The sequence below is a fragment of the Cheilinus undulatus genome, linkage group 20 (genome assembly GCF_018320785.1).
Source record: "Cheilinus undulatus linkage group 20, ASM1832078v1, whole genome shotgun sequence".
NCBI lineage: Eukaryota > Metazoa > Chordata > Actinopteri > Labriformes > Labridae > Cheilinus > Cheilinus undulatus.
Genome location: NC_054884.1, coordinates 4,438,482 through 4,582,660, shown reverse-complemented (window position 1 = coordinate 4,582,660; position 144,179 = coordinate 4,438,482). Strand labels below are relative to the sequence as shown.

The window sequence follows — 144,179 nt, the reverse complement described above, 5'->3', positions numbered from 1 at the left end:
AGGAGAGACAGACAGAGCAGAGACCGGCCTCCCAGGCTGTCAACCCATTCCACTTGACTGCTGTTCTATTCTCGACCAGCCTGTGTGCTGTTCCAAAAATAAAACACTATGAAGGAGTGGGCGAGCACTTGCATATGCAGCAACACTCCCCCTCCTCCGCTAAAAAAAGACACTGTTCACACTTACTGTGCACATATAGAACAAGCAAATAGATTTGATTTATCTAGCATTTAGGCTGCTAACTAAATAAAGCAGCTCCAAATGTTTACCTAGTGCCCACTGTGCTATAAACAAACTTTAAGTAAATAATGCCTGACCCTTTAATTTTAGCTGGACCATAAGATTTTACAAATACCTGCTATCTTGCATGGCTGGTATCAGCCTCTAACTCCCATCCTGCTCCTGGTGGATATTTAAGAGAAGTAAAACAGACACTGCAGTAAAAACAGAGGTAGCTTATGGCACCAGCTGTCCTTGCTCTGTATATATATCCTGGTTTGCATCCGCCTTCATACTGCCTCAAGCAGGGCTTCCCAAAGTGGGGGCGGGGGGCCACGACAGGCCGTTAACAATGACTTAAAGCTAAAGACGTTACACTCAAAAAATCAAATCACATTAAATCATGTTTTAAATGATCCCTAAATACTTGATTACATGTTTTTGTTTTTGTTTTTTTTTGATAGTCCCAAGCTTTAATTCATGTCACCTATTTATCATTTATTTTGCCTCATGTATGAAACCGGTGTCACGGTTTAACTGGTGTTAGATTAACTGGTGACACTCCATCAAACATCATACCCAGAGCCATCTCTTTCTATAGGTGGACTATGCAAATGCATAGGGCCCCAAAGCTGAATATTCACTCTCATCTGAGGAGAATCAAAATTGCTTATATGCTTAAAAATAAATGTCACAATAAAATAAGCCAAAAGGATATACTGAGGGTGTTTTTGTGCCGATGTCTGCTATGTCTCAGATATCTGCCACTTAACATTACTTTAGGATTATTTAAGATTAACTTATAAAGCTAAGAGTGTATTTTATAGGCCTAAAATAAACAACACTAGGTATTTATTCAGTGGCTAATAAATATTCGGCTCATTGTTGATTATTTTGGACGACTGTAGCAGTGGATTATTGCTAACCCAACTGAGGTGGTTGCAGTCTCCCTCTTTTTCACATTTATTAGAATATCCATCCATCCATCCATGTTCCTCCGCTTATCCGAGATTGGGTCGTGGGGGCAGCAGCCTAAGCAGGGAAGCCCAGACTTCCCTCTCCCTGGCCAAGTTGTCCAGCTCTTCCCAGGGGATCCCAAGGAGTTCCCAGGCCAGCCAAGCGACATAGTCTCTCCAGGGTGTCCTGGGTCTTCCCTGGGGTCTCCTCTCAGTGGGACCTGCCCGGAACACCTCACCAGGGAGGCGTCCAGGAGGCATCCGGACCAGGTGCCCAAGCCACCTCATCTGGCGCCTCTCAACGCGGAGGAGCAGCAGCTCTACTCGGAGTCCCTCCCGGATGGCCGAGCTTCTCACCTATCTCTAAGGGAGAGCCCAGATGCCCTGCGGAGGAAACTCATTTCAGCAGCCTGTATCCATGATCTCGTTCTCGTCACAACCCACAGCCTGTGACCATAGGTGAGGGTAGAATATTTAATGTGACAATACAGTTTTGTTAAATCTTGGATGTAGTATTTTGTTTTATTCAAAAGAACCACATTATCACAAACTAAAGTAAGTTATATGTAAACTATGTTATATACTGTATGTGAATATTAGCTCTGCCCCCAGAAAAAAATAAGTTAACAGCATTAATGATTTAATAGGAGAGGTTATTATGACTGCAGTCTGTTATGCTCATGAAGTGTAGTAGATTGTGGCATGTTCATGGATTATCTACTGGATTGGGAATCTCTCCATGGTAGTTCAGCAAACTAGAGGCCCCCAAACAGCACCTTGCACAGGGCCCTGAAAAGGCTAGAAATGGCCTTGATTCTACTATGAAGCACGCTGGCCAATTTTAAGAATTTATAAGTGTCTTAAGGGGCATTTATGCTACAAGACAAAGGGTTAATACAAAGTACATTCACAGAAAAAAGAAATAATTTAGCAATTTTTGCAGGGGTCTGATTAAAATAAAATAAATGCTCGTTTTTGCTGTACCTTGTGACCCCAGAAAGACTTCAATGTTTTTAAAAACCACGTGTTCACACTAATTCTCTGTTTCTGTTAAAACAACATGTAGGTAAATCTAAATGAATATAACTCTAATGTTATAACTGTAAAGGGTTTTGGAGGGCTCCAGAAAATTTCCATATCTCAGATTAGGCCACCAAATACTGAAGTTTGGTAAAGGCTGGCCCAAAGGTTTAAATCTCTTTGAAAAAGTTTGGTGTGAGTCCAGAATGAGAAGCTACACTTGGTTAGATCTCATTGTAGTCAGTGTCATTTAGCCCATACTTTAAATATTATTGTTTTTCTCAGTAAAAGTGGTGTTTAGTCATGTCATATGTCTGTGAAACTCTCTGATATAAATATCAAACATTACAGGGATGATTTTATTTTGTTATTTGGAAACTAATACTAGGGTCTGACCAAATTTTTGAGAGGGGTCTGGCTAGAGGCTGTACATCTGAAGTACTGATTTGCTGCTATAATGTTTTAGTTTTGTTTTTCTAATTCAACTTTATTCATAAACAACATTTTGCAGTTACAGTTATAGAATTACCACATTACAAACATTACAGACTATAAGTAACCTTCTATGAATAAAACAGAAAAAGGCCAGAGGTGTAATCGGGGATTCAATTATGTGTAGACCCCTTTAAGAAGTAGTTATATGAACAATGGCTCGCTTTAGCTTCGTTAGCTTTAGCTAAAGCTAAATAGCGTTGCTAGTGAGTTGTAACTAACGGTACAATGTAAGCCAATGTAGCTATGTTAGCTTACAGCATGAGCTTTGGCAAACTGATTAAAATAAGCATGGCTACGTAGATACATACCTTACATAGCTGACCTTTGATCTTAGCTTTAGCTATGCTAGATCTGTTATCTTTAGCAATTCCAGCTATAGCAAAAGTAACTAAAGCAAATGCGGCTACAAAGATACTGTAGATATGTAACCTACGTATCTGCTTTGTAAGCTTGGCTCTAGCTTTGTTGGTTAAGTAGCTGTGTTAGCTACATAGCTACATCATCAAAAGCATAATAAGATTTAGCAATTTGAGCCTCAGCAAAGGCAGCCAATTGTAGCTAGGTAAATAGCATAGGCAGCCAATTGTGGCTATCTAGATAACATAGATATGTAACTTACATATCTGCTTTGTGAGCTTAGCTTTAGCTATATTAGCTTCACAGCTCTTTAATCTATGAAGCTAAATTAGCATTAGAAAATAATTTATTTATGGAGATAACATAGATACACAGCTTATGTAGCTGCTTTGCACGCTTAGCTTTAGCTAGGTTAGCTACATAGCTCTTTTATTTGTGTAGGCCTGTTATCTACATAGTTACGTTAGCTTTCGGATTCCCAGCTGAAGATACCTTAACTACGTAGATTACATAGATACATAGCTTATGTAGCTGCTTTGTGAGCTTAGCTTTAGCAACATTAGTTATCTACATAGCTAATACGGCTTGTGGAGCTACATAAGCTATGCTTGCTGCGTTAATATTATTTCATGGAGGACACATTTTTGTTCTGTAGCTTTACAGTTCATTCAGTTTTACTAAACGTTTTGTAACCAGGTTTCACAGGTCAGGTTTCTAACTTTTAACTTTGGTATCTGAGCCTTTACCTTAACTCAGGTATATCTCTATATGGAAATTAAAGCAGATTTTATTTAGTGGGTATTTCCGTTCTGTGATAAACGGCGTCTCAGGTGAACAGTCTGTGAGAGAGGCTGTCGGTACCGAACGGTCTGCCGCCAGACTTTTTTTTTTTTTTTTTTTAATTCACCTTTAACAGTGGCAGCATAAATCGTGTCCTGTCTAACGGGCGGATTGGCAACACTACAAGAACAATACTGACTGATCATCATATGCTTCATGACGTTATTTCTGCTGCCTCTGAGATGGTTTGTGAGAGCACTGATCACCAGAAAGGCAGGTCAAAGGGTGTCAAAGATGGTGGTGTGTGTGATGCTAGCAGTCTCTGAAAAGAAAAGAAAAACAAGAAGAAGAAACAATCGTGGACTTGCCCCTGTGTATTAAGAAGAGGATCATACAGTGTGACTGACCTTCATGAAGAACTTGAAGTACCAAAGTGATCACACGTCAAGAAAATTAGCCCAGTGAGTTAGCTATGCTAGCTAAGCTAATATGTTCGGAAAAGGCCACATGTCGGGAAAAACATGGGTTAGTGATACTCTATATCACTAACAAATGTCCACAATAATTTGGTCCACATGGTGTCAACAAGGATCCTCGTGCTACCAAAAAGTGGGGTATGGAGGGTTATTTTTGTGGCTGTATTACATTAGCATCAGAAGGAACTAATGCTGATAATAATCAACCAATCAAACTAATTTTATAGTTTTCGTTTACATAGCTCCGGTATCACATCATGAAGCAATAATCCGCCCGACTCAGCCGAGTCACTGACCTTGGCCGTCTGTGCCCAGATGTAAATGCCCCCTCCCTGTAATCAATCACAGGACACTCTGCAATGACTTAAATGTTTAATGTGAAATTCACTCCTGTTATGTAATCGCTGCTGATGTTACTGTCCAGAGGATTTCCATACCACACACTCAGCATCGGATCTTATTATACAGGATAAATAAAAACTCAGGACCACAATGAAATATTCAGGAGCAGTCGATCAGGAACAGTAAGCTGCCTGAGAAAGTGTCACTCGGTCACCTCATCACCACATGACATGAGAATAAATGAAGGGAGGATGCACTTTCCCCTCTTTCTCCACCAGTCAGTCACTGTTTTGCCTCGAGCTGTGAAACTTGCTGAGCGTGCATGGTGTGAATCATTCTGTGTGGTTATATGTTGTCCCAGCCGATGTATTACATAAGGAGCGCAGCAGCAGCGGTGCAGAGGAAGTGACCAGCAGCTCAGTGGATGGTGAACAGTATGAGCTTGTAAAAAGCTTCATCTAGCAGCTGGATGGCACAGACGCCTGCAGTCCTTCATGCAGTATCTTCATTACACGGTCAATTATCCGGGCCTCAGATAAGAGCAGGAGAACTCCATCACCAGAGCTTCCACTTTTTCTAAACGTGCTGCTGCATTGCAGTTTTCTATCATAATGCAGTCCTAGGATTTTAGATCTCTTAATGCTCCATCAGTCTACGACAAAAGTACACTATCAGGTACAAAGTGATGGAAAACACTGTTGTAAGCACACAGTCCTGTTCCACTCTGCCTCAGGGTGGGTGTCAGATCATTACCTGAACATGTGCTGCCCTCTTGTGGAGCTGATGGATAGCTGCATGCTTAGATACAGAGGAACACAGGGTCCATTGTTTTTGACCTGCTGGTTCTGGTAACTTTATCGGGTCATGTGAGGTGGAAGGATATCCCAGCATACACTGGGAAATGCCAACAAGGCTCTACTGAGCTCCAGGATTAAAGCTGTACATGCCCTTCACTCTGCAACTGCTCTAGCAGATTCACTTTTACCTGTTAATACAACCCAGATTCCAAAAAAGTTGGGGCGCTGCGTAAATAAAAACAGAATGCAATGATTGTCAAATCTCATTTTTATTCACAATACAGCATCAACAACATATCCGCTGTTGACTGAGACTTTTTGCTATTGCATGAAAAATATTAGCTCCTTTTGAATTTGATGGCAGCAACACATCTCAAAAAAGTAGGGACGGGCAACAACAGGCTGGAAAAGTAAGTGGTGGAGGAGCTGTTTGCAACCAGTTAGGTTCATTTTGAACAGGTCGGTAACATGACTGGGTATAAAAGGAGCATTACAGAAGTCTTTCAGCGTCTTTCTCCTCAGTGTAAAATTGCAAATACAATCCCACCATCCCACCATCTACAGTCCTTAATATCATCAAATTATTCAGAGAATCAGGAGAAACCTCTTTGGCAGTGTTACTCAACCCTGCTCAATCAAAGAGCCAAGTTGTTAAAAAAAATAAAAAATAAACAAAAAAACATTTGCAAGAGCCACAATCTAAGTGGTGAAAAGTGGCAGTTAGAATAAATTAAAGGTGGCAAAAGTGGTCAAAAGGCGGCAAACACTGGGAGAAAAGTGGCAAAAATGGGTGAAAAGTGGCAATTAAAATAAATTAAAGGTGGAAAAAGTCAGAAAAAAAGGTGGGGAAATGAGCAAAAAGTGGCATTTAATTGCAAAAGGCAGCTTAAATGGGAAAGAAGTAGCAAAAAGAGGCAAACGCAAGAAGAAAAGTGGCAAAAAAGGGCAGAAAGTGGTAAAAAATGAGTGGGAAACGACCAAATAAATAAGTTACAGGAGGCAAAATTTGTCCAAAAGTGGCAAAAGTCAGATAAAAGACAGGAAAATTGGCAAAAAAACAAAAAAAAAAAAACAAAAAAAAAAAAAAAGACAAAAGTGGGAAAAAGTGGTAAAAATCAGAAAAAGGTGGGAACAATGGGCAAAAATTAAAAAAAATGTAGGAAAAAGTAGCAAAAAAATACCATTTGATTGCAAAAGGCAGCTTAGATGGGTGAGAAGTATCAAAAAGAGGCAGAAAGAGGCAAAGGCAAGAAGAAAAGTGGCAAAAATGGATGGGAAGTGACCAAATAAATAAGTTAAAGGTGGAAAAACTGTCCAAAAGTGGCAAAAATGAAATCAAAGGCAGGAAAATGGGCAAAAATCTGAAAAAAGGGTGAGAAGATGGGCAAAAAAAAGGTGTGAAAAATGGGAAAAAACAGAGAAAAAGGTGTGAAAAATGGGCAAAAACCAGACAAAAAGGTAAGAAAAATGGGCAAAAACCAGAGAAAAAGCTGAGAAAAATGGGCAAACCAGAGAAAAGGTGAGAAAAATGGGCAAAAATCAGACAAAAAGGTGAGAAAAATGGGCAAAACTAGAGAAAAAGGTGAGGAAAAATGGGCAAACCAGAGGAAAAGGTGAGAAAAATGGGCAAAAATCAGACAAAAAGGTGAGAAAAATGGGCAAAACCAGAGAAAAAGGTGAGAAAAATGGGCAAAAATCAGACAAAAAGGTGAGAAAAATGGGCAAACCAGAGGAAATGGTGAGAAAAATGGGCAAAAACCAGGGAAAAAGGTGAAAAAAATGGGCAAAAACCAGAGGAAAAGGTGAGAAAAATGGGCAACAACCAGAGAAAAAGGTGGGAATAAGTGGCAAAAATCAGAAAAAAGTTGAGAAAAAAGTGGCAAAAATGGCATTTAATTGCAAAAGTCAGCTTAAACGGGGGAGAAATATCAAAAAAAGGCAAAAAGGGGCAAACACTAGAAAAAATGTGGCAAAAAACAGCAGACAGACAAAAATGGGTGGGAAGAGGCAAAAAAAATAACATAAAGGCGGCAAAAATGGTCCAAAAGTGGCAAAAACATGGCAAAAAATGAGAAGTGACTACAGTGGACAAAAATCAGCAGAAAGGTGGGAAATGGGCAACAAGCATGAAGAGTGGCAAAAGTGGCATTCAATTGCAAAAGACAGCTTAAACGGGTGAAAAGTGGAGAAAGAAAAGGAGAAAAAAAGAGGCAAAAAAATTACAAAAAACAGGAGAAAAGTGTCAAAAAGAAATGGGCTTAAAGCAGCAAAAATGGAATAAAAGTAGCCAAAAAATTGCAAATAAGGGTAATGGAAACATACAGACAAAAACTAGAGGTAGACAACTAAGTTTGACAATTAAAGCCTACCATGGTAGTCTGGGAAACAAACTGAATAACGTGACCTGCAATGGATAATTTCTGAATTCAAATTTACCTTTTTAAGATTTTCTGGGGGAAGAAAAAATGAAGACATCAAAGAGCCACAAATCATCACAACACCACAGCCACATGTTGAGTATCACTGATCTATGGGAGGGGTCCAGGCTGAAGGGCAGTGTTGGCTGCTCTTAATCTTGAGGCCCTCAGGGGCCAGGGGCCCTGTCATGCAAAGAGGAAGGCCCATGTGAACACAATCCAGACACGCTGCTGTCTTCTCAAGAAGAAAACATATTCAAAACGGACTGAGGCACAATGGAAAACTGTTCTGTGGTCAGATTATTCCAAATTAGAAATTCTTCTTGGAAACAACAGACACCATGTCCTGCAGACTTAAGAGGAGAGGACCATCCAGCTTGTTCTCCTGGCTCAGTTCTAAAGCCTGCATCTCTGATGGTGTGGGGTTACGTTAGTATCTATGGCGTGGGCAGCTTACACAACTGGAAAGGAACTATCAATGTTGAAAAGTAGAGAGAGGTCTTAGAGCCACATATGCTCCCATCCAGACAACGTCTCTTCCAGGAAAGGCCTTGACTATTTCAGCAAGACAATGCTAAACCACATACCGCATCCATCACAACAGCATGGCTTCACAGGAGGAGAGTCAGGAGCTGAACTGGCATGCCCTGTGCATGATAAAACAAAAAAAAAATGTGTCAAAGATGACCTTGGACTGTTGAGCAGCTGGAATCACATGTCAGTAAAGACTGGGACAACATTCCCACAACTCCATCAGCTGGTCTCCTCACCTCCCAGATGTTTAAAGATTGTTGTTAAAGAAGAGGAGATGCTACACCGCAGTAAACATGAGCCTGTTCCAACTTTTTTGAGTTGTGTTGGTGCAATGAAACTCAAATGAGCTGATGTTTTTATGAAATGGTAAAATGTCTCAGTTTCAGTTTTGTTCTATTGTAAATAAATATGGGTTCATGAGATTTGACAATCTTTGCATTCTAATTTTATTTTCATTTTGCAGTGTCCCAAGTTTTCTGAAATCGGGGTTGTAGTTTAAAGGGGATATTGGTTAAGAAAATTATTTTATAAGGAACTTATTCAAGCTCTTGTTGAGAAATGATAAAGTGTATTTTCACATCTCATTTACTGGTAATAATCAGGAGGAAACTCCAGGACTGTGAAATGTGGCGACTAAACATTTACACCGGACAGGCTTTAGTAAGAAAGATGTTTCCTTTCAGCCAAGACTCTGTCGTTGCCCACCCCAACCTTACACCAGAATCAACAGATCAGTGTGAATGCTTCAACCTTAAATGTTTGGTAAAGTATATTTGATTTTTTTAAGTATAATATTGACAATATCATACATATGGAGGAAGATAAGTTACGTTACAGAGGTACATACTTGTAGATAACTAAAACTTTTGCAGTTTCAAGTTCCCTCAAAATGTATTTCTACAAAGATAATCAATAAGACTGCAGTTATTCAAAAATCAAAAGTGTTTGAGTATCACAGTCTTTATTTATAAGCTTATTGCATGCTTTATGGTTAAGAAAGCTGTGGAAAAAAGATGTAATAATGTAAAATATTTTAAATATGTTATATTATTTGAAATAAAAATAAACTTACCAAAAAAAAAAAAAAAAAAAAAAACAGTTTATTGCAGGCAAAGCTCAGTGAACACCAGAGGATGCTGTTACAGCATACAGAGGACTCAGTGCTGCGGTGCACATTTTAAAAGAGACTTAGTTTAGAGTTTAACACTGAAGAAATCTGACAGGAGTTCAAATCAGAGAAACAGCAGGTCAACACAAAGCATGAGGAAAACATTCAATTACAACAGCGAAACATAAGCATCTAATACCACAACACAACCACACACACTTCATGGACAAAAGTATTTAGCCACCTGATCATTACACCAACAGGGATTGTAATGACGGCTTTAACAGCCTCCACTCTTCTAGGAAGGCTTTCCACAAATTTTTGGAGTGTTTCTGTGGGAATCTGTGACCTTTCATTCTGTAGAGCATTTATGAGGTCAGGCACTGATGTTGGACGAGAAGGCCTGGCTCACAGTCTCTGATCCAGTTCATCCCAAAGGTACTGGATGGGGTTGAGGTCAGGGCTCTGTGCAGACCAGTTGAGTTCTTTTACACCAAACTCATCAAACCATATCTTTATAGTCCTTTGTGTACTGGAGCACGGTCATGTTGGAATAGAAATGGGCCTTCCCCAAACTGTTGCCACAAAGTTGGAAGCACAGCATTGTCCAGAATGTCTTGGTGTGCTGAAGCAGTAAGTTTGGTCTTCACTGGAGATAAGGGGCCTAGCCCAAACCCTGAAAAACAGCCCCATACCAAACTTCACAGTTAGAACAATGCAGTCAGGCAGGTACTGTTGTCCTGGCATCTGCCAAACCCAGACTCATCCATCTGATTCCTGAACAGAGAAGTGTAATTGGTCACTCCATAGAGCACGTTTCCATTGCTCCTCAGTCCATTGTCGGTGTGCTTTATACTTCTTCATCCAATGCTTGACATAACGTGAAGCATCCATGCATGGAAACCCATCCATGAAGCTCCCATCGCACAGGTTTTGTGTTTACATTAATTCCAGTGGAGGTTCAGAACTCTTCAGCTATGGAATCAGCAAAGCATTGGCGACTTTCAGCACCATGCGCCTTAGAAGTTGTTGACCCTAAGTGATTTTACGTGCCCTTCCGATTCATTGCTGAGTTGCTGTTGTTCCTAAACTCTTCCACTTTCTAGTAACAACACTAACAGATGACTGTGGAATATCCAGCAGGGATTAAACTAACCATCTTATTGCAAATGTCGCATCATCACACAGAGCGTTGGCGACTTTTAAGCGCCATGCCTCCTAGAAGTTGTTGACGCCAATATATCTGAAACGAAAAAAAAAAAACTATCCACACCTGTAGTGTCACAGTAGCATCCCTGATTGGTGGAGCTAGCCTGCTGCTACCATTAAAATGTTTACCTTGCTCACAAATGTAGGCTGTAGGCTGGTGAGGACCTCAACGGAGGCCAGTGAGGCCTGCAGGTCTATGGATGTTCTGGGTTCTTTTGGGACCTTCTGGATAAGTCGTTCATACACTCCTGGAGTCATCTTAGTAGGCCGGCTACTCCTGGGAAGGTTCACCACTGTTCCAAGTTTTCTCCATTTGTGGATAATGGCTCTCAGCGTGGTTCACTTGAGTTCCATAGCATCATGAATGTCTTTGTAACTCTTTTCAGACTGGAAGATGTCAGTGACTTTGTTTCTCATCTGTTCTTGAATTTCTTTATCGTGATTCTCCACAAGAACAGATTTATCAATATCACTGAGGCAAAGTTCTGACTGGAACTTTTCTGGTTTTAGATCTTTAAATAATGTTGTGGGTGCTGTCCAATGTCACAAAAGCTTAAGGTTATGTTAATATATCCAGTTTTCTTCAGTTATCAGGTGATTTAAACCCGTGTAGTTTAAATGAGACTGAGAATAAAATGTCTGATGCTGCAGTACCCCGTAGTGTTCCCTGGTAGCTGCTACTCTTATAAACTTACAGACCGGGTGGTCTGAATTATTATCCCAGCCCGTCCCTGTAATGCACTGATCTTCTTTGAGCATCAGCGAGTCTGTAACCATTGTCAAAGATGTATTTATTGTTCATGTCCAACATGGAGTGCGATTCAGGAAAGTGACATCATTTCCCCCTGCAGAGCAGAGCATCTGAACCTCCCGGCCTCAGAGCGGCTACCACCTACCAGTTTCAAGCCTTTCAGCTGCTGCTGACCCAGGATGATATACTGCCATGGGATCCTGCTCATCTCCAGTCAATGCGTGTGAGTGGCTACTGTATCTTTTCAATAGACGTCCCCAATGATATGGCCATAACAGATGCAGGTCATGAATCAAAGGTCCTAAACCACCCGGCTAGCTGATGTGTTCAACATGTGCTACTGTCAGATGTCCTCTGAAAACACAACATGGATGGACGACACAGAAATACACAAAGAGCTGAACAGATTCTACCGTCCTGGTGTCTGCGGTCCACTGGGTCCTTTCTACCTGATGCAGGTCTACACCGAAGCGTCGCGTGGACCACAATGACTATCCAGCCTTGTGTGAACTGAGCCCGTGAACGCAATGACCCCATCACATCAACAAAGCCAGAGAGGAAATTTCTGCTCCGCATATCAAAGCACAACTCTTGTACCTTTTACTAGAAAAGCATAAAAGAGCTTGATAAAAGGAGCACACGTGTTTCAAATATGCTGAATTTTAATTGACTGCAAATTGTGCTTTTGTAGACCTCAGACTACACACTCAGGTGCTGAGAGGTATTTTTAATGGACATGTACTGGGGAATCAGAGAAACAGTATAATCATTGAACTAGTCTCTTTGGCTAAACTGAAAGTTTTATTTGTCAGATGGACTCAGTCCAAGCCACATTAGAGCTGGTGTGCAAATGTTAACCACCTTTATTTTTATAGAACTAATGTTTTTAAGTATCAGTCTGGAGGCTGTAGCTGCAGACACTGAACATCAATTCACTCTTAGTTACTAAAACAAGAGTGACACTTTATCACTTTCCCTGCAGTCATGTCTCTTTAGGAAAGAAAAAACCCAAAGTTTGTCTGCTACCATACATATGATATGAAAAAAGAAAGTATTTGGCCACATCTGTTAATTATTGAACTCAGGTGTTCCAATCAGACCTGTTGACACAGGAGTATTAAATCAATCACCCATGCAGCAAACATCTGTGATCCTAAATGTGTCGATCTGAAGAGTTCAGTGACTTTAAGCATGCCACTGTGATGGATGCCACCTTTGCAGTAAGATGGTTTGTGAGATTTTATCCCTGCTCCACAGTCAAGTGTAAGTGTTATTACTGGAAAGTGGAAGCATTTAGGAACAACAGAAACTCAGCCACAATGTGTAATGCCAAATAAAATCACAAAGTAGGTTCAACAAGATGCATGGTGCTTAAAGTCGCCAGTGCTCTGCTGGTTCCATAGTCGAAGGGTTCTGAACTTCCACTAACATTAATGTAAGCACTAAAACTGTGCAGCAGGAGCTTCATGGATGACTTTCCATGCATGTAAGCCTCACATCACCAAGTCCAATGCCAAGTGTCAGATGTGGTGGTGTAAAGCACGTCAACACTGGACTGTGGAGCAGTGGAAATGTGCTATGTGGAGAGACAGATCTCTGTTTGGCAGTCAGATGGATGCTGGGAGACAGTTACCTGCCTGACTGTGAAGTTTAATTTTCAGAGGGATAATGGTATGGGGCTGTTTTTCAGGATTTAGGCTGGGCTCCTTATCTCCAGTGAAGGCCAATCTTAATGCTTCAGCATACCAAGACATTCTGGACAATGCTATTCTTCCAACTTTGTGGCAACATTTTAGAAAAGGCCCTTTTCTATTGCAACATGACTGTGCCCCAGTGCACAAAGTAGGAGACTTGGTGTTGAAGAACTTGCCTGACCCATGCAGAGCCCTGACATCAACCCCAGCCAGCACCTTTGGGATGGAGATTGTGAGCCAGGCCTTCGCGTCCAACATCAGTGCCTGACTTCATAAATGCCCTGCAGAATAAATGGGCACAAATTCCTACAGACACTCCACAAAATCTTGTGGAAGGCCTTCCTAGAAGCATCAGTGTAATGGTCAGGCAGAAAAATAATTTTGTCCATATAGTGCAATTGTGAATGGTTGAGTGTGATTAGTGTAGCAGTGTTAAAGACCCTGTAAAGTAAAAATAAATCTGTATTTAGGTTTGTTGTATGATAGATCACTGTGTTATGAACCCCCAGATCAAATTTCAGTCACATAAAGCATCTCCAAGTTTATAAAATGAAGCTTCATATCATGAAAAATGAGGCAGTAAAATCTGCTCCTGCTCCAGGATGGTGTGGGCGTGTCTGTTGAATGAGCTGAAGCCACACCCACTCAGGACACAGGTAGTCTGCAGCATTAACCCCCTCACTCATGGTGTTATACTTGGAAAAATGTTTTCCCCTAAAAACATGAACCAATAAACAAAACATGCATATCTATAACTTTGCAATGAAGCATGAACACTAGAGAACGGTACAAGAGTACAAGAATGAATTCCTTTGCACAAAATAAACCAGAAGTCCCTGCTCCAGGTGACTGCTTCCTTCCACAATATTGTAGTGTTAGAGGGGCAGGGTCATGCTCTACTGTGGGCTTATGACATCGTGAGCCCACATATTGGCCCCGCCCACATGAAACAAAGCCGGGAAAGAGATGAAATGGCCTAAATCCAGAATTCAGTCTCATGTAGATCTCAGAGTTTTCACATGTTCACAGCAACCATATTCCAACATTTCTGGAGTGTTAAGACAAAAACTTTGGATTTTACTTTACAGGGTCTTTAAAGATTCTGCCTGCTATGATTTGCATTTATTAGTTTTGTAAATACCATTTTAATTTGTTCTTAAAAAGAAGTGTTAGTAGCTGAATTACATTTACAGTATAGCTTCACAGTGGCTCTAAGAGCTATTGGTTACATATATCCTTATAAAGGGGACATATTATCTAAAAAGCACTTTTAGAGGCTTTTCGAACAAGAATTTGTGCCCCGAGCCTGTCCACAATGAAGAATCCATTCCCTCCCTCCTCTGTTTCTCCACCTTTGAGAAAATGTGTGCTGAAACTTGCAAATGTATATAAAAACCCCTGAAATATCACATTGGTATAAACATAAAGACCCTTTAGAAAAACACTATAGATTTAGCTCAGGCTCCTCCTGTTTCTCTGATCTTTGCTGAGATGTTTCTACACCTTGACTGGAGTCCACCTGTGCTAAATTAAACTGGACGTGATTTTTAAAGACACACACCTCTCTATAGAAAGCCTCACTGCTGATAATGCATATGAGAGCAAAAACCAAGCCATGAGGTCAAAGGAAATGCAGAGCTGCAGAGTTCAGAGACAGGAGTGTTGACAGGCACAGATCTGGAGAAGAATGCAAACAAAATCTGCTACACTGAAGGTTCCCAAGAGCACAGTAGCCTCCTTAATTCTCAAAGAAGTTTGGCCGACCAGGACTCTCCCAAGAGCTGGTTGGCCAAACTGAGCAATCAGGGGAGAAGGGTCTGAGTTAGAGAGGTGATCAAGAACCTGATGGTCTCTCTGAGCTCCAGAGATCCTGTGTAGAGATGGGACAAATTTCCAGAAGGACAACCATCACTGCAGCTCTCCACTGATCTGGGCTTCATGGCAGAGTGATTAGACAAAGCCTTTCCTCAGTGCAAAACACATGAAAATTGCTTTGGCTTTCAGGTGCTATTCACACATTTGAGAAAATTTCCAAAACTCCGATTTCACTTTGTCGTGACGGGGTGCTGAGTGAAGAGTCATGAGAATAAAACTGATTTTTTTTTACTAGCATCAGGCTGCAACATAAAACTGAAAAAAGTGCATGCACTGTAATTACCAAAGAGGGCAGGATTTGACAAATGGTCAAAGATATGCAACCAGAATGTTTTTTTCATTTTACCATAATAAAAGATGCAGGTTTTAGGCACTTCCAGCATTTTAGGCTAATTTTTCAGACTCAACAGTGCAGTGCAGGGTACATGCAGGCATACCCAGCTACATTTGAAGACTTGACAGAGCATTCTCAATCCTCTCTGATGTATTTTATTCAGCAGTTTGCTGCATTTTATTTTATTTTTTCCTACGATAGCCTCATATTGGCTAGTAGTGGTTGCCTTCCTTGTTTAGTTGGGTAAACAAGGTCATATTTTGCAGATCTCTGGGGTATCTGGATGGGGCTGCTTCCAATGAGCTGGCTTCCCCTGTAATAATTTGATCATCTTTCTTACAACCTGAAGTCAAACAGCTGAAGCTGAGTGTCTGAAAGCCTATTTTTAGTTGTGCCAAATATGCACGAGTTTTGCTGGATGGGTTGCTAAAAATTTGGGACATAAATTAAGAGTGTACCCACTTCTGCAGTCTCCACGCCACCTCTGTGGCAAGGATCTAACTTGTTCATGGACCTTTCATTGTTTGTTTGTATTGGTATGTTGTCCACTGTCCTGCAGATGTCATATTTGCCTGCTTACGGTAAGAGGCTCGACAGCTGCTGAAGTGCAGGTTCTGAGCTCCCTGGTGGTTTTGCCAGTAAAGGAACGCCATACATGGGCTGATATCCCGCCTCCCTTGCCAGCCGCTCTGGATGGGAGAAACAGAATCTCATCTGGGAAGCGGAACACCCTCGTCGAAGCCCACCAAGGCCTGTTCCTAGTAACCCAGAAAGGCATGCTGGCACCACATGAAACGAATACTTCTCTGGTAGTGGATCTTGGGTTTACAACCTGGGCTCTTCTACCAATTAGACTGCATAATGGAGGCAAAGAAAAACAGTTTTTACAATGCCACAGGGGGCTTTAGAGTGGGGTGGGGGTTCTGTTTTGGGGGTTTGGGAGGGGTAGGCGGGGGTGGGCCGGGGATGCACAATTCCCACGTCTCTTTTATCACGGCCTGTCAACATGAGCACAGGTAGAAGAGTGGACCTCCAAGAGAAGCTCTTTAAATCTCAAATTTAACATAAAATCATCAATGAGATATTAAATCACCTCACTGTACTTCAGATTTATTCAATATAACACAGATAAGAACAAGATCAATGAAGGGAGACTGAAGAAAAATCCAGAATCTTTATTTTCTTTGTACATGAGACAAAATTATACAAAATGTGGCTTAATTTCAGAAAGAATGTGAGTAGAAAAAGGAAAAAAAGCTTTCATGATAATAAATAGCAAAAGTAAGAGCAAGTAAATAAAAAAATAAATGACTTACCATGAAAAAAGGTCAGCTAAGTAAATATTTTACATCTCATTCACTTTGGTGATCCGTGTTCTACTGCATATGGGACGACCTGCACGGGTTTATGGATGCACTCAAAGGTTTGATGTTCAAATAGAAGTTCAAGGCAGAAATATGACTAAAAGATCTGTGGCGGTTAAATTATGCACAGGCGGACTCAATCATGTCTGTTTGAATGCAAGTCTGCAACCTCCATTTCTGTTGGAGGCAGAGAGGGTCCGAGGGGAGCGGGAGCCTGGGGGATTGAAGTAACTAGAGGATGGTGATGGATGTCTCATGGTATTTCAATTAACAACACCAATGAGTGCACCATAACAGAAGAGTTCTGCTGCAACACAAAATGACAAGCCATTCAGGACACCGAGTTCCTCTGCTCAGCAACAATAAAAACTCTTAAACATGGCCCTAAAACTCAGAATAATTCAGGTTCAAAAGTTCCTCTTCTCTAACGTGTATGTACAGACTAAATGTCCACTACTGAGGGCTGTTGGTGATCGCTTTGAGAATATCACACGTGTTTTTAGAGATGACCTCTCGCAGCTTCCGTATGCGGCGAGGGCTGGAGGCGCCCACGTAGCTCTCAGGTTGAAGGACAGCCATGCCATCGTTCACGTTGCCCATGATGATGACCTGCCCCTCGGCGGCTGCGCCCGTGATGTTCGGGCACGGGCAGTTCCAGTCCATGTTCTGGAAGGTTACCTCCAGAGGCTCCTTGCCGAAGAAACGGAGCCCCATCTTTTCATCCTTGAGGATTTCTTCCACGGTCACGAGGGCGTGTCCAGAGTCCTTCTCCTCTGTTAGCTCAGTCATACGACCCAGGATGACAAAGTCGCTCCGGCAGAAGCTTGTCACCATCTTGCCTCTGGGCTTGCAGGCTTTGCAGTGGTGGTTTTTGGGGTAGGGGCACATTTCCTCGCAGGCTTCTTTGGATTCAAAGTTGTTTTCGTTGCCGTCACATCCTCCGTAGATGAAGGACTGACACTGGCGAAGGGTGCTGCTGTACGCCCAACGCGGCTCATAGGCCTTGCATGAGCCCTGCAGGCTGGGCAGCCCACAAGGGCCGGACAGCTCCGGGCCACAGCACTGCATACACTCCTCGTATGTGTCGAACACCTTCCCCGGCTGCTGGCTGTTGTTGCTTTGGCAGTGGGTGAAGGAGAAGCAGTTGTTTGTCTTCGGCTCGTAGTACCAGCTGACTTTCTCCAGCTCGCTCCCACAGTCCTCTGCATTTTCAGGAGGTTTGAGACACTCTTCAGGCAGGCAGCGGGTCACATTCTTGGGCTCCGGGGTCTTGGGTGGGTCTGTGGGCAGCACTGTTAATGGATGGCTGGCCTTCACTGTGCCAGACGGGTTCTGAGCCATGCAGGTGTAGACGCCTGAATCATGTGGCTGGGCGTTGTAGATGACCAGCTGCCCGATGTTTGTGACCACCATGTTCCCTCGGACATGATTAGGCCTCATGACCACCCTCTCTGTGCCCTCTGGCAGCTGCTTCTCCCAGGTGATCTCAGGCCGCGGGCGCCCTGCAACATCACACAGGAAGCTGGCCGTGTCACCCACATTCACAGTCTGGTGAGCGGGGCTGCTGACTACGACAGGTGGCTGTGGCTCAGTGGGAGGTGGGATAGTGGACTGAAGAGGAGCGGTGGTGGGGCGGAGGGTGGTGGCCTGGGGCAGCGAGGGGCTGGTGTTGGGCCAGGTGAGGTGGAAGCGACAGGTGACAACAGATAAGGTGATGCCCTTGGAGCAGGCCTCTGCGTCCATGTAGCATTTGTTGTAGTAGGTCATGCCATCAGAGGCGCAGGTGAAGTGCGGCTCCCTCTCACAGCGGTCTCTGCATTTACACACCGGCTGGCCGTCCCAGATGTCACACTCAGAGCCCTGCTGGGTGCACATGAAGCTGGCACAGGTGGCGACTGCAGGCATTCCCACTGGGGCTTTGGTCCCATCCACATAACGGGCCGCCACACAACTCCGATTCCCACACACATTCTGACAACATTTTTCAAAGGCCTCACACTCCTGTAGGAGGAAAAGAGAGAGAAAAACACAAGGCTGGTAAAATATGGGCATAGACTGTGATACCATGAGCCAAAAGTAAGCAATTATTAGTGAAGGTATCCTTATATATCTCTTAAATCAATCATGGTCAATATAGTTCAGATTTTTCTCCCAAAAATTTACAAAAATGTCCTCTTTAATGCCAGAGTGAAAACAGATTTCTACAAAGTAATATCAATGAAATAAAAATGTATAAGTTGTTGAATTAGGTCAGCCACTTTAAAGTGACTGACCTAATTCAACAGAGACTACTGGTGCTTTGAGTCTCACAATTAGTGAAATGGGGACCATCTGAGTCCAGTGAATGTGCCTCAGTGATTTTAGTATAAAGACATCTGTGTCTGGAAGGTCCAGTCACTGGTCAATCAGTATTCCTGACTACCATTACACCATGAAGACAAAGGAACACTCCAAGCAACTCAGAAAAAAGGCTTTAAGTCAGAGGATGGATACAAAAAAGTCAAAGGCAATGAGCTCAGTTAAATCCATCATGAAGAAATGAAGGAATATGTCACGTGTGTAAATCTGCCAGACCGTCCTGCAAGAAGGAGACTAGTGAGAGAGTCCACCAAGACACCTATGACTACTCTGAAGGAGTTCCAAGCTTCAGCAGCTGAGATGGAAAGGACTCCGCAGACAACAACTGTTGGCCGGGTTCTTCGCCAGTCAGAGCTTTATGGGAGAGTGGCAAAGAGAAAGACACTGTTGAAAACTCAGATTCAATCTGGACTAGAGTTCACCAGAAGGCACGTGGGAAGAAAGTTCTTTGGTCTGATGAGACCAAAATGGAGCTTTTTGGACATCAGACAAGAGGCTGCCAAATCAGACACACCATCCCCACTTTGAAGCATGGCGGTGGCAGCATCATGCTGCGGGGATGCTTCTTGACAGCCAGCTCTAGAAGGCTTGTAAAGGTAGAGGACGACCATAGTCAGCATACAGTGAAAGCTACACAGAAATGGTTTCAAGACAGCAAGGTGGATTTTCTGGAGTGGCTGAGTCAAAACCCAGACCTCAGTCCAATGGAGTTTGTGGCTGGAATTAAAAAGTCTGTTCATGCCCAATCCTTGTGCAACCTGACAGAGCTTGAGCAGTTTATCAAAGAAGAATGGAATGCAATGTCCAGATGTTTGAGATCTATCCACAGACTCAGAGCTGTGATTGCAGCCAAAGGTGACTCTACTATAAATAATGATTTAAGGGGGTGAATATTTATGCAGGCACTTATTTAACATTACATATTTTTATTTAATTTACATTACTTTGTAGAACTCTGTTTTCACTTTGGCATTAAAAGGGTTTTTTTGTAAAATTATTTTGTCAAAAAGCCTAACTGTATGATTTATTTACAACAACACTTAGAGGGCAAGACATCCAGAGGGTTGAATCCTTTATGAAGGCACCGTGTATACATAAGAATGCATCAAATATTGGCACACATTTTAAGTTATTTTCGACTGAGACTAGAGATGCAGAATACTAGATTTCTGCAATATCTGGCATGCCAGTATTTGTAACTTAATACTGGCCAATTTATATACTGAAACCAATATGTAAATATAGATCAGACCTAAAACTTCATTTTCTTAAAATGGACTTTAAAATTATTGGGTTGATCAAGAGACAAACTTTTAGTCAGACAAATGCCTGTTTGTCCAGTCTAAAGCTCCTCAAACTTTTTCATAGTTATTCCTCATATTTACAGTCTATTTATGGGTTAAAAATATCAGCAGAAATTTTTCATATCTGCCTACACTGATATCATCATGCATCTTTAATTAAAATGTCTATTTACATAAAAATAAAGTGCCAAAATTCATTTATATTAACAAAATAATTTGATTTAGGGACCTCTGGCCACAGCTGCAATGCTCAGACCCCCCAGAAAGACTCAGAATGTCCTCAAAACTCAAATAAAATAGTTAGGTAGACCTCTGTGGATCACTGTGTGGGAAAATGGCATGCAATAATTTAAACCCTGATTAGTGGCACAAGAGTTAATATTTCCCCAATAAAAAAATATTTTAACAGAATCATTATAAGTCAAACCTGGTCTAGAGATATGTTTGAGGCGTGACTGCTTTAAACTAAATCAGAGGGCCTCATGTTAGTCTCTCCCTGGGCCTCTAAATCATCAAAACCATCTCCATCTGGAGGAATTTCATTCCTACAGCAGCTATGAAACCAGAGTGATGCACTGAAATGCCAGTATAAAAACAGACTACAGGCTAAATGCATGCCATAAACATCACATTTAAAGTTTCTGAGGATGAAATTACCTGATCAGATTCGCACTCTCGCGTGCAGGTGCTCATTGCATCCACCCACAGGTTTGGGTTCATGTCATTGGGGCAGATCCCCGCGTGTGAGTAGGTGATCTGCGGCAGAACGCCGACCTCGGTCTCCATCCACAGTGACACGCACGCCAGGAACCAGATCCAGCGTGGAAACAGCATCCACCACATCTCCAGAGCGGAACACAGCTCAACAAGTAGTAAATATTTCACTGTGCGACTGCAAAGTTGAGCAAACTCGACTCAGAGGGGCATCTGTGGAGTCTGCGTGTCAGAACGATGCGTGTCAGATGATTGATCCTCTGCGATGATGCTCTATTTATACCACCGATCCGCAGCCATCACCGTTACCAAGACTCGCCAAGTTATCCTCAACATGACACTTCTGGGTTGCTCCTGAGATGCTGAGGGAACTTTTTTCAGAAGTCAGTGTTTAGCTTTGGGCTGAGCTGGCGGGGCACCTGCCTGTTAAAAGTATTGCTGGAAACCCCGTTTAACCCTTTGCGTGCTCCAGCCGCGCCAGAGCGCACGGTGCGTAAAGACGCACGGAGAGAAGAGACTTTAACGCAGCTTTTGGACCTGCTAGAAGGCAGAAATGGTCTTATTTCACTACTAAGTCACCGAAGAGGACAAAGAGAAGGTTTAAGTTGCAGAAGCTGTCGTTTATTCTTTAAGCTTTATGTCAGGAATAAATCTGCTCATGTGAAGACATGTTTTAAATGAACAGATCGTTAATGACGATGTCTGAAGAAGGAAGGACTCTCAGGCTTTATCGGAGCATTTTAGAAAATTCAAGCAAGAAAAGGAAATATTTCTCAATCATTTTAATTCTCACTGCTTGTTTTTGTTTGCAAAACAAATACCTAAGAAACACTTTAGAGTTTTATTTTTATTTTAAAGAATAAAAATAAGTTCCTATTTTCCTGGTAGATACAGTGAAATTTGATGTCTTTATTTTTTATTTTATTTTATTTTGAGACAAATATAAGAGGGGTGAGAATGAGCTTACAAAATTAGATTATTTCCCATAAAATTGTGTGTAAAATTGTCTGGATATTATCACAGTCATACATGCTTTAGTTGAAATGATCTGCATGGCTGATTTGTGGTTAAACATACAAGAATTTAAGCAAATTTTAAAGTCTTATTGGCTGAATAAAAGCAATCAAATTATCTTGACAGGACGTGATATGCATTTATATTTTGTTATCTTGATTTTGGCTCAGCTGAAAAACATCCCAGGACACATTTTTATTTGGAAATCTCTGACATTCTGGAGCAAGGCCTGCAAGCATTTCTCTGTAAACTAGTGCATGTGAATTATGAGAACTGTGGGTGTAGTTTAAGAGGAAAAAGCTCATGGCTTCACTTGTATTTGTTGTAAGTTTAAATGTACATTTGCTTCTTTTTCTTATTTTAAAGCTGGATGAGCAAAGGTTCTCAGCTGGCTGGGTAACAGGACCCACCAGCAGCTCCTTAAGAAAACACACATTTTTAAAATTTACCAACCTCTTAAATTCTTAAATGAAAAAAGCATTTTGGACTCTGAGTTGAACAAAGAGGCCTGATAAAACAAGCATGTTTAAAAAGAAGGACATGCATGCAAACATCAGGGTGGGAAATAAGCACCAACCAAACACAGGTGCTTCTGAGCAGAGAGGTTTTGACCTGCCGGCCTCTGGGGCAGATAATAAACTTAACCTAACAGAGTGATTTTGTGACAGTAAACAGCATCATTCCTGAGCAAATCCGAGCAGACCTACACTCTCACTGCACAAAAAAAACCCTCCTAGTGTCAGAGCTGCTGTCAAATGTTTACAGGCCGCCGTGACTGACGAGTAGATCTCCACTGCAGCTCATGTATCCTCTCAGGGTGTGTTTGAACCAATGTCTTACGTGTTGCAAGCCCAAGGTATTTAATCCTGGAGTTAGACTGCAGGATCGTTCCAGTCTGACACTCATAATGCAGGAAAATGCCTCTGAATTTACAGTTCCCCTGCACCAGAAATGTTTGCAAATCCTGGTGAAAATGAGGTTTAAATATGCAGCAGCTTGGATCATACATGCAACTCTTCTATTGAGTAATTTGAATACTTGAAGCCTTAATTGCACATTATTGAATAATTCTGCTAGTTTAAATAAAGTGGCTCGTAAAAATGTTTGTGTGCCTGGAATGCATCTTCCCATTTTCCCAAGAAAATTTATGGAGAAATTTCCTCTCATCTCGGTAAATCTAGCTTTGCTATCCAAAGAAAAACAGTGGAAGTTTTGAGGTAATTAATGAAATTTACTCATCATCATATGAAAACCTTAAAAATGCATGTATAAATTTACTTTTTTTCCACATAGGGCTTCCATACATGGACTTTTTGTCAGATGATTTATCCTAGTGACCTGATAGAAAGAGCATTTCGACCCACTTTAGGGTCCAGACCCTTCAGTTGAGAACCAGTGACGAGTGCAGGGGTATCAAACTCAACCCCAGCAGGGGCCGGATTCTGAACTTGGGTCTAACTCAAAACAGGGTCAACATTTAGCCATCAACTGTCAACCTTACTTTCACCAGAAATGAATTATGGGGGTAAAAACTCGGCACTGATGATAAATAATTTTGTGATTAAAAGGTGAACATGATAAGTTCAAACCTCTAAATCTGAGATAAACAGTCAAACTTATAAGTTAAAAAGGTAAAAACATCACATTTAAAGTAGGGCTGGGCAATTAATCGAAAATTAGATTAAATCATAACATGACCTGCTGCAATTTTCAAATCCCAGAGGGGGCAATGTTTCTTTAGCCTGAAATTTGTGTCAAAAAACAGGTTAAAACTTGTTTGTTTGTTTTTTTTGCTGCAGAGATGTTATGCATTACAGATCATGCAATCTTCCACAGGCACTTTTTTAGAATAGTCTAAAAAAAAATCCTACTTTTTTGTACTTCTTTCTTATTAAATAGGAGGACGACATAAAAATTATAACTCCCTTTACTACATCATTCCTATCCAATTTGCAATATGAGTTGAAATCATCATAATTTAATATTTTTCAGTTTTTCAGCTCTAGTTTGACATCATATTGTGTTGGTTATAAAATAGAATGATTTATTTCGGGTGTTTGTTGGTAAAAAAATTTAATTAGGAACTTAGGAAATAATCGTATCAAATCACAATTGCAATACTGGGGGAAAAAATCGCAGATTATTTTCCCAAATCGTTCAGTTCTAATTTAAAGTCAAAATAATCTTTTTACCTTTTAAAAATATGAGATAAATTATTGAAACTATTGATTTTAAAGTCAAAAACTGAGATAAAATTTAAAAATTATGGTTTTTAAACATAAATATATGAGGTAAACATCAAAATCATGAGCTTGAAACATAAAATATGAACTAAAATTAAAAAACATTAGTTTTTAAGGTTAAAAAAATGACATTAAAGTGAAAGTTAGGAGTTGAAAAAGGCCAAAATATGAGATAAAATTAAAATCATGATTTTAAAAAGTCCCAAAATTGAGATAAAATCAGAATCATGATTTTTATCTCAAAGGCCTTTAAAAGGTAAGAAAGATTAGATAAAAGTGAAAGTTAGGAGTTGAAAAAGGTCAAAGAATAAAACAAAAGTCAAAACCATGACTTAAAAAAGGTCAAAATAGGATTTCAAATTTCAAATTATGAATCCAAAAGGTAAAAATATGAGATAAAAAGTCAGAACCATAACTTATGATCAGAACTGTGAGCTGCAAAATTAAAGATACAGAGAAAACATGAATTTCTTTTCCACATTCCTGACTTTTTATGAAATTATTTTTACTTTTTACTTTTTCTAATTTTTATGACTCAACAAGGATTTTATAAATCATTAAGGTTAAGTTTACATTTTTATACTTTGCAGACCTCATACTGGTGGGCCAGTTCTAATAAAAATATCATGATCTGATGGGCCGTGTATAACTGCACCATGGGCCGGATTTGGCCCCCAGGCCTTGAGTTTGACACCCATGGACTGGAGCATTGTTTTATAGCTTTTATTCAACAATAGAACATCACATCCAAGGCTGTTTTCTGGTTGTTTTTGCCCTTATACAGGAGGTCAAAGTGTAAAAAAAAATCTCAATAATGTAGCTGAGGCTGTGCAAAAACAGATACTCCACATGATCATGTTAAATATCTTTATAGAGGTTTCACTGGTTAAAAAATTAAAAAAAAAATCAGTAGGGATAGCCTTCAGACATCCAGAGGTCAAACTAAAGTGACATTTGCTTGGATAGTAAAATGTGAATATTGATAAAACATTAAATAAAACTGCATGCAGCCAGACTGGAAAGAGCAAACTGATAAATGAGGAGGGGGATGCACATTCAGAAATTTCCCTGATGCTCTCTCAGTTGTTTTATTGAGGACAAAGTCTGAAATAGTCGCTTTATTAAGGGTTAAATTTCTAAGTAAGAGAGATGTTTAAATGTGCGTTTACAACCTTGTTGCACAATCATGTACAGCAAATGTAATATTGATTAACAGATTTCCTGTCTCTACATGTGACCAGTGATACGTGACTGCTGCTGCACAACAGTCCTCATTCAGCCATGGACTTACACATGACAGTATACATGCTCTACATACTACAAAGCACGGCTTTGTGCACAGGATCAGTGTGTCTGTGCAAACACTTTATGGATTTAGAAATATCCTCACTCATTCTTGTGACGCACACATTCCACAGAACGTGGGGCTTTTGCAACAACAGGCCGTTAGACGTTAAATTGACAACAAAGTGATTTTTAATTCATCATCAGGCTTTCATTTGTGAGTTTGGCTGCATACCCAGGACTTAAATAGCAAACACAAGTCGAGCTTTGAACACCTTTTTTTTGCATGCAGCAGCAGAGGTGAGATGAGGATATGGCTAGAAAAAATAATTTGAATATCAGGTGATGTTCTCTGGAGAGGGAATGTGTGTTGGCAGACGGTTTAATGAATGAAGGTGTTATTATAATTTTCTCTGCTTTATTCCTTTCCTGTGTAAACTACTTTGACTGGTTTCCTCCACAGTTCAGCTGAGGACAGGCAGGCTAATAGACCGCCCTCCTCTGCTATAACACAGGACTCCTGCTATGAGAGTGTTGGTGTTTGTTCCTCGCAGACGTGCCCAGGTTGTGTGGATGTGCGTGTGCACGGCTCCATGCAGGCGTGCAGGACAAACAAATAATAAATAAAACCTGTTTATCTCCAACCTCCCAAGCTTCCAGCTCCAGAGCTCCAGAGCTGCACGTCTCAACCCTGTAAGAAGGATTATATTTGCACCAATTCACGCAAACTTACTGCATGTATAGTTAAGTTTCAAAATAGTTGGGGCGCTTTGTAAAATGGGAATTACAGCAGAATGCAATAATTTTCAAATGTGATTAACCCATATTTTATTCACAGTAAAACCTACACAACATATCAGATATTAAAAATTAGACATTGAAACATTTCATGATGAATTTGATGGCAGGAACACATCTCAAAAAAGTAGAGAAAGGGCAACAAAAAGCAAAAACATTCTCCTTGTTGCAGTGGCGTGCACAGACTTTTTCAAGGGCAGGGGCGAAAAGGAAAAAAAGAGCACATACAGCGCGTTCTCGCCACTGAAGAGGGCGCTAAGTTTCATGTGTTTTTGAGGGCACTTTAGACATGTTTATATGTTATATAAACGGCACATTATATAGCCTTAAAACAGACTAACTAGACAGACTACTCAAGTTAGTTTGTAGTTAGGATCAGCATCCACAACAGCTGTGTAGATTCAACGTTGGACTGTGAAGAACACAAAGAAATAAATAAATAAATCCCTAGGGGGTCTGGGGTCTTCCCCCACAACATTTTCAGTTAAGTAGATGCCATTTCCTGAATTCTAGTGCATTTTAACACCATATTAGCACCAGATAATCCAAACTGGTTCTGTGAGATATAGTTTTGGCTCAATATAGATCAAAAAAAGAGCCCAACAAAAAAGTCATTGCAGCAGTAATGTTTCATGGTATTTCTTTGTCCTAATGGTCTTCTGGAGTTTAGTGTTTTCTTCACCCAAGAGGGCACTTTAGCGTGTGTTTTGGCTCCAAAGAGGGAACTTTAGCACACATTTTGGCTCTTGAGGGCACTTTAATGTGTTTTGGCTCCCAAGAAAGCACTTAAACATGCATTTTGGCTCCTAAGAGGACACTTTAGCTTGGGTTTTTCAACAGTTGGGCCACGAGGGGGGGGTGAGGCCCCCCGCCATGCACACCACTGCCTTGTTGTCTTTAAACCGTTTCTGTGTAGCTTTGTACGCTTCAGCTCATTGTCTTGCTGGAAACTAAATCTTCTCCCAAGTCGTTTTTCTCTTGAAGGCCGAATACGATCGACCTCCTAGAGTGCCTAATGTTTTGCCTCATTCATTTCATCCTTTACCTTTACAAGCCTTCCTGGGCTTGCTGCTGAGAAGCATCCCCACAACATGATGCTACCACCAATGTGCTTCACAGTGGGGATGGTGTGTTTGTGGTGATGCGCGGTGTTTGCCATTTTGTCTGATTTACATAAAGCTCCATTTTGGTCTCATCAGACCAAAGAACTTTCTTCCTCTTGATCATGGAGTCTCCCACATGCCTTCTGGTGAACTCTAGTCCAGATAGAATCTGAGTTTTCTTCAACAGTGTCTTTCTCTTTGCCACTCTCCCATAAAGCTCTGACTGGTGAAGAACCCGGCCAACAGTTGTTGTCTGCAGAGTCTCTCCATCTCAGCTGCTGAAGCTTGGACCTCCTTCAGAGTAATCATAGGTGTCTTGGTGGCCTCTCTCACTCGTCTCCTTCTTGCACGCTCACTCAGTTTGTGAGGACAGTCTGATCTAGGCAGATTTACACATGTGACATGTTCCTTCCTTTCCTCATGATGGATTTAACTGAACTCTGGGGGATGTTCAGAGCCTTGGAAATGTTTTTGTCTCCATCTCCTGATTTATACTTTTCAATAACATTTGCTCTCAGTTGCTTGGTGTTCTTTTGTCTTCATGATGTAATGGTAGCCATGAATACTGATTTATAGATGACTGGACCTTAGAGATACAGGTGTCTTTATACTACAGTCACTGAGACACATTCCCTGCAGAGTCTCTCCCCTGCTGCTGTGTATCTGGAACAGTGTGAAGTGTTTTTTTTTACTTGTTGTAAACTGTTTCCAGAGACAGACTCAATATTTTCTGTCATGCCTCCAGGATAACAGTCTTATCTTACACAGCCCTCACACAGTCTGGACCTGTCATGTACCATGATGAGTTTTAATCAGAGGCAAAATTAATAAACCATCAAACCATCCAGACAGATGTCTCTCGGGGCAACAAAAAGGTAGAAAACATCAGCAAACAATGCTGTCTTTTTAAAACTTCAATTAAACCAAAATCCCTGAAAGGCACAGAATCACCTAACAGCACATTCTTGGGCCACAGGTTGTTGAGGATTAAGGATTTTATAAGAGCAAATTTTAAACAGATTCTTGTGTCATTTGGGAGCAAAACTTCCCACCACTGAGATGCAGCATCAATGCAAGTTGTGATTTTTATGGTTTAGGGTCACACAGCTTTAGAAAACAGCTCTAGAAGCTCAGGATGTCTGACAACAGATCACTCAGCACTCTGAAACACAGTCACAACTGAGGCCCATCGGAGGCTATATTCAAAATCAGGACAAAAAGGAAAGCAAGAATTGAAATCACAGGCTGATCTGGTTTGTTTTGCGCTCCCATCAACATCTGGGCATGCTCCTTAGTATCCTGAAGAATCTCTTTGTAGACCTGACACAGGGCTTCCATGAGCTCCTGGAGACTGCAGGGCAGAACTTGGAGCATCAGACGTACCAAAGCATGAAGTCTTACAGGTGCTTCAGTGAATTTAGGTCAGGGCAATAAGAAAGCTAGTCAGTGGCAACACAGCCTTCATCATCCAGGTACTACCATAACACTGGCCACATGAGGTCAGGGGTTCAAGAGCACCAGGAGGAACCCTGCATTAGCCAAAGGACAGTGACTCTAAGGATTCACAACACTATAAACACAGCAACAAACTACACCACGGGTGTCAAACTCAAGGCCTGGGGGCCAAATCCGGCCCGTGGAACAGTTAAATCCTGACCGCAAGATCATCTGATATTCCTGTTATCACTGGCCCATCAGTATGCAGTATATTTGATTTCCTCAGGTATAAAAACGTGAATTTATCCTTGATGATTTAAGATAGCCTTCTTAAGTCATCAAATCTGAAAAAATAAGGAGTAGAAATATTTAGATAAGCAACTTATTATTGTGTATTTTATCTCATATTTTAACTCCTTACTTTGGCTTCATAATCCCATAGGTTGACCTTTTAGACTCACAATTTAAAATTTTGAATCATATTTTGACTTTTAATTTCATGATTACAAATTTTATTTAATATTTCTTTCGTGTATATTTGCCTTTAAAAATGTAATTTTTCCATGACAATGTCATGTTTTGACCTTTTTGAACTAAAACATTTACTTTTCTCAGATTGTGAGCCTTTAAACTCATCTTTTTAACTTTTTTAACCTCAGAATCATTTATCGTCTGTGCTAAGTTTTTTAAATCCTATCTTATTACTGGTGAAATGAGGGTGACAGTTTATGGTTAAAAAGGTGACCCTGTTAGGCTCTCAGGTTAGTCCTGAATCCCAAATCCAGCCCCTGCTGTGAGTTTAACACCCCTGAATGTAATATTATTAGCAAGTGGAAGAGTTTAGGAACAACAGCAGCTCAGCCATGAAGCGAATGACCATGTGAAATCACGGTCAGCGGCTGCTGAGGATCATGGTGCGTAAAAATCACCACACTGCTGATTCCATAAGTGCCAAGCTCTGATCCAAGGTCGCAGTTGGGGGCTTGTGCAGCATGGAAATGTAATTTTTAAAGTGATTTTTAAACCCCCTTTTTTACAGAGGAGGATTAGGGAAATTTCACAAAAAAATTGATATTCATTTTTTTCATTCTGACAAATGACAGAATTTGACTTTTTCGCAGAATTTTAACTTTTTCTTAGAAAAATACATGAAATTTTTTTTAATGGCCCTAATACTCTTTCATATCTATACACTTAATGCAGTGTACGAAAAATACTTTTAAAATTGTTCAAAAAATACAATTTTCAACCTTTTTTGCGAATAAATTTACATCTCCAACCTTAATTGTTGCTTTTTTTTTTGTGCTTTGTTTGAAAATGCAGAGCTTCAGTTGTAAACCAAACTCCTACCCTACCTATGCAATGTTACTTAAAATATAAACTTCCGACATTTTTAGGAGGCAGAAGTGAAAATGATTGGACTCTAGCATGGTATGATAATATTTTATGATAACACTTTTAACTCAGTTAGGTTAAGAAAAAAATGATGTTATTAACTTTGTTTTTTTTTTTAGGTTGAACAACATTATTTTTTGCTTAAATGATGCATAGATTTGTTGGCATTTTGAATTTGAATTTTTTATTCAAAAGTGTGCAAAAATAGTGCATTAAACTGTCTGTGAAAAATTCTACAGAAGTGCCCACCCCTCAGCCATCGTTCGTTTGGGCTTAGCCCCGGACTTTAAGCACGTCTGCTTCTGCCTCTGTTCTAAAATGCCACCGGCATCAATGTAATAACAAAACCCGTGCAGCAGGAGCATCATGAATGGGTTTCCATGACTGAGCAGCTGCATGCAAGCCTCACATCACCAAGTCCAATGCAGAGTGTCAGATGTAGATGTGTAAAGCACACTGACACTGGACTGTGGAGCAGTGGAAACGCGTTCAGTTCTCCTTCTTGCAGTCAGATGGGTGAGTCTGGGTTTGAAAGATGCCAGGAGAAGGTTCCTGCCTGACTGCATTGTTCCAACTGTGAAGTTTGGGGGAGGAGGGATAATGGTATGGGGCTGTTTTTCAGAGTTAGGGTTAGACCCTTAGCTCCAATGAAGGCCAAACTTAATGCTTCAACATACCAAGACATTCTGGACAATGCTATGCTTCCAACTTTGTGGCAACAGTTTGGTGAGGCCCATTTCTGTTCCAACATGACTGTGCCCAAAGAACTATAAAGACATGGTTTGATGAGTCTGGTGTGGAAGAACTTGCATGGTCCACACAGAGCCCTGACCTGAACCCCATCAAGCACCTTTGGGATGATCTGGAATGCAGATTGCGAGCCAGGCCTTCTTGTCCAGTGTCGGTGCCTGACCTCATGAATGCTTTGCAGAATGAATGGACACAAATACTAACAGAAACACTCTGGTGTAATAGTCAGACCTTTGTGCATATAGTGCATCGTTGTTATTATAAACCCCCTAATGTGTCAGGTTGGATCTGAGAGCTCCTTTTGTTGTCAGCACTTTGCTGAGGCTGTGTTGAATGCTCTTCTCTCTGCCTGCAGCACAAACTGACAGAGAGAGCCAAACCTCCCTGCCGTTTCATGTAGCTTTGCCCATAGGCAGGGACATTACTAAGCAGGCTGGCAGCTGCACACTCATTCATCCCCGCTCCGTCATTTTTGGCACGTCACAAACACAGAGAGAGTCTGAGCCTGGGTATTTGGATCACACCGACCGCAGCTTTTCTATTAAACATCAGAACACACGGTGGATGTTTGTGTGGATTTGTGTGGGAGTGACATCTTGCAGCAGGGGAATTGGAGAACTCTTTCGCTTATGCCTCGTTTCCACTGATGTATGTTTACGGAGGCAAGTCATCCGGAAGTTCATTTATCCTATGGGAATTTCCTGATAGACGGTGTGTTTGGAATGAGCCTCAAGTTCATTAAGAAACGGAACCTTTGCAGAGATTTACGCCAGGCCATCTGACAATGCACTGACTAGCTAACAGGCTGTTTCTTTCACTCCAGTTGTCATTATTTGTTGTGTCAGTTTAACCCACCAATTCCAAAAAAGCCGGGGCGCTGTGTAAAAGGAAAATAGCCTCAGAAACCCGTACTTTATCACAATTGATCACAAATATGAAATACTGAAAGTGAGACATTTGAGCATTTCATTCAAAATATGAGCTCATTTTGAATTTAATAGCAGCAACACATCTCAAAAAAGTTGGGACAGGGCTATGTTTATCATTGTGTAGCATCTCCTCTTCTCAGACATCTGGCAATTGAGGAGACCAGTTCCTGAGTTTTGGGAGAGGAATGTTGTCCTATTCTTTTCTGATGTGGGATTCAAGCTGCTCAACAGTCCTGGGTCCTTTCTGAAATTTTCATTCATGCTCCAAATGTTTTCTGTCAGTGAAAGGTCTGGACTGCAGGCTGGCCAGTTCGGGACCCAGACTCTTCTATTGTGAAGCCATGCTGTTGTAATGGGTGTGGTATGTGGCTTGCTGAAATAGTCAAGGCCTTCCCTGACAGAGACGTTGTCTGGATGGGAGCACAAGTTGCTCTAAAACCTCTCTCTACTTTTCAGCATTTATAGTTCTTCTCCAGACATCTGTAATTTCCAAGAAGAATTTCAAAATTTGAATCATCTGACCACAGAACAGTTTTCCATTTGGCTTCAGTCCATTTCAAATGTGCCTCTGTCAAGCAAAGATTGCGGTGTTTCTGGATTATATTTACATACAGCCTCCTCTTTGCATGATCCAGCTTTAACTGTCATTAGTTGATGGCACAGCCAACTGTGTTGACAGACTATGATTTGTGGAAGTGTTCGTGAGCCCATGCAGTGATTTCCAGGAGAGAATCATTCTTGTTTTTACTGCAGAGGCCTCAGTCGACCTGAAGATCACCAGCACCCAATACTGACCCTCAGCCTTGTCCCATGCTCATGAAGATTCCTCCAGATTCTCTGAATCTTTTCATGACATTATGTTCTGTAGATGTTGGGATATATAAAATGCTCCTTTAATACCCAGCCACGTTACTGATCTGTTACAATTTTACCTTTTTTAATTGCAAAATGCTCCTCCAGCTGTTTTTCATCAGTGTCACTTACGCTTCCAGCCTTTTGTTGCCCTGTCCCTGCTTTTTCGAGATGCCTCAGTGCAGCAAATCCAAAATGAGTTTTTTCATGAAAAGGTAAAATGTCTGTTTCAACATCTGATGTGTTGTTTATGTTCTATATGTTCCATGTTTATGAACAAAATATGGGTTTATGAGCTTTGACTCAGTTGCGCCCCAACTTTTGTGGAACAGGGTTGCAAACTACTGGATGTAGAGAAAGCTATCAGGTTTCTTTCCAGCTGTAATAAAATGCACTTCTGTGCATTAAACACTAGGAGGCATCCTCGTTATTTTTACAGATGTACACACACCTGTCACACATGTATGAGGCATCAGAGCTCATATTGTGCAGAAGTGATGACATTCATATTTCTTTGTCTGAAGTCAGCTGACAGAGCAAGGTTATCCGATTTCCCACCTCTCTGCGTGATCAAACCAATCCGTCACTGAGCCGTCTCTGTAATTGTTCAAATATACAGAAGGAAGAAAAACATAAATATCCGAGACACTGTTCCTCTGAACAATATTGGTATTAATACTGATAATAACATATTAGATTACTTGAGGGAGATCTCTCTAGGTGTTCCAGCTTCCTCCCACAGTCCAAAGACATGCTCACTGGGTGAACTGGTGACTCTAAGTTTCCAGTGGGTGAGAAAGTTTATCTGTATGTCAGCTCTTTGACTGGCAAGGCACAGGTGTGGGGAAGGCTGCTAAAAATCTGCAGTATCAAAGTTTCCCAAGAGCACAGTGGCCTCCATGATTCTCAGACAGAAGAGATTTGGCACAATCAGGACTCTTTCGAGAGCTGGTCACCTCTTCAGATTGAGTGATCGAAGGGTGAGTACCTTAGTAAGAGAGGTGACCTAGAACCTGATGGTCACTCTGACTGAGCTCCAGAGATGCTGTGTGGAGACGGGACAAAGTTTCAGAGAGACAGCCATCATTGCAGCCCTCCACTGATCTGGTTTTTCCTTTTTTTTTTTTTTTTTCTTTTGCAGATGATGCAGCACGTGTTTAACACTCTGCAGGCAGCTCCTTGACCTCATGGTTTTTGCTCTGATATCATTGTCAGCTGTGAGGCCTTCTCATGTCCAATCAGTTTAATCTCCAATCAAGGTGTAGAAACATCTCAGCAGGGGTACCCGAGAGAATAATGAGAATAAAAATGAACTTTTTTCATCTGTAACATCAGGCTATAAGATGGAAAAACAGAAAAAAGTGAAGGTCTGAATTCTTTCTGAATGAGCAGTATCAGTAACCTGACACGCCAGATGGATTTGTTTCACACATCCATCTGGGAAAGCTTCAATAGGAAATGTTTGAGAAAAGGCAGAGGCTTTGAAAAAAACTGGGAGTGTGATTCGATGAATGTTCTGTCTGTCACATCTCTACGGGCCAATCAGAGCAACAAAACATGTGACATTGCCATTGAGCTGCACATGCACAGCTACTGAGGAATAACACAAAACATGGCGACTATAGACATGTAAGTACTCGACTTTTGTCATTTTTGAAAAGAAAACAACTCACTGCTGTTCTTTGTTCTTCTTTTAATGAAGAAATGTCATCAAGTTCAGATAAAACCGGCGCTTTAGCAGCATCCACGCTAATCACTAGCTCTTGATGCTGCTTGTTTACATCACGACTCTGCTGCCCCTGAAAGTACTGCCCCTTGTTGCTGATTGGTCCTGTCACTTTCTAACCAGGCCCAAACGGTTCAGATGGGAGATTTGCGAGATGGATTCACCAGTGAGAAACAAGGAAACAGGCGCATCCATCAGCTTTGCAAGATTACAGTATCAGTGGAATCAGCTCCAACACTCCTGGCCAAATGGAATAGGTGGTTTAGAAAATGTTGACATTAACCCCCTGATGATGTATGCCATGATTACACTGAGGCTGGTCATGAACAATAGCAGCTTACATAATAAAAATAATTTACATACATATTTTCAAATCAATTCTTAACCAAGATCAGACCTGATGAAAAAGATAACAAAAAATGTTTTTATTTTAATTTCTTTAATGAACGTTGAAGGGCAAAATCAAAACCCTGATGTTTGTGATATAAAAATACGCCATAAATAATTTATTTCTTTTTCTACATGAATATTTCAGTTTTGAATATGTAAGTAATGAGCAAAAAATTAGACTTTAATGCATTATTTCATTTTTATTTATTTTAAGTGTACGCTTTATAAATTGTTATGTTGTGGTTGTCTGGATAACAATGGTCACCATACATAAATAGTTATAAATATACTAGCTATTATTAAAAGATTCTGCCTTTTTGAATTATTCTTTAAATAAAGTTCAGACCTGATTGGAATCATTAAATATGGATTAATTTTTAGGAATATAACCCTTTCAATGACAGCTTAAGTTCAAAATCCCAAGATTTTTGTGATACAAGAAACACCAAAAATGTTTTTTTATTTTTTTTTTTTATTTACTACAGTAAAGGTTTATTTCCTTGAAGGGAATTAACACAACCCTGAATATGAAAAAACTGAGCAAAAACTTTGATTTTCATGCTTTTTTAATAATAAGATTAAAAAATATATTTATATTACACTCAGGGTGTTCATGGCCACAATCAGATGCCATAAATAAATAGCAAAAAATAAAAGAAAAAGAAAAAAATATACATTATTTAAGAATTCCAAATTTTAGTGCATCTTTAAATTGAGATCAGACCTGATCATAAATATAGAATATTTTAGTATTTTTGTAAGGAATTTAACCTTTTCAATTCAAGATTAAGCGCGAGGAAAACCTTGATGTTTATGATGTAAAAAAAAAAAAAAAAGTTTTATTTTTTGTTTTCAAGTACTAAATGGAAATCTTATTGACTTTAATGGGATTATCGCAGCCTTGAATATGTCAGTAATGAGCAACTTTGATTTTCTAAATTATTATATTTTTCTTAATTTTTAAGATTTTAAAAAATTTTTGCATTTGAGATGTTTGTGGCCACAAATGGCTGCCATATAAATAAGAAGAAAAAAAGTACAAAGAGATCCCACTTTTTTGGATTCATTTTTAAATCAAGATCAGACCTGATCATAAATATCAGAGATTAATTATTTTTTTTAGGAATTTAACCTTTTCAATGCCAGTTTGAGTGCAATACAAAAAGATTTTTTTGTGATATAAAAACATTAAAATTTAGATATTTTTTTACATACTTTATGTGAATTGGATTTCCTTGAAAGGGATTAGCACAGCCTTCAGTTTCTTCATAATGAGCAACAACTTTGATTTTATGCAAAAATCGATTTTTAGACTTTAATAAATAATTATTCTGAGGGTGTCCATGGAATCAAACGGACACCATGCATGAATAGCAATAAAAACAGAATACATAAAAAATAAAAGTTTTTATGATTATTTTTAAATCAAGATCAGACCTAAACATAAAAATCAAATACTGATTTTATTTCTTTAAGAAATTTAACCCTGTCAGTGCCAATTTATTGGCAAAAAACAGGATTTTTTGTGTGTCCAACAAACAAACAAACAAACAAAAAAGTTTCTGATATACCACATGCAAATTGGATTTCATTGAAGGAATTATCACAGCCTTGAATATGTAACTAATGGTCAACAACTTTGATTTTATGCTTTTTTCCCCTGTTTTAAGATTTAACTGAATTGTTACACTAGCGCCCCCTACAGGAAACCAGGAAAAAGGCATGCAATGCCCCCTCAGATATGGTAAATGGCTGACATTTGATGGCAAACAAGAAAAAACTGCAAATCTGAAGCCATGACTCCAGAATGAAAGCCAAACATCATAAATGCATGTTTTGTGCGGTGATGGCTGGGGATCAGAAATTATTTTTGATGGGTCTCGATGGAGCATTTTTGGTCACCAACAGCCTGAGTGTGCACAAAAAGTCTACCTAGTGTATTCCTGACAGTTTCTGATATTCAAAATTTGAAAATTCAATCAAAAAACACACAAAGGTATGTCATTAGCATTAACATAGTCATTATACTAATTTAAAAAAATGGCTGAAAATGTCTCTGACACCCTGAATGAGTTAACTTCAGTTGTTTTACTTTGGAAAGTCATGTTTGACCTCATTTAGTTTTCTCAGGATCATCTTAGTCTGTTCTGTTGTTTATGTTTGTGTTTTAGCTTCTGTGAGTATTTCTGTGGCTGGAGTAATAGTTTTTGTGCACAAATTTCAGTCAATCTGTCAGTTCAAATATGACAAAATTTTAAAAAACACCATCATTAATGAAACAGTGACTGTGAGAGGGATGCAGAGTGTAAGTGAAGGAACTGCAAAGAGAAGTCTGCCTGTTGGATCTCTGATGGACTGAGCGCTCCCTGGTGGATGAATGAATCAATTACAGTTACTTCTTCACATCAGTTCCACCTGGACTGATTATTTCTGTTCTGACTGGAGTCAAATAGACAGTAGGCTGATTTATATCACTTCAGTGAGGGTTTTAGTTAAGATTGTTTAACTCTTTCTATCTATGAATGACTCTGACCCCTGTGTTTCATGCAGACAAGACAATGGTTTTAGTTTGTAGTGTTCTGTGCAAAGTGGAAGTCCAGTTCACATCAGCCTGTTTCAGGCTTTTATGTCAGTTTTTTAAAGTCTCTATTCCCAGTGAAGAATAAGCTGTGAGTTTCTAAAGACAAGTAAAGTGAACTTAATGTGTAGAAACATCAGCCCTCCACCGTAGCTATTTACAGCGTCTATGAAAAATATTTATCCCCTTGGATGTTTCACCCTTAAATGAATCAATCATAGTCAATATAAGTTGGCTTTTTTGACCAAAAATGTAAAATTCTACCTTTACAAGTCTTCCAGGGCTGACTGCCAAGAAGCCTCCCCTCAGCATGATGCTGCCACCACCATGCTTCACAGCGAGAGTGGTGTGTTTGCGTTGATGTCGGTGTTTGCATTTTGTCTGATGGTCATAGAAAATCATTTTGGTCTCATCAGACCAAAGAACTTTGTTCCTCTTGACCATGGACCATGTTTTGTATACATCTCCTGACTTAAAGCCTTTTCTCTGAGTTGCTTGGAGTGTTCCTTTGCCTTCATGGTGTAATGGTAGCCAGGAACACTGATTAACCGGTGACTGGACATTCCAGACACAGGTGTCCTTTTACTACAATCACTGAGACACATTCACTGCACTCAGGTGATCCTCATTTCACTAATTGTGAGACTTCTAGTTGGCTATAATCTGTTGAGTTAGGGCAGTCACTTTAAAGGGGGTGAATATTTCTGCAGTCACTTAGTTTTCATAACGTATTTTTATTTAATTGACATTTCTTTGTGGAAATCTATTTTTATTTTGTCATTAAAGAGGGTTTTTTGATGCATTTTTCTGTCAAAAAAGCTAAATTATGTTGATCATGATTAATTTATAAAATAAACAAAAGGGTAAAAGAAAATCCCTGGAAAACGCAGATTCAGTCTGGACTAGAGTTCACCAAAAGGCATGTGGGAGACTCCATGATGAAAGCGGAAGAATGTTCTTTGGTCTGATGAGACCAAAATGGAGCTTTTTGACCATCACACAAGACGCCAAACATTGACATCACCACAAGCACACCATCCCCTCTTTGAAGCACGGTGGTGGCAGCATCACGCTGTGGGGTTGCCTCTTGGCAGCCGGCTCTGGAAAGCTTGTAGAAGTAGATTTTTGTAAAATTTTCTAATATTTTTGGTAAAAAAAAAACAAGTTATTTTGGCCATGATTGATTTATAAATTTTAAAAAAGGCAGAGAATTTTTTTATAGGCTATGTATCACTCCTTACAATACAAATTTAAACACAGAACACATCCATTGTTTTTCCTTTTTTTTAATAAAGGCATTATCATAGTTCATATTTTGGTGGTACAGAATTCAAGTTTTTATAGATTTGGTTCACAAAAGAATCACATATTTAACTGAGCAAACTTCCCTAGATGAAACAATTCTTTAAAAAGTAGCTTAAATAACGGTACAGTACAAAAATAAGTGGGTTTATCACAAAGGATGCTTTTTAAAGAGGAAAGTACAGTGGCACTGCATTTTTCTTTGTAGAAAAAATAAAATAAAAAAGTTCCTCCTTTTCTTGATTTTGTTGTTTTGCAGCAGACAGCCGATTATAAAATGATACATTCACTGGCTTTCTTCATCCCACTGGCAGAAGGCACTAAACACAGACATGGATCAACTAGTACTTGCACTTATGGCTTGTTTTAACATTTCTATTTAGATGCTGAAGGGATGCTGATGCCACACTGGACATTACAATCAGTGCCAGAGACTCAATCACAGACATTATGTACAGTAAATGTCCTGCTGTGGTTCACTCAAACACTACACATGGCTGCAACTTCTAATTGATCCAAGTCTGCAAAGGAGTCCAGGCGATTTCAAAACCAGCAGCAAGTGCCCTCAAAAACCAAAGTTCCACCGCCAGCTCTGACATGAAGTCAGACCGAATGAGCTGATCTTAAAGGCTGGTTTTAACGTGGAGACAGAAGGCGGCTCTACTGTGTCAGTCCTGCATCTTTAGCCATGCCGTAGAAGATTCCTCTCTTTGCTATGAGGTTTGCTGGAGTGTCAAACTCTGCTATCTGTCCCTTGTCCAACACCAGCACTCTGCAAGGAGAGAGAGGAGAGGAAATGTTATTTACAAAATATAGGGTGTTTTTCAAAAGTGTTTTACTGCGAATGGTCATAAAAAATGATATGATGTGATGTTTACATTGCAGAATTGTTTTAATTCAGCCACACTGGAGGGTTTCCAGCATGAGCGGCCTGTTTAAGGTCATGCCACAGCATCTCAACCAGATTTAGGTTCAGACTTTGACTAAGCCACTCCAAAACCTGCATTTGTTTTTTAAGGCCATTCAGAGGCGGACTTGCTGGTGTGTTTGGGATCGTTGTCCTGCTCCATAACCCAAGGGAGCTTAAGGTCGTGAACTGATGGCTGGACATTCTCCTTCAGGATTTTCTGGTAGAGACCAGAATTCATGGTTCCATCAATCACAGCAAGTGGTCCAGGTCCTGAAGTGGCAAATCAGCCCCAGACGGTCACACTGCCACCACCATGTTTGCTTGTTGGTCTGATGCTCTCTTGATGAAATGCTGTGTTAGTTTTACTCCAGATGGAACGGGACGCACACCTTCCAAAATTTTTGTCTGGTCAGTCCACAGAATATTTCCCCAAAATGTGAGACGAGCCTTTGTGGGTTTTTTTGTCAGCAGTAGTTTTGGTCTTGGAACTCTCCAGTGGAGGCCATTTTTGCCCAGTGTCTTTCTTATTGTTGAATCATGAACTCTGACCTTAACTGAGTCAAGTGAGGCCTGCAGGTCTTAAGATATCATTCTGGGTTCTTTTCTGAGCTCCTGGATGAGGCATCAGTGCACTCTTTGAGTCATTTTTGTAGGCCGCCCACTCCTGGTAAGGGTCACTACTGTGCCAAGTTTTCTCCGTTTGTGGATAATGGCTCTCAGCGTGGTTTGCTGGAGTCTGAAAGCCTTAGAAATGTCTTTGAAACTTTTTCCAGACTGATAGAGGTCATTGACTTTGTTTCTCTTCTTGCATTTCTTTAGACAGCACCATGATGTGCTGCTTTCTGAGATCCTTTAGTCTACTTCACTTTTTCCGGCTGGTTCTATTTAAGGGAATCAGGATTCAACAGGTCTGGCAGTAATCAGGTCTGGGTGTAGCTCAAGGATTTAAACTCAGCTTTCCAAAAAACTTGGTTGATCACAGTTCATTTATGGTTTAAGAAGGAGGGGACAATGACTTTTTTTCCACACAGGGCCAGGTAGGTTTGGATGACTTTTTTTCCTTAATAAATAAACTCATAATTCAAAACTGCATTTTGGTGGGATGATGGAATATGGAGCACTGTGGAGAGAGCTTAGGAGCATGTAGCCAGTGGCCAAAAGTAAATGTAGTCCACCTCAAGCAAGCAGCACAAAAACATGAATGAGATGCAGCACCAGCAGCTTCCAGTAACAGATCATGCTCCCTCATTTAACAAAATTTGAAGTAACATTCAGCATATCCAAGGCTGATTGAGTACTATTCAGGTAATGTGTGAAAGAACATAGACTTTCAAGTGGAAGATTAATACTGTACCTTGTGTAATCCATTATTGTGTTGAGTCTGTGAGCGATGGTGAAGACAGTGCAGTCCTCAAACTGGGTCCGAATAGTGGACTGGATGAGATCGTCTGTCTCCAGATCGATAGCAGCTGTGGCTTCATCCAGGATGAGGATTCTCGTCTTCCTCAGGAGAGCTCGAGCCAAACACACCAGCTGCCTCTGGCCCACACTAAAGAATAAAACATGGCATCAAACAGAGCAGCACAGAGGGACTTTCCTTTGGCTAGCACTACTTCTAAAACAAAGACCAAGACTTCATTTAAAGTCTGCACACCTGAGGTTCTCTCCCCCCTCTGAACACTCCAGCTCCAGTTTGGCCGGCTGGTTGCTCACAAACTTGTGTAGGTGAGAAAGTTCCAGAGCTTTCCACACCTCTTCATCATTGTATTTCTCAAAGGGGTCCAGGTTCATCCTTAAGCTGCCTGAGAAAAGGACAGGCTCCTGTGGACAGAAAAAAAAACACTTTGAGGAGGTCTAAAGATAAAAACCACCAAAAACACTTCTGATTTTATGCCCACAAAATCCTAACAAAAGTTGATATGATTTTACCCTGAAGCAACTAGGAAAGATAATTATACTGCCTTCTGTTTATTCTTATTTTATCAAATTGTTCTAAAAAAATTCATCAACAAACAAATCAACAAGAGGCCAAAACGTCTGCAATGCCTATAAAAGTATGCACCTCCTTAGATGTTTTACCCTTTAAGTGATTTTAAAAATCAATTAAAGTCAATAGAATTTGGCATATTTTTATTGTAGTGTAAAGACACCTGTGTCTGGAAGGTTCTGTCTCTGGTAAATCAGTATTCATGGCTACCATTGCACCATGAAAACAAAAAAACACTCCAAGCAACTCAGAGAAAATGTTATTAAAAAATTTAAGTCGGGAGACGCAACCTGACAAATTAAATTGACCATGATTGATTTATAAAATCAATAGAAGGGTGAAACATTCAATTGGGTGAATATCTTTTATAAGCATCAACTAAGAGCTGCTACAGGCAGAGAGGATGCATGCAGCAGTGAGTGATCAAGTAGGGAGGGTGAGTGTCTGTCTTTTCAGAAGGTGACATAGAAAAGTCAGATGTTGTTTTCTGATGTCTATTATACAGCGGATACACTCTAAAGCAGTGGGTCGCGACTAAGTGTCTGAAAAAAAAGGTGGCAAAAGTCCTGAAGCCCTTATTGGACATGCACCGATACCTTTTATTTTACCCTGTTTTACTGTAAAATTGGGTAAATTTAAATGTTTGATCAATATTTCAACTGTTATATCCCCTCTTCTTGCAATAAATTGCTGCTTTTTCCCATGATAATGAAGTAATTTCACAAGTTCTCTGGAAAATTGGCAAAAATCTACACATAACTATGAAGAGAGAGGGTATATATTTGTCAGTTTTGCCCCTTTTCTTTTTTTATATGTGGTCTTTTGGTCCAAACTGCAACATGTTGAATTAACTAAACATTCGTTGCTGAAATTTATTTTGGAAACTTGGGTTGTGATCTGTTGTAACACAGACTAGTGGGTCCTGAGGTTGGGGCAGTTGAGAACCACTGCTCTAAAAAACTTTGACAACTTTGAAAAATCAGCACAAATGACAGGAAGGTGCTGGATTTTGTTTGATTGTGCCCTCCTGTGTGTCACTTCCCCTCCCTCTACTTCAAACACTACAATGGTAACTGTCAGAATCAATTGATTAGCAAAATAAGTCCATTTAGCTGCTCATATTAAGATTAATGTCTATTGCAAACAGAGAATGAGACTGGCTATTTCGTTTGGTCCTTAGACATTTTCCTTATCACATGCAAACCGTTGATTGTGAGCTTTATACCTCTGCAATAAGAGGGACGGCCCATAAATGTCCCAAATGAAACAGTAAGAAACTACAGACAGAGAGCAGAGTCACTGCCTTCACCTATCCTTGATTATTAATGATCATTCAGATGACAGAGGATGGTGCTTAAAAAGATTTATACTGTCATAATTACACCGTTACATTCCTGCACTGCTCAACAAGGAGTTTCCTGTCCCTGGTCTGAGGATGAATGTGCTGCGTACCTGTGGAATGATGGTGAGTTTGGACCTCAGGTCGTGAAGGCCAATCTCAGCTATCTTCACCTCGTCGATGGTGATCTCTCCAGCAGCTGCTTCGAGCAATCTGAAGAGGCAGAGAGTCATGGAGGACTTTCCTGCCCCTGTACGGCCTACGATACCGATCTGTGGAGATACAGAGCTGTGATCAGAGGAGCCGTCCTGTTGATCCGTTTAAATCGTATTGATTTAACACAAACTTCCCACCTTCTCTCCTCCTTTGACGCTCAGTGTGAGCTTCTTTAGGACGAGGTCCAGTCCTTCTCTGTACCGAACGCTGTAGTCACTGAACTCCACGTTCCCCAACTGGGGCCAATCAGGAGGGGGCTTCTTGTCCTCTACCTCCCAGGGGGCCTGTGGACATAGAGGCAACAGTTCTGACTGGGAAAACCTCCTGAGGAACTTCTAGCAACCCTTATTTGTTTATCAGTCAATAAATGTTTTTATCATTCATGATAAGATAGATTTTCTTTGTTTTTTACTTAAAGAGGCAGATTTTATGTCAACTTCTTATTACTTTTTAAATTTAAAATGGGATTTTTTCTTTATTAAGACGCTTCTTTTGTAGGTAAAACTCACATTTTAGTTGTATAAAAGTAGAAAGATATTTGTAATTAAAAATATATAGATAGCAAAAGCTAAAACATTTCATTTTTAAAGTTAAATTTATTGCTTTTCATAAGTAAATTCTTATTTGTTCTCTCACATAAATCGTAGATCATCCTTCTGATATACAGCAAGAGCAAACAGGGGGTCATGACCATTTAAGATGCTGTAAATGTCACATAATTTTTTTCTTTTAAGATATATTTTTGGGCTTTTTAATGCCTTTATTGGACAGAGGAGGACAGTGGATAGAGTCAGAAATAGGATAAGAGTGAGGAGAGACATGTGGCAAAGGACCACAGGCCAGGCCAAACCCGGGCCATCTGCATACATGGGTAGCGCCTTAGACTGCTAGGCCATCTGCCCCATAATTAAAAGAGTTTACTCAAATGATGTTTCCCACACCCTAAGCATCGCCTCCAAGCATACGGAGGCTTGAAAGCGGCTAATTTGGAGGTAAAGATAATGTCAAAGTATGAAGAACATTATGACACTAAAGTTAGCTTTGAAAGTTAGCTTTGTGGAAAGCTAACAGATTTGCCGTCCCATGGCTTGAGCTATCATCATAAAGCGCCACGTCTTCAGAAGGCGCAGGTGTAGGTATCACGTCTGGTACCCACATCAGACCTTGATACTCATCCCTTCACATTATATGGTTTTATACAGTCATACGGCCTTTGTCTTCTTCTTCTTCTGTGCTAGCAGTGAGGTGCTGTTACTTTTATCACTACTCCATTATTAACTGGCCTGGTTTGCACAAACTTTCTGGGCCACAACTGAAGCACAGACAGCAATGAGCCATAGGAACCATTCACTTACTTTAGAATAAGCCCCCTAACTGAAAGGTCCTGGTACTTTAGGTGGAGTTTACATGAGCGAACTCACACAAACATTTATTTTACCTGTCAGACACAAACACTTTCACCGACATCTATGTCAGCTTTGCAGAGACACATGGCCTGACAGCTGCTGGGAAAGTACACAGTGTACAGTACAAACACCCTGTTTGTCTTATGTAACAGAGAGAGGCCTGCACTGGCACCAGGTGATCCAACATTTCTGGAACTGGTTATGGTTTATAGGTCTGCTGTTGAGAACAGGCCTTGGCCACAGGAGAGATTTTAAGAATGTGGGTAAATTCCTGTTTTAATTGACAGCACAAAGCCAACACTCTTAAACTTTTGAATACAAACACATGCACGGCTTGACCCAGTTTCTCTAAGATGGTCAGAAGTGGTCACATCCCGAATGTCCAAACACACATAAAGTACCTCGGTCTTGGTCTCAGAGTACTCCTTCACTCTCTCCACGGCGACGATGTTGTTCTCCAGGTCAGAGCACATCCGGACCATCCAGTTCAGAGACATGGTGACCTGCAGAGATAGAAGAGCTGAACTATTGAATCAGTTTTATTCGGACAAAATTTAGATATTGTGCATTTAAGCCTTAAGGAACTTGCTGCTTTTATTTTCTTTAACCGTGTTTTTATGCCTCGGCTGTTTTCAGGTTTTTCATCTGTTTTAAACTATTCTTGTAAGCGTGATATCCGAAGAACCCTTTGATGGATTTTCTTCAAACTTTGCACCACTGTTCATTCCAACTCAAAGAATCAGTAGTTACATTTCAGAGGTCAAAGGTCAAGGGCATGTGCAACCAATGCTTGTGAAGACTAGGGCTGGGCAATTCATTGCATTATTGCCTGGTGCAATTTCATAATAGCAGAAGGTGAAATATTTCTTTAACCTGAAATTTGTATAAAAATGCCAATTTTAAAACTTTTCTTTGCTGCAGAGATGTCATAAATTACTCATGCAATCATCCAAGTGGCAATTTTTTCTAGAATAGTCAATAGAAATTCAACATTTTTTGTGTTTTACTTACTAAATACATGAATGACAAAAATTATGACTCCCTTCAATACAACAATTCCTGTCCAATTTGAAAAAAACCTAAGATCAAGAGCTTAAGAAATATTTGCGTATCATATCAACATTATTTTACCAAATCATTCAGCCCAAGTGAAGACAGTATCAAAAATGCTTCAAGGGATTTTCTTCCAATTTTGCAGGAATGCTGACTCTGACTCAAGCATGAACTGATCAGATTTTGGTGGTCAAAAAGTCACTGGGTCTCATGATTACCCCTAGCTTTTGACTAAACTGAGGATCAATGATATTGAAGTCTTTGCAGTTACTTAGGGACAGACCCAGTCTTTTTGTTGACAGCTTAAGGTGTTCTTTGTAATCCTCACATCTCCTTCTTTCATGGTTCCTTCCACATGGACAAGGTTTCCAGTTACAGATGGACTGAGGCATCCCCACAGCACAATCCTCACACCACCATGTGGGGACGGTGTTCTTTGGGTGATAGGCCTCTCCCTTCTTTCTCCAAACAACGTCTCTGTGGCCAACGAGCTCTAGTTTAGTTTCATCTGACCAAAAGACACGCTTCCAGTATTCATAATCCTTCTCCAGGTTGTCCTCAGCAGACTTCAGTCTGGCTTGAAGGGGTCTCTTCTGCAGAAGTGGAGTTTTTCTTGGTCCATTCCCGTGCGGGGCTCTAGTGATGGCCTTCTTTAAGACTACAGTTCCTGACTTGGCTTCTCTAGAGTCTTGTCACTTGTTCTGGAGTCTTTAGACACATCTCTCACTAGTTTTCTTTCCAGTTGTTGAAATCTTTCTCTTTCCTCTCCTAGGCTTGTTCTGGACTGTGTGGCTCTCATTGAATTTCTTGATGATCCTTCTCTCTCCAGTTCTGGACTGTTGGAAAAGCTGTGTTAACTCTGAACATCCTTGTCCTGCTTTGTGAGCATCAACAATTATTTTTCCTGACTTCTTTTGATTGTGGCATGGTGCCTTCTCAAGTGGCAGCTCAAACCCTTCCTGAAGCTTTTATACTGTGTAAACTGGGAAATAACTGTTGGGTTTATCTTGATTTTACAAGCTTTGAGCATTGCAAAGTTAAGGCCCATCATTGACCAACAGTGGTTTTTGCTATGGCTCGACTAAAAGGCAAGTTCTAAAGGGGGCTAATAATTTTGACCCTGGTAGTTTTTGGTTTAAGTGAAATAATTTTGTTTCTGTGTGCAAAGTAAAATAATGTAAGCATCCAAAATAAAACTAGGATGTTTGGAAAAGCTGTTAAAAACTCTCCACTCTGTTTAACAGCACTTGGGAAATACTTACCAACTACCATCACGCTTACCATCAGTGGATCTAACAAACTTCAGCTGTTGCTTGATGTCTTTGTTGCACAAATAGAAAAGTGCTTTATACAGATTATACACCAGTGGTGATTTGTGTACCTGTAGAGCGTAGGACACTGACAGACCCACAAGTCCGGGGTCCAGACTCGCCTTTCCAGTCACAGCGAACACAGCAGCAAACAACACGATACAGTTTCCAATGAACTCAATGCGCACACCAAGCCACCTGCATGAGACAGTGTTCCAGTTAGAGGACGTCAGACTTCATGTGGACAGATGAGCATTTCTATGGATCTGATAAATATGTGCTGCAAAGTCTCAAATAAAGAACTGTAGCATAAACTAGAATAATGTCCCACAATTTCAGGAATGTTGAATGAATAGTCACTACAGCTAAGTCATGTTACAGCTACGCCCTAAACTGACAGTTTAGAGAAGTTTGGGCTGATGGTTTTTATTTGTTAAGAGCAGAAGCAAACAGGAAAAGCTACTCAGAAATGGTTTAAAGACAAGGTGAATGTTCAGTAGTGGCCGAGTCAAAACCCAGACCTCAATCCAATAGAGAGTTTGTGGCTGGACCTGGATAGGGCTGATAAAGCCTGATCCCCATACAACCTGACAGAACTTAGGCAGTTTTGCAAAGAACAACGGAGTAAAGCTGCAGTGTCCAGATGTGCGAGCTTCCCGTTTGAAGGGGCAAAACTCTCTGAAATGGGCTCTACCTTAAACCAGAGGTTCTCAACCTGGGGGTCGGGACCCCATTGGGGGTTATGAAACATTAAGAGGGGGTCACCAGATGCATTAAAAAATGGAGAATACTTTTGAAATGATTCTATCTCATCAAATTTTGTTACTATTATTTGCCACTTGTCATCAATTTTGCACAATTTGGACCCATTTTTGCCACTTTACTACATTTTAGCCAAATTCTAACCCACTTTTATGCCCTTTTGCCAACATTTTTTTGGCAATTTTAACACATTTTTGCCACTCTTAACCCATTTTTATCAATTTTAAACCCTTTACACCAATTTTTACTGCCTGTTTTGCCACTTCTAAACCAATTCTTGCCACTTTCTGTATATTGTTGCCTCTGTTGACCGATCACCACTACTGTCAACCCCTTTTTATTGCATTTTACGCCCATTTTTGCCCATTTTAACCATATTTCACTGTTTGATATAGCCATTTTCCCCAGTTCAACACATTTCTGCCGATATGTCTTCCCCTGTTAACCAATTTTTTACCAGTTTAAAGCACATTTTCCCACTTTGAAATCCCATTTCACCAATTTTGGCAACTCTAACCCTGTTCCTGCCACTTTTTAATCCCCATTTACCACTTTTTGGACCTGTTTTGGCCACTTCAACCCATTTTTTGCCATTCTTTTGCTCTTTTTGCCACTGTTTTCAGATTTATGCCTCTTCTAACCCATTTCAGCTACTTCTAAAAGCTCATTTCACAACCTTTCCCATCACCTATTTTGGACATTATTTTTACTGTTTTAATTCTGTTTGAAGAAAAGGGATTTACATTTTAAGATGACTATATACCACGGCACAAATGACTTAAAAATATATATCTGTTTCTACATTAAGAGTGGTTATTATTCAGGTTAAATATAAAATATGGATATGGATATCTAGCTAACTTTACAGTGGACCCTGATTTTTCTGACCCCTGTGGGCCCCCAGTTTGTGATAATCCCCTTATCGGCAGCCTTGTCTGCACATGACTATTCTTGATTGTTCATGGCTGTGTTTAACCACTTTCAGGTGCAGCAGGTACACTGGGAGTCCCCGGTCTCTGGCACCTTTATTTTGGGGGTCACAGGCTTGAGAACCCTGCCTTATACAACCCAACTTCAAAAATACCGTAATATCCCTTTAAGCGAAGAACGAGCATGATACCATGATAAAGAATAAATCTCCCAAACTGAACTGCAACATGAAAGTCAACAAGCTCATTTCCTGCTGTCAGGCTTTATCTATGTAGAGGCCTTATCCATCACACCCGTGCACAGATAAAAGATGACTTTTAATAACATTTCATCACAGCTGCTGTTCTGCTGAGCTGAAACAGGAGACTTACCTGTTGGACACTATACCAGGGTAGTAACTCTTTTGGTTCTCATCCACTTTCATATCACTCATCAGAACAAAGGCAGAGGTTCTACCATAGGCTCGGATTACACTAGAGCCAGTGACGGTCTCAGAGAAATGGGAGTATATGGGAGAGCGGCTGACTGACTCCAGACGCTTTAGCTGCCGAGACGTGGCAACATAAAATCTCTACAGGGGGTCGGGGGGGAGGAGAAGAAACAAACACAACATTACAACTGAACAAGTTGTCACAGATGCAAAAAAAATATTTCAAAACAATAATGATGCACACACACGACCACACACACTCACACACTTGCACGCAGAGAAAGCCTGTGTAAACAAAACACCTGCAGAGCTCATGTGGTAGTCCATTTTGAACGTTTGATAGGATGCCAGCTAATCTTACATAAGCTCCTCACAGGAGGTTAGTTCAAAGTCTGCATGTAAATGAGCTCTCCTGCAGCTACCTCCAACACTTTGGGCTGCATGTAACCCTATTAATGAAGGTACCAGTACAGACAGAGGAGCAGAAATCCCTTGCTACATAATAAATGTCCTTTTTTAATGAAGGCCAGATGCACCAGTGGAGTTAAACTGCAGGTGTTTTGTTTTAATCACATCATAAATTAAATATACAGTCTAACACTTTTAAGGCTAGCTTCATAACTATTGCCATCATACTGATAAAGTGAGTGTTTTGGCATTGTTTGAACAATTTTAATGTTAGAAACGGAAAGATTATGGACAGATGATAAAGCAAAGACAGGCCATGCAAAGGGGATGCCATAACAAAAACAGAATAGACTGAGATTGGAATCAGTGAGGTTAGTTAGTCATTAAGGGGTTTCATTAGTGTTAAGCCTGGGTTTACACTTCTGCATCAAATCTACACTGCAAGCAGCCATGAGCACTACATATTTGATGATATGTCTGCAATGCTCAACCAAAATGCAATTTCCAAGCAAGTTTAAACTGAGGTTTCACTCTGCTTGTTTGTGTACATGAAATCATGGCTACAGTAACTGAAAACCACAGAGACACAGATAAGGAAATGCACTTGGTAGATTTGACGAATCAGCTTGTGGTCTCGATCTTTTCATCTTATGATTAAGGAAAAACAAAATGTTTGTAGACATTACTAAGAGACTGGTGAATAAAGCTTAACAGTGGACCAATCACAGGGCTTGCAGTCATAACCCCTATTTGCATGGGATTAGTATTGCCTAGAGACCTCTGGTATTTTACAATAACTGCACAGTATGTCTGCATTTTTAATCCCATGCAAATCGACCATGTCTGTAATTTGCAGAGTAAAAATTCCAGGTCGAATTATCAACCATAATCCTCCACACACAGAGATCACCAGGTAATACTAATCCAGTGCGAATTGGCATATCTCTGATTTGATATATATAGCTCACTAATAGAGTTGTTCCGATTAGGGCTGAACGATTAGCAAAAATAATCGAATTCGTTTTTTTTCCCCAAATATTGCGATTTAATATGTGATTATTTTTAGGTAAATCAACAAATTCAAGCAATAAATAATTCCATAAATAAGACCATGTGTTTTGAAAATAATGAAATTATTTCTTAAGCAATAAATTCATAGTAGAATGAATCTGAGTATGGGGATGCAAAAAACTTTTGGCAATAAAGGAGGTGGCTGGGGTGGGGGAGGTGAGACTGGCTACCAGCTGATCGTAGCTGGGTTATGACTTTTGTGGTGCAGCTTCAGTTTTAGACAGAATGAGCAAACTATTTTTGCTTGTATTGCATATGTGATGTAAAAAACACTAAAAACAAAAAGAAGGATTTTTGTAAACCATTATAAAAAAAACTGACATTTGAATGTGCACATAATGTGCATAAAATCTCTGCCGCTGCAAAAAATTGATTTATTAAACTGGCATTTTGACATATTTCAAGTTAAAGAAATATTACAACTTATGCGATTTGAAAATTGCAGTAGGCCATATTGCAATTTAATCCAATTTGCGATTAATTTCCCAGCCCTGATTCCGATTCACATACCAGTATTGGAAATACACCAGATACTGCTTAAAATGCAGGTACTGGTATTGGCGAGTTCACAAGTTTATGCACCAATTTAATACCATTTGGTTTAGCTTTGAACTTTGCTTCGTTTTGCCATGCTATATGTAAGCGTTATAAACTGGAAATCAATTCTCCTTCACTGCTGGAAAACCCTGCATGCACAATCTACTGTTTTTAGAGCAGCAAAGAAGAACCAAAGGACCCACTGCAGCAGCAAAGTTTGGATGCTGCATGATAATTATTCTCTGTATGTTTGTTGAAAAACCTTTCAGACCAGTGCTGTCGTACACGACAGTAAGTGACATCGTTTATTGGTAATTAAATAACTTTTGAACCCTGAATCGTGACGTCTTAGTTGTTTTTCCTCTTTCAGCTAGCCACTGTGCCGTCTCATTGATCCATGCCTTTGATTGCCTGTGCAAGCCCGGAGCTCAGGTCACTTTTCAGGACTTTAAAGATTAAATCTGCACGTGTAAAGTAGATATTGAACTTTCTGTCTATTTTCAATCCATTTTGGATCATTTATTACTACTAGCTTGAATGTTAACTGTCATTTTGTTTTTCCTTTGTGAGGGTCTGTCAACCAATGGCAGGCTGTTCCGTAATCACATCACGCTGCCTGAATAAAGCATAATGGAGAGAGAGAGAAAGCCTGTGATATACTCTCTTCTGCTTCTTCTTCCTCTCCGTCTGGTCAACTGCAGATGCAAGCTTGATGGGTAATTGAAGAGTTCAGGGAGATTTCACACAAGTTTATCAGTCATGAACAGCTTTAAACATCTAAATAGTGTTTAAAAAAAGTAAAAATATATAGAATAAAACATTAAAGCACACGTCGTGTTTGGAAACTCTTGCAGAATTCTATGGGCAGGACATTAGATTTTTATATGAACTTCAGAAATAAAATTCACCATACAGCTTCATTGCTGCAGCCATGACTGCAGGGGGTAATGCACAGATTACCAGAGGTCCACTGGTAACACTAACCCAGTGCAAATAGTGCTGAAGTTGCATTTTTGAGCAGAAGCTCATCAGGCTATGTGAAGAGGCTTCTGCACTGGTTCAGGACTACTCAAAACTATGGTGTGTGCTATGTTGTAGAGTGGACACAGAAGTATAAATCAGGCTTTGTTATTGAGGATGAGCACACACATGATCAATGCCCCAATACCAACACTGACCTTAAAGACTGATTTTACCTCAGTGATTTAAGATTTCAGTTTATTGTTTATTAATCTAGCTGATTGACATTTGCAAGTGTACTTTGCAAATAATTCAAGAAAGAGATCGGTTCAGTTATTATTCATGAGGTCTTCATCATCACAAAAGGATTCGACAGAAAGCTTAGTAAAGCTAGCTGGGTCTTCAGCTAATACTGAGCTTGACATCCTGAAGACTTTCATTTAGAGAGGCTGTTATGGGTCATGTTTTGTTTTGTTTTTTTTGTTTTTTTTTTTACTATTTTAATGCCAACAACATACATTTTCTCTTTTTTATCTACACTCACTACCCCATCATGGGCAGTAAATTTGCAAAAATTCTAAAGTTCTGTTTTTACTTTGTCATTATGAGGTGTTGAGATTAATGAGAATAATTTTTTTTTCATCTGTAGCATCAGGCTGAAACCTAACAAAACAGATGATCTTTTATTTTATAATTACTGTGTTTTTTAAGCTTTAATCATCTTTTATTTTGTTTGCTTTTTTGTTGTTTTTATATTGTCTTATTTCCTGTGTTGATAAAGTCACTGAAATAGGGGTTATATGCTTAAATAACTAGTCATGACTAAACACTTATAATGTTAGTCAAATGGCTGATGTTGAACATCCATCCTTTGGGATGAAAAGGCTCATCCAGGGGTTCAGGATGAGTCTACTGACTAAAAACACAACGGCTCAAACCCCAGGCAGCACAGATAAAGATGTACCACGTGTTTCTTTTAAGACAAAAAAGAGGAGCTGAATTTGTGTCGGCTATGATGGCATTATTGAGGGATTTTTCTAAGAGTTTGGGGGGCTTTGATGACAGAGTCAGAAACTATGGAGAAGAGAAGGTGGAGAATGATGTGCTGGAAAGGAGCCACTGGGCGAATATGAATCCAGACCTCTTTACATAGAGCACATAGACAGAACCACTAGGCTGCCAGTGCTCTGTCATTACACTTTTTTGCTTGCTCACAGAATGATCAAAGTTAGTGGAGTGCAGCTTTGACCTGATAATACAGCTGTTTTATGCTAAACTGCACCATCTTGAGGTTATGTAGAGGGTTTTAATCACCTGAAAGTGCATTATTGATCTAAAATAGCCATTTAAATACACAGAGAAGCTTTCATATGACCACCTACAGACACTCAGAAGCTCTTCACCTCAATGTACTGCAAGAAGAATGCATAAGAGACCCACAACCCATTGGTCCAAGAGCTAGTCAGAATCAAACAACAATTTTTCATTTGGAAAAATCTTTAGTTGATTATTTGAGATTAAAATCATTCATGGTTAAAGAAATATCAGGAGTGCAGTAACTAACACTACACACAACTTCATTCATAAGTGCTTCCAGGCAGAGCTGCTCCTGCAGCAGAAATAATCCCTTTAAATTCTCAGTCAAATGTTCTTCTATCTTAACACGTGATGGCGAATGTTAATTCTAATACATATTAATATAAATATTGATACTCCTGATCAATATGATTCCTTATCGAAACTGCTTGTTGAATATTTCTATTATTACAGAAACGTTGTTTTATTCGTTGTAGTTTTATGTTTTTACTATAGCTGGTATATCTGTTAGAGATGCATCAATGCATCTGTTTGACATCATTGTCTGCTGATATCGAAACAGCTGGATAAGAGCGTCAACTTTATATGTTGTGCTACCTTAAAGATATGTTCGTCATATGTGAAGACATTTTAACGCAACAAGTGTAGCTCGCGTTGCTCTATTAGCTGTGTAAGCTATGTCAGGGTGAACTACATAGCTAATGTATCAATGTAACTCAGTTATCTTGAGCTACATTTACTAAAGCTCATGTTGTGAAGGTTACCTTAGCTTTAGATAACCAAGCTACATAGCTAACGTAGCTAAAGGCAGCTATGTAAGATACGCAAATGCCTTCTGTATGTAGCTATTCACTTTAGTCACATTTGTGAAAGCTCATATTGCTAAAGCTAACCTTAGCTGTAGATAGCAAAGCTATATAGCTAATGTAGCGAATGGTAAGCTCAAAAAGCAGCTTTGTAAGCTATGCAGATACATTCTCTATGTAGCTATGTTAGCTTTATTTCTGTTGCTTAAGATCAGGTTGCTGAAGCTATCTTGGCCAAAGATTACAGAACTACATAGCTACATAGCTAACGTAGTTAAAGCTAAGCTCACAAATTAGCTGTGTGAGCTAGGCAGATATGTTCTCGATGTAGCTATGCCAGCTTTAGATCTGTTTGCTTAAGATCATGTTGCTCAAACAGCTTAGCTATAGATAACTGAGCTACATAGTTAACGTAGCTCAAGCTAAGCGCACAAATTTTATTTTATTCATGAAATGTTTCTTAGTCTGTAATGTTTGCAACTTTGATATTTCATGAATGCAACAGCTGGACTTTGCTTATGAATAAACCTGAATTAAAAACAATAATAATATAGAACTGGAAATACGTTGTAGCGTCAAATTACGGCATATCTTTTCTGGGGTATACGATGTCTCACATGAACAGTCAGAAGGTCAGAGATAAGCAGCCAGACCTCTCTCTCTCTTTCTGAACCTTCAAATCTGAATTGATTTGAAGCTGCTATTAAAAAATGCTTAATGCAATAAAGAGATCATATATACTTTAGGAAGCTTTTTTAAATACACAGACGGTCCAGTTGTTAAGATTAATTCTGCCTGTGAGCAGCTCTGCCTCTCAAGATCAATGTCATTAATGAATCACTGAATAGCTTAAATTTCCAAAATTAAATCTGGATTGAAATTCTATTGATTTGTATCTTTGATTATATTCTTAATGGACAATGGTGCTGCTGTCGAGAGCTTCCATTCTCTTTAACTACATACGGAGCCACTGAGGCCTCAGACAGCTACGACTACTGACTAGCAGAGACCAAACTACACTGCAGCTACAGCACTAGAGCAGCAGTGATCAACACTCCAACCGCATGCAACAGTCTACCAGCACACACACTCAACACTCGCAGACATGCATGTCATATTAATGAGTTAGCAGACTTGTTTCCTATTTACCTGAACCCACCAATAGAACACCATTAATGGGGCTATGACTATGAGGAACATTGGGGTGAGGGCAGAGCATATGAGCAGCACATTCAGTGTGTACCAGAAAGTGCGCATCCATATGTCAATATTGTCTGGGATGTGGGAGTCTATAGCATCCACGTCTTTGCTGAAGCGGTTTAGTAACCGCCCAGTGGGGGTGCTCTCGAAGAAGGCCTGCGGAGCTCGCAGGACCCCCTGAAGCATGTTGAGGTGCATGAGCTTGGCTGCCAGCAGCATACTGTAGCCCCGGCACAACAGGCAGTTAACCAACAACAGCACACCTGTGAGAAGATGGATGGAGGGGAGAGGGAGGGGTCAAGTGTGACAACACAACAACACCTGCATTAAAGTGGGAAGGAGCCATTCCTAATGTCTGATGAAACAGCAGCTTCTGCTGCAAACACAGAGTTCACAAAGTCATCATCTTCTGTTGAGCTTGAATACAAGGTGGTTAAAGTGTTTTTGTTTTTGTATTGTGGTTCCTACTGCTCAGGTTTATAGTCATAACAAATTACATGACTGCTTTGAATGGATATGTCTCCTTATGCTGTGTTATTTATTTAAAAAAGAAGCTGCTTGTGTAGGTGACATGTTCACCACATGTGCATCTGAGCTTAAAAACCATGTGGCAGCCTCTCAGAATCTTCCCTAGAGAAAGAGGTTTTAATCTTCAGCATGATGGACTAGATATGTTTACATAAGTCAGTTTTAATCCACCTTGGTGGCCTTTGGTAGTAAACCAAGAGAGTGATTCATAACAGCAGTAAACTAGGAAACAGTCAGCTGACTACTGGTCAGCAAAAACCAGCGATGAAAGGGTTAATATGACGCACAGCTACACTGTCTGAACAGCATATCGCTGCTACTCGTGACCTTAATACTAAAGCCCAATTCTGCCACCTAATAAAAGACATAAAATAACTAAAAATCACTTCAGCATAGTTGAGAGATAGAGATGCTACAAGATCATTTAAAGGTGAAGCAGCCGTGCCATCTTTATAAAGTTACTGAAAGTACCAGAGTTTGGCCTGAAACAGCAGGACATGGTGCCACCAATCTCCCTGCACCAATGATGGAAGATCAGTCCAGAATTCTCCACACACCATGATTAGAAGAGGTACTTGCAATCCGCAACGTCTTGAATGTAAACACTTCAGTCCTCAAGATCTAAGGAGTGGCCTTGGGCCTCCCAGTGAGCCCTCTCAACCTACATAGTCTAAACTGAAGAAGGCTCAAAGACAGATGCCAAACCCTCCAGTCCAGATTGACTGATCGAGCGGTGTCTGTTGGAGTGTTTCAGGTAAAGTGTGTATGTGTATGCATTCCTGTTTTGTAAGCATGTACTTTATAAAAGTGTGAGTTGTCCAGCCTAAGGAGAATAGAGTAAAACAACACTGATTCACTAGGACAACCTGTGATTTTCTAATCTCATCCTGTAAAGAATGAGGTTAGAGGGAATGTATTTAGACAATGCCTAGGCAAGATGCTGGTGAGAGCATCTAATGAAAGTGGAGTCCTGTTCTATGTCAAAGAAAATCCAAGTCTGCGACGGTCGGAGTCATCCTTGATATCTAATATGAAACATGGCTGCTGCTCTTTGTCAGAACAGACATGCCTGCTTCTGAACTTTACCTTCACGGAGGTCAAACACTGTGGCATCCAGTACAGATAAAATCTGAGGCTTTAAAATAACTCTAGCAGACTTTGCATGCAAACAAGTGGCTGGGTATGTCAGGCTTGCAGCTTGCAGGTTGTCAGCAAGTACAGCACACCTCTACAGGTGCTTCATTAACTCCTTTAAAAAGTAGTTTATAAGGCGATGTTTACAGGAGTGCTGGAAGTGATTTATAGTTGAAGCATTGTGTTCACACTTCCAAGGAAATCTGAGTTACATTGGGACAAAGGATCAGCGTTCTCTATTTCCACTCTCCCTTCAAGTACATGGGGTCATCCCGATGGAGTCTAATTAATGAAGCCATTGCTCATTTCTCTTTCATAAAAATGTGTAGAATAGATTATTTAAACTTATTTTAAGTCTCTTCTGATTGAAATATTCTTAAAGAACTCAATTATAAATATGTGCTCATCACACCGCACCATCTCCTGTAATTAAAGCAATACCGTGGCTATTTCGATACCCTGGGATGCAGTATTACCACCCATCCCTAGTCGGGACACAACACCGTATGGGCTTTCCTCCCCGGACATGCAGCATAATGACCCAAACACAGGCTGCCACATGGAAATTAAAGTTAGGAAAAACATGTCAGCTACATGCATCATTTCGTTTGAATAAGAGCTCAATGTGCTTCAAGCATAAGGAGACATATAGAAAATATTCAGGGAATAAAAGGACTTATTTTTGTGTATGAAGAAGGAAGTCTGCTATAGCCAGATGTTTGTTCCAATAACTGGCTAACAAAAAGTTGACAAGGGATAAACTGTCAATTATCAATGAAATTAAGAGAAAGCATACTTGTAGGGGTCCAGATTCAAATGCATTCTCATTGACTTCTACTGTATGTTGTGACCATGCATCTCATTTTTGGCAGCATTACTGATGCTGGTTATGTGGCAAACATAAAGACTGCAGAGCATCTATAATGGAAGTGAGGTGTGCAGGACAGTTTAAACTGGTTCAATGAGAGCCACCATGGCAGAGTTTCCTAAGAGTAGACGTGGAAGTCAAATTAAGCAGTACATAAAGTTTGCAGTCATTAAAAATAAACAAACATAAAAAACTGTCCTCTTGTCACTTGGTGTCTTATCACCGAGGTTGTCAAAAGTACATTATGAAAAACTCAACTGCTTTAGAAGTAAGACTAATTTAATGCAGTCCTCCTAGGTAGTGGCCCACCAATCCACCTTTTAAGCTACACCAGTCCTCTTAGTTTCTGAGGTCTAAATGTGTACAGTAATAACAGTAGCTATTATTTAAGACAACATAAGGCCCAGTCCTGCATGAATGTACTGTCATGACTACATTTGAACAACTGTTTTTAATGTGGATTTGTCACATCATGGCTGATACAGATTGGTTGGTTTCTATCAGTGGATTCTTATTTCTAAGGTAAGCACTAAAGCTAGCCCGTTACCAAATTCCATGCCAAAGCATGGTTGTCCCCCTCCCCTGTCTGCACTGAGCATGGTTAGCTCCTGTTCATACGACATCAAAATATTTACATACGTAAAGAGAGCAAGATTTTTAGGTTTTATCCTGCTAAACATCTGCCCAAATTTCAAATCAACACTCAGGCTCTATACTGGACCAACACTTTGCCAGCGTTGTTTAAAAAGGCTATCAAGAGGAACGATCACATCGTTATCGGTCATATCGATGCTGTGTACCCTTGTTTTGTGCCCATGCACGAGCAACCCTACCATGCCAAAGCCCACCATTTACAAGTGTGTCATGACCAAAAAAAACATTAAGGGGTCAGATGTGCCGAAGCACAGCACAGGGAACCTTTTTACAACTGCACCTCTTGGACATCAGAGTTACACTTGCGGTGAATAAACCGACAAAATATTCAGGAAAGTAGAATTTTTTTCAAATCATTCTAGAAAATATTACGTTATCTGAAAAGAAATACTGCAAAAACTTCCATCTTTTTTTGCTATTTCATATTATATGTTTTGAATGGACAAAAAACATTTAAAACTATAATTTCTCTGTATATTTTGCTTGATAACCAAGCAAGTGGACTCATGATACCATTAATGTATTATATCATAGCTGCAATAATGTCCAGAATAATTGCAATCACACATTATAACCAAATCGTGCAGCACTAGTCTGTTCTGCTTATTAGTTATGAGATCCTACATTTTAAATTTCAAACTTATTTCTTGGTTAAATTTAATTTTTCTAGTCCTCACATATTTTATGAGCAAAAGATATGGTCAGTTGTTCCCGTATTAAAGGGATATTTTGGTATTTTTGAAGTTAGGTTGTGTAAAGAATTAGGAAATAGTAGTGGCGTTATCCTCTCGTAATTTTATTGAGTGTTGCCCCTTTAAAACAGGATGCATTTGGAGAAGCTAGGCTAAACAGCATAGCAGATGGTACAGTTCCTCTGCATAACTTAGTGAGTTAAAAGCAATAATGGGCCAAAAACTTGCTGGCTCAACTGTACGGTATAATGACATTTTTGTAGCATTTGAATTATTTTGCAAAGCAAGCTTTACCAGCTCTTCCACCTTAGATTACCTGGACAGCTGTCTGGGTCTGCAGGCTGTGTCATAACATCAAACTGAGGTAAAGCAAAACTAAAATGAGTGGTTTTAACTCCAGTGGTGATAACGTTTCGTTTACTGTGTATACATTTATGAGCTGGAGCACACAGAGGAACAACTATGACTGTGAGCCCATGCCCTTAAAAATGGAGGAACACTGCTCTGATGTGTGGGACTTAGTCACAACACTTCTTCAGGACATTTCTGATCAAGGATATTGGCTCACAGACATGTGCAGCCTGCATCACTCCCCATCCAGAGTTCCCCATCTCACAGAACGCTGGTGTTTTATCGACCTTCTTCAATTTTACAAAGAGAAATTAGAAAAACTGACTCTGACCAGAAGAGCTGAACAGAAATTTGCCAAACAGATAAGTTTATGCCTGTTGCTTTGTTCTTCTAATGGCTAATAACTAGACAAGGTACAGTTGGCATGACATGTTTACTTCCTGAAAACAATGAGTCAGCTCTTAAAGGGGGAAACTGAGCTGAAATAAGTAGTTTTGGATAATAACTCATTGTCTCCTCTGACAAAGTCTGCAGACCCAAACAGCTAAGCAGATTCGCTGAGATGGAAGAGCATGTAGCTGGTAGCTGTAGCTACTGTTGTAGTACTCGAGAACAGTCTTGGTCTTGAGATATTTTGAATGTCTTGGTCTTGTCTCGGTCTCGGACTGGCCGGACTCAGCATTTTCCATCAAGAGCAGGCAAGACCAGCACTGATCTGCTATTCTTCGATTTCATTAAAGTGATAATAAAGAAAAGCACTTGCTAAAACAACAAATAGCTACACCTGCAAAAACTCAGACATCAGTCCAGCTTATTTTTAGTCAGAAATACCTCTGAACACTTACTTTAGGCCTGATTCACCTGACAAATCTAGATAAACATCTCATTTTCAGATATTTAAAATAATTCCGGACTTGTCAGTGGCTTTTAAAGGCATACAAGGATTTATTTTTTACAAGAAGTTGGCTGAACAAATTTGTTAAGATGTGAGGTTTTTGCATGTTGTGCTTTTAAAAGAGTTGCAGCCACCTTGTTTTTAATCTGTCAAATTTATTAGAAAGAAAACTAGAACTAAAGAGCGAATGCTCTTTAACTGTTCAACCTTGTCATGGCTTTTTAAAATGGATTTTATGGTCTTGTCTTGGTCTTGGGCAAGTCTTGGTCTCAGATAGTGAGAAGCTCGTGAGTGCCAAACACAGAGGCATTCCAGGTGAAAAATAAAAGGCCTCAAAAATATTGGTATAGCATACAATTGATCCAACACTGTCTAATAACCTATTTATACCTTAAACTTGCTAAAATAAACAGAGAAGCTGTACCTATCTCAGCTGTATAGCTTAGCTTCCCCAAGCATGTCCTCTGAAATCTTTGGAGGATAATGCCACTACAATTTCCAAATACCTTCTACCAACTTACTTCAAAAATACTGAAATATCCCTTTAAGGCTTATTCCAGAAACAGGAAGGTTCTTTTCATAGACTGAAGTAAACGTAGAACCCACAACCTTTCTTTAACTTAACCTGCAAACTACCTTTATAATGTCCTCTTTATTTTTAAAAAGCTACCCTCTATTTCATAGGTTTCAAATAAAAATTTTGTGTTCTAACTACTATATAGTGTTCACTTAAATAACAGAGTGCAGCTCAGTGCACCGGCCCATGATAAAGAACCAGTAAAGAGAGGATATTCCGTTGTTTTGACAACTTTCCTCCACTAGAGGGAGAGTAGAGCTCACTTAAGACTGAGGAGAATTACTTTGAGCATCAAACATACATATTGTACACATGTTGGGACAGGCTGTTACCCATTTGCATGCCTTAATGTGTGTTTGTGTATGTGGGTGGGGAAGGGTGTGGAAGCAGGCTGCGGGTAGGACAGGAAGTGCTGCGGAGAGAGCAAAAGTGAATTCATGATTGAAGAGAAGATAATCATGACTGCAGAGGCTCATCGCGGACAACATATCAGGCTACAGAGGAACAAAAGGGCAGGTTAAAAAAAAAAAGCTGCTGTGCCAACATGCATGCGACATGCCAAACCAGGAAGAGAAAGAGGAAGAGTCAAAAACTTGGAAAGAGAAACAGGAACAGAGCACAAGAGCAACATTCTCCTGAGTACCTGGACAAAGAAGTATATGAAAGCCAGGGGTGCTATGACAACAGCAAAGATGGGTGTGCTGTAAATGATAACTATCATGGTGGAGAGAGAAACGAAGACGGTGCCCAGTAACATGAGCACGGTGGCTGGAAGAGCCTCGTCTATGATGTAGATGTCCTTGGAGAAGCGGTTGATGATGCGTCCTATAGGCGTGGTATCAAAGAAAGACTGTGGTGTGTGAAATTTGTTGTCGAGGAGGTTATAATGCAGCTTCCTGGCTGCGCCGATGTTCCCCATGGCAAGTGTGAAGGAAGAGATCATGACCAGGATACCTAAGAAAAACCAGAGGAGGTGGAATGGAGGAAAGAAAATATTGGAGAGGAAGGTTTAAACGTGGAATGAAGAAGCAATGGAATAATTGGTTGACATCGACAGCATCATTCCTGAAGGTAGAGATGTTAAGGTTAGAGATAACACCAAGGTGAAAACAGCAGTTAATACATGTGCACCAAATCCACAACCTTAGAGTATTAGACCAACAGAGACCCTATTCGTTACACATCCAGGTAATGTGCACCTGAATGCATTTGCTCTGAAAGCCTGGCATTTCTTCACTGAGTTATTTATACACAAAGAAAACTTGCTGCAAAGCAACAAAACCCTGACATTTCATCAACAGATTGCAGCTCACAACTGTGTGGGTGGAATCTGCATTTGGCACCATGGAGCTAAAATACCTGATCAATACCAATTCTAGCACCATGATGTGGCAACACATTAAACCCAGATTGATCCTCGCTGTTTCAGATGAATTGTTTACTTAAAATAATCAGTATGGCTGGTGTTTCATGTGAATATAAATGCTTTATTCATGTCTTTTCGTGTGCAGAGTTCCTCACCTTGTGCAATGCCCAGTGCTGCGTACACCCCCACCCTCATTTGAACATTCTCCTGTGTCTGATTTGTCGAGGCGTCATTGGTCCACTCGCTAAGCCAGACGTTTGCTCCGATGGCTGCTGCGCTCTGACAGCAGTACAGGAAACAGATGAACACCGACAGCAGAGGTCCCACTGCTTTAGCATACTCCAGGTACACCTTGGCTTTTACCTGGGAAACAATGAGATCAGACAGGGTTAGCTCACAAAGTCTCAGTGACTAAAGAATAATTATTACCAGTGCTGCAATGTTTGTATAATGTACTTCATGTCATCACCATTTATTTCTAATTCAAACAACAATTAAACATTTATTTTGTTCCATTTTTGGGGGATAAAATTGTTGAAAAGCCTTTGTCATTATGGCTGAGGTACCACTCAAGCTACCACTTGTAGACAGAAAAAGATGGAGACGTAGTCGACAAACTAAAGGGAGAGACCTGTCCTGCAGTAGTGTCTGTCTGAATTTGTCCAAACAGCCGAGAAAGGAGACACCAAACTGTAAGCCACTGCTGCTAGTTAGCTAGCTTGCAGCTGGCTTGTTGAGGATGCTGCCTGGGGTGGAAACTGTCAACAGGCATGCGGGGGGAATTTCAAAATGAAAGCGTAGTTTAATAATTTGACACGTCAGCTGGATTTGTTTTACACATACATCTGGAAAACCACTGATAGACAGTGTTTGGGAAAGCCTTTGAAAAAAACTGAGGGTTACTGGATGAACGTTCTGTCTGTCACATCTTTAGGGGTTAATCAGAGCAACAAAACACGTGACATAGCCGCAACCGAGGAATAAACTCTACAGAGAACTGCATAACGTGAACCATGGCGAATGTAGACACGTTGGTACATGACTTTTTTGTTTTTGAAAAGAAAACAACTCACTGCTGTTTCTTGTTCTTCTTTAAACAAAGAAATGTCGTCAAGTTCTGATAAAACTGGCACTTTAGCAGCATCCACGCTAATCTCTTCCACCATAACTGCACTGGCCTCTTGTTGATGCTTGCCTGAAAGTACTGCCCCTCGTCGCTGATTGGTCCTGTCACTTTCTAACCGGGCCCAAACAGTTCAGACAGGAGCTTTGCAAGATGGATTCGCCAGTGAGAAACACAGAAACAGGCGTATCCACCTGCTTTGCAAGGTTATTAGTTTAAAGCATCGATGTTTTGGCTTTCTATCGATCTGACTGGATCATTAATCAACCAATTGATATATCGAGAGACATCGATGAAACCTCTAACAGTTATGTGCATGTTTTGTGCTTCTTGAGAGCAAAACTTTGACAAAATCAAACACGGTTCGAAAAATTATCCGCCGCAACATTGCTGGTGTTGAAGCTTGCACTGCTCCCCAGAGGTTTGAAAAACAAATATTTTGTGTATATGATTTGCACGAAAAAAATCACTCCTGTGTGTCTTCCTTTTCTTCGAACGTTTTATTAACAGCTCTTACTCTGAAGGCTTTTCTCTGACCACACTCACACTGAGGGGTCAGGGTTATAACTGTAGCGTGGATAAACATGTTACAAAAGAGAAGGATTTGAATAGAAAAAAATAATAGAAGATGAACATTGGATAAAGACACATCTTAGGTAATGTGTCTTCTACAATTTAAGCCCTCTTACAGATAAACTTGAGACTTTTTAAGACATTTAATCAACCCTCAGCAACTCTTTATTTGCACTGGCAGCCATCCAATTTCATTGGACTGTATGTGTGTAAAAATAAAGGTCTATTTATATGTCTAAAAACCTTAAATTCAAACACAAGGATGTAAATGAGGATTTGATGGACTTACCCTGCCTGTTTCTGTTTTTTCGGCCTGGATGAGTTTCTCCGCATCGTGTGGTTTCTTCTTCTCTTGAAGCTCACTTTGTTTCCTCTGACTGCACGGCTGCTTTCTCACTGAGCGACTTCTTGGGTTCTCTCCATCTGCTGATATGACACTGATCTGCCTGTAATGGGAGGAAAACACATTTATCAATGAGTAGTATTCGCTTGAGGGTGCCATACATAAAAAATGAGGATTGCAGTTGCATGTTTGTCTCCGATTAGCTCATACTGAAAGCTAACCAGTAGGAGAGACCCTCCTTCCTTTATTATTGTGTTTACTTTCAGTCTCTTTTACCTTATGAACTTCCTCTTTGCCTCATTGATTACTGGCTCATTGTCCACCATGTCTGTGTGATTGCTGAGGGCATCTTCAGGAAACAACTCCTCATCTTCCAATAAATCCTCTGTAAAGATATTGTTAAAAGACTTTTATAAAGCTTTATTCAGGTCAGACATAAAGTCTAAAATTCTGTCAGGTAAGGGTGTATAAAGGTGAAGGATGTGACGCCCTACCAGTGGCTTCCTCCTCCACAATGTCCTCCAGGGCGTAATTCCTGAGAAACTCTGCGAATGCTCCATTCTGCTTGAGCAGCTCCTGGTAGGAGCCCATCTCCGACACCCTGCCATCCACCATCACCATGATGTTATCCACCTGAGGCAGGAAGCTGATGCCGTGTGTCACAAGAATACGAGTCTGGAGACAGAAAGACAAAAGAATCATTTTAGGAACATTTAAAGCTCAGTGGCATATTTAGTAAAATTATATATATGCTAACAGGAAGTCAACCATCTCTTATCAGAGCCTGGTGTCATAAATATGAAAATAAACAAGTGATAAAATGATAAAAAATACGGCCTCCTCTCTAGTAAAAAGTTTAACTTCCTCTTCTCAAACACGACAACCCTCATCCTGGATAACTCTAAGAACTCTCTCAGTCAGTTTGACCTGTTAAAAAATTACTGCAGCAGAAATGCTGCATGTCAGAATTTAACGGGAACTTTTTAAACAAGGGGATGGTTTTATATTCTGAATTATATTTCAAAGGCCATGCTAAAAGGCTCACAACTAAGGCTAATATGTGCAGATTTAAGATGATAAAAAACTGTTTGAGACTGAATTTTGCCTTATTGTTTTTGAAAAACTGTAATACTTTCCCATCGGTCCCATGGTTTTAAGGTCACAAATTTTATTCTTTGAAGAAAAGTTGGTCTCAGAGGTCCCCAAAACATGCCTGTGAAGTTTCTTGCTGAAAAATTACTCCAGTGTTGGATTTTTGCATGTCTGAAAACCCCTCTGTTTCAGCCCTGCTCAGAACGAGCTGTGGCTTTAAATGCTAATGAGCTGTCTGACTCCGCCCCTATCTGGAAATGGATTTGGCTTCGTGGATGTGGCTCTCCTGTCAGCTAGTAGCTGGGAGGAGGATCAGGAAAGGAGGGCAGAACTTGCCTCAAAGCAAGGGGCCAACTGAACTTGGGGAAATCTGAGAATGGCTTGTTTAAGCACACACATTTTCTGAAAGGGTGGGGGGTGTCTCATTCTTGGGGGGGATTGTGGACAGGCCAGGGGCACATATTTTTGCTAGAAAAGCCTTAAAAAGTCATTTTTGCATAATATGTCCCCTTTAAGTGTCTGCTCTCAGGCAAAACCAGTCAGTAATCAAATCCTTAGAGCAGGGGTCATCAGCTACATCTGTACAAGGGCCAGATTTGTCTTGACAGGCACTTTTTCAAATCAACTAAAATAAAATGAGCATTTTGGTCAAAACAAAATCTTTTTGTATCAGTATTTAGATTTTCTTTCAAAATGAAGCTTTAACAAAGAGATAAGTCCCTATCGTCTGTGTGCAATCAGACTATTTTAGCTACACATTTGTGGGACTGACATGTTGCCCATCCCTAGGTTTGCCGTTAATGTTGCTGAAAACCAACCAGAGGACACAGATCTTTTGTTTTGATTCACAGGCAGGAAAATGACACTCTCCAAAAGCCTGAATTGAATATTTGACGCAGTAAACTGCAGGTTTAAACAAGACTGGGCTGATAAGTACTTATTAATCATCATATTTACTTATAAAAGCTGACAGGTGGATTTCTGTTAAAAAATAGACCAAACATTAAGTCATTCCTGATAAAACTGTTGAAATCTTGATTGTTTTGGGGTTGATTTGATCACTTTAGGGATTTAAAAACAAAAGATAAACTTAAAACACAACATCTTTTTTTTTTTCCTCCTCTCATTTTCTGAATTTAATCTTCTGGGGGCGGAGCTTTGGGGGGCCTGATATGGCCCCCAGGCTGTCAGTTGAACATCACTGCCTTAGAGAATCTAAAAATCCTGGGTATCAACTGAATAAGACTTCATCACTGCCAAGTCAGTACTTTCAAGATTTTAAGTTTCAGTAATATTATTTATTTTAATATTATGACGTTTGTATTCAAGTGGATGGACTTACTCATTAGCCTTTCTGTAAATTCATAGATTACAGACCTGCAGCAGATCAACCAGAGCAGCTACAAGCCCTAATTTAAATGTTTTATTTTGTGAAACATCAAAGTCACACAGTACAAAAAAAAAATCCCCATTTGGTATGAACCTTGGTTTTAAACCCTTAAAAGTCTATTCTATTATATTTTCACACTTTTATGAGACCTCTATCTGATCAACATGATCAACAAATTACTCAAAATACATTTGAAGTGGATTATCAGTTGCCAAAAACAACTAATGTATCAAATGTGTGTCAAACAAAATGTGACATTTTTATGGCGATTTTTCTTTTTTTTGGATTTTGGTAGAAGGTTAAATAAACATTTGGGATAATGCATTAGCTGCCAGCTGCTATTAATTTATCAAATCTAACGAAAGACTGTAATATCTGTTGAGGTATTTACGTCTGGATCATATTGTTTATGCAGGACTAGGGATTATTTAGCATTCTACTAAGATAAACTTATTTCTATTATTCTCTTGAATTAAAAAGGAACAATAATAAAAACAGGATCCAGGCTCTTCTTACCTTTCCTTTTAGCACACCTTCAGGGCCGATGAGGTTGTCAAATATGTGTTTGGCCACATGGGCGTCCACAGCCGACAGTGGATCGTCCAGCAGGTAGACATCAGCATCGCTGTATAGAGCGCGGGCCAGACTCACCCTCTGACGCTGCCCACCAGAGAGGTTGATGCCCTGCAGGATCCAGACACGACGTTAGAAAACACTCTCATGTTTAGGTAAAACATGAAGGGGCACGGTCTAGACCTGTTCTCTTTGTAGAGTGTCTTAAGAAAACTTTGGTTATGAGTCGACACTATACAAACAAAGACTGACTGACTGTGATTTCAGGATATACCTGTAACATCATTGTTTTCTTAAGAAACACTGGTTAAAGTCTAAAGAATAAGAACTGATTTCATGTCTGAAGCTGAATTTTTAATGAAGTTTGTAAAGGGAAACCAAAGACAAAGCTGATTCCAGGAAAGAGAAACAAAAAGCAGTTACAGAAAGAATGAAAGTGCTTCTCTTTTGAACCTTTTCCCCGATCTCAGTCATGTCTCCTCCAGGCAGCACTTCTAAGTCAGGAGTTAAGGCACAGGCGTGCATCACGCAGCAGTACTTCTGCTCATTGTAGGGCCTCCCAAACAGGATGTTGTCCCGCAGGGTGGCATTCTGAATCCAGGCCTGCTGAGGTACGTATGCCACTGACCCCTGAGGAGAGACACAGACAAAAGTCACTTCAGCACACTTCCTGTACTGCAGGTACGGTTGTTTTAACTCTAAATAAGTCTGTGAATATCTTACTAAAGTCTTTGATTCTAGCTTAGTTTTGAGCTGAATAACAAAGAACACAGAGCACAGGGACAAACCTGGTTAAATAAAGGTTAATAAAAAATATCTAGTATAGAACTCTTTATAGAAGTATAGAAGATATAGAACTCAACATTAATTTAGTTTTTAAGGCCTCTTAACAAGGCTTAACCTCATAGGAACCTGCATGTTCATATGAGGACATTATATTCAGGCTTTCCTACGACATAGTCATGATTTCTGCTCTTTGAATTTTTGAGAAAACTGTCCAGAATGTCCACTGAAGTTTAAGGAATTAGCTTGAAATGTTGCAAGAATTTGGTCTGGACATTTTTGGAAATTTTCATGGAATATCAGGGAATTTGATTGGATATTTTGGGGGATTTTCTGTGGAATTTGAGGGATACGTTTGAAAATCATGGATATTTCTATTGGGATGTTTTTTTTGGGGGGGGGGGCATGTTTGGGAGAATTAGCTTGCAAATTTCAGGCATCTTCTTAGAAATGTTGGAGATACATTTCTAATTTTTTCAACTTGGGACTTTAATTTATTTTTTCTCGCTATTTTTAGAGAAATTTTGGAACTAATTATGTTAATGTTCTGGAATTGTGTTTATGTGTTGAGTGTTTCTTTGAAATTTTCAAGATTTTTTTAAGGAAAATTTAGGGGAATTTGTTTAAAATTTGGAGAGAATTTATCTGGAAATTTAAAATTGATATTCGGGAATTATATTTACAATTTTGGAGAAATTGATTTCAATTTTTTGGGGGGAAATTTGCTTTGAATTTTCCAGGTATTTTCATGGAAATTTTGGAAACATTTATGCTAATGTCTTGAACATTAAGGTGAGCTTTTTTTTAGTGGGGGGGCGGCTTTTTGCTGAGTATCAGGGAATTTTTTGGATGTTTAAGGGATACTTTTATGGAAATTTGGGAGATACATTTGTAAATTTGGGACTGGGGACTTACTTTTTTAAGCTCACAGAAATTTTAGAAATGTTTATGGGAATTTAGGTGTGAAATGCTTTTTGAATCTCGGGGGGTTTCATTTGAAATTTTCAAGAGTTTCATGGAAATTTCAGGGATATTGTTTGGATGTTTATAAAAATTTGCTTGGAATTTTTCAGGCATTTAGAATGAGATTTGGGAAATATGTTTGTATATTTTATTTGGGAATTTATTTATAATTAGGAGGGTTTGCTTTGAATTTTCTGGGCATTTTCATGGAAATTTGAAAAATGTTCTTGTCAATGTCTGGGGAATTGAGGTCGGCTTTTTTTGGGTGGTGGGGGGGCTTACTGGTAATTATCTGGGAATTGTTTGGGTGTTTTGGGGTACTTGGGAAAATCTAGGAGAAATATTAGTGATTTTGGGACTTAGATTTGTATTTTTACAGAAACTTAAATTAAATTTATGTTAGGGAAATTGGGTGGGAATTGTTTTGTGTTATTTGAAATTGTTGAGAATTTCATGGAAATAAATAAAAATAATAATTTAAATGACTGTAGCATCAGGTTGAAACATCAAGAATGAAAAAGTGAATACTTGACTCTGTAACCGTTACATATGCCGCTTCTTAGTTTGTTGGTAAAACATTTGACAGCCATTTTCATCTTAAATTGATCATTTGTGACTATTTATTGCTGATTATTACCCCTTTAATGAAGGAAAAAGCAACATGAAGACTAAACAAACTACTAGGTGGCTGCATAGAACATACCCGAATAGAAACCTCTCCCTCCAGTTTCTCCATTTCTCCCAGCAGTGCAGAGATGAGCGAGGACTTCCCACAGCCAACATGGCCGACCACAGCGAGCAAGGAGCCCTGAGGCACCATCACGTTTATACTGCAGACACAGTCAGCGTTCACATGTTTTAGGGAAAGCCTCGGGTTTACGATGACAAGGACAAGACAAGTGAAAACAAACACGTCTAAGCTTTTAATAACGTACTTGTGCAGAACTGGAGGATCTTCTTTGGCCCAGGAGAATTTCCCATTGACAACTGTCACTGAAAAATCTGTCGAGAGATAAAAATCACAGTATTTTTTCAGTAGCTTCTCAATAGATGACAGCGCGGTCTTTGACAGAATATAACAGGCATTCCTGAACTATCAGTCATCCAAAATCTCTATGGGCACTGAGTCACTGGGTGAAAGGTACTAGTCTATAGTCTATAGACAGATGATGCGATGACAATGCAGATTTCCTCCAGCGTTGGGGCAGCTACAAAAAGTTTGGCTTCACTGCAGAAAAGTAACACCTAGGAAAAATGTAGCTAACTAAGTTACAGAATCATGGCAAAAGCACCAAGATAAAGCCACGACCAGGAGTTTTAGGTGTGAAGGGTGCTAAGGATTCATTACAGGGTCCTGGGTGCCTCAATAGCATGAGCTGACACCTGGCAGCTAAAGTCAAACTTAAAGGCATTTCATTTTTCAGGGTCTTTTTAGGGTAGTACCCTTGGCTGTGATTACGTCACAAATACACCCTTTTCTCTACTCTAAAGGTGTGGGAGTATTTTCCCATGTCCCTGGTAACATGCAAGGACATCCAGAGCATGGCCTGGGTTGTGTCATTCCTCCTTTCTGCAGCATGGTGCCCTCAGGAGGGATTAATCACCACTACACACCTTATTACAACCTCGGTTTTTGGTTCAGACATGTCTGAAAGTTCTTCACACTAGTGAACATCTAAGCTATTTAATTTTATTCCAGTTTTTTTAAGTGCTTGGCCATGTGAAGTCAAATAGATGAAGAAATAAATCTAAGTACTATTTTCATAAATGCACACAGTTTTCCAGAATGTTGACATTTCTGTGTTGTTTTTCTTAATTGGTGTTTGTGAAATTCTAATATTCTGATAGTGGATTTTAGATTTTGTGAGCCATAAGCCATAATCATCATTATTAAAACAAACGTTTAACTTTTGAATGAAATTATGGGAGGGGGTTGACTTTTTCATAATATTCTCAGTTTTTGAGATGTAACTGTATGACCTTATGTCGAATGGCATCCTCTAATTTTTTAAAAAGTCTGATTTTGGATTGTGAAAGAGGATTCTGGTAAATGTGGCATTTCATGTAGCTTCATGCTGTTCATGTATTTTCTCCAGTATCACAACCATTAAAGAGACATTTCTGTGTTTTTAAACTTAGGTTGTTTAAGGTACACTATATTGCCAGAAGGATTCGCTCACCTGCCTTGACTCTCAAATGAACTTAAGTGACATCCCATTCTTAATCCATAGGGTTTAATATGACGTCGGTCCACCCTTTGCAGCTATAACAGCTTCAACTCTTCTGGGAAGGCCTTCCACAAGGTTTAAGAGTTTGTTTATGGGAATTTTTGACCATTCTTCCAGAAGCGCATTTGTGAGGTCACACACTGATGTTGGATGAGAAAGCCTGGCTCTCAGTCTCCGCTCTAATTCATCCCAAAGGTGTTCTGTCGGGTTGAGGTCAGGACTCTGTGCAGGCCAGTCAAGTTGATCCACACCAAACTCTCTCATCCATGTCTTTATGGACCTTGCTTTGTGCACTGGTGCACAGTCATGTTGGAACAGGAAGGGGCCATCCTCAAACTGTTCCCACAAAGTTGGGAGCATGGAATTGTCCAAAATCTCTTGGTATGCTGAAACATTCAGAGTTCCTCTCACTGGAACTAAGGGGCCAAGCCCAGCTCCTGAAAAACACGCCCACACCATAATCCCCCCTTCACCAAACTTTACACTTAGCTCAATGCAGTCAGACAAGTACCGTTCTCCTGGCAACCGCCAAAGCCAGACTCGTCCATCAGATTGCCAGAAGCGAGATTTGTCACTCCAGAGAAGGCGTCTCTGCTCTAGAGTCCAGTGGCGGCATGCTTTACACCACTGCATCCCACGCTTTGCATTGCACTTGGTGATGTATGGCTTGGATGCAGCTGCTCGGCCATGGAAACCCATTCATGAAGCTCTCTACCCACTGTTCTTGAGCTAATCTGAAGGCCACATGAAGTTTGGAGGTCTGTAGCGACTGACTCTGCAGAAAGCTGGCCACCTCCATGCACTATGACCCCGCTCTGTGGCTGAGTTGCTGTCATTTCCAATGGCTTCCACTTTGTTATAATCCCACTGACAGTTGACTGTGGAGTATTTAGGAGCCAGGAAATTTCACCACTGGACTTGTTGCACAGGTGGCATCCTATCACAGTACCACGCTGGAATTCACTGAGCTCCTGAGAGCGAGCCATTCTTTCACACGTTTGGAGAAACAGTCTGCATGCCTAGCTGCTTGATTTTATACACCTGTGGACATGGAAGTGATTGGAACACCTGGTTTCAATTATTTGGATGGGTGAGTGAATACTTTTGGCAATATAGTGTATTTGGTAAAGTAGTGGCACTAGCCTCAGTGAGCGTTCTCAAACAGGATGCTAAACAGCGCAGCAGACAGATACAGCTACTTCATCTAATTTAGCAAGTTTAAATGCCACCTATTACGCAAAAATCACTTTTCAGGCTTTTCTAAAAAAAATATGTGCCCCTGGCCTGTCCACAATCCCCTCAAGTACGAGAAAAATCCACTCCCCCCCCCTCCCTTTCTCCACCAAAATGTGTGCTGAAACAAGCCATTCTCGGATTTCCCCTTCATGATGTCATGTGGAGAGTTAGCCCCGCCCCCAGGTTCGGTTGGCTCTCCCTGCTTGGAAGAAATAAAACCCTTAAAAAATGTTTGCTAAAGCGTATAATTGAGCCAACATGGTTTTTAGGCCTAGTATTGCCTTAAACTCAAAGAGAAACTGTACCCATCAGCTACACTGTTAAGCCTCGCTCCCTCAAATCACTGGAGGCTAATGGCGCTACTATCACCGAGTAGCTTATACAACCCACTGAAATATCCCTTTAATGTCTGTTAGACTCTTTGTGAAGTCCATTTAAAAGTTTACACAGGAAGAAAAGAAATGACTGAAGCTGGGCAGAGTGGTAGGGGACACAGAAAACCGTTGTTTTCTTAATAAAAGGAAAGGGCCGTGTTTGGATTTACCCGTGGCCGTGTTCTTTCGGTCCACTGCGTTTGAGTCCAGCTCGTCATGACTCAGGAAACTTTGGATCCGCTTCAATGAGACACTGGCCTGTGATGACAGATAAACACACGGGCAATGACTGAAATCTGTAAACAAACCCATGCAGAGAAGAAAGGAAAAGAGACGGACGGTTCGACAGAAAGAAGAAAATGTTCCCACCTGTACCAAACTGCTGATGACTTGGGGGAGCATGTTGAGAGGAAACCTGAGGATATTGAAAAGTGAGAGCGACACAAAGGCCTTCTCCGCATCCAGGATGTTGTTCTCATCCACAGTTACGTACACAGCAAACGTTGTCAGGGCAACCTGGAAACACACCAGTAAACAGGCCTCTTAGACATCGTGGTCTATCAATTTCCAGTAGAGATCCACGGCAGAGTCTTCTGTGAAATCAACACAGTCTGCTTCCACCTGTGACTCAGCAGTCATGCTGCTGTTATTCAGTGTTTGTAATCACTGATAAACAACAGTTACACACTTTTAGAGAATATTTATCTGACAAACTAAACATGACAGTAAAATCAAACAGCACATGGGCATGTGTCTGATGTATATGAGGATATAATCAGGCAGACACATGACCTTCCTAACCCAGAAAAACAATATCTGATGTCAACAGCTGCCACAAAAAAAAACCACATTTGTTCCCTCAGACTACCCCATAATTCTAACTTGCTTGGTTGTCATGGAGCCTGCACAGACAATCTCTCCTCCAAATAACACAAAACTAACAGACCTCCGGATCAGGTCTTTTCAGAGTTTATGTTCTGGGTCAGGAAGCAGGCAGTCAGCTGATGAAGAGAGCTCTGCTTTGGCATTCACACTCGGGCTTGTCCAGTCTTGTGGTGGAGTAAATGATTCCTGACTTATCTCTTTAGTTGTCAAGTATAATCACCAACCATCCTGGTAAATTAACAGTTTACTTAAGGAGCCAGAATGGATGAAAATAACATCGGAATCACAATAAACATGAGCAGCACAATACAAGACTTTCAAGTCAAATAAGAGCACACCATTTTGTAGAAGACTGGGGTGGCTTTAACTTTAACTCTCCAGAGATGCCGGATAGGGTTCAAGTCAAGGCTCTGGATCACTCTAGGACATTCACACAGTTGTTCCTAAGTCTCTCCTGTGTTGTCTTGGCTGTGGTCTTAGGGTCACTGTCCTGTTGGAGGGTGAACCTTCAGTCCAGTCTGAGGTCCTGAGCACTGTGGAACAGGTTTTCATTATTTTTTCTACCCTGACCAGTCTCCCAGCCTGTGCTAAGTTTTTGTAGCCTTCCCCAGATCTGTGCCTGTAAATAATCCTGTCTCTGAGCTCTGCAGGTAGTTCCTTTGACCCCATGTCTTGGTTTATGCTCTGATATCATTGTCAGCTGTGAGGCCTTCTATAGAAAGAGGTGTGCCTTCTCAAATCAAGTCCCATCTGCTTAATTTACGACAAGTGGACTCTAATCAAGGTGTAGAAACATCTCAGCAGCAATCAAGAGAAATGGAAGGAACATGAGCTAAATTTCAAGTCTGCAGAGGGTCTGAATGCTTATGTCAATGTGATATTCTAATTTGTTATTATTTACAAATTTGCAAACCTTTCAAAAATCTGTTTTTACTTTGTCATTACGGGGTACTGAGTGCAGATTAATGAGGGAAAAAATGAATTTGAATGACTGCATGCACAGCTTTGGTAGTAACCTGAACACGGCATGCAGGTGCTGCCATAGTTTATGATCCGTGGAGCTTGCTGATGGATTAAACTCAAGCCGAAGATCATGAAAAGTGCAAAGACATCTTTCCCACCAAGAGTTAAAAGTTAGATGAAACTGCCATGTAGTCAGTAAGTCATCCATCCATTAGCTAAAAACTGCAGATATTCATGTGTGTTGGTTTTGTTGCATCACACATTCATCTTCTAACAGTAAAACCTTTATTTGTTTACTTAAGCTGCATCTTAAAGAAACTCGGCAGGTAAAATTCTGCATTAAGTGTACCAGGAAAGGGGCGCTGGTCCAGGCCATGGTGGACAGCGCTCCCAGGTAGGCCGTCTTCCGCAGAACATTGAGCTCCTTCTGTCGGATAGCCAGGACTTTTTCTTTGAAGGAGTTCTCCCAGGCGTACAGCTTCAGGACTTTGATGCCGTTCAGGATCTCATTCATGAGCTTAATACGAGCGTCCTTGTACTGCATCTGCTCCACCTGGGAAAGAGGAAGATGAAAACATGGATAAGGGAAAAATGTTCTTGATCTCACAGATGAAGGAAAATCGATTATCTCTGACTTTTTAGCATGACTGGTGATAAAATGAACTGATCTTATCAAGACCACTAATAAAAGAATTCATTTAAGGGACAAACACAGGACAGCATTTTTTCCACAGAATGAGGACTCTACATCAGGTTTGTAACTACAATTAGGCAAGGAAGAGATCTCTTTATGGCCATTATGATCAGTAGATAAGCCAAAAGCATCACAGTGTCACCTTCATCAAACAACTGGCTGTTTTTTTTCCCAACACAAAGGAAAAATTGTGAAACAATTTAGTTTTTACATTTTAGAGGCACTGATGTAAGTATTATAAAAAGTAATGAAGCAAATCTTATCTTTAGTCTTTCAGATTCATTACATTGACTGTGTTTACATGGACTTGAGCATCCCGGTTTCTTTTTCAGAAACTGGGATATTCCAGTATCCCAGATTTGAGAAACCCAGTTTTGCGACCCAGAAAACTTTAAAAGAAAACGGGATACCGTGCCATGTACCTGCTGTATCTCATTGTCTGACAGCTGTAGACTACCTGTGCAGGTGTGACTTTGATCAAACTTTTCATTTTACTTCAGAGACTTTGAAATATATTGGATGTTACACATTCAGACTGCTGTGTCTGCTGTGGATCAGTCTGTGTGAGCTGAGGCAGTGTTGTGCTTTAAACACGCTCATATATGGATGAATGATCAACAGTTTGATTTTCAGCCATTAATGAACCACATGCACAGTTTTAATGTGGAAATGCGCTAGGAGTGACCGAAAGCTCAGAGCTCTGTGAGCCGTAGATGGATAGATGGCACTCAATTAACATCCCTTTAAGTCTGTCAACACGTCCCAGGCCTGAAATGTAGAAACAACTACGCTTCCAATGTACTTTCCAAAGTAAAAGCTTGATCTTGTCAATACCCATTTTGAGCTACTCGCGTTCTCACATAATGCTTTTATTCTGAAAAGTGTTTCCAGGAAGGTCATTTAGTGAATTAAGTCACTTGCAGGATTACTTAGCTCTTTCTTGGAGTCTCTGCGAAACTTTCTTTAGCCTCATATTCATAAGAATTTAGAACATAAAGCAATGTAGGTCTATTTAGTTGAGATCTCTCTTTTGTTCCTTGTCCTTATAATCCTCTCAGCCTGTTGTCTGCATTTGTTTTGTTACCTCTACTTAAGTTAAGCACACTTCAGCACAATACTATACTATGCACCATATTGGTACCGGCAGATACCAATATGGTATAATATCAGCAGATATGACGATATCTGCTGATACTTACAACAGTATTTTTTCTGCAGAAATCTGCCAATATTAGCTTATTATTATCATTATTATAAGCTGTAAACAATGGCCATATGAACAAAAACATTAGCAGAGTTTTAGTCTAGACCAACAGACCTACATCAGCTAATGACTTTGTATGTCTAAAGTTGTATGTCTGAACCACATTCATATATCCATATCAATTTAAGTATCTTCTAATATATATTTGTAAATATCAGCATATCAGATAACAGTGAAAATCCAACATTGTGCATCCCTAATTACAATATATCTTCAACCCTTAAATCCCTAAGCTACCTTGCCTGGATTTTTGGTTGTAAAAAGCTTGTGAAACATCAAACCTGTGTTTCACAGTCAAGCTCTAAATATCCTTTCTTTCAGGACAGCCTGGGCTTTAGGAATAGGTGTGCTGCAGTTATGTCCACTGAGTTTTAAAAAAGGTATGGGACCAAAAAGTCAAAGGAAAGTCAAACAAAAAAACTGAAGGGAAATTATCCCTCAAAGACTTTTTGTGTGACATACAGTAAACAACGACGACTAAGGGTTTTTTTGCACAAATTTGTTCCCATCTTGGGGACCAAAAAGTAAAAATTGTTTTAATATATTTACAAAAAAGTCCTTGCGTTTTTCCTATTGCCTCTATTTGTGCCATTATTCAAAGTAGTTCCTGTCTGCAGTGACACAGAGAGACATGTCACAGCCTCTCTGTCATTATGAACAATTCAGGCTGTCTCCTCTATGACTGACAAAGCATGACATGTGATGAAACAGCCTGCCATTGGTTGACAACCTGTAACAAAGCATTGTGGGATACAATATGGTGGTTAGCATTCAATGCTAGCGGAAGAAGTAATCGAAAATGGGTCAAAAATGGACTGAAAGACGTTCAGTATCCTAGTTACAGGTGTGGATTTAACCTTTAAAGTCCCCTGAATTCCAGACGTGTAAGAAAATCTTCTATAAGGAATTCAAGGGAAGGTAAGCAACACCGGAAAGGCATAATGGCTACCATCAAGAGGAAAAAAAGCAAGAGGCCACGATTTATGGTTGAAAAGTTATTTAACTTTTTAAAACTTGTATTAAGTTGCCTTTTCGTATAAAACAACATCAATCTCAGGGGGTTTTATAAAGACTGAGAACACATGTATTTCAGTTACAGATTGGTTAAGTGAAGACATGAGACAGTTGGATTATTCATACCTGATAGGCTCTGGTCTTCATGGCGATAACGGCGTTAAAAGGGATCAGCATGATCATGACAGCTACACCAGCAAGCACGGATGGACCAAGGTTCTGTCAAACAAAAAAAAAAAACAAAGGAGGCTGTTTTATCTAACCTGTGTGCACATTTACAGAAAAATACCAAGTCATAACTGCTTTCAGTAATCTATGTATGATTTGTACCTGCCAGAGGAAGTAAAGTGCCAAAACAATCTGAAGCGGAGCAGACCACAACATGTTGAGAAAGGTGGTGAGGTCCATGAATCTCTGAGCATCCACTGACATCAGGTTGACTATCTCTCCTACTGTGGATGACCGCTTTGCAGCATTAGTTATCGACAGCGCCTGCAGGATGATAACAACACTCGTAGCTGAGTTTTATGGTCGGGGTTCATAAAAATAAAGGACATTTAATCTATATAACAGAGCCTGAGTGATGCAATAGTGTGTGAACTGAACCTTTTAACCAAACTCTCACCAACTATAAAACCAAAAAATAAAACAGATCCACAGTTTTTAGACAGATGTAAGTCTTGGATAGTTTGGATTTATTTTGTCTGGTTGTGTCTTGAATTGTGAAACAGTGTCTTTGTTGTTTGATGAGATTTACCTTTTCAGGTACTAAAAAAGAACCTTGAACAATGGTAAAAGTCTTTTTATTTCTGTGAAGCAGGCTGACGTATGAGTACTCCACAAGTGGAGCATTAGTGTCTTTACAAGTCCTCATGTGTAAAAAGGGCATAGTCTAAAAACTTAAATGTTCATTTGGCATACCTTTCTGTAGATCGCTCCTATGACAGCCGTGCGTACATTCATGCCGGTGACAAAGCAGTACTGAAAGTGTCGGTGGAGGATGAGCGTCTGCAGGACGGCTGTGAAGAACATGAGGACAGCCAGAGCGTAGCCCTGCCAATTTGGGGCGTTACTGTCTTTGGTGAAGGCGATCAGCATCCTACAGGAGTGGACAAAAATAATCTGTGATGTTTAAAAATGCATGTGCATTCAGCAGTATGGTTCCACGTGTCAGTGTATGTGAGCATAATGCAGGGTCAAGGAGCTGAGCTCTTGTTTTACTTTCTTTAGCTGGCCTCTGAACAGATGAAATAAGTTCATTTCAAATATTTACTGGATCAAAAGACTCTGAATTAATATGCTGAAATAATAATATGTGAATGTTTTTGTTTGCTTTCTTTGTTAGAGATTTTTCTTCTTATTTTACTCTTTTGGTTGTGTTTGAGTGATTCTTTTAGAGGATGTTTTTCACCTTGGGGTGTCTTTGAATGTTTGATTAATTTGCCACATAGGGGTCTGACTCCAAAATATATAATAGAACTCTTAATCCCCTATGTGCTAGCCTGCAACCTTAGATCCTCAGGTGGGAACCTCCTGGTCTTTCCAAAGTCGCGACTTAAAACTAAAGGTGATGGAGCATTTTCCATCAGGGTTCCTCGACTTTGGAACGACCTACCTGAGGAGATAAGGCGTGCAGCATCAGTCAGTCCTTTAAAATCACTTCTTCAAATGCATTTTTACAGACTTGCTTTAATGTGATGCCGTCTTCTTAAATGGTTTTAATGGTTTAATTTGATTCTAATTTTATTTTGTTTTTATTTTTTCTTTAAACAGATTTATTCTTATTTTTACTCTTCTTTTTACCTCATCCTTTTAATGTTTCTGTCCATTTCATTGTTTGCTCTCTTTCTGCTTTCACTCTTAAATTTATCAGTTTAAACGCCTCATTTGTACTGAGCTTTATCTTTAACAGATTTTTTCCCCTTTCATTGCAAATTTACCGTTCTTAAAGGCTTTTGTTCTGCCTCTGTTATCACGTCTGATTGCTTTTACCCTCCTTTTAATGTTTTTATTTCTCTTGTTTTCACCTCTTTATGTCTCTTTTAACTGCTCACTTACATTTTGGTCCTCTTGGTCTCAGCCTGTGTAGCTGGGTTCCTGTGTTGCCCGAGTTCTTATGTTGTTATTGTTTTTATGGTACCTATGATGGCTGAACTCTACTGATCACTGATGTCTTAGTTTGTATGGTCTCTTATGATGCCTGAACACTAATGATGTGTCTGATACTATGGTTTACTTGGCATTTGTGACATCTAGGTTCTGATGCTATTAGTGAATTATCTTGATCATGTTTTCTGTTCTTGAACTGTTGGGTGCCGTTGATGTTTCTGGATGTTATTGTTCTGTCGTCTCTGTCTTTTTTTAGTTGCTTTATTCTTGTCGCTAACCATGTCAAAGCACTTTGTAAACCCTTGTTTTCAAAGGTGCTCTATAAATAAAGTTATTATTATTATTATCACAGTGATTTTCTTAGCCTGTTGTTGTATCTTCCAGTGTTGTTGGGGCTAGCAGACTAAACAGACATCAATCTATCCAGCTCAAGATTTACAAGACAGTTAAACTAATTGTCATTTTTTGAATACAGGCCTGAAGTCCCAGTCAAATGCTCTTTTAAAACTGTAATGAAGCCTCCCGCCAGCAGTAGTCGCTGTAGCTTCAGTTAATGGTTGCTACCTTCCTGCCGGAGCTCTCCAACGTCTCTCCATCAGATGCAAACATGCAGCTAAGCAGTTAGCATCTCGTAGGAACAGTGCAGTATGGCAGTATTTTGAACAGGAATGTATTTATGCTGTTGAGGGGTATTTTTATGAGCCACTCAACTGAAATGAGTAACAACATTAAGCATGGCATTTATCTGCAGGAAGGATGGCTGGCAGAGCTAGCAGCTAACTTTGGCCATACTCTACTCAGCATACCGGCCACACCTCACAATGATCATTGATAAGTTTTACTGTTTCCTGAGCATTTTCCCCCCAAGACGGATAAGAAGAAAGTCGCATGACAGCATCACTAGCCTCCATTGGTGAGAAAACTGTCACCTGAAGATGACCTCATCACCTCTGGTCAAAAAGCTGTGATTTGAAGTTTCTGGGTGGTATTGAGGTAATGTGCTTGTATTTATCTTAGCACAAAAAGTAAGGAAGTGTGTGTTTGGTAGATTATTTCTTTGTTGTAGCAATGCTTCTTGGCAATAAATCTTCTACCATTGGAAAGCCTGTTTATTTCCCGTTTAAATGGAGCCACATATGGAGCCACAGCATCTTGATAGGGCCTGTGCTATAGAGCAACTTTTTTTTTTTTTTATCCTTTATTTTAACAGGGAGGACCCACTGAGACCGAGGTCTCTTTTCCAGGGGTGCCCTGCAGTTACACAGAATCAGAAAAGATGAAAGCAGTAACAAAGCAACAACAATATCAGTTACAAACAAGCTCATACAAAGACATATCTGTATTTACAGAACAACAAAACATGCCAGTTTTGCTGTTAAAACTTGAGTTCATGTTCTGCAAAACCAAGTTGTGGCATTATTTGGAGTGAGCCCTAGTACCGTCTCCAAACTGAAGGCTAAGTTACAAATAACAGGGAATGTCAGATACAGGCAGTGAAGTGGGCATCCAAAAGCAGACGGTTCTCACCCTGTCAGCACTAATGAACCGTAGGCTGCAGAGTTGCAGTCAAGGTTTGCAGGACGATACTGTGGACAGCTCTCTGCCCAGACATCAAGAGACTGCACCCAGCCAATTTCTGGTCTCATAGGGCTGCCAAGAGGCCTGCCATGACTGCCCTTCACCATCAGGCCTGTTTGCGCTGGTGTCAGTCATGCACTGGAACCTGAACATGTGAAGGAACGTTATGTTCATCAGTCCAGATTCTGCTTACAGCAGTTGGACCTTAGGTTCAAAGTGGGAAAAGGAGACAGAGGATGCTATGCAGATTGCTGCGCCGATAGAGTAACATCTTTTGGTGGAGGCAGTGTGATGGTGAGGGGCGCCATCTCCCTCACTGGAAAAACAAGGCTCGTCACAATGCTCGCCCCCACAGAGCAGGGTTTATCAGAGACTACCTCCAGAATTTGGGAGTGGAGAGGATAGAATGGCCTGCCAGCAGTCCTGACCTCAACCCCAGTGAACATCTGTGGGATCAGCTTGGGCATGCTGTTCGACTAAAACAACCACACTGGCTGACTTGAGACAAATTCTGGTTGAAAAATGGGATGCTGTCCTACAGCAGTGTGTGACCAGGCTGGAGACCAGCATGGGGAGGAGGTGCCAGGCTGTTGTGGCTGTGTATTGTTCTTCCACACGCTACTGAGGCTCCTGTTTGCTAGATGAATAAATTGTTAAATTGCCAATATGTCCTGTTTCTTCAGAAGTCAACCGTCCAATCCACCAAATAAGAGTCAGGGGAGAAAAAGCTGTCTGGCAAATTTGTCATGGGCGAAACCCACATACTCAGCTCTGCTGCTCATCCCACAAAAGCATGTTCCTTACAATGTGGCACCATTTTAAAGGGAAATAAACAGGCTTTCCAATGGTTTAAGATTTAATGCAAAGAAGCATTGAATTAATAATTTACCAAACATTAATGCTTTCATAAAAGCAAAAGACCATGCCTATCTTATAATGTTTGATAGTTTAAAATAAAAAAGTTCTTTAAAAGAAGACAAGGCCACTTGACCTGATTACTCAGACAGTTTGATAATAAAATTATATGTAATATTTCCATTGCATGAGTCAAAAATCAGCTAACATGCCAAATTTATCTTGCTTAACTACGGTCTTCCCTTTCTTTGTGAAATAAAGATATAATTATTCAGAAAAATGTTGGCATGAAATTTTCTGTCGTCTACTAGAGACTGACTGAAAATTTACATACATAATAACTTCTTACTACAACAGCAGCATTCATCTGAAATAAAGACAGCTACTGTAACGAGAAATCCAGCATGCAAAAGCACACCACAATATGCAAAACAACTCTAAAAATAGTACTCACTGAGAGAATATTAGCCTGCTGGAGATGGAAATTTGCAAATATGTAGCTTGCAACCACACAGTCAAAAAAGTGCGACCTTTGTTTTTGCCCAAGTGGAGGTCTAGAGACAGTCGTCTCAGAATACCAGGGGCTCGATCTCCAGCTCACGTCAGGACACTAAGGACACTAAGCCCCAGATTGCTCCTACACCTGCATCAGTGGCGTATGAATGTGCATGAATGGGATTTTTAAACACTAATGAGTGTGAAAGTGCTTTCAGTAGTCAGACCACTCGATAAACATCACACAAGCTCAGATCATTTACCCGGTCATTTACCTGAGCAGCTGCGGGTTGACGAAGGTGATGACATCCTGCAGACACTTGAAGGCCGAGCCAATCAGAAAGTACGGTCCAAAGGCTTTGATGAGGCATAGCAGGAAGGATGGCTGGTGGGGAGCTGCTTTCTGATTGGACAGCAACACCTCCACTTCTTCTGGGCTTGTTTCACTTCCTCCGACGTGGTTGGTGGTCGATGGCGGGGGTTTAGAGTACGACGCCTGGCTGGACTTGTTTTGATCACTGGAAAGTCTGGATTTTTGGAGGTTGAAACAAAGAGACAGATGTTATGTCAGTTTTAATTAGTAAACATTGAGCAATAATAATAATAATTTAGCTGATCTAAAGGCTGACTGTCACAAAATACCATTAAAAATATTAAAAATCAGTACAGAATGGAGTTATAGATTTATACTAGGGCTCAATGACCCAATTGTGATTTTCTCCCCTGATACTGCAATTTGATATGCAATTATTCCTTTACTTTCTCTTATTCCTAAACAAGGACTGAAAAATTCTTTTAAATATTTAATTCTGATGATTTTGACTCGTATTCCAAATTGGGTATGAATTGTTGCATTGAAGGGTTTTTGTCATTGTCATATTTAATACGAAATAAGTACAAAAACAAAGAGGGTAGGATTTGTTGATGACTATTCTGAAAAAATGGCACTTGAATGCTTGCATGATACGTCATGCATAACGTCTCTGCTGCAAAAAAAAGTTTAAAACCAGTATTTTGACACAAATTTCAGCTCAAAGAAAAATTAAACCTTTTGTGATTTGAAAATTGCAATTAAATCACATTTTCAATTTATTGTCCAGCCCTAATTTATACCCAGCATCTGTGTTACATGGGTTTCAGCACTGCTCCCTTTATTAGAGGTAGTTCAGTACTTATCACATGGGAATAAACTTTTAAGAGTTCTGCCGATGCAGGCATCTCCTCTTTTGCAAGATTTGGCAACAGATGAGCCACAAGTGTCGCAAATCTTTCAGCCAGAGAAATAGAATTCATAAGGAAGCATTATGTGAATTCAAGGATTAAAACAGACCCTTAAAACGTCTGCTTCCTCGCCTTTCCTTTGTATTTTGACTGATATCATAAACACCAGTTTTGGCAGAGACAAAAAGACAATAAACCTTGATAGAAAGCCTAGGAGTTTATTTGGTAATCAAACCTTGGATAGAAAATATAAGGTATCATCTTAGTTATAAAGTAAATTTGACCTTTTTAAAGTGCAATTAGCACACAAAGACTCTGGAAACGGGCACAGTGATGGAAGATAGTGGTGGATAATTAGACAGCATTTCCTCTGAAGTGTCATCTAAGGACTAGTGCTGATGGCAGCAGCATAGCTGCAGCAGATGAAGAGATATCAGTAAAGATGGGAAGCTCTTTAAGCCATCATACTGGCCCAGAATATAAGACAGCAGATTTACTTTAAACACATATGCCAAAAATGATTTACTTTAACTTTAATACGCCATCATACATTCACAGCAACAGACAGACCTGCTCATGTTAACCGCTCTGAGAAGCTGGCTGTCACTCACAGCAGCGGTGTCTGGGGAGGCTCGATGATCATTCAGGGCAGAGAGGATCTAAAGTAGGTCAGGTTAACTGATAAGTGAAACCAAGTGCTGGCATATCCTTATTTGTAGGGCAATGTTAAACCTGCTTCCGTCTTACTTCTGTGGTTTTATTATTGTGAAAAGTGTTAAAAGCTAGAGAGTACTATCTGTGACTCACCAGACCAAGGATGCTTTGACACGTAACCTGCTTGGTTTGGGATTTTTGTGGAGGTTCAGTTATTGCTGCTGGTGTGAAAGTAGTCTACCTGTCTCCATGTGGACCGTGCAATTGTACCAAGACCGCTTGAAAAGGTGGGTCTCGATCCACCTTTATTTGGGCTCTGGTGCATTAATTTGTAGTTTGTAGACAAACCAACTTTGATCCAATCTCACTGTAGGAAGAATCTTACTTTTTGGATCAAACCAGCTACTGTAGCCAGAGGAAAATGTGTGGAAAACCATAGGAAGACCTGAAAGAGCTTCTGAAACAACGTCTGTTTTTCATCCTCACATCAGGCTGTTGTCTGCATAAGAAAATATCACAAAGGTAATGAAACACAGCTGGGCTTTGCTTTCAGGTAGGACTGGATGGTAATATTGCAGTGCTGTATCCCAGAATGTTAGGCACAGTATTGCGTTAATTACCATCTTGAAGACAGTGCCATATATAGAGAGCATGCTAAAAATAAATGCCTTAAAAATATCTGTCAGTCTCCTCCAGCGGCACCACAGCATCAGGCTGATGCATCAGGTTGTAAATGTTTCTACTCATGACTCTCTGCTCTCTGACCTGGATTTGGATGATATGCATTTTATGTCTATAACTTTGTGACCTGTGCTGATGTCTGCTGGCCAGGACACTCTTGTAAATTTTAAAATTTTTAACCTCAATGATGTCAGGGCCAGCTCTACACATTTTGGTGCCCTAGGCTAGATTCCAGTTTGGTGCCCCCTATTCCCATCACTTCATCAACACCTCAGAAAAAAAAAAATTACACTTTATTGTAATGCTGGCTTTGGCTACCGGTTAAATGTGGCAAAAACACAGAGGCTTTCTGGGTAGAAAATAAAATTCTTCAAATTAGGGCTGGGCAATTAATCACAAATTAGTTTAAACTGAAGTATGGGCTGCTGCAATCTACAAATTGCAGAAGCTGCAATTTTCTTTTTTTTCTTCTTTAATTTGAAGTCTGTCTAAATAGCAGATTAAAACATTATTTTTTGCAGCAGCAGCAGAGATTTTAGGCACACAATGCAAAACTTCAAGTGGCTTTTTTAATGGTTTACAAGAATCCTCCTTTTTGTGTTTTATGTACAGTGCTAAACAAATTTATTAGACCACCCTAAACCTAACCAAAGTAAGGTTTATGCCACAGCTGCCCTAAATTAACAGCATTGGCAATTACCAAAATCATTTTTTATGTTTCTGCAATGGTCAATACACCAATATGTAGAAGCTCTTTAACCCAAATAATATTTTTAATGCTAAAATATAATTATTATTGTTAACCATGAATTTTCAAATTTACTGATTTACAAAAAAACTGAAAAAAATAGTAAAGCACATTAATATTTCTTGATTAATATGTCACATTATAGTTATTTACTTGCATTCCTGAACAGAAAAATGAGTTTTAGTGGTTGAATGTTATGCTTGATTCATTTCTGACTTCTCAGGGAAGCCCAGTGAGCCGGCTCAGATTTGGGTGAATTCAGTTTGAAATTCCTCATTCCTGTTCAAAATGGTAAAATGTGGAGAGCTCACTGAAAATCAAAGAGTCCGCATCAAAGCACTTCATGATGCTGGATGGTCTCTGAGACAAATATGACAGGTGGTCTTATAAATTTGTTAAGCGCTGTATGTTTTGTTTTAGTCAAAATGAGTGACATAAAAATGACAATCCCCTTCATACAGCTATGGGTATTAAATCTATAAATGAGCAGAAATAACTAGTTCATCTTATCTAATATTGATGAAGCTTAGCATTAGTTCATACCCCCCACAGTGGTCAGCTTATAGCCAGCTTCACCTCCCCCACCCCAGCCACCTCATTTATAGCTTAAAGCTTGTTGCATCCTCATTGAGATTCATGCTACCATGGATTAATTGCTTACAAAATAATTTCTTTTTCAATTCACATTGTCATTTATGTATCTATTCATATGGGGGTTTCTAGCCATGCATTCCCTGAAAAGCCAAAGCAGGTGCTGATTAACCCAGGGAGCATCTTTAGAGCAGTCTTCTCCACCAAGTTAAAATATATATATCCATTTTGCGATAAAATGATTTACATGTATGATGAGTGTTCCTGAATGATTGCAGGTTATGATATAGAAGGATTTATTGCTTGAATTTGTTGAAAAATGCATCAATTGAGAAACCTAATAAGAATCGCATATTAAATTGCAATCTTGGGAAAAAATCACTATTAGATTTGCAAATCGTTCAGCCCTACTTCAAAAGTTTTCAGTAGTGTGTACATTTGAACCAAACTTGATAAATCCCACAGAGAAACTGTACCCATTTATTACAGCCTAGCTTCCTGACTGGTAAAACCAGCATGTCCTTCTTAAAGGAGCATTCTCACTGAAATCACTGGAGGCTAATGCCACTTCTACTGCTACCTACGTCATACTACTCAACATTAAAAATCCTGAACTATCCCTTTAATGTAAAGAGTCTCCAGCAAAGGAATGCTTGGCAAACTAAACAGCTTCTACTCCAGCTCCAGCTCAAAGCACAGGAGTCGGATTCCAGCAGTGAACTAATTGCCGTCTAAATCTCGACAGAACAACTGTGAAGGAATTCGGCTTAACACCAAACAGGTTTCCATACCACCAGTGAAAAGGCCTTACTGAGCTTTTCTAGATCATTTTACAGGTTAGTATCAGAGAAAAAAACACAATGAAACTCTGAAAAGGAACCTGCAGCACAGAGGAGGAAGCAGCCGGGAGGTCAGAGTTCTCTGGGCATGCCGACTGTGCATGGACAAAAATTCCCCTTTTAGCACAACTTGGAGCTAAACTCCTGCTCTGAGTGACCAGGGAACTTCTCTCTAATCTCTTTGGCTTTCCTCCAGTATGTGGCTGAGCACACTTCAACAGTGGAATGTGATATTGAAAACATGAGAAAAGTAACACATGTAGCAGCACACAGAATAGTGGGGGAGGGGATTTAGCCCTCCTGAGTTCAAAACAAAATCCATACAGACATACAGGAGGCATGAGAGCAGCATTTATAATGTTTAAGTTCTCTGGAGGAGACGTCTCTGGTTTTGTTTTTCTTTCTAACTTTAGCACGGTTTGATTCAGTGTCATTTCAGCAGCAATGGAGCAGGTTAGGTATGCATATAACAGTTCCTGCTGCTAAAATTACAAAGCTCATTGTTAGGGTTTGGCCTGAAGGAGCAGTGAGCATACGTCCAACCACACACAGAAATACAAATGTATAAGTACACAAACAGAGCCCTGCCCTCTAAAACAACTTCCTCTCCACCCTCTCTTCTGAAGAGTCCATGTGAGCTGGAGCTGCTGACTTTAGAGTGATCCACACTTCAATCCAAAAGCAACAGTCACTGGATTAAAACCACACACTTTTACTTTCATACTCTAACATGCACTTGAGTAACCTGGGTGGTTTCCAGTCCTTCTAGTAACCTCATGTCATTTAGACATGAAACACTGTCAGAGTTATGGGGAAGAGTACAGATTTAAGGCTTGATCACGCTCTGGCCTGCATTGGACATGTAAAAAAGTACTTTTTTATACATGTTTATCTTTTTCTGCAACTTATTTTAATGTAAGTCAACAAAGGACTCTCATTTGTCTATCATACAGAACTGTGCAGACCTTTAAGGCATACCTGGGCCAAAATTGAGGCTGAAGTTAGGCGTAGAAGTGGTGAGGAAAGTCTGTTTTATGCTTGATGCTTTCACAGAGTCACAAGTGTCCGCTTATCAAATGCAGGGCTCCCATGCGTTGATTTTTTGCCTGCTTGCACACATCTCTGAAATTTCTCACTGACTTCTAAACATGCTACAGATGTGGTTTTTGAAGAAAGTACCCCCTAGCTTCAGGGAGGTCCTACAAGGGTTTGCAGCGAGAAGGAAGCCGGAGCTAGGTGCAAACGCACCAGACGTTTAGCGTCATGCTTCCGTGTGAGCCTGTCCTCAGGAAAGCATAACTGAGCCGTAGCTCCTAGGGGCGTGATTTCATCATGCACTACTTTTGTCACACGACAGCATGAAAACAAAGTCACTTTTTGCATTGCAAACACTTCATGTGGAAAGTATGATCTTTAAGCTTTCTTTCAGTTTTTGTGATGTCACTTGATAGAAAAATGTATGGTGTCACATGTCAAGTTCACTCCAAGACTGGTGCAGAACATGTGGACAGAAGAGGAGACCAAGACTTTTCTTAACATTACTTACACCCTTAAATGTGGCTTTTGTCATACATATGGACTTTGCCTCTGAACTATCATCGCCTACGTCATACCGTGTTAGGCAAGTTTTCATTTTCAGGGAATTGTTTATCTTCAGAGAGACAGGTTTTTAAAACTCTGTTTCGGTACTCAAAATATTGAGGTTCTACGCTGCATTGAATTAAATGCTATTTGTTAGCAGAAATCCTGACTGACAGCGTGTTTGTCATATGTTTACATATTTTTACATCATGATTTGTAAGGTAGGGAAGGGGGGGGGGGCTCTAAAATATTGCCATCAAAACATTTGGGAACTACTGACTTTACAAATCTTTTCCATTCATGCCTTCATTTCCCTCTTCCCTTCCCAGACATACCTCTTGGCTTTGGCCTGCTCCTTGTCCCACTCTTTTAGCAGTCTGGGCACCATCACCTTAGAGCTGTCCCGCTTGTTCAGAGACCACAGGTCTTTGGCCTCCAGGGGCATTTTGTAGCCTTTGATGGCCATACTGAGAAAGAAAGGAGTAACAGAAAGAGTAAACAAAGACACAAACATCTAAAGTCTCACCACGTCTCACTACTTACAGACTCTAAAAATGTCTTTGCTTTTACTCAGGGTGATTTTTCATCTAAAAACACTGACTTAAAGCTGAAATCCTATATCTCAGAGACTACTCATTGAGAAGGCTCTCCACAAGACACCAAACTGAGTTAGCTGGATTTTGCTAATCATCATTATGTCCTAGTGGATCTGATTTCAACGGAAATTGGCTTAATGTGTTTCTGGCACAAGGGAAGATTGGCTGACAGAACAAAACAGAAAGAGGATGCTCTGTTTCCATCATAGAAACATGTATAGATCATCACAGATCTACTGGTTTGAGCACCTTTAATGTTTCAATTTTGATGATTACAGCTTACAGGTCACAAAAATAAAAAAAATCACTATCCCAGAATATTAGAATATCACAAAACATCCATCCAAAAAAAGGATTTATAATATAGAAATGTTGACATCCTGGAAAATTCTGCTCATCTATGCCCTCAGTGATTGGTTGGAGCTCCTTTTCCACAAATTCCTGCATCTATGCTCGTGTCATGGAGGCGATCAGTCCGTGGTCCTGCTGGGATGTTATGAAGTCCAGGTTGCTCTGACTGCAGCCTCAGCTCGTCCAGATTGTTGAGTCTCTCCTCTTCCTTAAAAGATTCTCTACGAGGTTAAGGCCAGACCAGTTTAGGGCTGAACAAATTGGGAAAATAATCTAATTGCGATATTTTTCCCCCAATATTGCAATTGCAATTTAATATGTGATTATGGCTTGAGTTCCTCATTTTATGTGTTTTCTATTATTCAAAAGCAATAATAACTCTATATTATAACCAACATAATATTGTATTAAACAAGGGAATGATCAATTTTGAATAAAAATAAATTATATAATTATGATGATTTTGACTCATATTGCAAATTGGATATGAATTGCTCTCTTAAAGGGAGTGATTTTTATGTCATTTAAAAGAAAAAAGTACAAAAATGAAGAAAGTTGGCTTTTTTGTAGACTATTCTAAAGAAATGGCACTTGAATAATTGCATGGTATGTAATGCATAATGTCACTGCTGCTGCTGCAAAAAGTTTTGAACTAGTATTTTGACACAAATTTCAGGTTAAGGAAATATTGCGCCTTCTGTGATATGAAAATTGCAGCAGGCTATACTGCAATTTAATCTAATTTTCGATTAATTGCCCAGCCCCAGACCAGTTGGCTGTCCAATTAAACACAGTAACACCATGGTCAGTAAACCAATTTCTGGTAGTTTTGGCTTCACTGTGGACAGGTGAAAAAGAAATCTGTATTTCCATAAAGTTTCTCAGCAATGGAAGCATGAAGGTCTCTAAAATCTCCTGGTAGATGGCTGACAGCGTGGACTCTGGACTTCATAAAGACCACTGGAATGGCACCCCAAACCATCACTGACTGTGGAGACTGGAAACACTGGACTTCAAGCACCTTGGATTCTGCACCTCTCTGATCTTCCTCCAAAGTCTGGGACCTTGATTTCCAAATGAAATTCAAACTTCAGTTTCATCTGAAAACAGGAGTTTGGACCACTGAGTAACAGTCCAGTTCTTGTCCTCCTTAGCTCTGGTGAGACGCTGATGATATCAGAGCTTCAGGAGTGGCGCCGTACTGAGAACACAACACTTTTAGTCCCATTTCCTGGACCCGTCTGTGTGGTGGCTCTTGATCTACTGACCCAGGCTCAGTCCTGACCTTGTGAAGCTCCCCTCAGTTCTTGAATCTGCTTTGTTGGACAATCTTCTGAAGGCTGAGCTCATACCTGCTCCTCTTCCTACCGCATGAATCTGCTTTGCTACAGCCTCAGAACAGCCTGATCTTCCAGCCACCTTCTGTGGCTTATCCTCCTAGTGGAGGGTGTCAATGATTGTCCTCTGGACATTTGTGTAGTCAGCAGTCTTCCCCATGATTGTTGTTGTGTGAACTGAACCAGACTGAGAGAATGAAGGCTCAGGAAACCTTTGCAAACTGGACTTTTATTTTGAGATAGTGGATTTATGATTTTCATGCACCATAAGCCATAATCATCGAGATTCAAATAATAGAGCTTTGAAATGTTTCACTTTGTATGAGATGAATCTAGAACATATACAAATTTAACTGGGATTGGTTCCAACATTAGGTGCAGGAGCAGAGACCAGAGTAAACCCACCTCGTGAACCACCAAAACGTTATGGTGGAGAGAAAACCTGCAGTGGCTTCAGGGCAGGGATTCTGAAGAGAAAATAAAACAAATGTGCATAAAAACTAGAACAGAGGTGAAATAAGGATAAGAAGGACGTACTTGTGAGAGCAGCCAGGAACAATCATGGCATCTGTGTGTGGAAATGAGTGTGTGACCAACTAAAAAAAGCCCCAGAGCACACACTCAAGACACTCAAGCACTCTGAGGACCGAACGGGAGGAAAATAAGACGTTCTCACATACTCAGACGCATGCTTCGGGGGTTTTAAGTGAACACTGGAGCAGGAAGTGTGACTCACAGGGTCGGTGACAACGTTGGAGAAGAGAGGAGGTCTCTCATTGAAGCAGCTGAGGATCAGCTCCAAGAGAACCAGGATGAAGTAGAAGCAGAACGTGGTTAGCCGCAGCTTGTCTGTCACTCCACTCTGAAATGTCAAAAATACACAGGAATGAGTACGGGGGGGGGGGCGTGCTAACAGTGGTTATGATGCACTATGACGACCAGAGTCTGGACCATAAAGACATTTTAAAGGTATTTAGATTAGAAAGAACGCAGGTTAGACAAGCTGTAGTGGTGACCTAAAGAGTTTACAGTCATGTTAACATCTCAGCAACACAAGGCTTATCCACACTGTTGTTCAAGGTGGGATATCTGTGATTTTTCTCCTTAAATATAAATGTCATGAGGGTACAATGGGGGGACGAAGTGACACCCTTCTTGACTGACTGCAGAGTTGGAAACAAGGGTGTTAAAAGGAGCAGCACGTGGAGAGAGTGGAGCTGTGTGTCTGTCGGGCTTCTGCAATGGTGCAGAAAGCTTCTCTCCACATCAGGAGGTAAGACAAGAGGAAATCAACAGACACTAACAGCTTTCATGTGTGTTTACACCTCACTATAATTATTTACTCAGTGAGTTACACCTTCAAAGAGAGTAGATAGCAAGGGCAAATGATGCATCATTTTTAATGAGCAATTAGTAAATCAGGCCCCAGAGCACCATAGAAGCATGAGAGAGCCATTCACTCTAAAATCTGAATTATTCAAATCAATGAACGCTACAGACATCCAAAGGGAACTGGAGCCTTTCACAGTGGCATCCGATCAGGATGCCTCAAGGTGAATCCCTTTGGAAGGTATTCAAGCCACATCCGGCTGGGAAGAGACCTCGGGACCCAGAATGCGCTGGAGGATTATATATCCTGTCTGGTCTGGGATACCTCAGGATCCCTCAGAAGGATCCCTCAGCCTGCTGCCACGGTGACCTGGCCCCGGATAAGAGGAAGAAGATGGATCAGGGTTTCCCATCGATCTCAATTATATTCTGGTGAAGATTAGTGTCTGGTTTAACTAATACAAAAAATTGTTTAAAGAAACAACATTTACAAGATCCATGCATTTAACTTGCATCAATGGGACAATTTTTCTGTCGGGGGTACATGCCCCCAGACTTCCTGTAAACAGGGATGTCAATGCAGGGGCCAGCTCATGAGTTTAAAGGTCAAAATAAGATTTAAAGTTCAAAATCAGGAGTATTAAAAATCAAAATAAAATCAAAAATAAAAAATCATGAGTTTTGAAAATCAAAATTACATTAAAATTCAAAATCACGAGTTTTAGAATCAAAATAAAATTCAAAATCAGGAGTTTAAAGGCCAATATGAGATTTAAAATTCAAAATCATGAGTTTTAAAAATCAAAATAAAATTACAAATGAACAATCAGGAGTTTTAATAATCAAAATAAAATTCAAAATCATGAGTTTTTAAGGTCAAAATATGACAAAAAGTCAAAAATGAGATTAGCATGAAAATTATGGGTTTAAAATATCAAAAAATGAGATAAAAATCAAAATCAGAACTTAAAAAGGCCAAAATATGAGAGAAAAGTTGAAAATCACAAGTTTTAAAGATCAAAATAAGATTAAAAATTCAGAATCATGACTTTCAAGGTCAGAATATGACACAGAAGTGGAAAATTATGAGTTTGAAAGATCAAAATTAGGTAAAAATTGAAATCAAGACATAAAAAAGGGCAAAATATTAAATAAAATCTTAAACTATGAGTCTAAAATTTTAAATATTGGGTTGAATATCAAAATTATTAATTGAAAAGGACAAAATATGAAAAAAGTCAAAATCATAGGTTTGAGTTGTAACTGTGAGAAGCAAAATTGAAAATATGAAACAAAAACACAAGGTAATTTCTTCTTTTTTCTGTTATTATCCTTAATATTTACTTTTTAATTTCTTTGACGTAAGGATATTTTAAATCATCAAGGTTAAATTTATATTTTTATTCTGGAGAAAATCTGCAGACCTCATACTGGTGGGTCAGTTATAATAAAAATAGGATACGATCTTGCAGGTCAGGTAGAACCGTACCACAGGCCAGATTGGAGTTTAACACTCCTGCCCTAAAGGATCAGGGTCCTCCACCTACTGTTAGTCTACTAACATCCTGTTGGAAACACTGGACAGATGGATGGATGGATGACTGCTACTGAGATTATTAGACAATACTTTACCCTTCAAGGAATGAGATTATCAGGAACAGTGATACATATTAGCAGAGTAAAAAGTGAACATATCAGAGGGGTTTAAATTCCACCTAAGATAAAAATGCAGTTTAACTTCATGAGGTTGTGGCAGATGAGTGAAATAGTAATCATGATGTAGTGTAGAGCTGGTGTTTGGCCAACATTTATAGATTTTTAGGGGCAGAGAGCTGCACATAAAGAACAGAGCTGTGTTGTATCAGCTCAGGTTTAATGGGGGAGTGATGTCACTGTGTCAACATTCAAACTAAACTTTATTTACATATTGTATGCATACAGATAACAGTAATGGACATATGCACTACCATCTCCTCTTACCTCCCCTCCACCACACACACCCTTGTAAATCAGCTAAACACAGCCATGAAGTGTTTACACCTCCCACTCTGCCATGGCTTTAATTTTTCTGAATCATATTTGGACCAACTTTCTGGATCAGTGTGATTACAGCAGCTCAAGTCTGCAGTGGCCTGGGCTGACCCAAACACATGGCTGCCCGGATCGCCACCTGCCCGTCCCTCTCTCTGCTCTGACCCACTGACCGCCTGAGGCTCGGCTCGCACGCCCGTCTGCCTGCTGCATGACTGCATTGGCTGGTATTATTCTTATCATCAAAACAGCCACAAAAACCCAGCCAAACCCTGAGAACAAGAGGAATGCTGGACAACAAAGGCAGGTTTTAGCTGTGAGGGGAGAGGATCATAAAAGCTCTGTTCATAGAGCTTTCTGCAGTCGAACGCCGGAAGTCACTCACAATGATTCTACAACACTTTATAAAAGTGTTAGATTACAGTGTTGTACACTCATGTAGGTTATTAAATCTAATATGAAGGATTTCTCTCACAGCCTGTTGGCTCTACCACTGACTTCAACACCATAGGTTACTGAAAGAGCGATGAAGTCCGTGCTAACAGCATGCTGAGCGCCCCTCAGAGGGCTACAGCTGCCGTAGTGGTGAAGCAGGTCAGCATGCTTCAAACATTCAGCAGAGTTTTTAACGGTGAGCACTCTCAACAAAATACGCATTCTCATAAACACTGGCTTTAATTTAAGATTGAAGTAAAAGTGTTTTTAAGAATCTTTTCGGGCACATCTGTGTGCAGGCGCTGCAAAGAATCACGATCACACAGAGGCTGAAGCATTAGCGTAGCTCTTCCTGGGAAATAATGTTCTCTTCATATGCAGTTTACCTCATTATTAGAAGAGCGACTGCCTCCTGCAGAGGAAATATGATCAAGGGAGAGAGTGATGAATGCTCTGTAGTATTAATGAGAGGATCCCAGTGTTTCCCATCGACCATGAACCCTGTTTGACAGAGTAGCCTGACATCATTAGCAGGAGTTCTGCCATCACTGTTAGAGCATCCTCACACACAGACAGAGGTGCTGCAGCCAGAAACAGACACAAACACTTGAGGCATTTATTAAAAATGTTTGCTCATTCTTTATTAATTCTTAAAGGACTAAAGAGAGAGAATGAAAACGATGAATTGTAAAACGTGAATTTCCCCGACCCTGGCCGTCAAAATGACGGACAACTATAAAATCACGCGTAACTTCAGCCTTGACTCAGCAGTGAGAATAAACCATATTCTCACAAAGGCATAGAGTCTGTATCACAACCATACCTGATCTAGGACAACAGTTAGACACACCTGTGCCACATATCATGCACCTGCAGGTAGTATAGGTGTAGTCTGCTCTAAACTATAAAGAAAAGGAGTTCTACCCACACATGGATTAGATAAACATACAGCAGACAGCCGTCTGTCCTGTTCTTTTCACCATATCACCATGACTTGCATTTCTCGTACATATCTTTGAGCCACCAGTATGAATTTACTGAGGAAATCCCAACGTTAATGCCGCCATTGAAAGGCACATAATCTGAGCACCATGATGAAAAGTCAGAAGTAGACTAGGAGTGCACCATATTATCAGCCTGACATCAGTACTGACAGATACAGACATTTTTGCTGATAAATCAGCTGTGAATATAAGCTGTATGTATGAATAACCAGGGTTTTAGGCAGAGGCTTCTAAAAAAAAAAGCTACTGAATACAACTTTTCTTCTTCATGGGTTTTGTTGTGCCTGCTTCTTCCTCTTCTTTGTTTGTTTAAAAGCAAACAGTAACGAGCTCACACACCACCTAGATAGGCGTGCAAATTTTCATGTGTGGTGTTTTTTTTCCTCATTCAGATTGTGGCCCTTAAACTGTAACACTACTAACACTAACACTAAAAATAACATTACACCCCAGAGCACTGATTTCCAACCTGGAGTCCAGGCTACCGGGTGGGGGGCTTGCCTGCTCTGATGTTGTCAAAATAAGTTGTGTATATATTTAAAAATCATGATTAGAAACATAATGTATGGCTTATTAGGAATATAATGACAGCTAATTATTGCCACCCAAAAAGATGAAGACATAAAAGGATCTGCAAGTTGGAAGAGACTTTTTGGATTATAAAGTCATTTATTTACAAGAAAAACTTGAATTTTCTAAGATTAAAAAGTTATATATTTTTTTTACAATACATACCCAAAACTTAAAGTGTATAAGTCATTCATTTAGAAGAAAGACATACATTTCTGAGTTTAAAAAAACTGAAAATTTTAACAGGTGTTCAAAGTTATAAATTTACAGGAAAATTATAAAATTTCGTAATCTAAAAATGTCGTAATTTTTTCACATTAGAAACTCAAAAATATCAAGTGTTAAAAGTCATAATTTCACGAGAAAATTATGAAAAATTATGACTTAAAAAAAAGTCTGAATTTTTATATTAGGAACTCAAAAAAGTCAAGTATTAAAAGTCATAATTTTAAAAGAAATTTTTAAAAATCTGAATTTAAAAAGTTGTAATTTTCTACATTAGGAACTCAAAAACCTCAACTATTAAAAGTCATGATTTTAAAAGAAAATATCAAAAATTCTGAATTTAAAAAGTTGTCATTTTTTTCTATTAGGAACTCAAAAGCATCAAGTGCAAAAAAAATCATACAAAATTTTGGAGTTTAAAATGTCTTAATTTTATTTACATTAAAATCTCAAAAATGTCAAAATCCTAAGTGTACGACATTGTGAAGTCAGATGTGTGAAAAATCAAACTAAAAACAGTGGATGGATAACCCCAGATTACAGAAATGTCTTTTCTTTGTCCAAATGAAAATTATTCTGTGTTTATTCTGGGCTAAAATCACATAAATAGTCCCTTGTTGTCCAGTCCCAATAAGAAGTATCGTTCGATTAGGGTCCCAACTGCAGGACTTGTGCAAAGAAAACAGTTTCATCTGGTTTGATTTTCTTCCACGTTATCATCAAGTTTGAACTTCACAATCTCAAAAATTCAAATTTTGGTTCATATAAATTCAAGACTTTTAAGTTTAAAAATCTAGTATTTAAATGTAAAACTTTTTTAAATTGGTTAAGTTGGATTTTTTCTTGCAAAAAATCTTTTTTTCATTTTTAGAATGGCCCTTATATGCCTTGTAATAATGCATAGTTTGTAAATTTCCTCTGCATAAACATATTTCAGCTTACTTTGTTGGAATTTGGTCCAAGAATTTATGTTAAATTTTTCCAAGTAGGCCCTGGGGAAATAGCTTTTTTTTTGTATGAGTAAGAGGGTAAAAGAAAAAAGTTGGGAACGAGGGCTTAGAAATAACTAGAAAATTTTATTAAATTGCAATTTGGCCTGCTATAATTGTCAAATCACAGACTGTGCAATATTCTTTTAATGTCAAATGTGTCAAAATACCAGTTTAAATATATTTATTGCAGCAGATTTTTTGCTCTACGCATTATAAAAACATTCAAGTGTTATCAATTGAGAGCAGTGTACAAAAATCTACTTGTAGATGTTTTTCTTACTTAAAATGAGAATGACATTTAAGTAATCATCCCCTTCAATTCGGCACTTAATATGAAATTCCCAATTTGCAATAGCAAGTACATATTTTTTGCAAAATCCCCCACCCTAGTTTAATTAATCTAATATTGTGCTGCATGGTTATTATACAAAATTGTTTCTGATTGTATTTGTTGGCTGATAAATAAGATTAGGAACTTAAAAATAATTGCACAGTTGCAATATTGGGGGAAAAAAATCACAATTAGATTATTTTCACAGTTGTTCAGCTCTTTTTTGGAACCGCTGCTCTAGAGTTCTGCGACCCTTAAATTTAAAGTTTTAAACCCAACCAGAGTTTTCCACACTGTCGATACCTGGGTGGACCACTCAGGCATTCTTAAGCCACCTAAGTGCAGTTTGTTTGCTGACCAGTTTCCTTATTTTTCTAGTTTATACATAGTCACCATCTAAAGGAAAAACATCCTTCCTGTAAATGCAGTGGTTGAGTTATGATGTTAAAAATTAAGCTTCTGCTTTCGTTCCAACATTTTCCTGCAGCTTCTTCCTGCTGATATCACCCTGTACTCCTGCGCTCAGGATGAGGACTGTGAAACCCCACCACAAAAACAAACATATGCAGCTCACATGCTGTGATTAGAACATTTTTATACGACGGACTGTTGGTTTAAAAGAGCAGAAACTAAGAATAAGTGGCCATCATTCTGTGGGAAACCCCGCTGTCACATGAATCTGTGGTATAAATCAGGCTGCAGTGAAAAGCTTTTTTTGATATGTAATTGATTCATTTCATGTTGTCTTGTCTTAATCCTTGCATGTTTTCATTTCTATAGTCTTCAACCTACCCCGTACACTATCATCTTTCCTCCTGCAGGGTTTGTTTGCCGTGTGCTGCTGCTCTGTTACAGAGCTGTGCAGAACTGAAGGTGAGATAAGTATGCCAGGAACAACAAGCCTACTATTCCCTCTCTGCTTAGCAGTGGCCTGATCTGAACCCTTCAAAAACATTCACTGTGTGTAAGCTCCCTACCAACTCTTGAGACAACAGCAGGGGCGGGGGTCTGCCGCAGTGTGCTCTTAAACATCCAGAACAATGGGGAAGATGCCAGGCAGGATACGGAAAAATGACACAGAAATGAGGAAAGAGGCGGTAATGAGGCGGGGAAAATTGGGGATAAGAATCTGTAGGAGATGTTGAGGAGAGAGGATGAAAGGATAACCAGCAGAAAATACTCCCAGCATCCCCAGGTCTAACCGCGGCATCTGTCATTTTTGCGTTTTGTCTTATTTATTGTGTTTTTTACGTTTCATCTGTACTTGTGCTTCGACTGTAAAAATCTCCAGTCATAGCTGAGGACAGATGAGAGAGGCATCTGAGGCGTGTTCTCACCTGGTTGATGATCTGCAGGATCTTGGAGCGTAAAGGCACGACGGCACACAGCACAGACAGGAACCAGAAGATGAAGAGGACCCCTGAGGACTGAACCCCGCGCAATCTCTCAAACTGGATCAGAAACGTGGCCAGCAGCTGAGAGAGAAGGGAGTGGGGGAGGGGAAGAGGGAACGGGTTAGATTATTGAGGGCATGTAAGGTGAGCCCAAGGCTGGCTGGGTCGGTTTGACTGCTTCTCCATCAATAACCGGGCTGTACCAGGAGGTTCTGGGACATTTTTAACTCCACGTACACCTCCAGAGAACTATCCACTCTTTCAGCCATACATCTCTGTCTGAATGCTTAGGTGAAGCGACGTGATGGCCATTGTTCTCAGAGAAAACCAGACATTAGGGACGCCCTAAATCACCGGTAACAAACCCAAGGCCCAGGGGCCAAATCCGGCCCATGGTGCAGTTATACCTGGCCCACCAGATCATACGATATCTTTATTATAACTGGCCCACCAGTATGAGGTCTGCAGATTTCCTCCAGTATAAAAACGTAAACTTAACCTTGATGATTTATAATATCCTTGTAGAATCATAAAAATTACAAAAAGTAAACATTAAAAATAATTCACTGAGAATAATTTACTAAGAATTTTGTATAATCTATAATTAAATGTATAACGTGCGCATGTGGAAGAGAGAGAGGGAAAGCATCAAAACAGGACTTGAATCGTGACGCCTGACAGTTTTCTGTAAAACCGTCGGGTCAATCAGAGAAGTTTATGAAATGCCCTGAAGTCTGCAGACAAAAACTGAGCGCCGTCTCACAGCATGGAGTCATGTAGGCAGCGCGTAAACTTGGAGATCGGCATAGGTTCACCGGTGCAGGCACAGTGCCATATTTGCCATGAAACCACAGGAAGTGGATGCGTAAAAACAAAGAATGCGTGCCAGGAAACATCACTGCATCAACTTCTCTTCCCTCATAATTTTCACGCCTCAAATCATGCATTTTACATTCTAGTAAGTGAAAATAAGTGCATTTTGCCACACAAATAGCCGTGTGTGTGAAACACTGCACACCGTGCAACACTCAGCGCGATGTCCAAGATTACAGCATGGGTGTGTGTGGATACATGACTGATTTAAGTGAAGCCTCGAGGAATTTTTTGAATCGAATCATCCGAATAATTCAAGGAATCATTCAGCCCTAATCAAACTGCAATACTGCGGGGAAAAACCACAATTAGATTATTTTCCCAGCCCTATTTTTTATTGTTTTGTTTGATTTTCTTCAGTTGTTTAAGGTTAAAAAACACCAAAATAACATTGTGCATATGCTCTTAAAAATGTATGTTTTAAAAAACATGGATGAACATGTTTCTTTGAATGAAAGTACAGCGTGTGCTCTGACTGCACATGAACCAAACTGGTTTAACTGGAACTCCTCTCAGACCAACCTTTCAACCTCAGTTTCTCCAAGAAAAATGCAGATCAAGCGTTCAAAACAGACAATAATTAAGTGGCAATGGTATCAACTGCAGGACGGTTGCTGAAAATGAAGAGGAGAAGGAATGTGTCTTTCCACTCAAACAGGAAGAGAGTGAAATATCTGTATTTACACAGGCTTCAGTCAGGACTCTGTTCCTACTGGCTGAACAAGTTGAGCTTGCTATGACCTGGTGTTTTTTTCAGCTGCTGAGTAGTAATTTTACTGCAAATATAATCATAAAAACAGTAACTTTACCACAAATATTATCATAAAAATATATATAAACACTGACATAAAATGTGGAACTAAGAGAAAATAATCTGAACCCCAAAAAATAAAAATTAATGTCACATTTCTCTAAATCTACACGCTGTAGTCTTCACATGAAATGCTTCGCTTTGTATTCAGGCTGTTGTCAGCAGTGAGTGCAGCAGGCTCACTGATTCTGTCATCACTGTGTCCTCAGATAACATCTCTGCAGCGCTGCGTATCAGCATGAATTTGTATATGTAAAAATGTTTGTGTAATTCCACAGTAAAACTATATCTGCCTACAAGCTTTGACTTATTCAAAAGAGCTCGTAAAGAAATGTTGGAACGCGATACAAGGTCAGGATTAAGAAGAACAGGTGTCTGTGCTGCTGTTTGCAGGTGGAGATGTCCTTACCATGGTCATGCCGAGGACCAGCGGTGTAATGTAGTAAATGGGCGGCTGCTGCTTCTCGTGCATTGTGTAGAAGAGGTCAGTCCAACACACAATCCATAAGAACAAACCAAACACCTACAGACAAACACAGAGAAGGGAGCGAGGGTAAGAATGAAAACTCATAGTTAAAACTAAAGGATGTAAATGAGACAGCGAACGGGCTGAAAACTGATCACAGTAATAGAGGGAATGTTTTCACCCATGCAGATTATTTAGACAAAAAACCAGGGAAAGTTTCACATGGAGGTCTGGATTCACCCAGCACCAAAAGAACACTCTGTCCTAGAGTCAGCCATGATGCTCGTCTTAAAGGAACAGTGTGTGCAATTTGGAATATCAGCGACATTAAAAGTCAGAGTCTAGTTTGTGCTGCTCACTTCTGATGTAAACTAGGGTAAGCAGTGGAAAATGTTTTTTCTTTAATAAAATAACTGTTATTTTGTCCCTTATGTGGTACTGTAGAAACACGGCAGTAAAAGATAGCAGAGTACAAAGAGGGGACCCTTCTTATATGTGAACAAAAAGCTTATTCTAAGTCAATGAAAGGGATTAAATACTAATTTAAGCAAATGCATAAAGACTTGTTTCATTGTTTTATTAAGTTTGTCCTGCTACATGCTACTGGGATATATATGACACTCTGAACCTTTAACACATCCACTGTTCCACATAATCTACACTCAAGCAAAACCATCTGAGAATTATCAAAAAACATCTGGGAAAATATTTATCCTTGTCTAAGAATGTTTTTTTTTTATTTACTAACAGTAATTAAGGATGTAAATGTAGAATTTCTGCACTGAAATACAGCACCTATGAAAACTATTTCATTATTGTAACTGATTTTATAGATAAATCATAGTAAATATTATTGGCTTTATATTAAAAAAATGTAAAGCCTCTTTAATGTCAAAGAGAAAACAGATTTATACAAAGTGATATCAACTAAACAAAAACATGTAATGTGAAATGGGTGCATAAATATTCACCCCCTTTAAAGTGACTGACCGAACTAAACAGACACCTACATATTTGGTTCTTGTAATCTCACAATCAATGAAATGATGATCACCTGAGAGCAGCAAATGTGCCTCAGGTGATTGGAGATAAAGAAAACTGTGTCCAGCAGGTCATGTTACTGGTTAATCAGTATTCATAGCGACCATTACACCATGAAGACAAAAGAACACTTCAAGAAACTCTGAGAAAATGTTATTGAAAAGTAGAATTTGGAGTATGGATGCAAAAAAAATCCACGGCTCTGAATGTCCCCCAGAGTTCAGTTAAATCCATCATCAAGAAAAGGAAGGAACATGTCACATGTGTAAATCTGCCTAGATCAGGGCATGCAAGAAGGAGACTAGTGAGAGAGACCACCAAGACACCTATGACTACTCTGAAGGAGTTTCAAGCTCCAGCAGCTGAGATTGGAGAGACTCTGCAGACAACAACTGTTGGCCGGGTTCTTCACCAGTCAGAGCTTTATGGGAGAGTGGCAAAGAGAAAGACACTGTTGAAGAAAACTCAGATTTAATCTGGACTAGAGTTCACCAAAAGACATTTGGGAGACTCCATGGTCAAGTGGAAGAAAGTTCTTTGGTCTGAAGAGACCAAAAATTTAGCCTTATAGGCGTCAGACAAGACGACAAACACTGCACACCACCACAACTACACCATCCGACTGTACACCACTGTGAAGCATGGTGGTGGCGGCATCATGCCGTGGGCATGACGCCGGCTTTGAAAGGTTTGTAAAGGTAGAGGGTAAAATGAATGTGGTAAAATATTGAAAAATCCTGGAGGACATTCTTATTCAGTCTGAAGGAGATCTACACTGAAAAAAGTACAACAATGCTGTTGTTGGATTGATGTAATTTTTTGTTTTATAACAGCCTAAAATTATTGATTTGTTCATTAAATCTAAATCTTCTAAATTATCTTAATGGTTGAACCTATTTTTTTATTTAAACTGGAAGCTGGACACCAAATTAAATTCTGTCATTGGATCAATGTATTTTTATTGCATTAAGCCTGCTGTGTACATGCGCATTCGTAATAACATCCCGCATGTCAGGAGTGGATTCAAAAACACTTCATGCAGCAGCAGTCACTTTCTGAGTGGCTCTCCCTCTACACTCCCGCACAGGCATCCAGCGAACCGACTTCAACTGAGAAGAAAGTGCCAAGTTGGTAACGGAAAGGAAAAACATAAGCTTTGTGTGCAGTTGAATTAATCCAGATATAATTTATCCTTAGCCTGCATGGCTCCCTCTAAGAGATTGCGCTTATTGCTGAGGTTTATCTCCAGAGGTTATAAATATGACAGCCCAAGTTCAGAGACTGTCAGCTTCTCGTTTTCTGAGATGTTCTTGTTCTTACATGGTTGCAATTTCACTGCAGTATTTTAAAGGGGACTTATTATGCAAAAATCACTTTTTCATGTTTTTCAAACAAAAATATGTGAACTCTCTTGATCCCCCCCTCAGCTACTAGCAGAGATGCTGGATAGCTCAATGGGTTACCCTGCTGACTTTAGACTGGGAGATTGATGGTTCAAATCCTAGTCAAATGAGTGGAAGATTTATACAGGTTGATTGAGGGATTTTTTTTCTCAGTTTAGGACAATCTAAAATAATTAGGTTTGCTAAACCTTTAAACATAGTTTTCATGAACTTAAAAAAAATTACATTTACCTAATTAAAAAAAAAAAATTGATTCAATTCAAAATGTTTCGTGTGATTGATTACTTCATTTTTTTTAAGTTCAACCAATGTTTTACTTTTCCAGTGTACTTTGGAGAAGATTTATAATCCAGTAAGATAAAGATTTGCAAAGAAGAATGGAGTAAAGTTGCAGTGTCCAGAGGTTTGAGCCTGATTGAGACCTATCCACACAGACTCAGAGCTGTGATTGCAGCCAAAGGTGACTCTACTAAATACTGACTACAAAAGTCTTCAAAGATGGAGAAATTCATAATTTTTATTATTGTTAGGTGTAATGCTCATTGTAATGATCACTGTTCAGCACCTCCAACATCCACGGCCTCTGTCTCAACACTACTTATGAATTCAGGGCTCTGTTAAAAACAAATCTTCTCATAAACAGCTGCTTCTTACACTGGGCTAAAACACCCTCCACTTACCGTTTTGACTCTGTTCTTTATGGACATCATGATGTAACCTTTGTTGTTTCTCTTCAGATAGAAGAGGTAAAAGGGACTGACGACCCACAGGTAGATGCACGGCAGCCATGACAGGACAGACAGCTGGAAACACTCTGGAAGGTCGGGTAGATCTGTGTGGAGCGTCTGGTTGGCTACCTGCAGAGAGACACGGCAGCATTTTAGCTCACAGTCCTGGATTATCTCTTATCAAATAAACTCAGACAGTACCCTGTGAACCACGCCAGAGCCTGACACTAATGCATCAGCTACCACCCACACAAACACACCAGCACAAGCTCAGCACAGATGCTTTCCATTTACTCGAGTATGTAAACACTCGGTCAATATTTACCTGTTTTTATGGTCAGAGGGTGGGGGAATACGGTGGGATATTTCATTTTTCATACTTTAGAAACTTGTGCAATAGTCTAAGGGCGTTGATCATTAAAGCCCAAGATTTTCAGCTCTACAAGCAACCTCTAAAACAAAGGTGCCCAACCTGGGCTCCAAACCATGATTAAAAATGCAATCTATTACAGCAAACCTAAACCTTGAAAATTAAGACAATTTTTTCATTATTAAGATAAACTTTCAGGAATAAAAACCCCTACATTTTTGAGATTACAAAGTCAGATATTTACAAGAAAATAAAGTCAAATTTTCTGAGTTAAATAACTTGAAATTCACAAGTTTAAAAGGTCTCAAACTATAACTCTAAAAACTCACATTTTTCATTTTTTGTTGTAAATTTAAAACAGTGTAAAGTAAAAAAAATACAAAAAAACAAAAGTGAAAACTATGGTTGGATTTTAGACTTATGCTTTGGTTCACCTCCATTCATAACCTTTAAATTAAAAAAATGTCATTTTTTTTCTTGAAAATTTGGAGATGTTTCTTGAGAATTAACAGACCCTGTTAATTTTCTTTTTTTTCTATAGTGGCCCTAATACTGTGATAACAGTAAATTGTACATACATCTTTTTGTTAAGAATGAGTGTACGTAGGCCTACTATGTTGGGATTTTGTGAATGAAACAAATAAAATAATGTTTGATTATTCCAAGTGGGTCTTGGGGTTCTTAGGTAGGGGGGGTCCTGAGGAAAAAGGTTGGAAACCACTGATCTGAACCACAGCAACCTTTAAAAACATTTTTGGCAAGGACTACAACTAAGTTATTTTTTCTTATTTACCAAAATAAAGCATTCTTTTAAGACCACATATAATTAATATGTGTACTATTTTTTTTAATGAATTTTCATTCATACAATTTTTAGAATAAGACAAAAACAACCTGAAAGAATCCTTTAAATAGAACCTGTGGAGTAGGCTAAAGGATCTCCAACACATCATGGAGTCATCTAAAGAAATTCAAGAAGGCATGAGAAACAAAGTCACTGACATCTATCAGTCTGAAAGGGTTAAAAAGACATTTCTAAGGCTTTGGGACTCCAGGAAATCATGGTGAGAGCCATTATCCACAAATGGAAAAAACTAGGAACAAGTCAAGTCAAGTTTATTTATACAGCACATTTAAAAACAGCATGAGCTGACCAAAGTGCTTTACAGAGAAAGGCAAGATACAAATAACCACATATACAAAACAGCAAAGCACCATAAACAACAAACACTATGTGTGAGGAGACGTTAATACCAAGAGTGTTGGTTTAACAGAAAGGGATATGAGAGAGCGGTCTAATTAGAGTCAAAAGCCAAGAAAAGATGTGTTTTAGCTGTGCTTTGAAGGAACACAGAGAGTTGACTGATCTAATGTGAGTGGGCCGTTGATTCCATAGAGCTCTGACTTTCCTTAGAGTCTGATGGATGACCAGGAGAGACTGATCAGAGGACCGGAGTGGTCCTGTTGGAGTGTAGGGGGTTAGAAGGTCAGATAAATAAGAAGGAACTGAACCATGATGATTTAAAAACAAGTAACACAGTATTCAAAATTGATTCTACAGTGAACAGGGAGCCAGCGGAGGGAAGAGAGCGCGGGGGACGTTTGTTCACGTTTTTTGGTACCCTTTAAAAATCTGGCAGCACTGTTCTGGACGTACCGTAGACGTTTTAAGGATGACTGGCTGGCTCCCGTGTAGAGTGAGTTGCCGTAATCAAATCATGATGATTTAAAAGCAACAGTGGTGAACATTTCCAGGAGTGGCCGCCTACCAAAAAAGCTAATCATGGAGGTCCAAAAAGAGCCCAGAACAACATCTAAAGACCCGCAAGCGCTAAAGACTTAGTTAATGTCAGTGTTTATGACTCAACAATAAGAAAGAGACCGGGCAAAAATGGGAGAGCTCCAAGGCCAGAACCACTGCTAACCAAGAAGAGCGCAAAGGATCGTCTCCCATTTGACTAAAAACATCCTGATGATCCCAAAGACTTTTGGGAAAATATTCTGTGGACTGACCTCAAGCTTAAGTTCACTTGGGTTACGCAGAAGTACAATGATCTGAAACACACCAGAGTCCACCTCTGAATGGCCTAAAAGAAAGAACTAAATAAAGTTTCTGTAGTAGTCTTGTCAAAGTCTGGGACTAAATCTGATTGTGATGATGTGGCATGACCTGAAACAGGCCATTCATGTTGGAAAATCCTCCAATGAGGATGAATTAAAACAAAGAAGAGTGGGCAAAAATTCCTCCACAAGGATTTAAAAGGTTCACTGCAAGTAATCGCAAATGCATGCTTGCAGTTCTTGTCGCCAAGGCTGAAAAAAGCAGGTACTAGGTTTAGGGGACAATGACTTTTTCACATAGGGCCAGGTAGGTTTGGGTGACTTTTCCCTTAAATGAAATCATGGCTTAAGAACCTAATTTTGTGTTTATTCTGGTTATTTTTGATGATCTAAAATATTTTAGTGTGAAAAATGCGCACAAATTTAAGACATCAGGAAGGGGGCTTAATTTATTTACAGAACTGTTTTTTATTATTTCTAGGTTCATTTAGAGTACCAGGAAATTGAAATTAAGAAAGTGTCACTGACTGGGCTGATTGTGGAGATACCAGCAGGGTTCAAAGTATCCTGTAAGTGAGTGTGTTCATGTAGGACTTGCTGCTAATCAGACTTAAACACTCTTACAATGCAAAATCTTCACCTTTCCTTCTTTCCTCCTTTCATCTGTGTTTGCAGGGGCTGGAAGTTTGAGAGGTCATAGAGACTTAAGGGGGAAAAGGGGGGTAAATTTGAAAAACTACCCTTCTAAGTTTAAGCACACTTACTGAGTGACTCACTGAACTTACGGGAAGCTCTTTCTGCTGCCCATCCCCCTTTTTGAATGTGTTTCACAAAGGAGCAAAACTCCTGAAAGTTACCCCAAGTTTTCAGTTGGATGACTACAGCACACAAAAAAATTCAGCCTTCTGTAGTGAAGAAAAATGCTGGATGTCAGGGAAAAGGGACAGGAAAACAAACTGCAGGCAACAGCGAGGGTATTATGACACACTGATCACATTGCCAGTCAGCAACCATGTATAATCTCCATGCATGAAACAGCTTTTTACTCTTAAGTTCTTCATTATTTTCCAGTATTTGTTTCTACTGTAAAATGTCCAACAACATGTAGCACTCATAAAGGCAGAAGTCATTACAGCCTCAGACTTTTCCTCTCTCTGCTTTTCTCTCCTGTACACCAACAGCACACTTCCAGCCACCAGTCTGTTAAGCTCCTCCAGTTGCAGACTACACGATCCACATCAGACTCATCTCTAGAGGGGACAAGTCCACCTACAGGTCAGACCTGGTGCAGTCAATATAACCTAGAGCTCAATGCTCTGAAGAGAGATGGTTGTGGATTTTAGGAAGGACAGTGCTGCCCAGTCCCCCCGCCTCCATAACCCTCTGAGACTCCTCGGTTTCCACTGTGAACTCTTCATGCCTTCCGATGTACTTCCTGTGACAGCTGAGGAAATTCAACCTGCCAAAGACGATGATGGTGCACTTCTTCACCGCCATCATGGAGTCCAACCTCACATCCGCGGTTACTGCCTGGTCTACTGCAGTGACAGCCAGGGGCAGAAATCTCTCCATGACGCCTCCAGAACTGTCAGGTCTGCAGGTAAGATTGCAGCCAACCCCTCTCCCCCCGAACATGGATGTTTTCAGGCCCTCCTTGGCAGGATGCTAAGGTCCATCAGGACTAAAACTTCCTGCCACAAGAACAGTGTTTTCCCCTCTGCTGTCAGTCTCATGAGCAGTACTCCAGCCCTCCCCCTACAGACTCTCACTGAAGAGAGAATGCATGTTTATACAGACTTTACACGCTGCATTAACACACAGCAGACTTTATCACTTCTGTTTACAACTGCAAACTGCCTATACTAAGAAAATCACCATGACCTATTCACCGGTAAACCTGCACATCTGTACGGTTTCTCCTTTGCATCTTCGGACATACATTATTGATGCCTATACTGTATTTTACAATTCAATTCTGCAATTAGAATTTCCTATAATAATCTATTTACATTTCTACCTTCTTAGTATTGTATTAGCCTTTTATTTTGTATCCTTAGACAATAAAACTTGATTTTGACTCTGACATCTGCAGCCTATTTGCAGAGCAACTCAGAGTGCAGGCCACTACAGCATGGCAACAGTGTAGATTTCATGCGAAAGTACAAATCAGGCTTTTCACCCCACCCCCCTCTCCTCGAAGGAAACTTCAGACTGCAAGGGACATGAAAAAATAAGCTGCTAACTACCCAAAAACCATCTAGAATTGTTTTTTGTAGTGCACATGAGAGCAGCTTAAGCAGAACCCAACATTTTGATCACTATTTTTCATAAAAATATTCATGTTGTACACAAGACTTTATTAAAGCAGCTTTCAGTTTGCAAACAGAATCTTAATCCAACTAAACTCTCAGCTTACAGGGATACCCTCAATTGGTTTGGATAATTGGATTGGAGCAGATTGTACATGAAACATAGTGAGATTAAAAACTTCATATTAGTCGCACCATAGCTTAAGTTTGGAGAAGAAGAGAGTTTGGAAAAGAAAGCTTTACTGGAAAAAAAAAAAAAAAAAAAAAAGTAAGAAAAAACTTCATAACTGTATAAAATGCATTGGTTGATCAAGAGAGAAAAAGCTAAAATGACAGATAAAATGACTCAGGATCAGACAAAGAGATGACAATGTCTTAATGGTAGCAGAAAAAATGTACTTGGAAAAATATGTCAAGAAGCTGAAAAGTTGGTCCTTAAAGGTGCAAACTCATCATACGCTCATTTAGTTCTCATCTCAGTAGAGGTTCCAAGTCAGTTAGTGACTACAGAAGATTATTTAATAAATTAATAAATGCACATCGCCAATCTGTGGTACTGGTGGGTGGAAAATTAATCACAAGATGTGTTTGTTAACACTACAACGCCATTCACTAACCACTACTGCAGCTCCACCAAAGCTCAGTTGAATCAGTGTTAACATAAAGACTTTAATTTCTGATGAGTTCTTCATAGGGGTGGATAAAAATATTGATTAATCGATGCATCGCAGTATTTCCCCCTTCAATTAAATATTGATCCAGCAAATCCTCCGAATCGATTCACCTCCTGGCCAGTGGGGGTCGCTGTGCGTGTGATTCGCGTTGTATGGGTGGAGGCCACACTCGACCAAACAACAACCAACCATAACCATGTTATGTGAGGTTTATCACAATTTCCAAGTAGAAAGAAATATTATTAAAGTTTACATGCACTTTACTTTTTGAGTGTTTATACAGAACTGGCATGTTCTTTTACTTTTGTACTCCTTATGCACAAATAAGTTATTATTGTGCAAATTTTTATTTTCAAATGTTTTATTGCTAAAAAATGTGAGGTGATCTACCACATATGTTCACATGGGCATGAAAATAATTATTAAAAATTTTTTAACAGGTCATTTGTGTATTTCTACTTCTTACTGAATCAACATCAAAGCATTTAAATCAATATCGAATCGATATCGAATTGAATCGCAACCTAAAGAATCAAAATCGAACTGAATCGTGAGGTTATTTGCAATACCCAGCCCTAGTTCTTCAATACTTAAGTCCATAGCTGTTATGGTGCTTAGATGCTTTTATTTTGAAACAGCCATATCAGGAAATTGTGCCGTTTAAAAAAAAAAAAAGGCTTATCACAACTCAGCAGGAGAGAAACTAAACTAAAACCACACAAGATTTATAACAGAACTAATGAATAAAAACAAAGCCCCAGTCTCAAAAACCTGGGACACTGGGAAAAATGTAAAAAAGAACAATGACTGTCACAACTTATAAACCCCTATTTTATTCATAATAAAACAAAAACAACATTATAAGACGCTGAAACTGTGACATTTACTATTTACTGACTGGGCAAGAAAAGGAAAGGTAAGAGGTATAGATGAAAATCAGCTGGAGGAGCATTTTGCAACTAATTAGGTTAATTGGACACAGGTCAGTAACATGACTGGGTATAAAAGGAGCATTTTAGAGGGTCATTCAGAAGTAAAGATAGGCAGAGGTTTCCCTATCCGCAAAAAAACTGTCTAAAATTTGAAAGAGTGCCTGGATGCAGCCGAGGACCTCCACTTCACACCGTAAGTCGGAAAATTGCAGCTACATCTCAACTTCTAATAACTCAGAAAACATGCACATCCTTGTCTACTGTATTGAATGACGTAGAGGACTTGCCTCTGGCAACATGGTGGTGACATCGGCATTCAGCCAGCCAGCCAATCTCCCGTCGCACATTATGTCTGCGCTCAGTGATACGAGAATTTGGATCATAAATCAATTTATTTAAATTAATGTTATGTAATCACTGTGCTTGTTGGTCTGAAAACTCTCGTATTTTTCATCTACTTGTATTTCCTTATGTGACGGACCTGCCTCTATTAATATGGCGCCGATGCACAAAGAAAACAAACGAAGAAGACGTTCAGTTCAAGTGACCTCCGTTATCAGAAGACAAGATATAGAAGCCCTCGTCGGACATCAGGTATGAAGTGGAGGTCCTCGGCTACATCCAGGTACCTCTGCCAGAACAATTTCAGAATTTCTGGAGGCACCACAATAAAAGCAGCATGAATCTGTACTAGAAATCACTGCACGGACTAAGGAACACTTCCAGAAATTACTGTCTGTCAACTAGGGCTGAAAGATTTGCAGAAATAACCTCACTGTGGATTTTTTTCCCCAAAATTTCAACTTCAATTTTATATGCGATGATTCTAGTTTCCTTATCTAATGTGTTGTTCAACAAACACAAGCTATAAATGACTCTTTATTTTAACTAGCACGATATTGGATAAATTAGACTAGGGCTAAATGATTTTTTAAAAATCTATAATGAGCAATTTGGCTAACATAGCAAATTTGATATCAATTGCTTTGTTGAAGGGTATGAAAATTTCTTTGTTATTCTTCTTTTGAATAAGAAAAAAACAAACATGAAAAAGAAAAGTAGGATTTTTGTAAAAATGAAAAATAAAAGGAAACTTACAACTGCAAAATTTGTTGAGCATAAAATCTTTGCTGCAAAAAAAAATGTATCAAATTGGTATTTTGACACATTTCAGGTTAAAGAAATATTACACTGTCTGCGATTTGAAAATTGCTGCAGGCCATTTAGCAGTTTAATCTAATTTGCGATTGATTGCCCAGCCCTACTGTCAACACAGGTGGCCATGCCATCCATACATAACAGTTATAGTTGGATTATGCAAAGAAGCAATATGAGAACTTGATCCAGAAACACAGCTGTCCTCTCTGGGCCAGAGCTCATTTAAAACGGACTGAGGTGAAATAGAAAACTGTTCTGTGGTCAAAGGAATCAAAATTTGAAATTCTTTCTGGAAACTATGGATGCTGTGCCCAGCAGACCAGAGAGGAGTGGGACCATCCAGCTTGTTCTCCTGGCTCAGTTCTAAAGCCTGCATCTCTGATGGTATGGGGTTGCATCAGTGCCTATGGCGTGGGCAGCTTACACTTCTGGAAAGGAACTATCAATGCTGAACGGTAGATAGAGGTTTAAATGCAACATATGCTCCCATGAAGATAACGTCTCTGTCAGGGATGACCTTGACTATCTCAGCAAGACGATGCTAAACCACATACCACATCCATCACAACAGCATGGCTTCACAGTCGAAGAATCTGGGTGAATTAGCATGTGAGTCCACATCTTTCACCAACAGAAAACATCTGAAGCATCATTAAAGGAAAACTGAGCAGCTAGAATCCTAAATTAGACAAGAATGGGACAACACTCCCTTCCCAAAGCACCAGCTAGATTGTTGTTAAAAAATAGGGGATGCCACACAATGGCAAACATGGCTCTGTCCCTGCTTTTCTGAAAGTGATGCAGGTGCATGTTTGGTGATGAATGTGGTGAGGTCAATGATGAACATTGTATTCGGTATGCCGGAGGCTGCAGGATAAAGTGTTCCTGCAGCTGGCCTTGTATGCAGCAGTAGGATCCATTTATCTAGCTGCTGGACTAGAATTACGGAACAATCCGGAGGACATCCGCAGAAGAAAGGCAAAGTAAACATCAGTCAGAGCGTGATGCAGCCTTGACGCTGCAGTTACCGTGCTCCCCTGGACAAACACGGTTGAAGGCCCACCCACTGATAGAACCAAGATAAACACAGCTGCCAGACTCCGGCCTCTCACAGCCACACCCTCCCACTACAGCAGAGGCTTCTGTGAGTGGGTGTGAAAGTGGTGCCGTGGTTAGAAGGTGAAGGGTAATTGCTCTGGTGCAGTGTGGAGAGCAGCTGGAAAACCTCTCTTCTACTTCACATGTTCTTCACTCATGAATACTAAACACACTAAAAGCATGGTGGAGCGGTGGCTTCATTAATCTTCCCTCAGCAAAGACTGAACAAACCAGGCAGAACAACTCTGACTTTTTTATCCAAACATGTAAACACTGGCAGCGGCTGGGGGCGTAACAGCATCAGTACGTGTCCCCATCCATCACAGTCATCAGTGATTAAGCTCATGTAGTCAGTGCTTCAGGCGGTAGAGAGAAAGTCACACATGGCAGTATTCACCCCAAATCCAGGTGTTTCAATCAGACCTGCTGACACAGGTGTGCCAAATCATCACCTAGCCATGAGCTAGCCAAGAGCCAAGAGCTCAGTGACTTCAAGAGTGGTACTGTCATGGACGCCACCTTTGTAATCACATTAAGTTTGGACAGCGTTTATTTTCATTATATTGCATCAAAGGAGACTTTTCTCTCTGTTTATCTGGAGTCTGCTGCATCAGACGACACTCGCGCTACCTCAGCCATAACGTTTGAGTGTTTTTATCCACGTACCATCTCATAGGGTGGTTGTATACGGATAAATATGTAAACGTAGTCTACAAACTAAGTGTCTGTCTGAAATCTGTCCACACAGCAGGAGGAGTCGAGCATGGCTGTGTCCAACACCACTCACTCATTCCCTACTCTCTATCCACTATAGGGCTGAAAGGTTTGTGGAAAATAATCTAATTGCAATTTTTCCCCAAAATATTGCGATTGCGATTTGATTTGCAATTATTTCTGAAGTTCCTCATCTTAAGTTACTTCCAACAGATAACTTACTGAGCTGATACTGACTCATACTGCAAATCAGATATGAATTTCTGTTTTGAAGGAAGTGGTCAGTTTTATATCATTCTCATATTCAATAACAAAAATGTACAAAAGTGAAGAAAGTAGGATTTTTGCAGGCCATTCTTGAAAAATGCCCCTTGAGTGATTGCACAATATGTAATATACAGCATCTCCGTTGCAAAAAAAAAAAAAAGGTGTAAACTGGTATTTGGCACAAATTTCAGGTTAAAGAAATATTGCACCTTCTGCAATTTGAAAATTGCAGCAGGCTGTATTACGATCTAATCTAATTTGCAATTAATTGCCGAGCCCTAATCCACTACATAATGAGCAGCATATAGTGGACTATATGGTGGACTCAACAGTAAAACACAAAAATGATTTCACGACTCCAGCCGTAAGCAATGAAGTCATCGTTTAGCAACAATGGCTCATAGATTTCAGTGACAACGGCTGAGGATCGAAATTAATAGAATTTCACTAAAAACTGATACTAAATGAGTCGATTCTCCCCCCAAAAATAAAAATACAAATAAAAAGCTTGTGTCTTTAGTGGCAAAATAGTGTACATTTTTGTTTGTAATGTAACTTATTTTTGCATAAAGATGATGGTCTCATGTCTTGTAATCCTCAGAGTTACTCCGTTTTAGATCCTTAACATTTTCTTACAGATTTACAGACAAAAAAGCATTAAATAAAGTTTTTATATGTGCGCCTCTGCTCCTTTCATTAGTCCGTCATGTTTGAGAGCAGCCGCAATGCATGATGGTAAATATTGCTGGGTTAGAGAGCATCGGTTGTTCACTACTTTTCAAAATGCATTGTGGGATAGAATGAGTGCACTATATAGTGAATAAAAATGCTCACTCAGAATTCAGACACCACTATAAATTGGCGTATTCACTACGTAGTGAAAAGGGAGGGATGTCTTCTTTCCCTCAGCTGCAAAACTGTAAGCCACTGCTGCTAGTTAGTTAGCTTTATGAGGACGCTGCCTGGGGCTGTCAACAGGCATGCAGGGGGAATTTCAAAAGAAAAGCATAGCTTAAAGCATTAATCTAGATCAGTGATACTCAACGTGTGGCTCTTTTATGTCTTAATTTGAAATATTATACGCCTAATCTTGCAAAGCAGATGGATACGCCCGTTTCCGTGTTTCTCACTGGTGAATCCATCTTGCAAAGCTCCCGTCTGAACCGTCTAGGCCAGGTGAGAAAGTGACAGGACCAATCAGTGATGAGGGGCAGTACTGTCAGGCATGGCAGAGTCGTGATGTAAGCAAGCAGCAACAAGAGGCCGGTGCAGATATGGCGGAAGAGATTAGCGTGGATGCTGCTAAAGCGCCAGTTTTATCAGAACTTGACAACATTTCTTTGTTAAAGGAAGAACAAAGAACAGCAGTGAGTTGTTTCGTTAAAAAAAAACAAAAGTCGTGTACTGACATGTCTACAGTCGCCATGTTTCGTGTTATGCAGCTCTCTAAGGAGTTTACTCCTCGTTAGCGCCTATGTCACGTGTTTTGTTGCTCTGATCGGCCCGTAAAGATGTGACAGACAGAACGTTCATCCAATCACACGCCAAGAATTTTTTCAAAGCCTCTGCCTTTTCCCAAACGCTGTGTATGAGAGGTTTTCCAGATGGGTGTGTAAAACACATCGATCTGGTGTGTCAGGTTATTATTCCCCCAGAAAACCTTAAAAAAGGGAAACTTTGACCTCAGAAATATTGCAAGTCGCATTCATCAGTTAAGACCCACAGTTATGTAGTAGGCTTTAATCGTGAAACTTAACTGTCAACCTTTATTTTTTGTCTGTGTATTTCCATTGCCCTTCTTTGCAATTTTTGACCCTTCATTCTCTTTTTTTGTCACTTTTGATCGATTTTTGCGGCATTTAGCCAATTTTTGCCTCTTATTTTTGCCGCTTTTGTCCAATATTTGCCCTTTTTCACCAGTTTTGCCCCCTTTTGCCCATTCAAGCCGCTTTTGGCTATTGAATTCAACTTTTTCCCACATTTGCCCATTTTTCGCACCTTTTTGCTGTTTTTTGCCCAGTTTAGTCTCTTTACACTCATTTTTTTGCCACATTTTTTCTGCTTTTTGGTCACTTTTGCCACCTGTTTTGTCATTTCTTAACCATTTTTGCCACTTTTCTCCCCAGTTTCTCACCCAGTTTTTGCCATCTTGTACCTATTTTGCCTCTTTTCACCAATTTTTTGCCGCTTTAACCCATTTATGCCACTTTTCACTTCTTAGATTGTGGCTCTTGCAAAGGTATTTTTCAACAATTTGGCGTTTTGGTTGAGCAGGGTTGAGTAACAGTGATCTAGATCGATGTTTTGACATTCCATCAATCTGATTGGATCATTAAATCAACCAATCGATGTATAGATATACACCGATGAATCGTTACACCTCTACAGTGTACATAAGCGCGCTGCTTGTGTGTGCATGCATTTCCACTGTCTAGTTGGCATGCTATGATTATTTAAGTAATATTTCGGTAGCCTTTTCTTCCTTGATAAAACCTCAGTGTGTGAGGGTGTGACTACACAGGATCAGTGTCAGTTGGATGTTCCACTTGACATGAAATAAAAATCTATTTTGATAATTAGTGGATATAAAACATGATCAAAACCCCTTAGAATTCTGGGTAAAACCAGTCAAAAACGTCTCTCCTGGTGTACCCAGATTAAATGAAAAGCTGTGTTTAACCACCCTGAATAGAAGCACAGACAAGGTGTCAAAGAAAGGTCACACTCAGGTTTCTGTCAGACTCATTCGCTGCTGGTATTCAGTAATACAACTAAAATAATGATTTCATCATCCCAATAGCTGCACAGTATTTGAACATGAACTGTAATTTCCTGCCTGACTGCCTGGATCAGAGAACAAAAACCTGCATGTCAAATAGGAAAACATTCAGAGAACTTAACCACACATGGAGAAAAGGCAGAGTGCAAACATAATGTTTAATGACTGACTAAACCTCAAACACCACATTCATTCTTATCAGACACTAAATGTACATAGGATGTACTTTTATGACTTTCATTGATTCAATAGTGGGTCTACCGTTCATATAGTAACACTTCAGTGTTCAGGTTAAGGAGACGGTTCAGGCAGAGTTCATGAGTGAAAGAAGAAATGAGGGCTCGGATGTGTCAGCTGTTTGGCTGCTTTTAGAGAGCTCCTTGCATAAACACGTCCCTTTTTGAATTCTTTCTTCAGAAACTGAAGCTGCTGTTCAAGGCTGTGGCCTTAACCAGGTTACCTTCTCTGATTCACTGAGATTTCATAACTTCTCCTATGAGCTTCCAGAGCCTCAAAAATCAAAAAGAGCTGTGTGTGTGTGTTTGTGTGTGTTTGAGTGGAAAAGCAGCCCTAGAATAATCATTTCATAACACAGCTGTCTCTTTCTGACAAATGTCATGAAAAAGAAGAACGGTGCTCTGCACCTCGTACTTAAAGGCAGAGTGTCTGGCCTTTATTCCATTCAGAGGCTTTTACAGGCAGTTATCACTTCACTGGAAACCTGAAACTTCAACAAAAGGTGAGATGAAAAGGGAGAGGCGCTTTGTGATAACAGCAGGCCAGTCAGCAGAGACTTGGACAAGAGGATTAATTCACTCAATGGAGGGAAAACTGAACAGGAGAGCAGACGGTCTAGATGAGCTTTAGGAGGGAGGAGCGGTGCTGAGCAGGTCCGCCATTCAGGAGTCCAAACACTCCTGGATGTACAGAATTTTACAAAGGCTGAAAGGCTGGTGAAAACGAGGCCTGCTGGATGTGAGATCAAGACCAGTTAAGTTCATCTACACCGCTTCAAGTCTGGTGCAATTTCATGTTACGTCCTGAGTCGAGTCACAACGCTGATATCAAATCATTGGTGCCAAACAACTAGACTGTAGCTGAATTTTCAGCCATAATTATTACATTTATCATAGTTGAGGATCAATTACACCGAAAAACCTTAAAGTGTCAGCATAAAATAAACAGTTGCAGCATACAGTGATGGGTCCAGCAGGATCTGCAGGCTTAAAAAACATTGCTCACTTATCTCTGTGGTGTGCAATAAATGAAAATAGAAATGTAACTGCAACCTCCCACCAACAGCTTCTGTTATCTGGTCTTTTTGCTGAGATCCAATACGCTAATACAAATTATTTTAGCTGATATAGAAACGATATTTTAATGTAGTTCTGACCTAAAACTTTAGTCCTTAAAACACAATTTAAAGCTTGAGGATGAACACATTTTCTTTTCTTAAACACTTTAAAGTCTAAGGAATCAGGGCTGGGAAATTAATCGCAAATTAGATTAAGTCATGTTATGGCCTGCTGCAATTTAAAAATCACAGAAGTTGCAACATTTCCTTAAATTGAAATGAAAAACCAGATCAATACATTGATTTTGTTTTACAGCAGAGATTTTATGCACATTATGCAAACATTCAAATTTCATTATTTTTTGAATGGTTTACAAAAATCCTCCTTTTTGTGTTTTATGTATATTTTTCTTAAAACAACATAAAAATGATAATCACCTTCCATAAAGCAACTGATAACAAATATTCAACATGAGAAAAAATAATTGCAAGCAGATTTTTTTAATCGTTCTGCCCTAGTTCGCTCCATCCAACCCGCAATTTCCACATAGGACGACTGCGCTGCGCACCGAAGTGCCGCGGGTTTTGACCAACCGAAGGCGAGCGACCTCGCCCACTGGAAGCCAGTCTAGAGCGCTGCACCACGGCACGCAGCCCTGGTCAGCAGGCAGAGATCACGGGAGAACGGTTGTGTTAATTTATCATCCTTTCTGGTTTAAGTCCATGATTTTATTGCTTCCTCCATTGGGTGAGGACATTAGGAAGTTGAGAGGTTAATGTCTGCTGAAAGGATCTGTGGTTTTAGGTAAAATTCTTTGGCTAAATATCCCCAATAGTTAACTTTTCCTCATCAATGGCGCTGTTGTAGCTCTGTGACCCATTAACCTCTCAGTGACCTTTGCTCTCACTGCAGGATGAGACGTAATGTTGATATAGTGATGATTTACGATCGGGAGTCCGTGCAATGTGTTTATTTTGAAAAAAACGGATATTCTACGCTTGTGACTTCCTCTTCTGGAGCTTTGTGATCGATGGGTATTGATGCGGTTTGGCAGCGGCAGGCGCTAAAAATAGACCTGCAGCGTATCTCGAATGAAGCAGAGCGAAGTGTTGGTCCAGGCACATGCCACTGCCGGACTGGAGCGCGGGCTCTGGAAATGCTCCGAAAGACTAGAGAGGGAGCGATTTGCTCCGCAGAATGATTTGCTGGCGGTTCGCTGTGCGTTCGCTGTATGTGGAAATTGGAGGTAATATACTCATGAAGTTTAGCGTAAGTTCAAGATGTCATACGGCCAGCCACAATCAGCTGATTGCAATCATTTTCTCCTAGGTTCACAGCCAATCACAGCTCTTTCTCTCAACACAGCGGTGTATTTAAATTTGACTCACTAATCCCTGCATGCACCATGCTGCTGCTGCTGGCAAAGCGTCACCTCCCCCACCCCAGCCACCTCCTTTACAGCTTAACGCTTGTTGCACCCTCATATTCAGATTCATGCTACTATGGATCAACTGCCTCTGAAATAATTCCATTGTTTTCAATATGCATTGTCATTAGTGGATCTATCCACTAGGAGGTTTCTAATTATGGACTCCCTGGAAAGTCAAAGCAGCTGCTTGACTCACCCAGAGAGCATCTCAGAGCAGAGCCTTCTCTGACAGGTAAAACTGTAGATCCATCTTGCAATAAAATGGTTAAATGTACGATGAACATTCCCGACTGAATGTAGGTTATAATATAGAATGATTTATAGCTGGAATTTGTTGAAAAATACATAAGATGAGGAACCTAAAAATAATCACGTTTTAAACCATAATTGCAACACTGGGGAAAAAATGCAATTAGATTGTTTTTGCAAATCCCTCAGCCCTATAAGGAATGCTTAGCTGAAGTACAGTAGGTCTGTTGGTCCAGCCTAAAATGCCACTAACTTATCTGTTCATACAGTTGATATTTACAGCTGATAAAGGAAGATTTTTAGAACCAAAGTAATGGTCGTAAACATCAGCAGAAATGCTCAGAAATGCCAATACCAATAATTAACTTAAGCTAGTATCTGTCAGTGCTGATAATATTGGGCCTCCCTAGTTCTTCTCTGTTTTTTACTCTTCTAAGAACTCCTCACAGTGGAAGTGCTCTCCTTTTCCACCCTGAGATCTTTTTGATTCATCATTTTCCTCAGACTCATTAGCCTTTTTAGCTGCTGAGCTTGTTTACTTTGCTGTCAGAGGTGAGTTGAAACATTTAACCTGAAGCTATCTGAATCAAATCTGTGGCTGTGGATGAATGGTGTAAGCACACAGCCCATATCTTCAGCTTCAAACAAGAGAATTAGGCTTTTACTGTTTCAGACTTTCACTGGACGGTCCACTCAGGCTTTTCTGGCTGATGATTCTCATTAAGAGAAGCCTGATAATGACTCTACTTTAGTTTAGTAATCCAACTCTACAAACAAAGATGACCTGAAGTATGATCCATGTTTGAAAATTAAAATAACTTTATAAGAAATAAACACTTAAATCAAGGGGGGAAACCCTGCGATGTAATAAAACAACAGTCCCAGAGGGAGCAGAGGCCAGTAAAAACATGCCCTAACACTGGAGTGTTTCCTAAACGCAGCATTAATCTTCCATTCTTACTGTTTAAACAGCCCGCCTACACAACAGTCAGTTTACTCTGTTGTTGCAGGAAGAACAAAAGAAAAGCCTGACAGGGACACATTTGTTAAAGAAGGGCAGGTCCTTCTAGGAATGGAGAACAACAGACTGCCACTAGAATGCTGTGAAGATAAGATCCCAGACATTAAATGTTAATGCTCATAATAAACAATAAATCACTCTTAAATCCAGAATTAAACAATCATGGCTCCAGCCTGCTGTCCTGGCTGTTTATATACACTGGGCTGTTAGATGAGTCCCAGTAAAGACTTCATCCTCTTCTCTCTCTCCTCTCTTTGACCTCACGTAGTCCAGAAGACAAAAACGTACACGGGCCTCACAGTTCTTCTTATTAGATGTGATCCATGACGTCTACGATCTAGAGACATGTCACAGATGATTTATTTCTATAGGATAAGTGGGCATTATGGAGAAAATGCACTCAAACAACATTAGTGGTAGAGGTAATAGCAGACAGTGGAGCCAGGTCAGAAACAGACTGATAAACTAACCCGATTAAATCTAATCTGGAACCTTTAAACTCATCTATGGAGGCTGCACATGCCTACAGATGCTCCTGTGCTAACTCAGTCTGGAAATCTAAAAATACATCAGTGTAGTCAGTAATTAGCATTTTAAGCTTCTATATCATTAGTCAAATACCTGGAGCTTCTATACTTAAGGTGCAATCACCGTAAAAACAGAATATAAGGTGCCTTGTTATTCAAAATACCCATATCAGAAAAGTTGGGACACTGTGTCAGATGTGAACTAGATCAAAATTGCAGTTTCAGCTGAAATTGTGTGGGGGTGCTGAGAGCTGAATTGTGGGAGGGCTACAGAAAATAGCATAAAAATATAAAATAGCATAAAATAGCATAAAATGACATAAAAGTAGCTAAAAATGGCATTCAATAGCTCTAAAAAGGATAAAAATAGCTAAAAGTAGCCTAAAAAAAGCTCAAAACAGCCTAAAAGTAGCTGAAAGTAGCCTTAAAATAGCTGAAAATAGCACAGAAATAGCTAAATTTGGCCTAAAAGTAGCTGAAAATTGCATTCAATAGCTGAAAAAGCACAGAAAATAGCAAGAAAATGGCTATTTAAAAAAATGTCTAAAAAAGTTAGACATGAGAAAAGCCATAGCAGCCGAATGACGAAGAAACTGATTAAAGTTTAAATGGTGTGGATACGACAAAGTATGAAGGAGGAGAAAGCCGGCATGGAAGAAGAATAATAAACAAAATGGCTGACAGGAATATCAGTAATGTGGATGCTCAGCACCCCCACTAATTATAACAGAATGCAGTGATTTTCAAATCCCATAGACCCATATTTTATTCACAATAGAACATAAACAACATATCAGATGTTTCAACTTTTTACCATTCTTGAAAATTTTGTCTCTTTCTGGATTTGATGGCAGTAACACATCTCAAAAAAGTAGGGACGGGGCAACAAAGGCTGGAAAAGTAAGTGGTACCACTGACATACATCTTGAGTAGGGCTGGGCGATTATGGCAAAAATAACAATCACTTTTAATTGAACTTTTTACCTTGATTTTTTTATTTTATTTATTTATTTTTGGGCCTTTTCATGCCTTTATTAGATACAGGAGAACAGCGGATAGACTCGGAAACAGGGAAGAGAGCGGGGAGAAACATGCGCGAAATGGTGACACAGGCCGGATTCGAACCCGGGCCGCCTGCATACATGGTGCAACTGAAAGGACCAGGCACGGATTAAGAATATCTGGTTATTCATTGAAACATTTGAAATCAAAACACACATCAGCTGAAGCAAAAACGCTTTTTGTAAAAAGTCAAATATTTCCAAGAGGAAAAAATTGAAATAACTGACACAGCAGGTTTACATCAGTTAGAGGCTCTAAATGTTGGTTTCGATTATTTTTGGATTAATTGCCCAGCTCTAAGCTGAAGGAACATTTTGCAACTAATTAGATTAACTAGCAACAGGTCTGTAAACATGACTGGGTATAAAGGAGCATTTTAGAGAGGCAGAGTCTCTCAGAAGTAAAGACAGAAAAGTAAAGACAGGACAAACTTGCTCTACAATGTAAAATTTGAATATCCCTCCCTTCCCTGTCTGGGAAGGCTTTGACTATTTCAGCAAGACAATGCTAAACCACGTACCACATCCATCACAACAGCATGGCTTCACAGTCGAAGAATCCAGATGCAGAAGTGGCCTGTCTGCAGACCTTTCACCTATAGAAAACAAGTGCAGCTTCATAAAAGGACAAATCTAGCAAAGACCCAGGACCACTGAGCAGCAAGAATGGGACAACATTCTTCTCCCAAAGCTCCAGCTACCAGTCTTCTCACTCTCCAGATGTTTAGAGACTGTTAAAAGAAGAGGGGATCATACATGGCTCTGTCCATACCTTTTTGAGAGGTGTTGCTGCCATAAAATTCAGAATGAGCGAATATTTTCATGAAATGTTAAAATGTCTCAGTTTCAACATCTGAATAAAATACGGGTTTAAGAGATTTGACGATCCCTGCATTTGTTTGTATTCATATTTGGCGCCCCAACTATTTTGGAATTGGCATTGTAAGTCACAGTCTATTTTTTCAGTGTCAAAAAAGGAGTAACTGTTAAAACATTCTACCTGCATGACAAAGTTCTGCTTCTGTCTGGCTGTATGTTGCTGTATGGAGCTGGATCATCTACAGTAAAGAACATGTTGTACTAGTACAGCTATAGTATTAGAGCTCTCAGCCTGCCGTGATTGTGAGACAGACTCACAGGCCATCAGCTGCTCTGCCAACCTCAACATGTCACTTGTTGTCTTTAACTGAGGACTCAAACCAGCACAAACCAGTCTAATTGTGTACTCCAGCACAGTGTCAGCAGTGAGGCGGCTGCCTGTGAAAATCTGTGAATGGAGCGAATTTTCAGCCTCCTTTGGTCTACTGTGGTACGTGACAGTGACAGTGTCACCCACTCACACTAATGGTGGTGGTTCCCATCACATTATATGGTTAAATAGGCTCTACTGATGTAAGAAAGTGTGTTTTATAGACCAGATTTTAATTCACAGTAAATGAGGAAATAAACAGTCGGGTCATCAGTGTCAATTTATTCTTAGTCTTAGGATTAAAATGTCTAAGTTTTAGTCACCTTTTAGTCAAGGTTACGCTTGAAAGTTTTAGTTTCAGTAAAAAAAACTCAAAAACATTTTAGTCCAGTTTTACTCAATAAAAAATACTGTTATTGAAGTCTTTTTTTTTGTCAAAACTATAATTCTCTTTGATTTAATTGTATTAGCCATACTGTAAATTAATGTCAAAACTTTAATGGGTTTAAATACGCTGATGAAATAATGAAATACCTTATCTGCACAGTGGAGAGTCCAGCAATATCTATCCCCTTACTTCTACTTTTTATTGATCTTTTCTTTGAGTTGCTAGGGGTGTTCTTTTGTCTTCATGGTGTAATTGTACCCATGAATACTGATTAAAGAGTAACTGGACCTTTCAGACACAGGTCTCTTTATACTTTATATCAGTGGTTCTCATCCTTTTCAGCCTGCGACCCTCAAAATAACAGTGTCAGAGACCGGGAACCCTGCTGTACCTGAAGGTGGGTGAACAGCCAGGAACATTCAAGAATAGTCATGTGCAGACAATACTGTCCATAAGGGGGGATAAAGGGGGAGGTTTCTGGGACCCAGCCAAGCTGGGGGCCCATGGAGGTCAGCAAAACCATGGTCCACTGTAAAGTTAAGCTGTGAAAATCATATTTTATATTTGACATGAATATTAACCACTCTTTCAAAGAAACAAATATCTTTATTTATTCATTTAGTCTTCTTTATATGAAATTACTTTTGTTAAAAACTTAATTAAAATGGCTTGGCACGCCCGTAGTCGAGTGGTTAAGGCACGCGCCATGTACGCAGGCGACCCGGGTTCAAATCCGGCCTATGGCACTATTTCCTGCATGTCTCTCCCCGCTCTCTTCCCTGTTTCCGACTCTATCCACTGTCCTAACCAATATAGGCCAAAAATAAATCTTAAAAAAATGGCTGAAATTGGTTACTAATGACAAAAAATGGTGGAAAAGGTGGTGAAATTGGATTTTTAAAGAACATAAATGGGTTATGTCATGACAAATTTAAGCATTTAACCGTTTAACTATGCACATCCTTAATATCTATATGTATATTTGTACATTTAGGCTATATGTATATTTATCCGTATATTTGTATATTTATATGTATATTTGTATATTTATATGTATATTTGTATGTTTATATGTATATTTATACGTATATTTGTATATTTATATGTATAGTACGTATACTGCATATTTTTAATGCTTTTTTATGTCGATGGAGCTTTGGGTCTGAAATATCATATAAAGTATTAAGACTAAGCATTGTTGACGATACATAGCCTAATGCAACAACAGAGGAGCATTGTCACTTTCAGACTCAACAGTTCTTCAGTACTTGTAGAAAAAATAAAATCCTTACATTTTCACTTCCATGCTCCTCGATTCTACCCATTTCCCACCTTTATTTCTGGAGAACTTTCATTTCCTTCACTGGAAGCTTTCTGTTGATTTGTAAAACTAGCGTCAACACTTACAGTAGTGGTGTAAATAAACAGTTTTAGCCTTTTACAATATCAATATCTGACCATAATATAAGATATATCACTGATCACCATGTCTGCCTCTACACATTTCCATTGATCTGATTTAGTTGTCAGCACTTGATTTCTTTTATCCGTTTAATATAAGCAGTTGCATTTCACCTAATGACAAAAGGCAACTCCTCGTGTTTTGACAGCGTTGTTATTGACATTTCAATGAAAAAGAATATTTTTAACCAAGGGATAAAAGAGCTCAAATGTCAGTTGATTTATCAGTAATCTTCTAAAGAAGTGCCAGTTGTGTGAGGGTGGCAGACTTTTTTGTTTTCTCGTTAGCGTAATTACTCTGAAAAAAAAAAAAACACACATTGTGCAGCAGGCTGTCCATCTGCTATGTGTTACTAAAGCTGTGGAGTTGTATGAATGGAGGGCCGATGACAGTAAAGACTGAAGGAGGACAGGAAGTGCTGCTGGCTATGCACTCTACACTTGGACATGGTAAACATTAGTGATGTTATCCAAAGTCTGTGTTCGTCATCGCTTACCCAACACTTCTGAATTTCTTGAATGCGGATTATAGGATTGACATTCCTGTCTGTCTGTAGTGGACTAAAGCTCATGAGGGAATTTTTGGGAAATTAAACCAAAAAATATGCTGCAGAACGCACAGGAAGTGTGTGAGATCATGCATTTTGTTACAGTAATGAATTAAACTTTCTCTCTGTGTAAAACCATAAAGAACTTCTGTAAATGAATGCAGATAATCCAAGCTGTGTTGGCAGCTCCGGGTGGTAGATCCAGTTCTAATTTTGGCCTCCAACGATCATGAAAACAAGATGATCAAGATTAAACAATAACTGTGTCACGTGCCTTTTTATAAATGGAGCACACATGATGTACTCTGCCCCTCCCATCAAAACAGCTCTCACTTTAATTTAAGTGAGGAGCAGAGGAAGCCACCTCCAGTTAGTTTGAAAAGTGAGAGAAAAGAAGCCAGCGGTTAACAGAAAGGGTATAAATGCCTTAGGCAGTAGTTTAGCTCTGTTGGTGGAGCCGGTCTCACAAGGTGTTTTCAGACAGACATGGTTCTGGTTCTGGTTCTGTTCTGAAGTCTAAGAACTAGGGCTGAGCGATTTGCAAAAATAATCTAATGGCGATATTTTTCTCCAATATTGCAATTGCGCTTTAATATGCAATTATTTTTAGGTTCCTCATCTTATATATTTTTCAATAAAGAAAAGAAATACATCATTATTTATCATAACCTGAAAAAAATGTTAGATAGAAAATATAGGGCAAAACAATTTCAAACAAAATCTAATTTTAATTATTTTTGCTCATATTGCAAATTTGATATCAGTTGCTGTATGAAGAGGATGATCAATTTTATGTTAATCTCATAGAAAAACATATACATTCATTGGTAAACAAAGGAATTTTATACTAAAAAACTTCAATGTTTGCATTATGTGCATAAAATCTCCACTGCAAAAAAACACGAAACTGGTATTCCGACACAAATTTAGTTAAAGAAAAGTTAAAGTTAAAGAAATATTGCAACTTTTGCAATTTGTAAATTGCAGCAGGCTATACAGCGATTTAATCTGATTTGCATATAACTGCCCAGCCCTACTAAGAACCTTGGTGCTTTCTGGTGAACCAGCCCAGGTTAACACCAGTTCAAGCACAACCAAAGTGGGAGGACATGATGGACATGCATCACCACCTCCAGCTCCACTTTTGCCCCAGTCTTTCCTGCTGTCCCGATATTCCTTCTTGAGTTTCTTGAGTTTATTAATTACTTGTTCTGGTATTCAGGTGAACTCAGCTTTCTCTATCTCTTCTGCAAGTTTGGCATATATTCTCTTCCCTGTACTACTCTCCAGCTTCACCTGGAATTCTGTCCATGCCCAGATCACAACCAAACAGTTTGTCTGCCCAGCAGACCACCTTTTCTCCATTTTATGCTCGTCTTCAAAACCTAGAATGTGATACGCCCACTGGCTGGTTCAAAATTAGGTTCAGGAACCGGAATCGGCACGGAGCCCTGCCAGTCTGAAAGGCCTAATCGAGGCCACATCCTTTAACATACTGTTCATAGGTTCCAATTCTGATCCTGGATGCCCGTCACTGCAGGCCCTCCCTAACTCTTTGTCCCCATAGCTCTTATCTCTATTCAGCTGTCCTTTCCAATCAAGGCAAAGGCCCAAAAACTAATCAGAGAGAAAAATGTACTCAGTTTGGATTCAAGCAGTCCTCATACACAAGCACTTCTAAGTAACCTGTTGCCATCACTGATGTGCTGATGAGACAGTTTCACAACTCCCAGTTCCTGATTTCCGCTGCATTAGCACTTTTAAATCCAGAAATACACTGCATTTTTTGATTTCTGTGAATTTTATGACTACACCCATCTGAAACAGACTTTTATTTCAGCTTTATGTCCACCCATCCATTTCCTATAGCACTTATCCCAGGGGTTCTCAACGTTGGGGTCGGGAAACCCATTTGAGGTTGTGAGACACTGAGAGGGGGTCTCCAGAAAAAACTAGGAACTTTTTGAATTACACTGTTGCCACTTTACACCACTTTTGCCTAATTGTAACTCGTGATTATCACTTTCCCCCACCAATTTTGTGAATTTTAACATATTTTTGCAAGTTAAAACCCATTTTTTTGTCCATTTTAAACCCTTTTCACCACTTTTTTTCTGCCTGTTTTTGCCACTTCTAAGGCAAATCTTGCAACTGTCTGCCTATTGTTGGCTCTATTGACACATTATTGCCACTATTAACCCCTTTAACCACTTTTTACGCCACATTTCACAATTTGAAAAGCCCATTTTTGCCACTTTCTGCCTCAGCTAACACTTTTTTGCCAGTTTGAATCAATTTTCATCTCATTTCACCAAATGTCCACCTATTTTGCCACTTAAATGCCATTTCAGCCACTTTTGAATCCCCTTTTACCACTGAATATGCCCATTTTTGCCAGTTTAACCCATTTTGGGGTTTTTTGCCACTTTTATCTAATTTTTGGTATTTCCAACCAACTTCTGCTACTTTAAAATCCAATTTCACCACCTTTCCCACCAATTTTTGCCATTATTTACCTATTTTAGCTAATTTTAACATATTTTAATTCTGTTTTTAACAAAAGGATTTACATTTTTAAGAAGGCTTCCTACTACACAAATGAATTAAAATTTGTTTCTTTGATAAGAGTGGTTATTATTTAGGTTAAATATAAAATACCACAGCTTAACTTTACAATGGACCAGGATTTTGCTGGGCCCCAGAAAGCTCTCTCATTTTTCCCACCAAATGGGTGGCCTTGTCTGTACATGACTATTCTTGAATGTTCATGGCTGTGTTCAGCCACCTTCAGATACAGTGGGGGTTCCGGGTCTCTGGCACCTTTATTTTGGGGGTTGAGGTTGAGAACCCCTGGCTTATCCCGTTGGGGGTCACGGGGGGGGCTGGAGCCTATCCCAGCCATCACTGGGCGAGAGGTGGGGTACACCCTGGACTGGTTGCCAGTCAATCACAGGGCTCCAGGTTTATGTGTTGGGGTAAAATGGTTTAAGTCAAACCAGGATTAACAGAAAAGGGGTGGAACTGGATTGCAGTCCTCCTGATAACATCACAGGGACTAAAATAAGCATGCTAGAGGCAGTTTGTGACTGTTATAATATTACCAAGATATCCTTGTATGTACAGAAGATGCAAGACATCCATACATTCCCTTTATGAGGAAGGAAGTAGAACTAGCTTATTCTTGTGGTAATAATGAAACATGTCAGATTCAGGAACTGAAAATGCTAAAGGTATGTGACTATGACTACATTAACTTATATTTTCACTTCCCAAATAAACTTTCAAGGTCTTGAAAAGTGACACAGAGTGCTATGAGCACTCACTAGATTTATCTTACAGTGTCCAATGTTGAGCTTGGTAGGGGGCGGGCCTTCCTGCTCTCACGGTCAATAGCTGAAGAGAGGAGGGGGACCACGGTCTTGGTTAAGCTGAGGCGGGCAGGTGTGCTACCTCATGGAGAATCATTTGGAGCAAACACAAGACTGTTTCCCCATTTACTTTCTGTTTTCTAAGTTCATTTTTTTGTTTCATTGCATGTTTCTGTTATGTTGAAGAAGTGTGGGACAACATCACATTGTAGCTGTGAGGAGAGGCTGCAACAGATAAGGTCCACCTTCATTTCCTTGACCTTGGCAGCAACATGCTAATGTGGCATCAGACGCCTGGAAGCTCTAGACCAGTGGTTCTCAAATGGTGTGGCAAGACAGGCAAGTCTAGGTGTGCCTTTGGAATTTGTATAACAATGCATCATTAATTTAACTAGAAAATGACTGAAGATACTATAAATAAAGCCTAGAGTTACTTCATGCAGAACACAGTAGTCATACGCCCAGCTAAGATCAGCTGACAGCCAGATGATCCCAGTTATCGCCTCCCAACTCCCACAGCCAATCACAGCTCTTTCTCTCAACACAGCGGTGTATTTGGATCTGACATACCTCTCACTAATCCCTGCTTGCATTAATGCTGATGCACCACGGTGCTGCTGGTGGCAAAGCTTCACCTCCTCCACCCCAGCCTCCTCCTTTATAGCATAAAGATGGCTGCACCCTCATATTCAGATTCATGCTACTGTAAAGTCATTGCTTTGGAACTAATTCTATTGTTTTCAATATGCATTGCCATAAATGTATCTATCCATGGGAGTTTATAGCCATGGGCTCCCTGGAAACTCAAAGCATACTGCTTGACTATCCCAGGGAGTGTCTTTAGAGCAAAACGTTCTCTGCCAAGTAAATCTGTAGATTCATTTTGCACTGAAATGGTTAAATGTACTACAAGAGTGTTCCTGACTCAACAAGAATTAAAAGAGCTATTTTGCATAAAAATAGATAAGATGTGCCTTAAGCTCTAGACATGATCTCAGGTGTGCCTTGCGTGAAAAAAGTTTGAAAACCACTGCTCTAGACACATGTAACATTGCTGATTTACAGACTACCTCATGTGAACACAGGATGGGACGTTACGGCAGAAACTGAGCAGAGCACTTTAAAACACCTATGTACACAGTGTTCTCTCCTTTGACTGGTCCTTGTATAGTCTTTGAAATGTAGCAGCAAGTGGCAATATCTTCAACCCTTCATGCATTCACATCCAGAGGCTTTCTAAAAACAGTGCTGAGTTGACAGGAGGGAACGGCCAGTGCAGCAGGAGCTAACTCATTTTTGTGTGTTTTGTATGGTGGCTACTTCCTCTTCATGTTGGTGATTTAATAGTGGTTAGCAACCATTTATCAGCATTGCTTCCATCAAGACTGAAGGATAAAACTGTCACATTTCTTTTCTTTTTGAATGTTCAGATGTATTCCTTGTGTGACTACATGCACCAAACTATGATGCTATGCTCTGTGGCAACAGTTTGGGGAAGGCCCTTTTCTATTCCAGCATGACTGTGCCTCAGTGCACCAAGCACGGATTATAAAAACATGGTTTGAGGAGTTCAGTGTGGACTTGACTGGCCCACACAGAGCCCGGACCTCAACCCCATCAGGCACCTTTGGTTTGGGAGCCAAGCCTTTTCATCCAACATCAGTGCCTGAGCTCATAAACGCTCCAAAAGAATGATGGGACCAAATTCCCACATAGGTTTGGAATTGGTACGACTGAACTGATATCAACGGCATCATCTATTCTTCTCATTAATTCAAATCTGTATCGATTCCTTTGGGTGAATTTTCTTTTTGGAGATAGTAGACTAAATTGGTTTCCACTGTTAACAACTTAAACTTTACTGAGTCTCTGAACACTGAACTAGATGTATGCCACCTTCAGGGAGAGGCAGTGACAAGCACACTTCAACTACTGGCTATAATAAACAGTTTAGATAGCTAAAAATGTGAAACATCAAGTGTTTGGGAGGGAAACATGCTAAATGATGCAAAAACTCTCTTTTTTGTTGGAAATGTTTCAGTTTAACAAACTGCTCTCTTGAATTAGAATGTAATACTACTGCTCATTTTCCTTAAAAGATAAAACCTTGAAATAAATATAAAACTAGTCCCTGGATCCTAAATCTCTGGATGTATACAAATAGACTGAACTCTTGTACAAAGATTTCTTGTGCAAAAACATGCACGCCTTGCCATTTTTTAGACAGACGTTGCACGCTGCACTGTTCATGGCAAAAAATGAAGCCACACTTTGGGTCTAATTGAGCCAGTTTTTGTGTCTCTCCACCACGTTTACTTCATCGACTTCTCTGTTCTTGCTGGCCTCTCACTAGACCGTGTTTTTTAAGGCACATGGCAGTAAAGCATTGATAAAGCAACTGTTAAGATTCAATGTAAATGGCATTGATGGAACAATTGGAACCAGTTCTCGATTCCCATCCCTATTCAGAAACTCTCCAAAACCTTGCAGAATACAGCGTAATAATAGTCTCTGTTGTTGTAGTGGTATAATGGCTGAATACTTTTGTTCATATAGTGTGTGTATGTATATATATATACACAGTGCTTAACAAATTTGTTAGACCACCTGTCATATTTGTCTCAGAGACCATCCAGCATCATGAAGTGCTTTAATGCGGACTCTTTCATTTTCAGTCAGCTCTCCACGTTTTACCATTTTGAACAGGAATGAGGAATTTCAAACTGAATTCACCCAAATTTGAGCCGGCTCACTGGGCTTGGAAATTAATCAATTATAACATGCAATCACTAAAACTCATTTTTCTGTTCAGGAATGCGAGTAAATAACTATAATTTGACATATTAATCAAGAAATATTAAAGTGCTTTACTATTTTTTCAGTTTTTTGTAAATCAGTAAATTTGAAAATTCATGGATAACAATAATGTTATATTTTAGAAAATGATTTTGATTTTGATAATTACCAATGCTGTTAATTTAGGGCAGCTGTGGCATAAACCTTACTTTGGGTGGTGTTCTAATAAATTTGTTAAGCACTATATATATATATATATATATATATGATGAATTCTTCTATTATCACCAAGTTCCTCTTTGTCAGATTTCAGTTCCCATTCATTCTGACTTATGCAATACTTACATCTTCTCCAGTCTGAGAAAGCACGGTGCATTTGAGGACAGCTCTTCCCCTCCTGCGTGTCTGTGCTCACCCTCAACACGGAGATGTAATCTAAGCTGCTGACAGGCTGATCTGTTGGTATAAAACACTGCCGATAAAACAGGCTTTGGACAAGACAGGTAATAGGTGTTCCAAATGTCAGACTTTCTTTTTCTGCTACTCCTCATGTAGATAAAGTTGTAACTACAGCTGTCAATGAGAGGAACCTGTCTGTGTACATTAGAGTGTGAATAGTATGTCTAAACTCTGGTTGCCTCAGCTGCCTTCACTGAACCCTCAGGCATCCCTGCAAATCAAATATTTAACATACAAACGTAGAATCGTGTTGTAATTACTACAGTCACATGCACTAGTGTTTCTTTTTCTTACATGTTGTGGTCATGGGAACTTCCTTTTAGCTAAGCATGATTACATTTGACTGTGTAAGATTTCTATGAAACCATCCCATTTGGTAGAAGTTTTAAAGATGGGATATAACATGCATCTGAAGCAGTCTGCCCTCTATAAAGCTCTGTTTGAAAGGTAGAAAAGTGCCAATCCTGCACTGGATTCTATTTGACTTTATTAAATGCGCTGTAGGAGTTAAATTGCACTGGAGTTCATCCTTACACGTAAAGTGTGCAGAACAAGCAAGCACTTGTTCTTTTAAAAATGTACTGGTTTGAACAGCGCAGATCCCGCCCTGATGGTGGGACAGCGGACCAGGTCTTTACTCTCACAGGGCTTCTTGAGGAAGCGTGGGAGTTTGCTCATCCAGTCTACTTGGACCTGGAAAAGGCTTATGACCGTGTCCCACAGGGGTGTCATGTGGCGGGTACTATGAAAGTACGGGGTCCCGGGGCCGCTGCGGCGAGCCATCAGGTCCCTGTATAACCAAAGTGAGAACTGTGTTTGCATCCAAGGCAAGGTCAGACATGTTTCTGGTGCGCGTTCGCCTCCACCAGGGCTGCCCCTTATCTCTGATTCTGTTTTTGATTTTCATAGACAGGATCTTGAGGTGAAGTCAGAGGGAGGAGGGTTTTCAGTTCGGTGACTTTATCACACATGATATGGTCCTGTTGATTTCTTCGGAAGAGGGCCTCAAGCATGCCCTGGGGCGGTTTGTAGCCGAGTGCAAAGGGGATGAGGGTCCGCATCTCGAAGTCCGAGGCCATGGTTCTCCACCTGAAAATGGCGGAATGCTTCCTCCAGGTGGGGAGGGAGCATTTACCCCAAGTGAAGGAGTTCAAGTACCTCAGGGTCTTGTTGACATGTGAGGGGTAGAATGGACTGTGACATTGACAGGTGGATTGATGCAGCACTAGAAGTACTGCAGACATTTGGAAGGCAAAGCTCTCAACCTATCAGTCAGTCTACCTCCCAACCCTCACTCATGGTCATGAATTCTGGGTAATAACCCAAAGAATGAGATCCTGGATCTAAGAAGTAGAAATGAGATTCCTCAGGATGGTGGCTGGGCTCAGCCTGAGGGAGCGAGAAGTAGAACTGCTACTTGTTCATCTTAAAAGGAGTCAGTTGAGGTGGTTCGGGGATCTAATAAGGATGCCCTCTTGGTCACCTCACTGGAGAGGTCTTCTGGGCACGTCCATTTTGGAGGAGAATATCGTAATCTAATCTTATTCACAATGCTGCTTGAAATATTTCCCCCCTTTAAAGAAATTAACAAATGTTTTAGCACAACTGGTGGTGAAAACAGCTTAAGAGTGGACTGGGCAGAGCCTCAAACAACCTCCTTTTATGATCAAGGAGTCATTTAGTATATTTCAAAAAGGGATCTGCGCCGGATCTAAGCCAATAGTCCGTATTGAGACATCTCGGTTTATTGTTCCTTTTGTCATAAAATTCAAAGACTTTTCGTCTTCATTATTCATGTTTCAAAACACTAAAGGCCAAATGACTTCTCTGCATATCAGCTTATGTGTGTTCTAGGCCACACTTGCATTCTGCAAAGCTGCGATTTGATCTTTGATTAATTGCAAATAAAGTCCTTTGCTGGGGCTTAGTGTTGAAGCTAACTCGCTCTGAACGGGCACCGCTGAGGGCCGGGGGAATTACAACTGGCTCTAGTTTGTTTGAAGTGGACGTAAACAGCAGCGACCGGTCTAAGTGTCCTCAGCCGACCTCTCCAACAAGCCAGCCCTGGTGTAATTTCCAGCCAAAAGAAAATCAGGTGAACAGACTTAACCCTCACCGTGCCTCACAGTTGAGTAAAGAAGTTTGGTTTTCATGGCAGAGCGTGTCAGAAACTTCTCAACCCTCCTCATGTCAGACAGGCTGGGCTGTGCCCATGCTCACCTGTCCACAATGCAGGTAAAACATGAAGTGTTACAAAGCTACCTGTCATTAGCCGGGGCTGTAGATATAGACTGGCTGTAGCGCTGATTATTGAGCCGTCTCTCCGTACTCTACTGCCCTGATGTAAACAAGCACAGTGAACAGGTAGTATCCGAAAGCATGGGGCAGTTTACAAGTATTTTAATTCATAAATGGAGATCAAATTCAAAGCTGGCTGGCATATCAACTGTAGATATCAGTTACCACATTCAGTGGACATTGACCTGCTGGGAAAGCTAATGGTAGCCAGATTTCATGAACCAAATCCAAATTTAGATGCCGTGATAAATAAATCTGAACTGTTTTTAGAGTTTTGTAGCTTCAGACAAGTGGGTTAATCTTAAATCAAAATTGCATTGATCAAATTTGAAATTAACTGCCTATGAACACCCCATCCCCATTATTTTAGTCCTAATTTAGCACATTTATCAAAGCCTGTTAGCTGTACAATGTCTGCATCTCTGCTTGAATTGCAAATGATAAAATAGTTATACTAGCCTGAACTATTCAGACTGGATTTTGCCAAACTGGTTCCATATATATGTGCTTGTTTTGCCTGTTTTTTTGATAATAAGACAGTAGGGCTGCAACAACAAATCGATAAAATCGATAAAAATCGACAATTTAAAAAGCTGGCAATGAATTTATGTGTCGATTCGTTGTGTCGCGCGATTATGGCGTCACTTGGCGTGACACGGAGCTGTTTACGTCACACGCAGATGCAAACTTTACTTTGGCTTGTTTTGGTACTTTTCTGATTATAATCCAGTGATTAGCGGAAAAATTAAGTAGATATATTCATCATCAACTGTGTCTCATGACGGAGATGAGATGCTGGTGATCTAAAAATGGCTCGTTGTTGTAAAAACTCTGGCGGAACTTAAGTTTCGTTTCTGTTACTATACCAGACTGGACAAAAACAACAGCGCTGATTTATTATATTTTTGGTGTTTATTCTGTGGAATGTTAAAGTTATTTAATTTAACAGAACTCAAAAATATTTTGTTTTAGTTTTTAGAATAAAGACATTTAAACTCTAACATTATTTTGAAAGCTTTGGAATATCCATGTTAAATTTTTAAATAAGGGACCCTGCCCCCCAGAAACATCCAATCCATCGATTAATCGGGAAAATAATCATCCGATTCATCGATGATTGAAATCATCGTTTGTTGCAGCCCTATAAGACAGCCTTTCAGTCATCTCCTTGAGCTCTCACTTTTTAAACTAACCAGGAGCCGGGAAAAATGGATCCATGTCAGAATGGCATATTCATTTCTACAGTTCTGAATCGTTTCAAACTTTCCAAGAATGGATATATTCAAACGTACCCTATTACATCCTGAGAGTATTTTTTAAAGCATGTATTTTCCCCTGTGTGCAGTGTGACTCCTAAGCTACGCTGTTAGCATTAGCAGCACTAGTTTGTAATGTTTACAATGCTGTGTCTAATACACTGATGTGTTGAACTGTCTACGGATCAGCCTGTCCTGTTTTCCATAAAGAGAAGTTTTAAGACTTGTGGGTTCTACAATCGCAGGTAACAGGAAGCAAATCTAACATATCTGCTTACAACTAAACTAAAGTTTACTTCGGGTTCAAGCGCCTGAATTCACATCATACAGACACGTTCACCCGGAGTAATAAACAAAAACATCAGCCAACAACTGCTGACCGGCACAGACAATAAAAACAACAGGATCTACCGCCTGTTTCATGCAAAGACCGATGGTGTTACAGTTTAACCAGTGACCATGTAAGCTAGAAAGTCGCCAGTTAGCACAGTCACTAATTAAGACGCAACACCTGCTTTCCCACAGCATCGTCACTAGGGAGGGCGTTAGATTATGATTGTTTTTTTCTGCCAACAAGTTCCTGATAAATACATTTCCTGCCCTATTCCACACATTATTTTCATATCAAATTATTTTGCAATTAAAGCACAAATTACTGTAATTAACTGATAAAACAAATGCTACATATATGCTAAAAAGCATTATTTTTAACACATTTTATGAAGCTTTATATTCTTAAATAGTTTAAAGCCCCAACAGACAAGAGAATTGAAAATCAATCTTGAATTGATTCACATCTCTATTGTGCATGCTGTGGCTTCTGCTCCTCACTTACATAAAGTGAGAGCTGTTTTGATGTTAGGCACAGACGACACACAGCGCTGTAAAGAAACACATGACTATGATTACCATGACCTAGTTACAAAACTCTTGGTTCTGTATTTTTCAAAACCTCAAAATCAATAGTGCTTGATCAATATGGCTAAGTTTTGCAGGTGCTAGGGCTGGGCAATTAATCAGAATTAAGGTTGAATCACAATATTATTCAATGAAATATGTCTTTAACTTAAAATGTGCGTCAAAATACAAGTTAAATACATGTTTTGAGGCAGAGATGACACATTATGCAAACATTAAGTGTCATTTTTTTCTAGAACAGTTTGGAATTTTCAGTGAGTCAAAATAAATACAATAGATTATATTTAGAATTGTTATTTTTGGTATAATCTATCAATATTGTGTTGATTATAATCTCCATTCATCCATTTTCTACACCGCTTATCTCATTTGGGGTCTTGGGGGTGCTATTCCAGCAACCATTGATGCGGGAGGTGGAGTACAACCTGGACTGGTCGCCAGTCAACTGTTGCACTCATACCTACGGCAAATTTAGAGCCATCAATTAACCCAATTTAACTAATCCCATTAGTTTAGAATATGAATCCGATGCTGAACTCTGCGTTGAAACCAGCAGATTAACCGTTAAATGACACAATAGTTTTATCATGAGTTCAAGATCAGCTCAGTAAAACGGGTGTTACACTGATGTAAATAATCCCATGATGTGTTCAAGTGTACCATCAGGGAGAAGAAAATTCAGTTTCTGATGAGAAACTTGGAAAAACAGCGGTAAGGATGGTCTTGACCTTCTAACTCCAGCTATACTAACCACTCCTGTTAAAAAACAATTATAATTCTGTTTTTCCACCAAACAACAGAAAGTATTGACAGTGGTATTGATGAGGACGCGGGTCAATAAGGAGAATCAATAAGAGTATCAATATTATGTTGACATAAAGGCTGACCTCAGCGACTGAACAGTCAGAGCTGTCAGGCTATTGTTAACAAATAAATACAGTAAATCTATTAAAGCAGACACTTGATGTTCTTGTTTCAGTTCTATTTAATAATAAATATAAATCAGGTATCAGTGTGTGAATATGAAGGAGGATATTACTAGTTTATGTGGTGGTAATTTATGAGAAATGTTGTAAGAGCTTTTGAAGATGCCCCACCCTGTTCTTCAAAAAACAAAAGAGAAAGCTCATGAGAATCCACCTGCTTTCTAATAATGTGGATGAACTCGCTGTGGGCTTGTCATGTAGTGAGAAAGCACACAAGATTTCCATTGGTTTTAGAAATTACACTTTTCTCTTTAGCACCCAGCCCTTGAAGAGCACAGATTTACCACAGTAACACTTCTCCTGCTTGACTTCCTTATAATGAAGCTGACACCAACACATGACCAATGACACAGAAAGTATTCAGACGCCCTTTACTTTCCTTTTTCTTATGTTTCAGCCTGAGGCTACATTTAAAAAAGCATTCTTATTCTCATTAATCTACACTTAGAGCCCCGTCATGACAAAGTGAAATCAGAATTTTAGGAGTTTTTCCAAATTAACAAAAAATGAAAAACTGAAATATCACATTTACATCAGTGTTCAGACCTTTACAAAAACAATGTAGATGTAGCTCAGGCTCCTCTCATTTCTCTGGATCTTTGCTGGGATGTTTCTACATCTTGATTGGAGCCCACCTGTGGTGAATCAAACTGAGTGGACATGAGATGGCCTCACAGCTGACAATGCAAAAACCAAGTCATGAGAGCACATTGGCCTTCCACAGTTCTTGAATGGAAGAAGTTTGGCACAACCAGGACTCTTCCAAGAGCTGGTTGCCCAGCCAGAATGAGCGATCGGGGGGAGGAGGACCTTAGTAAGAGAGGTGACCAAGAACCTGGTGGTCACTCTGACTGAGCTCCAGAGATCCTGTGTGGAGATGGGACAAAGATCCAGAAGGACAAACATCACTGCAGCCCTCAGCTGATCTGGGGTTTACAGCAGAATGGCTAGATACAAGAACTTTATTTATCCCCGAAGGGAAATTCAATCATCTGGGAGTGTCATCTGTTTACTTTAGAATTATACAGTCTAACTGCTGATGGTATGAAAGATTTTCTAAATCTTTATGTCCTGATAGGAGCCGTCCATGATGGAAGCTGAAGATGGAAGCCTCTCCTCAGTGGAAAACACTTCAGAGCTCACTTGGATTTTTCAGGTGGATGAGGGAAAACTGAGCATTTGTTTTGTCTCATACTAGGTGTACCCAACTTGGCTAAGCCCCCCTGATTTTTAAGACAATATTTTTTTCCTACAATCTTAATACTATTTGATTACAAAAAAAAAAAAGTGTACTGTGAAGTTGAAATCCAGGAGTATTTTTCCTTTAATTCCATACATTATACTGCAATATTTCTTTCACCTGAAATGTGTCAAAATACCAGATACAGTTTTTTTTGCAGTAGATGTTTTATTACCTTCACCAGTGTTACTCAACCCTGCTCAACCAAAGAGCCAAACTGTTGACAAATACCTCTGCCAGAGCCACAATCTACGTGGTGAAGGTGGCAAAACAGCATGAAGTCGCCAAAAAATAAGTTTTAGGTGGCAAAAATGGTCAGAAAGCAGCAGCGGTTTGTGTGTGAAAAGGGGCAAAAATTGCGAGAAAACGTGAAAAATGGTCAGAAATTGGCAAAAAAAAAAAGTGAAAAATGGGCAAAAAGCTGTAACGAGTAGCAAAAATGGGCAAAAAATAGGAAACAAGTGGTTGTAATGGCAAAAGGTAGCTTAAATAGGTGAGAAGTGTCAAAAAATTGTGAAAAAGGGCAAAGACTGGGGAAAAAGTTGCAAAAAGAAAAGGCAAAAATTGGGGGAAAAAAGGAAACAAGTGATATTTAATCGCAAAAGGTAGCTTATTTAGACAAAAAGTGGCAAAAAATGGGGGAAAAGTGGCAAAAAGAAGACGCAGAAATTTGGGAAAAAATGAAACAAGTGGTATTTAATCGCAAAAGGTAGCTTTGGTTGGCAAAACATGGCAAAAAATAGTGAAAAGGAGCAAAAATCAGATTAAAGTGGAATAAATCAGGTAAAAGTTCCAAAAAAAAGACCTCCCATAAAGGAATAAAGTGGTTTTTAACAGATAGCTGAAAAATTGTGAAAATGCTGAAAGTTTTTTAAAGGTTTTCTGGGGGGAATAATATTTAAAATTACGACATAAAAGAGCAACAAATCATCACAAAAGAGCTGCACGATGCTGCAGAGCCACACGTTCAGTATCACTGGTCTACTCTATTTGCAAACAGAGTTTCTTTTGTGGATTTTTTTTTTTAACAAAATCCTACTTTTCTCCTTCATGTATGTTTTTTTCTTATTCAAAACAAAAACAACAAGAAAAAACCATCCCTTTCAATGTAGCGATTGATATCAAATTTGCCATATGAATCAAAGGTTATTTATTCCTAGTTTTATATCTAATATGGTGCTCTTTTTGATAAAGACTGATTTATTGCTTGTGTTTGTTTAACGACACAGAAGATGGGGAACCTAAGAATAATCACACATTAAATCGCAATTGCAATACCGGGAAAAATAATCACAATTAGATTATTTTTGCAAATCGTTCAACCCTAGTGTAAAGGTTGAAACCCCAGGAGGTAGGTAATATTTAGTGAGATAAATTTAAAAAAAAGCAGAAAAGGACCAAGATAATTTACATCAAGTTACAGCTCCAGATTCAGATTTTTATTGTTGAAATAGATACATGGTAACACCGAAATAATCTGCTTATACCCAAGGTAAAAAATCTCACGCAGAATGTCTCAGGTGTTAAATAATATTATCGGTTATTAATTTATATTATTCATGTAATTTTAAAAAACATGCCTCAAACTGCTCTTTATTACTGATTGAGTGGATTTTTTTACCTGCAGTAGGTTTTTTAAAAGATTTGTTCCTTTTGTTATTCCACCATTTCAGACCAATCAGAGGAGGGCGTGATGGTGATGTCATCAGGGAAGTAAAGGTGCTGATCTGAGGGAGGCAGGTAAACATGGAGGCCTAATAATGATGACAACATGATGACGATTTTAACATAAAGCAACTGTTGATTTAACTAGAATTTGTCAGACTGTTGTGTCCGATGGAGTCTGACTTTAGTGGTTGATCAGCTGGAATTGATCGGATAAGTGAAAGCTAGAAAAAGTAGAAAAAGCAGAGGGGATTTTGCATTATTTCACTGTTGTAAGACAATATGATCATCTTTAGAATGTCTGTGAAGAAAGAGAGATATCAGAGGGACATGGAAATAAAATTTCTTTTTAAAATAATACCCCTAATGCCGTTGAGTGCATATGTTTCAAACGCCAAAAATTCCCAGAATTCTGGCTTGCATATGATGCCCCTGAAAAACCTAATTTCCCACAACAAAACTGAGGTTAGTGGAAATGCTGAGTGGCTAGTAAGTCTGCAAAGCCACTAGTCAAAGTGGCTCGTGAGCAGAAAAAGGATCATGTCAATCCAAAATGAAACCCAAATTTCCAAAAGCCTCTGAGTCTGTCCTCAGGTAACTCCAACAGTGACATCATGTGGGTAGTGCAAGGTGTGGTAGCAGACTGAGAGCCTGATTCCTTTTGGATTAGCTCTCTGTCTTTTATAACCTCAGCTACCACTGAGAAGTGACATTGTATGCATGATAACATACCTACTAACCTATTGCATTAGCTGTATTGGAAGTGGGATGTCTTAGAGGCTAAATATAGTAGTAATGCAGCTTGTTTTGGGTGTTAGTTCCTATTTTGCCGGCATGTAAGACGCTGTTACTACAGAAGGTGATATCACCATACTGACTAGTTCCCTCTGGGACTTTAGTGGGTATCCTTTACATGAGACTTCCTCCTCTGGGGTCGCAGCCACCGACTATGAGACAAGTTTACGAGCATAATACAGTCGGAGGTGAATCATAAATGCCAGAAAACATCCATAAAGCCCTGTTGAACAGTTTATAACTGAGCCTTCTTCCTCAGGAAAGAGCAGCACCACGTCCGACTTTGTAATACAGCACGCGAAAGCACGTAATTCAAGCTGACATTAATTGGGAGCTTGTTAACACGGTAAATGCTATTAAGTGTGGTATTTATAGTTAGTCATGGCCGTTGCTGTACTTCTGCCCGGGAAGAAAAGAGCTGCAGCTGACATAACAGTGGACATCAGGTAGTGTCGTGAAGTTTCACACGGTCACAGGGCTGCTATAGCCTGTGGCAGACACGGATTCACGTTGTGACAGAAATGTACTCACCCAGAAGGGACGCTCAGGTCCGCACAGCTTCTCCATCTCCGTGGCGGCGGGAGACCGAGAACCAGAGCTCTTTATCCCCTCTACAGGTCGACCTGCTTTCCGATACCTTCGCTTACAAAGCCGCTCTCTTACTGTCACATGCCACACGGACAGGTATGTGTTACGGAGGCGCCTCGGTTTCGGTGTCCCCCCCCTTACCAGCAGCGTGGACCGACCTGCGTCAGCTCCTTCCGCTCTGCTGAGCTGAGAGACGGGAAAGAAAAGTCATCCGGAGCCAGAGAAGAATTATTTCTGTGGGAGGTTGTCGTGATGGCAAGGCGGGGCGTCTGCTGTACTAGTCCCCGCCTCTCTCCAGCTGTCCTCCCTGCCAACATGTACACACTCTTTAACAAACGTACCCGACATGACTCGACAACTTATAGGCATGGTTAGTGCTGAGTCACGTCGTTAGGGTGGTTCAAACTGAGGGAAACTCCGCAGGTTTTAAGTTAAATAGCTCCAGGTAGAGAAATATGGCGGCTCTGCTTTTGTCAAAATAAGTTAGGTTAAGGGTCATTCAAGGTAAACTCAGGACTCCGCACCTCACGTTTTTTACAATGTCTGACACCACTACGCAGGCTAATGTTTTCAGCAACCCTCCTCCGTGAAAATTAATGGATAAATAAAAATGTCATAATAAACATTTGAAAAGGCATTATTTTGTGTTTACAGTACATTCAGAAAGTATTAAGATTTCCTTCACTTCTTTAGAGATGAATCTTACCGAGAAGACGAGGGCTATTATTTTTATGCTATGTACCAGTGATATATGAATATTTGAAATATTAAAGTTTTCAGTTGATCTCTATGGTACGGTGGCCCTAAAGGCCAACACGATTCATATTTCAAAAGTGCAAAATAAAAAATGAATTACAAAAATATTTCACAAAAAATATTTCACAAAACACAGATACATTTC

General features: G+C 39.8%; 2 protein-coding genes across 4 annotated transcripts; both read right to left on the bottom strand.

The window, feature by feature from the left end:
* Nucleotides 1–17,181: 17,181 nt before the first annotated feature.
* LOC121528789 (WAP, Kazal, immunoglobulin, Kunitz and NTR domain-containing protein 2-like) lies at nucleotides 17,182–21,233 on the bottom strand. The gene is made up of 2 exons (XM_041816386.1): nucleotides 21,048–21,233; nucleotides 17,182–18,729 (listed from the first exon to the last, which is right to left on the bottom strand). The coding sequence occupies exons 1-2, from the start codon at nucleotides 21,231–21,233 to the stop codon at nucleotides 17,182–17,184; spliced, it is 1,734 nt and encodes a 577-aa protein (XP_041672320.1).
* Nucleotides 21,234–38,876: 17,643 nt separating this feature from the next.
* Nucleotides 38,877–143,560, bottom strand: abcc3 (ATP-binding cassette, sub-family C (CFTR/MRP), member 3). Of its 3 annotated transcripts, none has more exons than XM_041815527.1 (31): nucleotides 143,222–143,560; nucleotides 105,332–105,508; nucleotides 102,151–102,264; nucleotides 100,001–100,138; nucleotides 92,483–92,608; nucleotides 92,152–92,213; nucleotides 89,798–89,929; nucleotides 83,423–83,674; nucleotides 79,032–79,209; nucleotides 78,441–78,602; nucleotides 78,237–78,329; nucleotides 75,488–75,691; nucleotides 73,660–73,806; nucleotides 73,461–73,548; nucleotides 70,388–70,454; nucleotides 70,156–70,282; nucleotides 68,160–68,336; nucleotides 67,650–67,817; nucleotides 65,146–65,326; nucleotides 64,928–65,036; nucleotides 64,598–64,754; nucleotides 62,768–62,975; nucleotides 55,497–55,810; nucleotides 49,190–49,389; nucleotides 47,198–47,324; nucleotides 45,165–45,266; nucleotides 43,495–43,641; nucleotides 43,255–43,413; nucleotides 41,470–41,636; nucleotides 41,170–41,364; nucleotides 38,877–39,677 (listed from the first exon to the last, which is right to left on the bottom strand). In XM_041815527.1, exons 1-31 carry the CDS (start codon nucleotides 143,255–143,257, stop codon nucleotides 39,566–39,568), a joined length of 4,626 nt encoding a protein of 1,541 aa, XP_041671461.1. In that variant the 5' UTR covers nucleotides 143,258–143,560; the 3' UTR covers nucleotides 38,877–39,565. The 3 variants fall into 3 exon arrangements, with proteins under 3 accessions (XP_041671461.1, XP_041671462.1, XP_041671464.1); XM_041815528.1 differs by lacking the exon at nucleotides 55,497–55,810 and adding an exon at nucleotides 61,890–62,200 and having other exon boundaries at nucleotides 143,222–143,557; XM_041815530.1 differs by lacking the exons at nucleotides 92,152–92,213; nucleotides 102,151–102,264; nucleotides 105,332–105,508; nucleotides 143,222–143,560 and having other exon boundaries at nucleotides 100,001–100,132.
* Between the last annotated feature and the right edge of the window lie 619 nt (nucleotides 143,561–144,179).

What these genes read in the sequence shown, in the direction of transcription:
- LOC121528789 (XM_041816386.1), bottom strand. Translation starts at nt 21,233, where the DNA reads ATGTGGTGGATGCTGTTTCCACGCTGGATCTGGTTCCTGGCGTGCGTG. An exon ending in GAGAGTGCGAATCTGATCAG is followed by an intron (nt 18,730 to 21,047) that starts GTAATTTCATCC and finishes TTCCTCCTACAG; the next exon opens with GAGTGTGAGGCCTTTGAAAA.
- abcc3 (XM_041815527.1), bottom strand. Translation starts at nt 143,257, where the DNA reads ATGGAGAAGCTGTGCGGACCTGAGCGTCCCTTCTGG. An exon ending in GACCTGAGCGTCCCTTCTGG is followed by an intron (nt 105,509 to 143,221) that starts GTGAGTACATTT and finishes GTCTCTCTGCAG; the next exon opens with GTAGCCAACCAGACGCTCCA. An exon ending in CACTTTACTTCCTCTGGCAG is followed by an intron (nt 78,330 to 78,440) that starts GTACAAATCATA and finishes TTTGTTTGACAG; the next exon opens with AACCTTGGTCCATCCGTGCT.